General features: G+C 45.0%; 1 protein-coding gene and 1 pseudogene across 2 annotated transcripts; one reads left to right on the top strand and one right to left on the bottom strand.

The window, feature by feature from the left end:
* Window positions 1–38,442: 38,442 nt before the first annotated feature.
* TMCC3 (transmembrane and coiled-coil domain family 3) lies at window positions 38,443–110,575 on the bottom strand. 2 transcript variants are annotated; one of them, XM_034987832.1, is made up of 4 exons: window positions 110,381–110,575; window positions 49,466–50,370; window positions 47,007–47,142; window positions 38,443–41,362 (listed from the first exon to the last, which is right to left on the bottom strand). In XM_034987832.1, the coding sequence occupies exons 1-4, from the start codon at window positions 110,456–110,458 to the stop codon at window positions 41,060–41,062; spliced, it is 1,422 nt and encodes a 473-aa protein (XP_034843723.1). In that variant the 5' UTR covers window positions 110,459–110,575; the 3' UTR covers window positions 38,443–41,059. The 2 variants fall into 2 exon arrangements, with proteins under 2 accessions (XP_034843723.1, XP_034843724.1); XM_034987833.1 differs by lacking the exon at window positions 110,381–110,575 and adding an exon at window positions 53,642–55,812.
* Window positions 95,083–96,292, top strand: LOC117998881 (annotated as a pseudogene).
* Window positions 110,576–144,179: the final 33,604 nt, after the last annotated feature.

Below are 144,179 nucleotides of genomic sequence, written 5' to 3'. Positions count from 1 at the left end.
CCCCATGGTAAATCTCCCCTTACCTCTGACTCCCTTTTCCTGAAATACTCTCTTCACTGACCCTCTCTCTCATGGTTGTGCTCTTAATGGACTGTCCCTTCCCTCTCAATCTCATTTGTTGGGTCATCTCCGTCTTTATCTACCTGGTCTCTGAGCAACAGAGGGCCCCAGGCCTCCATCCTCAGGCCTCTTCTTGTCTAGATTTGTTCTCAGGTCCCAAAGGATCTTTTCCATATCCAGGGCTTTTATGAGCTGATGACGCCAAATTATGTATCTCTAGCCCTAACTTTTCTCTCGTCTCCCTTGACCTTTAGATTTCTATATCCATTGTCTATTCTGTAGCTCTACTTGGAGGCCTAATAATCATTCCAAACTTGGTATGTTCAGAATTAAGTTTTCTCACACACACACTACTACCACCACCACTAAATCCTACTTCCGCTGCATTCTTGGCCATTTCCGTTAATTACTACTCCATGCTATCAGTTGTCAGGCACAACTCCTTGGGTCATCCTCACCTGGACCCTTTCTCATACCTGACATCCAATCAATCAGCAAATCTGGGTAGCCCTGCCTTCAAAATAGCTTGATTCTGAAATGTCTCATCATCTCTGCCACTACAACCCCAGTCCACCATCCTTTCTCATCTAGATGATTACAACAGTCTTATAATTGATCTTTGTGTTTCCACTTTTGTTGCCTACCATCTCTTCCCGCAAAGCCCTCCAGTGAAATTCTGACCCATGCTACAACAGGAATGAACCCTAAGGACATTATGCCTAGTGAAATAAGCCAGATATACAGGACAAATATTGTAGGACTCCACTTATAGGAGGTAGCTAGACTAGTCAAACTCACAGAGACAGGAAGTAGAACAGTGGTTACCAGGGACTGGGGGGAAACATAATGGGAAGTTTTTACTTAATGGGTACAAAGTTTCAATTTGGGATGATGAAAATGTGCTAGAGATGAATAGTAATGATGGTTTCACAACAATGTGAATGTACTTAATCCCACCGAAGTGTATACTTAAAAATGGTGAGAATGGTAAATTTTATCCAAGAAATTCTAAAGCCTCCAATGGCTTCCTGTCTCATTTACAGTCAAATCCAAAGTCCTTATCGAGGCCTACAAAGCCCTACCTCCTGCTACCACTCTGACCTCCTCTGCTACCATCTCTGCCCATCACACTGACCTTCTTGCTGTTTCTCAGTCAAGACACTGACACTCCCACTCAAACATGCAAGCACTGTCCAGCAGCAGGACCTTTGTGTTTGCTATTCTTTCTGCCTAGAATCTTGCCCCTCCAAAAGTCCACGTGGCTCTCTCCTTTACTTCATCCTGTTCCTTACTCAAATGTCACCTTTAAAGCAGCAGTTCCTAACCAAAGTGCCACGCCCCCCACCTCCATTGTTCACCACCCCTCTAACCAGCTTCATTCTTTAAAGCACTTACCAAAACTGACATGTATTTTCTTATTTGTTCAGGTATTGTCTGGCTGGCCCCATTAGAATATAAGCTCTCTGAGAATAAAGATGTTTGTCTGGTCCACTGATAGATCCCATGTTCCTAGAACAGTGCCTGACATATAGTAGGCGCTCAAAATATACTTGTTGGATGCATAAATGAATGAATTTTACCTACGCTCCGCAAGTGCCAAAAGATAGTAAACCAAGAGATTATTCAGATGGCTAATTTTCAGATAAGTAAAAAGGATTCTCTTAGAGGACGTATGCCAAACTCAGTTGCTTTGTGAGGTTTGTTTTTATTTTATTTTTCTAATTGTGAAAAACATGTTCATCACTGAAACTTTGGATCACACCAAAAAGTAAAGAAGAAAATAAAAGCCACTCAATTCCCGTTTACCACTACTGATATTAGAAAGTTTCATTCAAAGGGTGCCTGGCTGGCTGAGGTGGAGGAGCATGTGACTCTTGATCTCGGGGTCGTGAGTTTGAGCCCCACATTGAGTGTAGAAACTACTTAAATAAATAAAATAAAAAACGAGGGGCGGTTGGCTGGCTCTATCGGTAGAGCATGTGACTCCTGGTCTCAGGGTCATGAATCCAAGCCCCACATTGGGTATGGAGCCTACTTAAAAAAAAAAGTTTCATTCACGATCTTTTTAAATTCAATTAGCCAACATAGAGTACATCCTTAGTTTCAGATGCAGAGTTCAGTAATTCATCGGTTGTGTTTAACACCTAGTGCTCATCACATCACGTGCCCTCCTTAATGCCCATCACCCATTACCCATCCCCCCCCCCCAGCAACCCTCAGTTTGTTTCCTATAGTTAAGAATCTCTCGTGGTCTGTGGTTTGTCTCCCTCTCTGATGAGGTTTTCCCTCCCTTTCCCTATGATCCTCTGCACTGTTTCTTATATTCCACATATGAGTGAAACCATATGATAATTATCTTTCTCTGATTGACTTATTTCACTCAGCATAGTACCCTCCAGTTCCATCCACCTTGGTGTAAGTGGTAAGTACTCATCCTTTCTGATGGCTGAGTAATATTCCATTGTATATATATACCACATCTTCTTTATCCATTCATCTGTTGATGGACATCTTAGCTCTTTCCATAGTTTGGATATTGTGGACATTGCTGCTATAAACATTGGGGTGCATGTGCCCCTTCTGATCACTACATTTGTATCTTTGGGGTAAATACCTAATAGAGCAATTGCTGGGTCATAAGGTAGCTCTATTTTTAACTTCTTGAGGAACCTCCATACTGTTTTCCAGAGTGGCTGCACCAGCCTGCATTCCCACCAACAGTGTAAGAGGGTTCCCCTTTCTCCATATCCATGCCAACATTTGTTGTTTCCTGACTTGTTAATTTTAGCCATTCTGACTGGTGTGAGGTGGTATCTCATTGTCGTTTTGATTTGTATTTCCCTGATGCCAAGTGATGCAGAGCACTTTTTCATGTGTCTGTTGCCCATTTGGATGTCTTATTTGCAGAAATGTCTGTTCATGTCTGTTCATGTCTTCTGCCCATTTCTTGACTGGATTATTTGTCCCCAAGGGGTGTTGAGTTTGAAAAGTTCTTTATAGATTTTGGATACTATCCCTTTATCTGATATGTCATTTGCAAATATCTTCTCCCATTCTGTCGGTTGTCTTTTAGTTTTGTTGACTGTTTCCTTTGCTCTGCAAAAGCTTTTTATCTTGATGAAGTCCCAATAGTTCATGTCCAGTGGAAAAAAGACAGTCTCTTCAACAAATGGTGTTGGGAAAATTGGACAGCCACATGCAGAAGAATGAAACTGGACCGTTTCCTTACACCATACACAAAGATAAACTCTAGTTTTTTAGTGTATTTTTTATGCATTTTTCTTAGCCTGAGTGCTCTGAAAAGCAGAAACAAGTATTGAAGTGCTGACACTTTATTTGGAAGGGTTGCAGGGTGAAGAGAAAAGGGAACAAGAGTGAGGCAAGGGGAGATCTAAAGTATTTCCTTGTGAGGTCTTACCATGCTGGCCACCACTTCATGACAAGCCACGATAGAGTCCCAGCATGCCACTCGGCAGATGTGTCCACCTGGCGTGAGGGACTCTGGGAGGTTTGTGAAGGTTTGCACATCGGAGTAGCCCAAGGAATGGAGAAATATGGAAAATTACTGCCTCACTCCTTTCTGTCACCTAATTCCTATTGATCAGGCTTCACCCATGTGGAACTAACTTTCTGCAACTTCCAGGTTACATCAAACAGCCTCGTAGCACGGGAAACCAGATCCTATGTCTCATGGTGTGACATTTCAACAGAGTCTGGAAGTGAAGAGGCCACTTAGTGTCACGCACCAATCAACAAAGAGAAAGAAGGTGGTGAGGAGATTTTCAGAAGTTGCACAAGATTTGTATCAAAAACAGTATTTAAAAAAAAACTGGGACCATACCACACAGGTTACTTTTATCATCAAGATATAATTCATATACCATAAAATTCACCCTTTTAAAATGCACAATTCCATGGTCTTTAGTGTATTCACAAAGTTGTACAACTAGCACCACTATCTAATTCCAAAACATTTTCATCAATTTAAAGAACTCCCATATCTATCAGCAATCACACCCCATTTTCCCTCCCCTCCAATCCCCAGAAACCACTAATCAACATTCTGTCTTTATGGATTTGCCCATTCTGGACATTTTCTATAAATGGAATCATACAATATGTGGCCTTTTGTATCTCACTTCTTTCCCTTAGGCTAATCTTTTCCAGGTTCATCCACACTGTACCATTTATCAGTACTTCGTTCCTTTGTATGGTTGGATAGTATTCCATTGTAAGGATAGACTGCATTTCATTTGTCCATTCATCAGCTGATGAAAGTTTGGGCTGTTCTAATTTTTTTGGCTATTATGAATAATACTGCAATGAACACTCATAAACAAGTTTTTCTGTGGACGTATGTTTTCATTTCTCTTGAGTATATATCTAAGAGTGCCATATTTTCTTAGGTTAGTTTTTTGCATGTTTCTCATTTTTTTTACTGAAAACCAAACCTATTTTAAAATAATATAATGAGATAACTGTGGAAATCCCAGGTTTCGTTGGTGTCATTGCTTCTGATTGTTGCTGTTTGTTTGTCTAGTGGCTTTATGACCTAATTCTGTAAAGTTTGTATTCTTTGTTGTGTGTGACCACTGCAATGTCTACTTAGCTTAATGGTCAATTTCTTTAAAAGCCTGAAACCAAGGGGCACCTGGGTGGCTCAGTGGATTAAGCATCTGCCTTTGGCTCAGGTCACGATCCCAGGACCCTGGGATTGAGCCCCGCATCGGGCTCCCTGCTCACTGGGGAGTCTGCATCTTCCTCTCCCTCTGCTCCTCCCCACTACTCATGCTCTCTCTCTCAAATAAATAAATAATCTTTACCCCCCAAAAAATGCCTGAAACCAATACATTGCCCAGTTTCTGTTGAGGGGCTCTGTGTATATATTGGGGGGAATGCTGTCAACACTCAGTGGAAAGGCAATTTACAGTTCTGCCTGAGCTTTTACTTCCTGCTTGCACAGAGCCTTAAGGTTAGCCAGAGGTGAGAGTTCAGGCCTTTCTGTGTCTTCCTGAGCATGCACACAGCCCTGGTCATATGCACAGCCACATGCATGAACACAGCCTTCCAGACTCCCAGAAATATTTGGAGCTTTTCAAAGTGCCTTATGATGATCTCGTTCTCTAGATTTTCCTTTAAGTTTTTTGGTTAGCCTATTGTTTGCCCAATGTTATCCACCAACTAAGGCACCCATGGATGTTAAGCAATTATCTCTGATTGTTCTTGACAAATGCCCCTGGGGAAAAGGCTGTTCATACTGGGTGACCTCTGGGTCAAGTCAAATAATGACACAGCCTTGTGAGTAGAATCTTCCAGGGAACCACCAGACAGGTCAAATAATGACATTTCTCTGGGAACAGGTCTAGGAAATAGCTCCAATCCTGTTCTGCTCCCTCTGGTGGTTGCCAGTCTACTGGTTTTCGAAAGGATTACAGGGTGTTCATTTCTGCAGAACTGGGCAGAGGAGGATGAGAATAAGGCAAATTAGAATGCCACAAAGCTCACTATTTTTACTGCAATCCAATAGTTTTTCTTGAATTAACATTCTCTGGTTGATTTTGACAATTTTGCCAATTTTATCACTGCTTTTATGGAAGAAAAGATTTTGGACATCTTTACTCTGACATTTTCTCTAACATCACCCCATACAGTTTTATTATTTTTTCTAAGTAAACGTTATGCCCAATGTGGGGCTTAAACTCACAAACCCAAGATCAAGAGTCACATACTCTACTGCCTGAGCCAGCCAGGTGCCCCTCACCCATACAGTTTTAAATATTAATTTTTTATTATGCATGACCATTTTCCATATTCTTAAACGTTCTCCAAAAACATGAATATTAACAGATGCATAATGTATCATCTTATTGATATTTTATTTATTTAATCATTCTTTTATATTGCAACTTTTAGATTGTTTTCTATTTTGCCTCTCTATAGATAATGATTTGATAAATATTTTTTTACTACATCTTGAAATCCTTTCTTAATCTAAGTTAATGGATCCAGGAATACTAGTTTAAAGACAAGAAACATTGTTAAAGCTGTCTAAGTCAGGAAGAAATAGAAAGCCAGCTGCAAGTAACAGAAAAGCTAACTAACAACCGGGATATTTATTACTTCCATAACCAAGAAGTCTGAAAGAAGGTAGAGAAACTCAATGAAATCATCAAGAAATCAAAATCTCATGTCTTTTTGCTCCAACATCCTCAGAATGTTGACATTTCGTCGGTGTGCTTGTTGCTTATGGTAGCAAGATGGCTCCAAGTCTCCCATGGTCACATAAGCAAAATTCAGGAAAGCAGAGGTGTATGAAGACAAGACAGTGAGAGCGACTCCTCATATACCACTATCCTTAATTAGGAAAGAAAATTTTCCTACAAACCTAGCAGAATTCCTTTACTGGGTTATTTCCAATATTTGTCACATAACCTTCATTAACTGTTAGGGAATCTAAGAAAACAAGGATCTGGTCCTTTCCAAAGTTCAATAATGAAATAAGAGGTTTGATATAGCTGCTGAAGATTCAATTTTATTAGATAGCAAAACTCACAATAGTGCTGGATAACAAATCACCCCAAACTTAGAGTTAAAAAACAATAAGCATTTTTTTTTTCTTGCTCACATCTTGGAACAACTGAAAACTGACTGAACTAGGCTGGGTTTCACTAGACTTACCTATGGTTGGGTTCAGGTCTGCTCTTTGCATGGTCATTTTGTTTGTTTTTGCTTTTACCTTTTGTTATGAAATAAAATATAAAGAAAATAATGCAAAACAAATATATATATATCTTAGTGAATTATTATAAGACAAACACCCCTGTAACTACCAACCAGGTTAAGAAATAGAACTTTGCCAGTTCAATTCCTTCTATCAAACTCTCTCTAGTGATGCGTGGCTGGCTTGGTCAATAGAGCATGTGACTCTTGATCTCAGGGTCATGAGTTCAAGGCCCATGTTGGGTGTAGAGCCTACTTAAAAACAAACAAACAAACAAAAACAACTCTCTAGTCAGTCTGGTTGCTTAAAACTTGTTCTCTAATAAATTCCTCAGGAAGTACTCATAGGAATAATATTCTCTAAGTGCCTGCATGTTCATAACAGCTTGCCTATGTCCTTTATACTTGAATGTCACATTTTCTTGAGTATCCAAATGCTTTTTTTTCTGACAGAGTGTCACATCAAAAAGTCTAATGATATCCTACAACCCAATAATTGCACTACTAGGTATTTACCCCAAAGATACAAATGTAATGATCTGAAGGGGCACGTGCACCCCAATATTTATAGCATCAATGTCCACAATAGCCAAACTATGGAAAGAGCCCAGATGTCCATCAACAGATGAATGGATAAAGAAGATGTGATATACATACAATGGCCATCAAAAAGAAAGAAATCTTGCCATTTGTAATGACATGGATGGAACTAGAGGGTATTACACTGAGCGAAGTAAGTCAGTCAGAGAAAGACAAATATCATATGATTTCACTCATCTGTGGAATTTAAGAAATAAAACAGATGAACATAGGGGAAGAAAAAGAAAAATTAAGATAAAAACTGAGAGGGAGGCAAACCATGACAGACTCATAACTATAGGAAACAAACAGGGCTGCTGGAGGGGAGGTGGGTGGGGAGATGGGGTAATGGGTGATGGGCATTAAGGAGGGCACTTGATGTGATGAGCACTGGGTGTTATATGCAACTGATGAATCACTAAATTCTACCCCTAAAACTAATAATACACTATATGTCAACTAAATTGAATTTAAATAAAAAAATTTTTTTAAGTCTAATGATAATCTTCCTTCCTTCCTTTATAAGCCACATATTCTTTTGGCCTAGATGTCTAAAGAACTTTTTTCTTTTTCTTTAAAGTTCAGGAATTTCACTAGAATATGTCTTAGTGTTGACATTTCAGTTCAATATTTTCATATGGATAGTGTGCTCTTTTAATATGTGCTTTCAAATCTACTTTATTTCAGAAAAACCTTCTCAAATTATACCATGTAGTATTTGTTCAATTCTTTTGCTTCTGTTTGCTTATTCAGGAACTTCTGCTCACCATGTGTTGGATCTTCTTTTCCTGTATTCATTCAATAGTTGTATTGTTTTTCAAATCTTTATCTCTTTCTAATTTATCTTTTATTTTTAAAATTTCCCTTCTTGGGGTCCCTGGGTGGTTCAGTCAGTTAAGTGTCTATCTCTGGCTCAGGTCATGATCCCAGGGTCCTAGGATCGAGCCCCATATTGGTCTCCCTGCTCAGTGGGGAATCTGCTTCTCCCTCTCCCTCTCCTCCTTGCTCATGCTCTGTCTCTCTCAAATAAATAAATAAATTTTTTAAAAAAATTCCCTTCTTTTCACTTTCTATTTCTCCTAAAGCAATATCTATTTATTCACTGGATTCCTCATAGTTTATTCCCCATTTATTTTATTTCTGTATTTTTGCTGATCTCTCTCCCTTCACTTCTGAGTTTCTCTATTTCTCATTAATTTTTTCTTTCATGTTTTATATTGTTTTCTTAATGACATTCCTTTCCTGAAGATATTAGTCTTTTAGCTCATTTTGAAATAGTTCATTAATTTCATTTTTCCTTTTTCTGTCTCATTTTTTAAAGCAAGTCTTTATGCCTGCTTTCATTATCTGTGGGGATATTATTCTCCTTATTCTCATTTTTCTTCCAAAAACTTTGTATGAGATTTAGTCTCAATACATTTCTATTGATCCTTTTTGTATGAATTAAGTATGAACTTTCAGAAGGAACCTTTGTACAGGATAAGTTTTCTAACTTCATAAAGTTACCTATTCTGTTGTTTTTCACGTAGTGCAAGATTTGTGAGATTCCCTGGCTATATTCCCCTTACCCACTTTTATCTGGACCTTCTTTTCCTTCATCTCTACCGTGGCTTTTCTGCTCCCAGCAGGTTCCTCGGGGACAGGCCCTGTCCCTAAAGGCCAGCTCACCTAGCTGGTGAATTCTGAGAGCTCCTAAGGGCTAGACTGCTCCAGACTTTTCAACCTTACCCCAGGCCCCCTGCACGCACCTGCTAATCGGAGCAGGCAAAACAGGTTCAGCTGTTGTTCTAAAATGAGCCTGCTGAGCTTCCCAGGGAATGCCTCTTGGATGTTCTAGGGGGGTTTTGTTGGCAGGTTTGTTAGATGCCCCGCTGCTTTCCTCTGCTTCTTCCAGCACAGATGCTGTGACCACTAATGACTTAGCCCCACTCACCTGTATTTTAGACTTCATGGGAACCCCTTCTCACCTGGCTTTGTTGGAAATGCCTGTGGATTTTGGTTTTGCTATTTAATTGTTCTGTCTGCTTTTCTGTGGATATTAGGCAGGTGCTAAACACTATTCTGCCACTACCCCTTCGTCTTCCCAAATCCATGTGTTCACTCCGGGGCCCAGGCGGAGGGGGCAGGAATACAAAGGAGAAGCTGTTGTGGTAAAAGGAGAAATGCAAGAGAACAAACTAGAAACCAGAGGATGCTTCAACCTCTGCTTGCAGCACGCATCTATTAACATTCCTTTGGCCAAAAACAGCCACAAAGCCAAGTACGACATCAATATGCCAGAAAACATACTTTGTTTCTAGGGAAAGGAACTACAAAATCATGCAAAGAACGTGATGAAGAATTGGGAACAATACCACAATATTCCACACCAACTGTATCTGCCCCAAAGGCTTTTTCTAAATCTTGCTAAATCGCTTTCTGGAAATGGTTTAATTTGACTTCCATCCCCAGATCTGAGAGTGCCCATCACACTACCACACTCATCTTTATTGAGTATTTTTATATTGTTGCTAGTTTCATAAGTAAAAAAAAAAGTATGTGTGGTTTAACATTTGGATTACACTTCTTTTACTTCTGTGAGGTTTAATATTTTTCATTTATTAGCCATTTCTCTTTCTTAATGACTTACCTGCTCATGTCCCCTATCTATTGCTCTAAGGCAGATCTTGTTTCTCTTGTTGATTTATAAGGCCTCATTACATATTAAAGATTTTAATCTTTATCTTTCATATTTGTTACACATATTTGTTCCAATTTATCATTTTTCTTTTCTCTTTTGTATCATTTATCTAATTCTGCATAACAAATTGCCTTAAAACAGTGTTCTAAACCAAGAAAAACCTTTATTATTGCTTATGAATCTGTGTCAGCCGTACGTATCTGATGGCCTGGACCAGGCATGGCTGATCTCTGCTGGGCTCGTTCACGCGTCTGTTGTCTGCCGGTGGTATGGTTAGGGAACAGATGATCTAGGATGGTCTCACTCACACATTGGCTGTTGGCTCGCAGCCAGCTGGTGCAGTGGGGATCACTGGCTTTTGTTACTACCATACCTTTTGATTGTACTTCTATTGTCTTTTTGGTATACATTTAAACTTGTTATATATTCAAAGCTATTGTTCTTTTCCTATGTGATTTCTTTATTGTTGTCATGCTGTTAAAGTTATTCCCCGGTTCCAAGGTCTGATAAATATTCGCTTAGGTTTTCTTCTACATTTCTGTTCTTGCAATTATTATCTCTAAGTCTTTAATCCATTGGAAATTGATGAATGTGAAGGAAGAATTTAAATGGTTGTTTTTCCACATGTAGCTAACCAACTATCCACACACTATTAATGGAATATTCTTTCCTTTTCCCGTGGATTGGTGGTATCACCTTTTATCACAGTGATACAGTCCTTGGGTCTGCTTCTGGGATCTTGTCTTTGCTTCATTGATGTGTCTGTCTGTGGGTTCTTGCACTGCCCAACTCTACATAGGCAATGGGTGGAAGGAACTCGGGGTTGGGTGAGATTATCGCCATTATGTCTGCAAATTAAGTTCATTCTACATAGCCTTTCTGAAGCCCAGGTCTCAAGATGAGCTCTGAAAGTTCAGGAGGGAGTCACGGGGGGATCGATCCAGACTTCTCAGAGGGCAGAAGCCTCTGAGCAGAGGGAGGGCACTTAAAAAGATGAGTATCCTAACCTAGCATTTGTTGTGAGAACAGAAAAAAGAGCCATAGTTACAATCCTGATAAGAAGAGAAACGCTCGGCTTTTCCCACCGTTATCTGAGGTACCCGGGGCGCTCCTGCGAGATCGGAGTCCCAGGTGGCCGCGGGACCCCATGCACGCACAGCCCCCAGCAGCGCGGTGTGAAACGGCAGGCTGCAGTCTTTCACCTGCGGCCGGATACATAATATTTATTGATTTTCCTCTGAGTAACAGGTTTACTGAAGATTGTCAATTCTCTGGGGGGGATAAACATGAAATAGATTCCCCCCCAAAATCTATCAATTATGCTCTGTGAAACCTCCCTTTCCCACTGGGTAGCAGGCTCCATTAGCTATATATATATAGATATATATCTCCCAGTCTGATTCTATAACTTTTCATCATTGTAGTTATCAAAATGGTTTCTCCCCAGTTATTAAGATTCATCTCTGTCCCATTGAAAATTTCAGTCTTCTAGTTGATTCAAAGCTTTCCTCTTTGCCTGGAATGTACGGGAGGCTGCAGGCTTTAGGAGAGTTGGGAGTGGGGAAGGGAGTGAGGACATGGCCTTCTCTCTCCCACTCTTCTCCTTCCTGCTTACGCCTCTGGCTTCTGGGAAAGAGGAAGAAAAGGGGCAAAGCTGAATATGCCCTTTTGTGATCTGTGGCAGAACTGTGGGTCCCCGTGGCTCACCAAGTGGCCCCAGGGCCTGCCTGCCCTTGGCCCTCGTGCCAGGCACTTCCGGGGGTCCCTTGAGAAACGTGGCTTCCTCTTGCTGGCCCCCAGCCGACAGCCTCGTGCAGCACACCTCTCTGCCCAACGTGTGGCCATCTTCCTGCATGTCTACGGCCCCCAAACTCTAGGGCTTGTGAGCAGAAGGATCCATCCCTATTCCTAACCCACGAGCTTGAGAGGATGATCCCACGTGCCTCACACCATCCTGTTACATTTTCATCCTATAGACCCTGGGGCCAGGTTCCTGCAGATCGCCGATCCCAGAGCTGCTGTAGCCCTGACTCTGCACATTCATCTGGGCTCTTGATGTCCTACGTGTCTTTATATTACATTTATTTTGACGACTTGCATTATTTAGTAACTCACTGTAAGAGCTTAAGATTTGATATAGAGGTGGAGTCACTTTCCTAAAACCACCCACCAAATCAGCACCATGCTCAGATTAGAATGTAGTGTCATTGCGCTCTCTCTCTCTCTCTCTCTCTCTCTCTCTCTCTGTCTCTAAAATAAATAAATAAATAACCTTAAGGGGGGGCGGAGCCTGGGTGGCTTGGTTGGTTAACTGTCTGACCCTTGGTTTCTGCTCAGGTCATGATCTCAGGGTCCTGGGATCAAGCCCCCATCCCCCAACCCTCGGAGTGTGGAGTCAGCTTGCCCCTCTACCTCTGCTCCTCCCCTCCCCTTGCACGTGCTCCCCCCACCCCGTCTCTAAAATAAATACATAAATAATTTTAAATTAAAAAAAAAAGGATTTAGTGTCAGAGTATAGGACCCAAGCTTTTTCCATCAGGATAGGGTTGGTCAGGCTTCCAGAAGCACCAGAACTGAGAACCCGGACTTTGCTGTCAGATCTGAGTCCTAGACGAACTACTGCGTAGCCGGGCAATCTTGGACAACTTAGTTAACTTAGTTTCAGTTTCCTCATCTGGAAAATCAGAAGAAGAATAACAGTATATAGCTTATAGGTTTATTTTGCTTCAGTGAGACCACGTTAAGCAAGGCCCAGGGCCGGGCACCTAATGAGTTCTCATTGATGGCAGCCCTTTCATTTTGGCCTTTGTTTTTGTTGTTTTTATTGAGGCTAATTGGTATATAACACAGCATCAGTTTCAGGTGTACAACTTAATGATTAGCTATTTGTATATACCGCCAAACTATCACCACAGTAACATCTGTCACCATAGTTACGATTTAATCGTCCTGGTGAGGACTTTAAAGATTTGCTCTATTGCCAACGTTCGAATATGCAATACGGTATTATTCACTATAGTCCCATGGGAGTTACTGTTGTTCTAAATAAGAAACTATCCTTAGGCCACTGCTAAACTCACATAGGTCCAAACGTCACTGCCTTGCAGGGGGTTGAGTCATGTATCACCGGGGTGAACTCCCACGCGGGGGACCCGGTGTGTCGCTGCAGTCCTTTCATCTCTGGCGTGACTGTTCCAAGCATGCAGTGAGACAGGGTGGGAGCAGGTGCAAGGAGGAGTGGCTATGGATTGGTACGTACGCACAATCACATTAATTTGCCAAAAAGCAATGACTTTTTATGTTTTCCACTTGCAGAGACCATGTATTAGAAAACTCGTATTATTATTTCGTGTTTCTTAATACTTAGACCTACCGCTTTATGACAAATTGCCAAGTCGTGGTCAGGAGTCAATTCACATTAAAGAAGAACAAAGATTACGGGACTATTGACCCTTTAAAAAATCATTCATGGGATGTTCATTATTCACATTGCGTTCACGCTCAACCCACCCTCTGGGTTTCCTACTTTACACTTATTTCCAGATTAATAGCCCAATTAGAAACCTATTGACTAAGGCTGTACTAAAAGGCAATGACCCTTCACGCTACAAGCCTGCCTTTTAAAACCACCCTTAAGACCAAAGGAAAAAGCGCGTTGGCTCTCCCATTCCTGGACTCGCTCCGCCCCCTAGTGCTCACTCACACACTTGGGCAACTGAGAGTCTCCTTTGTTACTTTTTTCCTCCTAGGACATGAACAGAGAAGGCCTGTTATCCCCACACCCTGTCTTTCCCAGCCCCTAGCCCCCATCAGCCTGTTCTGTGTAGATAATCGACCCAAAGGCCCAGATGTTGTTTCTGTCCCGTGTGTTTGAAATTAATTTAGCACATCCATCTTATTGTGTGTTAAAAAGTGTGTCTCAGCAGATTGGTTAGGATAAACCTCCATGTGGGAAAGCGAAGCGGGTGGGTGATTTCTCCCGGACCTCCCCCACTCCGCCGGGAGTGGGGTCACAGCTGTACCAGGAGGTAGAGCCCTGGGCAGGCCCCTCGACCCCTTCTGAGGCCCGGTTTCCTTGAGTGTCAGAGGAAGGGACGAGGCCCCACGGTCTTGCGTCTGTTGCACAGGAGAACCAGGTGGTGACTGTGTGGGAAGAGGGATGTGGCTTTCAAGTCCTGCTCTGGGACTAGAAATTCACCTTTCTCGGCCTTGAGCTTCCCATCTTGTAAATGGACACGATGACCCTGCTCTGGCACTCGCATCATTTACTTGCGGTGCCCCCCTAAGCCCTCTCTAGCTGACCCCACTGCGGGGTCCAGGGACTTGCTGCAGATGCAGGGTCCCCGAGTGCAAGCCAGGGAAGGAAGGCATTCCTGACAGACTCCTGGCAAGAGTCTCTGTAGCCCTGAACTGGGAAGGCCGGAGGAGTGGTGGAAAGAGACCGAGGACCGGGAGGTCTGGATTCAGTCTCTGTGGCATCAGGAATAGTGTGACTTTGGCACAGTCATGTCACCTTGTTGGGCCTCAGTTTCCCCACCTGTCAAAGAAGGCAGCTGGGTGGGAGGGTGGGGTTCTCTAGGGACCCTTCTGACTGTAGCATTCTGAGAGTCTGAGAGAAAATAGCAAAGCTCATTGAAAACAGAAAAATCTGCCCAGTGTAGGTCTTACTACTTGAACCTCCTAGAAGAAAGAGACAATGTTAATTATTTGAGCAGCTAATTTTTTTACAGCACCTCTGTGTGTCAGGTCTTAGTCTAAGCTCTTCACTTACAGGAACAGCTATCTGTAGAGTTACTCCGGCACAGCAATTATTAATGTGCAATTAATAATTAAGTGCTTTGTGGGGGATGATTTCTAAACAGGAGTCTGATCAATAAGCCAGTTGGGGGGGGCATCTTCAGCTAATTAAGGGGGCGACTCCCTGTCTCTGCTATGAAAAGAAAAATGTCACCAAACATTACACACAGCCTGAGGGGTACGGATAGAGGGGGAAGGGGCTGCTGTTGCCAGGCAACTAGCTCCTCATCACTAATCATGTGCATAAAAGCCCTGGGTCTTCGTTTTCTGCACAGCCAGGGGGCCTCTCCCCTTTTCCCACCCCCTGCTCCCCACAGCTGGCCTTTGGGCTCTGATTCCAGACACTTGGACCTTGAAATAGGCCCGGGACCCCCTCAGTAATCCAGGGTGGACTCCTGCAAGAAAGCAAAACGAGAAAGGATTCTTTGTGTTCATCTCAGATGGGAGGAAGGCCTGGCACCAATATTCCAGAACACTCTTCCTATCCTACGGCCTTTTGAATGAGCCATCACCCCAGAGGCTTGCTCAGATTTGAGGAAAATCCCTTTCTGACCCCTGCATTCAAGGAAGGCTCTTGCTGTTTGCCATGTGGATGCTGAGCAAACATGTGGGTCCCTGGGCTGGCTCTCCACGTGCTCTGCAAACACTTCTCTCTGGATACAGGCAACTGTCCAATTAGGCAAGACGTAAGCCTCTTCCTCTGGGGGTTTGTCGTCTTAAAGAGCAAGGACCCGGCGTGACCAGAGAGTTTACATAGCACGTGTCCTACAGAGAAAACGCTCCCACTGGGGACGCCGTGGTCCCGCGGGGGCCCGGTCATCTTCTGGGAGGGAAGCGCAGAAGTCTGTTGCATGTGTGGGGCGCACAGGCTCGGGAACAGCTGGCATCACACCACGTGTTTGCATCCGTTCCCTTCGAAGGCACACAGGCGTCCGAGGAGGATGGAGGGCTGCTTGCGGGCTGTGAGGGCAAATGCTAGGTTTGGGATGTGCTGCTGGAGCTGTCGAAGGGCTGCCTGGGTCTGTTCAAAAAAATCATTCCAAGCATTGACTGAAAAGACAGACTTCACCCCAGAATGTGGACTGTACCACCAACCCACTTATCTTCCACAGTCTGAGAGCTGTCCTGGTCGTCGAATGTCTCAAGTTCCAGAAGGGGAATCGTCTTCCCTGGGGATCCCTGAAGCGCTGGCACCACCCCCAGCAGGTGTCCCTGGAGAATGGCTCATGGGAGGACACATTTCAGCCACCTGTCACGGTCCCCCCCCCGCCCGCTTTGCTCACACACTGTCTTCCTTACTATTCCTCAAAACTCCCCATGTCAGGCCTTTGCACTTGTCCCCTAGACGCCCCTACCCCAGATATCTGGACGACATGAGACCTTCTCTCACCCCACCCTGTCTAAAATAATAGATCGGCCACCCCTGCTTACTCTCCCCACATGCCAATTTTTTTAATATTCTTCAAAGTCCCTGAGTTTTCCTTCCTTTCCTCCCTCCCTCCTTCTTCCTTCCTCCCTCCCTCCTTCCCTCCATTCCTTCCTTCCTCTTTCTCCATATCTCCCTCCCTCCCTCTCTCTCTTTTTCTGTCCATCTGTCTGTCCACCCATATATATTTTATTTGTTTACTGCCTGTCTCATTTACTGGGGCATAAGCTCCATAAGGGCAGGACATCTGCTGCCCCCCCCCCCACCTGCTACAGTGGGTGCCCGGGCCATGCAGCCAGCCCTCAACCCACATTTGTGGAGTCATCATGATTCCTGTGCTTCCATTCTGTTCCAGGAAGGCATGAGGCTCTTATATCCGCATCCCCCAGGCACCCAGAGCTTCTCTCTGGAGGAGCTGATGTAGGAGTTTCTGGTGTATCTTTAAGGACATTTTATGTTTATTCAAACAAACACACATACAGAGCTATATTCCTCCCAACCGTCCTTTACAAAACAGTAATAGTAGAGTACTTTCTATTTCTTCTACATCTTGCTTTTTTCGGTTTGTATATCTTGAAGATCATTTCGTATCAGTTCAAATTAAACTTCTCCTTTTTTTCTACCACTGAGCAATATTCCAATGTATGGAATATTCTGATGTACAGGAATTTATGCATTTGGTCCCCCACAGATGGATACGTAGGCTGCCTCTCAGCTTTTCTTGCTGCAGAGTGTTGCAAATAATCTTGTATATAAGATGCATTGTGCATATGTGGTCACATCTACAGGATAGATCCTTAGGAATCAAATTGCTGAGTCAAAGGGTATGTGCACCTATAATCTGGATAGGTATTAACAAACTGCTCTCTACAGAAACTCTATCTACATTCCTGCCAACAATTTACGAGGGAACTTATTTCCCCACACCTTCACCGAACTTTCTTTTATCTTTGCCAACTGGATAGTTGAAAAGAGATATCGCAGTGTAATCTTATTTTGCATTTTCTTCTTGTGAGTAAGGGTCACTATTTCTCCATCTATCTGAGAGGCATCTGTATTTTCTTTCTCATGAACTGCCCATTTTTTTATTAGAAGGCTGGTCTTAGAAAAAAATTCAATCAATAGGAGCTCTGACATATTAGAAAAATTAATGTTGGCCGTGATATAAGACACAAATATTTTCCTCTAGATGCCATTTGCCTTCGGATAAAGCCATTGTTTTCTGCCTTACAGAGTATTTGTGGTCTACTGCGTTCATGTGCGTGTGTATTTAAGACCGCCACCTTCTAGTTTACTTTTTAAATACTTGATTGTATGTTATTCTGTGTTTAGCTGTTTTCTTGGAAGCTGCATCTTTTATCAGTTACATTGAAATTGGTGCTTCCCGGATGGGGTTTTAGGATTCACTCTCAACTCTTGACAAATTGAGAGACTACCCTATATCTTGAAGAATCTTGAGATTTGGGGGAAGTACCCAAACTGTGATAACCCTCATCTGTTTGATGTTGGCTTTTATAAATCTCTGTTTCAGAGAGTGACATTTTTTTTTGACTCTTTTTCAGGATTCCAGAATGTACCACCTGCTTTGGTCTTTAATCATCTCTCCACTCGTTACAGGTGCAGAAGTTTGAAGCAGCTGGAGAGCATCTGTTCCCAGAGAAAAGGATCCCCTCCCTCACGTCACTCTCCTTGACACACCATGCAAGGCACCCACCACGTACCCACTGTCACCTCAATGGGCCTGCTCTCACCACACCTGGCATTCCACGGCCTCCATCATCGGTGTCCCCCACTCCCTCCCTCTCTCCCTGCTGCGACTCCTCATTTCTTGGCCTCTGCCCTCGGCAGGCTGGCCATTCCCATCTCCTCACTGTAGCCTGTGCATGGGGGTTCACCCAGGTTGGCTGGGGCCTGGGTCGTGTTCGCTCTTTTAAAGAAGGTGAATACAAAATTACCAGTACAAAATTTAATATGAAAATACATAGATGGAGAATACAACAAAAACCATAAAGTTTTGAAAGCTGGAAAAGACCACAAAAACACCAAATACAGAAAAATTACGTATTAGTTTGTGCTGGTTGTCTGACATGCTTCTAAAATACTTTCCCCTCCTTTTTGGCTGAGACTCTTCCTATGACAATGACAGTAAGTTTGAGATACCATTATCCATAGGAAGCGTAGAAAAAGACTTCAGGCTTTTTCCTAGCATGGTTGATCATTTAGAAGAGTGTGCTTTAGCTTCATGACCTGGTCCTGGTAACGTCTTGCTAAGACATAGTCCAGTACAATAGGATGCATGAGTCATGCACCTGCACATGCACGCACGCTCACTGTTGTTTTAATCTTGTAGGATTAGATCCACAGGAATAAATTCCATTTTTCCACGGTTTCCATCAAAAAAGAAAAGCATGTATAGTGTGTTTATATAGCTTTATCTGGTATATTCCTGATAGGGGAGAATTTAAATTTTGACCAGAAGTCAAGAATTCAATCCCCCATTTTACGATTCTTTTTCAAGGGACCAACATTTGGCTATGTATGTTTCCAACTCGTTTCTCCTCCCTGCCCCACGTATTTCCAGTGGCAATCACCATCGGACATGTTGGTATCATGAGGCCACCCCTAGCCCTGCTCCTTGTCACCAGGCTGGGGGAGTCAGGGCTGTGGGAATATTCCTAAAAACCATTCCTACACCCGGCCAGCAAGCAAACTTAAAACAACTGGAGGCCATATAAATATATTGCAATATATAACACACAGTAAATGTATCCTCATCTCAACCTCCCCTGCGTTGGTTTTCAAAAATGCCATGGTCACAGCAAAGCTAAGGAGAGGGAGGATTTACTAGAGGGAAAGTGGAAATGGAGACTGACATGGTCCTCCCAATTGCAGCTAACGTATCTCCTAAAAACGGTGCAGAAACATATGAACTTGAGTCCCAGCCAGGGCTGTGGAGGGTCTCCCCTGAGTGAGTGGCCTTGAAGTTTACACTTCATTCGCTTCCAGAGATGCACTTCTGCCCCTGCTGTCCCCATCCCCCACTGTCTGGCCCTCATTCAAAATAACTTGTGTACAAGTAGAGACGGTTTTGATTTCCAGGGACAGAAACCCAACCAAAACCAACTGAACAGAGGATATACCGATTCATAACCTGTCAGCCTCGGGAACAACTGGAACCAGTGACTATAGGCTCCCAGGACTCTCTCCACATCTCAGTCTCCATCTCCACCAGCACAGACTAATGCCTCGCCCTTACAGGAGGCTTGATCTCCAGCAACCCCAGAGCGTGGCCACTCAAGGGAAACCGTCAAGGGACTCAGACTGGGCCAGCATGGATCACGTGGCCACTCCAGCACCTTGAGGGGTAGCTCCCCACTAGACGTTCAAGGTTGGAGTAGGGAAGAAGGGAGGGGTGCTGTGGTAGACAGAACAACCATCTCCCAAAGATGTCCAAGCCCTAATCCCTGGAACAAAGAATGTGTTACCCTACATGGCAAAGGGACTTTGTGAACGTGATTAAGTTAATGATCTTGAAATGGGGAGATTATCCTGGATTATCCAGATGGGCCCAATATAATCAGAAGGTCTTTTTTTTTTTTTTTAAGATTTTATTTATTTGAGAGAGAAAGAGCATGAGCAGGGGGAGAGGGAGAAGCAGGCTCCCCACTGAGCAGGACCCCAGGATCATGACCCAAGCCAAAGGCAGACGCCCAACAGCCTGAGCCACCCAGGCGCCCCCAGGAGGTGTTTATAAGAAGGAGGAAGGGGAGTCAGAGAAAGAGGAGATGTGCTGATATAGGCAGAGGTCAGAGTAATAGGGCCATGAGCCAAGGAATGCTGGCAGCCACCATGACCTGGAAAAAGCCAGGGAACAGATTCTCCCCAATTGTCTGCAGAAGGATTGTAGCCCTGCCAACATGTGGTTTTATGATTTCCAGAACTGTAAGAAAATGAATGCATGTCAGTTAAGCTAGTAAGTTTGTGGCAATTTGTTAAAGCAGCAGAAAGAAACTAATACAGGTGCTGAGCAGATGATAAAATGCATGCCCACTGAGCCCCCTCTCTGCTCCCTGCTAGTCCTACCCATCTGCTACGGGCTGAATTGTGTCCCCCAAACTCATGGGTTAGAGTTCTAACCCTTGGCCTCTCGGAGTGTTGTATTTGGAGTATTTGGGTTGTATTGGGAGGTTGGATCTCTAAAGAGGCGATGAAGATAAAATGAGGTCATAGGGGTGGCCCCTAGTGCCAGACTGGTGTCCTTACAATGAGAGGAGATTAGGACACAGCCACATACAAAGGGAAGGTGATATGAAGACATAGGTAGAAGACAGCCATCTATAAGCCAAGGAGAGAGGCTTCAGAAGAAACCAGCCCTGCAGACACCTCGATCTCTGACTTCCAGCCTCCAGAACAGTGCGAGATGATGTTTCTGTTGTTGAAGTCACCCAGTCTGGGGTATTTGTTACGGCAGCAAAAGGATACACCATCCTTCAAGGCAGCGGTGAAATTCTACCTCCTTTCACAAACTGCCTTTGGTGAGCCCAGCCCACAGTGCAATCTTTGTCTCAGAAAACCTGGTGGCTGAGAGTCACCCCAGTTTAACACTAGGATCACAAACCCTAATGCCTAGAGGGGCCGGGAAGAGAACAGACAGGAGTGAAGGGGCCAAGTATAAGAAACACGGTGCTTGCACTGCTTGCACATCGCACCCCCGTGACACACACTGTCACAAGAAGTAGCTCGCTCCCGGCCATCCCGTCTGCCTTTAGTTTCCTCACCTCGCACTGAGGATGGGTACAAGACACATTCTTCTCCCTTCCTGGCAGTGCTGTGGGTTAAGTGGCAAGGGTAGGGGAGTGAGGCACCTGCCCTCATCCTGCGGTGCAGGGGCCCATGGGGAGGGCTGGGGTGAGCTGGGCACAGGGGCAGGCACTGCTCAGCTCCAGCCAGTTGTCACCAGGGCTGCTAGAATTTTCCAATTTTTCAAAAGAAGCTAGAAATCTCCATTAAAAAAAAAAAAACACAGGAAATCTGATTTTTTAAAATATTGACAACTTATTCAAAAACTTTAAAAATGGTGCTGGCTACTTCACACCTATTCGGATGGCTACTACCAAAAAACAAAGGTGTTGACAAAGATGTGGAGAATTCAGGACTCTGGTGCCTTGTTGGTGGGAATGTAAAATGGTGCAGCCACTGAGGAAAAGAGCATGGGGCTTCCTCAAAAAATTAAAAATAAGACTGCCATATAATCCAGCAATTCCATTTCTGGGTATATACTCAAAAGAATTGAGAGCACCGTCTCAAAGAGAGATTTGTACACCCATATTCATAGCCAAAAGGTGGAAGGAACCCAGTGTCCATTGACAGATGAATGGATAAGTGAAATGTGGTATATATATACAATGGAATATTCTTCAGCCTTAAAAAAGAAGGAGATGGATGAACACAACATGCATGAACCTGGAAGACATTATGCTCAGTGAAACGAGCCAAGCTTGTTATTTTATTTCACAAGAAGACGAATACTACATGATTCAATTTATATGAGATCCTTAGAGTAGTCAAAATTACGGAGGCAGGAAGGAGAATTGTGATTGCCAGGGGCTGGGGGAGGGAGGAAAGGATGGGGAGTTAGTGTTTAATGGGCAGAGTTATAGTTCTGTAAGATGAGAAAAGTTCTGGAGATAGATGGTGGTGATGGTTGCACATTACAAATGTACTTAATAGCACTGAAGTGTACACTTAAAAATGGTTAAGATAGTAAACTATATGGTATGCATATTTTACTGGAATAAAAAAATTGGAGGGGGGGAAACCTTTGCTGGCTACAATTGTTATTGCCAAACAAGACACATTTAAGGGCTAGGTTCAGCCCACAGGCTACCAGTTTGCCATCTCTGGTTTCACACTTAATTTTTTCTAGTTGCTTCATGTGTTCATGTCTTATTTAGCCAACCAGAAGGTGAAATTCTATGGAAGTAGGAGACATATCTTAAACTCCTTTTGGGGGCGCCCGGGTGGCTCAGTGGGTCAAGCATCTGCCTTCGGCTCAGGTCATGATCCCGGGGTCCTGGGACCGAGCCCCACGTCGGGCGCCTGTCCGGTGGGGAGCCTGCTTCTCCCTCTGCCCCTTCCCCTGCAGTACGTGGAGCTGTGAGCCAAGGGGACTGTGTTGCAGAGGCTCGGGAGTGGAGACCCCACAGCCTCTGAAGCACCGAAAAGACATGCCCCAGCTCGGAGGTGGAGATGGTGTCAGGAGAGGTGAGGCCCAGAGGGCAGGTGAGTCGGGAAAGTGGGCCTTGGAAGTCACACTGAGGAGCCTCACTGCCATCGCAGTGGGAGGGGACAGCCCCGAAGGCCCTTAGGCGCCGAGTGACGGGACCGGATTTGATTCTGAAATAAATCATAAAAACCGGAGCCCGGAACTGACGCTCAGGACACAGCTCAACGCCGCTCAGCTCCGGCTCTCCAGAGCCTCGCCCACTTGGGTCTGGAGAATGAGGAGGTCGGGACCCTGGGGGTGCCTGGGGAAGCCTGAGGGGCCTCCACGAGAGGGGTGATACTTGAATGTGTGCCGCCTTCAGCGCAGGCTGCTGTGTGCGCATGCGTGTGCGTGCCCGTGTGCGTGCCCGTGTGCGTGCGCGGTCGCATACGTGCTTGTGTATCTGCGTGTCCGGGGGTGGGGGGGCACGTGCGCATGTATTCGGAGTAACTCTTCGGTGGATCTCGGCAAGCTGACTCCTCGGTTCTGCCTGTTTCCTTCCTTTAAACCCTCGCTAACCTGGTGCAGGCCCGGTCAGGGAATGGAGGTGGTGCTGAGGTCCCGCCGTGGGATCATCTCCGCCCCTGGGGAAACCCGGAGGACCTCCTGATTGACCTCTTGCTTTAAACAGATCCAAGACCCCAGTCGCAAGCACTCAGTAACCCGTGGCAACCCCTAGGGGCTGCTGCAAGCTCAGCTATGAGGATGGCTGGGCCCAGGGAACCTGCTGGTTCCCCAGACGCGGACATGGCTGAGCCGGGGCGAGATAGGACCGGTCTCCGCATGCATGGGATGCTCGGACAGATGAGGTCTCAAGGGGGAAATGCCCAGTCCCCTAACACCCCTTCTCTGCGGGAAAGATAAATACTAGAGGAAGTGATATGAACAAATAGGATACTTCTCCAGTGGCCAATATTTATTAACGGTACGTTTAATAACTGAACATTTATTAAGTGTATTTCTCTCCGTTTGCTCAAGGGCAGTTCTTCCACACTGGGACTTCAAACAGTTTCTTCAGCAATAACTAACCAGCCACCATTAGTGGGGCCTCAGAAAGCCTGGAAAATACTGTGGCCACAACAGCCACGTGGCAGGGGCAGTTTGGGGAGTGGTGAAGTGTGGGGACAGGGACCATTGTCTTCGGGGGTCTCGTGATTAGGAACCAGGTGTCTGCTGGCCTGCTGGCCCCGGGGGTTTTGTACTTTGTGATGGGGGCTTCCCTCTCTCTTCCCAGGCTTGACCGTCGGTAAAGTTGCCAGGATGGCCCACCATCATCATAACACACACTCAAATCAATCTACGCTTCTGAATATGAGCAGGGATCCTCCAAAGGAGCCCAGAGTTCTGCACTGTCCGCATCGGCCTCGGCGTCTTCTGTTCTCTCCATGCGCTGCATCTCAGCTTTGCATCCCCTCAGCCTGTGGCGCGATAGGGATTCTGCTTGATGCCTTCCCTAAGCAAACAACAGCAGCCACCGGAAGCATCCATAGCTTCAAGACAAGTCTCCTCAGCCCTGCTTCCAACCAGATCGTCACTCCTACACCCCAAGCTGGACTTTAGACCCCGGTGCAGGAGATGATCGTGGCCCCTGCGTGACACAGGGACAGCCACATTATGGATGTCCCATGGGTGACCTGACAGAAGTCACCTCAGAGGTACACTGAGGACAGAGGGGTTAAATGAGATGGAGCCCAAGAATGGCACCCCACTTGGGAACAAAGGGTTCTATCTTTCCCAAGCCCAGCATTCCACACAGTTTATTCCCAGCCTACTCTCAAATCACCCACTCTCGGAGTTCAACCAGAACCCCCTGACCCCACCCACCCTCCAGGCTCAGGGCCTGCACACTTGGCCGAAGGGGACAACTCGTACAGCCTTAACCGCCTCTACACATTTCTGCCTCCACACGTCTTTACCTTAAAGGCACATTTGATGGAGGCCTGTTCCATGGGACCATTCTGACCCAGGAGATGTTTCATGTGACCACTTTAAAACACCCTCTACGAAATTACTCAAAATGCTGCATTATCTTAAAACTTAAAAGCGATTCTTTTTTTTTTTTTTTAAGATTTTATTTATTAATTTGAGAGAGAGAGAGAGCACATGAGAGGGGGAGGGCCAGAGGGAGAAGCAGACTCCCCGCTGAGCAGGGAGCCCGATGCAGGACTCGATCCTGGGACTCCGGGATCATGACCTGAGCCGAAGGCAGTCGCTTAACCAACTGAGCCACCCAGGCGCCCTTAAAAGCGATTCTAAGTGAAAGGGACAAATGAGGGGTTGGGTGAAGAGAGGTGGATATAGAGAGATGGATATGTTATCTCTTGAACACATTACTCAGCAACAACAACAACAAAAATTTCAATATTTAATCATTTGGTTTTTTTCTCCCAGCTACCTAAAAAATATCCTTCACGCTAGAATAGCTACTTCAAGATTGATAAGTTAACATGCCACAAGTTTGCTCATACTGGATCCTTCAGCTTCCCACTCCTGGAGTCAGTTAGAAATGCCTTATGATTTAATTAGTGGCCACCAACAGGAACTTAAGCAAGACAGACATTTATGACTTCATGTCACATGAAGTCTGCAGGTGGATGATTCCTGGCATTGATTCAGCTGCTCAGCAGAGTGAGCTGACAGGGTCCCAGCCTCTTTCCATTTTTCTGCTGCCATCCTTAGCACACTTGCTCTTAGTTCTCACTCTTGTCACCTCATGGTTACAAGATGGCTACCATAGTTCCAGGTATCATATCTTCATACAAGGCAGGGGGAAAACGGGGAAGGAGCAACAGAAGGAGATTGTTATACCTGCCCTGGGACAAACTGAATCAGACCCAAGCTAGTGGTGGTGGAGATGGAAAGATGACACAATTGAGATATTTAGAAGGCAGAATTGGCATGGTTTGATGGTGGCAAAGATGAGGAAGATGGATTTGAGGTTTCTAGCTTGGGTGACAAGGTAGAGAGTGGTGCTGGTGGTGGCTTTAATGGAAATGGAGTACAGAAAGAACAGATTTGGTGTAAGAAGAAAACAGTGATCCTGGTTTTTTAGTTTAGTTTGGTTTTTTAGTTCAAGGTGCTCTAACCTCCATGTACAGATATTTTACAGAAAACTGAAAATGAATCCTAAGTCAGAAAAGAGGTAGGCACTGAACGCACTGCTGGTAGCCTCTGTCAAGCTGGTCAGAGTTGAAACCATACAGAGAGCATGGAGGAAGGAGGTGGGATGGAGATCATGGAGCCACAGACCCCTGACGTGTGCAGAAGTAAAGGGAGACCCAGAAGCAGAGTGTCAAGGAAACCCCCTGAACGATGTTGGAGATTCAATAAGCAGGGAGAGATCTGCAGTGCCGAGTGACCTCGAAATCAAGGAAGACCAGGGCTGCGAAATAGAGGCCCAGACTTTGGCTCTTAGATAACAGATGGCCTCACTGAACGCAGTTTATGGGAGGGAGGGACTGATTCTACTTTCTAGTGGTTTGAGACGTCTGAGGAAATGGGGTAGTAGAGCCTATTCCTTCAGGAAACATGAGAGGTGTGGTCACATGAGCCATTCTGGCCCAGGGGTTGTAAGGTTGGTCTTGTTGAGGGTCTTATAGAAGAGAGCTTCCTCCCTGTAAAAGGCAAGGAGTAAGGAGAGCCTGCAGCTCCTATTGTGTTTTTCTATGTGAGGATGTGATGGCTGGATCTGGGGCAGCTATCTTGTGACCAGGAGGGGAGACATCATTGATACACTGAGGCTAGCAGAGCAGAAAGATGACATGAGCTTGGTCTTTGGTCTTGACTGAGCTGATAAACTAACCCTGCAGCCACCTATCTCCCAACCTCCTCTTAAGTGAGAAAAATAAGCCCCTGTTGCTTAAGCCACTTTTACTCTGCTTATAAATGGTGTGTTGGGCGTCCTGTTCCTGAGATGGGATAAAAATGAACTTTATAGTTGTTTCTTACCATCCCTGGAAACTACTCAGAGAGGATCATATCTCCATACTCCTAGATGAAAAATCTGGCAGACCCTTAGGTGACAGTCTGAAGTCACTTTCAATAGCAAATGCACTCACAATTCTGGAATTCACATGGTTCAAGATTAATTAAAATTTTTAAAAAAAAACCCTGAACATGATTTTGCATCAAGTCTCCCCTCCACCACCAGGCCTGTGTCAGGCCCAAAGCCTGAGGTGAAAAGGGGTACAAAGCTGGCTTCTCTCTTTTTCTACCTCATGTTTCTCCTCTTCACACCCAACTCTTGCCTCCACCAGCCTTCTCGCATTTGATCCCTTAGGGTATGGGAGGGTATTTCTTGAACAGGTCCTGCCATTAGCCGGCTGAGGCTCTCTGGTCAAGGCAGATGTGAAAGCTGATTTTCTTGCAGGTGCTTCTGTGGGCTTCTAGAATATTCCCATCTCTGAGGGTTCTTCTCTGAAGTTCCCTTGACCTGAGACGATGCATGTGTCCTGGGGGTCTCCTTCCTCGGCCCCACAGGGAGGCTGTGCCCACTTCTAGCTTCCTTCTGCTGTAATTCCGCCCCTGCTTCCCACCCTGGCCCAGTCCGATTCATCCCATGCCAGCTGCCCTCCTGGAGGGCCCATGTCAGACTGAGGGGAAGCACTGGGCATCCTGAGGCTGACCCCAACCCAACCCCCTCTCTCTACCAGCCACAGACCCCTTTAACTTTCTCACTTGTCAGTCAAGACTCGCTTTAAGGGGGAGACCTGCTTTAAGGGGTGAATGGTAGAACCCCTACCCCAGCCACCCAGAAGACATTGGAAGGAAGAACCGTTCGAGAATGCTCTGTCACTCCCCTCTCAATCCTTCTGTGCTCTCCATTCAGGGAGTGGTTCAAGAGCTTCTGGAGAGGTCCTCAATCACCCTCTTTGGAAGCTCCGCACCTGACAGCCTAGGTCTGGCATTTGACGTTCTGTTTTCTTGCCCAAAACTTCGGCTTACCCACCCACCTCTGAAATGCTTATTAGCGAGAAAAATAAACCTCTATTGCCTTAGCTCGAGTCTACTCCCCGGCGGCATGGAAAGCAGCCAAACACTTTGCCGCGTGGACCGGCTGCACGACTGTCGTGACCCAGTCAAGTCAAAGCTGCTAACCTGTAAGAGGAAAACATGGCCAATGTCCAACAAGAGATGAAACAAACGACACATGTATCTGATGGAAAATTCGGCAGCCATTTACAACAGTACTTTGGAAGTATCCAAATACAGCAACCTAGGACAATGTTCACATTTTGTGAAATTACACATAGGCAGAGGAAAAAGGCTAATGGGAAATATGTACCCAAAAAAAGCTCAAAGTCCAGTTTGGTGGCAAGTGTAACACACGTGTTTTCTATATGCACAGGAAGTAGCAGGCGGCTGCCTGCCACGCCCACGCAGTGCTGGCCTCCAGGAGGGGCCGTCCACGTCGCGGGCCACCAAACCAGGGTGCCTTCGAGCCCAGCTGGATGGGAGGGTGAGCCAGCGGAAGGCAGCTTGGCCAGGAGCGCCAGCACCCAAAACCACCCCCGTGGGGGAGGTGTGGGCAGCAGAGACGGAAATCAGAGACACACAGGGGGGTGGGCAAACGGGCAAGGAGAGGAGAGGCAATGGAAGCCGGTGTCTCACTGTTGAGAAGAGAGCTGCAAACAGGAAAAGGAAGAAAAGGAGAATGAATTCAGAGGTGCTGGATGGGGATCAGAGGTGTGGGTGTGCACTCACAGTTTTCAATATACAGATAGATGCAGACACAAGCTTAGAACTCAATGTGGATCTGTATGAATTTGTGTTTAAGCAAATAGAGCTGTTGTCTCAACTTGGGATGGGATAATAAAATATCACAGACTAGGCGACTTAACCAGCAGCCATTTACTTCTCAGTTCCAGAGGCTGGGAAGTCCAAGAGTGAGGTGCGGCCGACCTCACTCCTGGGGAGGGCGCTCTTCCTGGTTTGCAGACAGCCACCTTCTCACTCTGCTCACCTCGCTTTTCCTCAGCACACTCATGTGCGGACAGGCAGATCTCTCTCTCCTCTTTAGATAAGGCCACTAATCCTGAGGGCTCCACTCTACGATCTCATCTAACCCTAATTACCTCCCAAAGGCCCCATCTCTAAACACCATCACATTGGAGGGTAGGGCTTCAACATATGAATTTGGGGGGACACAAACATTCAGTCCATAGCAGATGTATACGCACGAACATATATTGTATTACATATTACACACACATGCATCTATCCATATATAAACACCACATGGATTCCTTACCTCTGGCCAGTGAGTGGGCCTGACAGGGGTGACACCTCAATAGCAAAGAGCAAAGCTAGAACCCAAATCTTGGCTTTTACATACTTATTTTCCACTAAAAGAAACTCGGATACCTTGCAAAAAATGGCCATTTCCAGCTCTAGGAAGGGAAAGCACAAAATGAGCTTGGAGCGAAAAGCAAGGTGTGGTCAAAAGGACTGTCAGAAGGACACAAAAGACAACTTGAGCGAGTTCTCACCAGCTGAACAGGGGACAAGGGCCATTGTAATGAAGACTAATAATCATGGGTCTTAACCCTTTGAATCAAAGAGAAAGTCATGACTTTATGCTGATATAAGAAGTGAATAAATTGGAAGTTTGATAAAGACTAGGAGCAACATACTACCTACCCACACAAATAATTACTAATTACCAAGGGGGAAAATGTCTTTACAGTGAAGAAGCCTGGAAGACGCCACCTTAATCCAGGGATCAAAGTGAAATCATCAGTAATGGGACAAACCAAAACTGCGGCCCATCTGAGAGGATACAATAACACGGTACCACTTCTGGGATGTTCCTGCCAAAGATGGATAACCTGAATCTAATCATAAGGAAACCCCACTAGAAAGGACACTACCCAAAATAATTGGCCTATAATCTTCAAAAGTGCCAAGATCACAAAAGTCAAGGATAGGCAGAGGAACTGTTTCAGATAGAAGGAGACAAAAGTGACAACCAAATGCAACTCATAATTCTGAATGGGACCTTTTGGCTATGAAGGACATTGTTGGGACAAGTGGTAGAACTTGAATGAGGTCTGAGGGTTGGATGTCAGTAATATCTGCATCTAATTTCCTGACTTTTGATGGTTATATTGTATGTACGAAGGAGAGTGTCTTTATCTTTAGGAGTTACACACGAAAGTATTTGCAGGTGATTGGACATCAGGTTGGCAACTTATTCTCAAGTGGTTTAGGAAATATATAATTCTTTGTAGTAAATATCCAACTTATTCTAAGTTTGTGATCCTTTCACAATTTAAAAATATTTTTTAAAAAACAGTAAATTCAGGGGGTACCTGGGTGGCTCAGCTGTTAAGCGTCTGCCTTCAGCTCAGGTCATGATCCCAGGGTCCTGGGATGGAGCCCCGCGTCAGGGTCCCTGCTCAGTGGGAAGCCTGCTTCCTCCTCCACTCCCCCTGCTTGTGTTCCCTCTCTCGCTGTGTCTCTCTCTGTCAAATAAATGAATAAATAATCTTAAAAAAAAACCCAGTAAATTCAGGGTGCCTGGGTGGCTCAGTCCTTAAGCATCTGCTTTCCGCTCAGGTCATGATCCCAGGGTCCTGGGATCGAGCCCCGCATTGGGCTCCCTGCTCAGCTGGGACTCTGCTTCTCCTTCTGCCCCTCCCCCTGCTCGTGCTTTCTCTCTCTCTCAAATAACTAAATAAAAAAAAAAGAACCTTATCAAAAAAACAGTAAATTCTATTTACATATTTGAATTAAATATCCCTAAATATGTAATATATGTGATTATATATACATATTAATGCACTGACAGCATATGAATATGCTACACGTGTAAACATATGGTTCTGGGGCCTGGAAACAGACTTGGACCTCCTTGTGGGAAAACAGCGGCGGCAAACCCCTGCGTTCCAGGGGTTCCAAAGCTCTAGAGAGGTGGGCCAGCCTCGGGAGGGCCGTGTAACCACAGCCGGACGCTGGGCCCCTCCTGTAGCACCTAGCCACCCACTTCTGAGATCCAGGCTTTCAAAAATCCTAGAAAACTCAGAACTATCAGAAATTCAAGTTTCCAACATTCTGTCCCACCGTCCTCAGAAATCATTGAAATCCCAGAGATTCTCCTATTTCAGGATCCCCAGTGCATGACACAGACAGCCTCGTGCTCTCATGGTGGCCTGAGGGGTCGGAGGCAGACAGTGGAGGTTTGAGTCCCAGCTCCACCCCATCTGGGCTGTGCCTTGGTCCCTTCTCCCAGGGCTGTCGGGGGGCTGAAGTGACATAATTCAGGTTTGAGTCCCAGCTCCACCCCGTCTGGGCTTGTCCCTTGGCCACTTCTCCCAGGGCCATGGGGGGGGCTGAAGTGACGTAACCCGAAAGCCCCCACCCCCTGAGCCTGGTAGATGACAAGGTCCATGAACAGGAACTGTTTTTCTTTATCAGTTAAAAGTTCATGTTTCCTTGTTTTAAGTCCAGAAATGTGGCTCACCATTGAGATAACAGTGAAAAGCCTGGGCCTGGGCTCTCAGGTATGCTCTCTTTTTAGCCAGGGTCGACTTCTGACCCCAGCAAGGTTTTATGAGACCTGCTTTATGGTCCCAGACTTTCTTCTGGGACAGGGTGAGGTCCAGCCAGGGTAAGGTAAAGGTCAGTATCAGGGAAAGTGAATCTGAAGGAAAGCATTTAAGAAGTGCCATTGTTCTGGGGCATGTAGGTGGCTCAGTCGGCTGGGTGGCAGACTCTTGGTTTCAGCTCAGGTCATGATCTCAGGGTCATGGATCGAGCTCTGTGCATTGGACTCCACGCTCAGCGGGGAGTCTGCTTGAGATTCTCTCTCTCCCTCTCCCTCTGCCCCCCCCCCCCGTGTGTCTGTCTCTCTGGGATAAATAAATAAATCTTAAAAAAAAAAAAAGAAAGAAGTGTCATCGTTCTAGTGAGATATCCTTATCCCTTTGCATTGGGAAGAGTTTCTGGTAGAAAGTTTGAGTAAACCCAGTCCATGTTCAATAATGGTTACTGAACACTGTCTAGGAATGGCAGATAAAGAAGGAAGAGACACAGTCCCAGCCAGAGTGCTCATAGAATAGAGGGGAGGGAAGGCAGCCCCACTTGCAGCTCCTGTTCATTGCATCTTTGAACACCACCCATGTGCCTGGCACTTGGTGAGGTCCTAGGGGGAGAACCAGATGGGTAGGATGTGGCTCGGCCACAAAGAGCTCAGTTTACTACAGGAGGGAGACAGAACACAGACATGTCCCAAGCCCTAGGATAAAGGTATTCTATCAGAGCATTCCCTTACAGGAAACCGTGAGGAGGGGAAACCGTGAGAGGGTCTGGAAGACCAATAATCAGAAGTGTGACCACAGGCAGAAGGAGGCACTCGGGAGTGACATTGCAAGCTGGATTCAGGGGGCTTGTGTGGAGCATGGAGCAAGGAGGACGGGATGAGACCGGGGAGCTGGGTTGGCTCTGGTACCTCAAGGACCTTGGGGGTCTCACTCGGAAATTCAGACTTGACGCTGTGGGTGGTGGGGAACCACGGAAGGGTTTCAGGAGTGGAACAAGGTGGTCTGATTTGTATTCTAGAAAGCACACTGGCAGGCACACAGGGGATGAATTGGGTGTTACGACTGTCCTGGGGAGAAATAATGGTGCCCAGAGCCACGGTAGTGGCAGGTGGAGTAGAGTGAGGTAGGTGATTCGGGGGTTTATTTGGAAGGCTGATGCAGGTGAGGAGGATGGCAGGTGAAAGGGAAGAGGAGAGATGAGGAAAGGCAGGATCCAGTGGCTTTGGGGTAGCAGCAGTGTGGCTCAGGGACTTGGTGACTCAGGAGCAAGCTCTCAAAAGAGGCAGGAGGAGGGCTCACGATGGCAGCAAGTGAAGAAGGGGAGCAGGAGGGAGCCGCTGAGGGAGGTTGGGCCCGAGGAGTGGGGCTCCCAGGCCTCTGTGGAGGGAGAGCTAGTAGGGAAGGGAGCTCCAGATGGGAGTGTTGTCCTTGGCACTTGCTGGGGGGAAGAGGCTCAGGGCTCCCAGGTATCCCTCCTTCAGAGGCCTGGGCTCAGGTGCAGGGAGCAGGTGGCCTGAGCCGGGGCTGTGTCTGGGCGCAGTGCGGGGTTGGCCCGGGGCAGGGCGCGGGGTGTCTCGGGCACGGGCCGGGGTGGGGGTGCTGCAGCTCCTCCGGGATTCAGAGGAGCCTGCAGGGGATTCAGAGGAGCCTGCAGGGGAGGCCGAGTGTGCTCAGGGCTCAGCATCCCGCCGAGGGGGTTACTCACTGCTGACTCAGACCCAGGTGCTCATTTGCATGTTATTCATTTCAAGCCAAAATGAGCAGGAACACCAGGAGCATCTCATCCCCTTTCCAAACAGAACCGCCCCAGACCTTCCGAGGGCTCAGGCTGTCGTGCTGAGTCCCTCTGACTTAGACGTGTGTCCTTTTTAAAGGGCTCTGTTCAATCATGCCCACTCGGCTGTCTGTGAAATTGAGCTGCGAAAGACAGGAAAAAAACATTCAGGAAGTTCATTTCCTCTCTAAGAATATAGAGGTAAATTTTAACTCTAGGTTAGGTGCTCTGGGCACAGCCCTTCCTCCTGTCAAATACTGTGTTTTTGCTTATCGGCCATCTCCTCCCCGCAGAAGGTACCGCACGAGGACAGGAGTGCTGCGTTGTATGCCTGTACCTCAAACGGAGCCTGACACACAGCAGCTGCTTCACAAACACATGAGGTGATGACAAGTCCCCTCCCGAGCACTTTCTCTAGGCCTTGCAGCCCTCGGCCCGTCACAGCGGAGGGAAGGGGGACCGTGAGAGGCGGAACACTTCCCTAGCTTAATCAGATCGCAGGGGAGGGGAAAGCCTACTTAGGAGTTTATCGGGGGGCTCCTCCCGTGAAACCGATTCATGCTAACCCGACCCTGACCAGGACATCCCGGACAAGAAAAGGCAAATGTACTGATTTCCACTCAAATATAAACAGCTTCCAAGGAGCTGAAATGCTCGGGCCAGCTGGCCAGCTCAGTCTGTCCCCAGTAGGACAGGGCTACTAAGGAAGCCCAATGCCCCCGAGGGTGGCTGGGAGCCCGCGCAGAGTCCAGTACTCTCAGGGAGGCCATGAACCAGCTCCACGATCTGGACACACGCAAGACCTGTTGCCGTTGGCCTGTCGGGGTCCCTGCCGCCCACCCTCCAGCTCACCAGGACAGCCAGCCACCAGCCTTCGGCCTCCTTTGGTCCTTCCAACTCTTCCTTTCAGGAACAATACTTGAGCGACTGAATGGAGCTCCTTCATTCCCACTCCACACACGGTTCTCATCAACTCTCTCAGGTAATTGCACCTTGTTGACAAGGGGAAACTCTACACATGGCAGGAAGTCACCTTGCAATAATCCTGACCACAGCATCCGGGGAAGGCCACCTCTCTGTGAATCTGGCCCTGTGTTTGGGTCGCTGCTGGCTTGAGCCACTGGGTAAGGGGGTATACCTGCCCTGCCTGTGACCTAAATTTTGGGTGTCTGTGTTATACTTCTGTTGCCCACAGCTAGAGGGCTTGGACTTCAAGCCCCGGGGGAAGTATGATGAGCGAAAAGTAGTCAAAACCACTCTGGGGAGGAAAGAGCCCCATGGCTCAGTCAGCATCCCTGCTTGTAAGTGGACCGTCCAAGAATCAGAGGAGAATCCAGGTGCCCGAGAGTTTCTTTGCTAACTAGAGTCCCTTAATTGTTCATACAGAACAAGGCATGACTTTGTTTTTTTGCTACTACTCAGTAACTTATTTTTAAGCAGAACAGGAAAAAAAAAAATCCAATTCCCAGGGCCTGGGCCAGAGCAGAATAACCACCAACAAAACAGCTGTTCACATGGCCGATACTCATTCCTGTTAACTGTTTTAGTTAAAGGACTGGCAGGAGAGGAATTCTGGCTGGCCCTACAGGGAAACCATTGCGAGGTGGTCCCCGAAGGCAGCGGCCGATGCGATGGAGCGCAGAGCAGAAGCTACCGGGGGCTTGGCCGTCTGAAAGCAGAGCAAGAAGGCGGACCCTCAGCCGAGCCAACCGCCCATATTACATCTAAAGCAGCTCAGGAAGCCAGAGAGGCGTACCAGTTTCTTTAATTAGCAGTTTTCCATTCTCTTAATCCACAAATCCGTGAGCCCAGGTCTCTTCAAAGATGTTAGATGCCGACCAGGCGAACGTGTAAATGCGCCATCTGCAACGTGAGTACGGACTGCTCAGTCCTAGGACTACAGTGACTCCCACAGATTGCAGGAGCTGCGAGCTAGGGGTGACTACGAGCAGCAGTTCGATCCCTTCGATCACAGCGCCGGGCAGCGGCTCCCAGGATCGGCTGGAGGGTCACGCGAGCTTGGGGCTGAAGAGACAGTTATTGGGCCCCTCTGGACCTGTTTCCCCATCTGCTCAGCAGGGGTAATAGTGCTTATCGGGTGTTGGAAAAATGACATGTGATATTACACGCAAAGCATGTGGTACATAGCACTGTACATGGTAAATGCTCAGAGAATGTGAGCTTTCGTCCCAGGTCTGTGAAAGCCCAGGAAGGTGCTGTTTGGTCTCGCCACGTTGTCCTATAAATCTCTACATCTCATGGTCATACCTATGAGAAAGTAACTTTGTGGGGCGCCTGGGTGTCTCAGCCGGTTCAGTGTCCAACTCTTGGTTCCAGCTTAGGTCATGATGTCGGGGGGGTGGGATGGAGCTCCGCATTGGGCTCCATGCTCAGCAGGGAGTGTGCTTGAGGTTCTCTCTCCCTCTCCCCCTGCCCTCCCCCTGCTCGTGTGTGCTCCTTCTCTCTAAAATAAATAAAATCTTTAAAAAAAAGTAACTTTGTAAGTAGGACTTTCAGAAAAGAAAAGCTATTATGAAATGTTATTAGGCTTTAAGTAACTGTCAAGTTTTGACTCTCAGCATCCTCAGGCATCCCAGATTTTTGGTTAGGAGTCCGTATGTTACTCAACATTAGAAAGCACTGCTTTATTCCATAGCATTATTTTTATTATTAGCTAGAACCCACTAATTAAACCTTTTCTCAATCTCTTTTTTGAGGACATACAGACTTGCTGTTTTCCCTAGAGCAACATTTGGGAATATGCTGGGCTGGACACACATTTAATGCAATCACCTCCATTTCCTGTCTCTACATCTTCGATTTCAATATCAACAGCTGGGCAAAAGAACAGTGGATCCTGTAAGATTTCCAGAGATTCAAATGTACTGTTTTCTGGGGCAGGGAATGGGCTGATCTGTTATGGGTTTTTCTATCATCTAAGCATTCTATTTTGTTTGTAGAAGGTGGGTACTGGATGACCAGGAGAAAACCGCTCCAAACCTGGAGCTGACTGGAGGCACAGGGCTGGCCAGGCAGGATCAGAAGCAAAAGCAAGGAGAATCCTGACCCTTTCACTAGCTATGACCTCGGGAAAAGCACGTGTCTGAGCTTCAGTTTCATTCATATAATGGGGATGATGGTGCTCACATCATAGGACTGGTTCAGATGAGGGCAACACACAAATGAGAAACCCCACTAACCAGGCTGCTTCAGCCAGAGGGGCGCTCACTCCTCTACCACCTGCTGGGTACACGCCTGTCTGAGCATTGCCCCACTCTTTCTTACTCCAGCTCGCGAAGGCTTCTGCCTTGTCCTCAGCACCCTTCTATGCTCCCCATGTCCATGACACCGGGACACATTTCCTAGCATTCCAAGCACTGTGAAGAAACCATCCTTCTTCCTCCCACCCAGGGACTGAGGAACGGGCCATACATCACACCCCAATAACTTTCCATGAAACAGAATTGAAGTTAGTTTAAAAACGGATTAGTGGGGCAGTGGGCCTGGTGGGGTGGCGGGGGGGATGAACAGGTGGAACACAGAAGAATTTGTGTGGTACCAATGGCATGGGGGACACAAGCCATTATACACTGGCCCAATCCCAGAGAATGCACAAGAGTGAACCCTTGTATAAACCACGGACTTTGGGTGACAATGACGTGTCAGCGTAGGTTGTAGTCAGCACTTTAACAAATGTACCCTCTCGGGGGGGTGGTGTTGATAGCAGGGAGGTTATGCAGGTGGGGGGACAGGGGTAATGGGAAATCTCTGTACCCTCTCTATCTTTTTTTAAAAAGATTTATTTATTTCAAAGGAGGGGGGAGGGACAGAGGAAGAGAGGGAGAGAATCTCCAGCAGACTCGCCGCTAAGCACGGAGCCCAAGGCAGGGTGTGATCTCATGACCCTGAGATTATGACCTGAGCAGAAATCAAGAGTAGGATGCTTAACCAACTGAGCCACCCAGACGCCCTGGATATCTCTGTACCTTCTGATCAAGTTTGCTGTGAACCTTAAACTGTTGTAAAAAATAAAGCCCATTAAAAAATTGATTTTACACACACTCTTCTACTGAGATGCGCTGACAAATACGACAATTTAAGAAACCTAACTCTTTATTTAACATCAAAGCTAACATCAAACGTTTATTTAAAAAAATAATGGCACCAGCTTTGAAGACGGTGACAATCTACAGAGAATTTACAATTGTAGGCTGACGTGGAACTACATAGTATCTCACAAAATGGAAATTCTGCAAAAGACCTCACAATGAACATTTCTAGTTTCCATTTTCAGAACTGCCAACTACTGCCTAAACATATCTTAAACACAGAGCACGTTCTGTTGAAATATTTCTCTTAGGACAAAGACAGGAGACACGTTTTAAATAAATTAAAATTGCAACATATACATTATTCCTAAAACAATCAAGGTACATTACTTTCCAGCTTCTTATAAACAGAGAATTGCACGGACTTTAGAAAATTATAGGTTAGATCTGCTTTGTATCTTCTGGGTTACCAAACTCGTGTTAACTGTACCTTTTAGTTTCTTAACCACTTTTGATGTAAATAGGCCAATATCATTCTTTTCGGTGATTTATCTCTTTAGACCAACTCCTTCCTTAGCACATGGGCTAAACTTTTTGAAACACCTCTCTCCAGATAAAGCTCTGAATTTTAAATAATGCCATTTCGCTCTTCCCCTGGCTCACTCCTCAAAATTATAGAAATATGCAAAATAGGTTGTTTAATTACACATGTTCATATTAACAAGCATCTTGAAATGCTTTTCCAAACCAATACAACTATACTTAGATTCAACACAAAGATGTTCCTGTTTGATGCAAAACATTCTGGTATTTAAAATCCAACCCAAAAGGACACAAATAATCAGGTGCCTGAGGGAATCCAATTCCCGTCACTGTTACCGATCCCATAATTAAACCTGATATGTTGGAGAAATAGCAGGGCAATCATCAACATACCTAGCAGGGCAATATTTCAATGAAAACAAGAGTGACACAGCAGAAGGGCTGAGGTCCCATGGATGCTAACTGACGGAAAGGGATGACTGCATTATGGGAGAAGGGGCGGGGAGTTTCCGAAAATCTCAGTCTATCAATAGTTCATCGTGATCACAGAAGCAAAACCACTAATGGTACATGCTAGAAACTTGGGACTGATCCTACTCTCCATACAAAACCAGCAGTGGAGGACTTTTATTTACTGCTTCATTGTGGTTTGAATTTGGGGGGTGGGGATGGGTAGGATGTTTTGTTCTGGCTTCATCATACTCAAAACGTAAGCTGCAATAACTAACTTAAAGCCCACAGAAGAGTATTTTTGGGTTTTTGTTTTGTCCCCAGCAAACTATCATTATCTTGGTGATCATGAAAATAGTATGTCACAAAAAAATCCTGTGCTAGAATGCAACGTCCAGTTTGCTAAGTGAGCAGGTGCCTGCCCATCTCACAACTGACTGTGTCTTCAGGTATGTACAAAATGTTTCCTACCGATGAAAGGTGGGGAAAAAGGATTCGATGACTTAAATATAAACAATTCCAGGATATGTCCTAGCTGGATCACAATTTTTTAATTGAATAATTTATAAAATTGGATTTAATCCCCTTACACAGGAAAGAAAACACGTAATGGGAAGGTTTATTCCTTAAGAAGAGAACAGTAAACTACAGAGAGTAAAGGTCTCCTTGGAGTATATCAGCTTATTAAAAAGCTTCATGAACTTTCAAGAAGACTCTAAAATAAGTATGCCATGTAGGTTGAGCACATCCAAGTGAAAATAAGGTTATTTGACATCTAATGAGAATCACTGGAAATACAAATTCTGTGCAAAGAAGTAATGATCAGGTGGGATGATTTAGACCCTGGAATATTTCAGAACAGAGCCAGTTTCTAGCAGCTTCTGTTAACAGCTCCAGACTGGAGGGGTTGGCGTGTGCTGTTTTCCATTTTCTTCCCTCCTCTCAGTGGGGAGCAGGCCTGGGAAGCGTCAAAGCCAAGGCTGAGTGGAGCGTGGTGGCCTGTGGGTTAGACTTCTCACTCACTCTCTCTAAACTAACAGCAGCAGCTACGTCACCGCAACCCCTGGCATCTCCAAAGTGCCTCAGAAAGATTCACAGACATCGAGAGGCGCCCACCAGGATCCAACTTGACCCAAGGGAAGTTACATCCAGCCCTCGGCCAAATGGAGCCTGATGCCCACAGGTAAAGGGAATATAGAAGCAAAAGGAAGCACACCATTCTCTCTCCTTCTCTTCCCTGATCTGGAACTCTTTTCTGTCCCCTGTATGTGATGGATCACAGTGTATTTACAGCCAACTGGGCAGAACAAGGGAGAGTCTGACAGCGGAAGGGGACACAGCCACGAGATGGGGGTGGGGCTGGTAGCTCCTTCGTCCCTGAATCCAAAATCCGTACGGGCAAAGATGTCACGTAATGATGCTTACCATTTTATAAAGCTCGAGTCTGGAATTAGATAGTGGGCATAGTTGCATAAGTTTGTGAATTTACTAAGAACACTGAACTGTAAAGTTAAAAAAAGAAGAAGAAAGCTTGAGTTGTCTGAGTCTCACACACACTGGACTTGTACCAAATGCTTGACTATTCCATTCTCTCAAACCATGGCACACTGTCACATTTTTTCAGGAGGTTTCCCTAAGAGCAGCTGTTCGCAAAATATTGCACTTAATTTAAATCCAGGCAATTCGATGTTTTCTGGAAGAAAATGTACACTAACATACATCTTTACGCCTTCAGATAACAGAGCGGATGGTGGGAGGAAGGACCGAACAGCAGTTTCCATTAAAATCTTCTATCTTCGTCTTCGTTAGGTACAGAGAGAAAAAGATTTAAAGGGAAGTATCGTCTGAGAGAAAAAGATTTAAAGGGAAATATCATCTGGGCTGGAAGTAGTGAGCGCATCGCCCCAACAGGCAGAAGCTGTTCACCTTTGAAGGGTTTCACCTCAGGGGAAGAAGCGTGGCCACTCCATTCCCGTGGCACTTCAGTGAGATCCTAAGAGACAATGGACAACCAGACACCAGGTCTAATTTATCGGACTGCGGCTGGTCTTAACGGGGTCCTCAGAGGACCCTCTCAGTCTTCATCCGACTGCCACCCCCTTAGACCACATGCCCTGTCTTCCTCCTGCTTCCAGTGCCCCCACCTCAGTGGACTTTCACCTCACACAGTACAATTCTGTTGTCCTTCTTAAAGAAAAAAAAAAAACCCACAGCATGAGCATCATTTGTTTTCACATGTGCAGTTAAGCTTTACAATCCCTCCCAAGACCATGAATAAAGTAAATCACATCCTCACAGGGGGTTTATCACAATTAAGATTTGCTGCAATGCAAACCTCCAGAGTGGTGCTTACGGGAGCCTACACTCATGTTCGAGCCATAGTTTGACATGGGATTTGGAAGCATTTCTACGTGCCTGAAGGCGAGGCGTTCGAGAGCCACTTAAGATAGAATCGGGCATGTGGCTCCCTGGGTGTGAGAAGGCAAAAGCCTCACTCATAGATCTTCCTGTCTTACCATTTAAAGTGCAAGAGAACATCTAAGTTAGACTTCTATGGATAAACAGGTGTGCTGTAAGATTTCCACGTTATGGCGAGTCCCACACAATGGACCACCGTACACAAGGGGACACATGGGACCTAGTAGTGTCCTGTGTGGACCAGCGGAATGGGTTACACAGGATTTACTGTACTTCCATAGGCCCCAAGTGTCCACCGTGGCCAACAGCTGCATTTCGTCCCTTGCCCAAGTCCTGCCACATCCTTGCTGCATACAGGACTCAGGCAAAATGCCGCCACCAGCCACTGTGAAGTTCAATTTTGATGGAAACTTAAGGGAGACAGAGACTTAACACCCTGTTTCGTGTGGGTCATTAATTACGCCAAACGCTCGATGACCAGAGGTTTACCAGGCTGGGCTAGTCAGGTGGGCAGGAAATCTGGTCTGATTAAGGCAGTGAGCAACGTGGGGCGAGCTCTGCAACAGGTCCACACTCACCGGGTACAGGGGCGGACCTGGCAGCTACCACGGCGTGAGGGGACAGAGATATTTACAACGCACAGCCCAGGCCTGGTCGGCTCGAGTCAGCACAAGTGTTCGCTTTAAAATTTGGTAGTATGCACAGAGTTGTCTTTAACACAGAAACGTGAAAGAACGTGAAGACAAGAGCCGGTGGCTTCATCTGGGTATTATGATCCTTTCTATGGCACACACGATATGGTCCCAGTTTTTACAAAATATTGCAAGAAGCGTCACAGCGAAGAAGGTGCCAAGGATGTGGAGGCGGCTCCTCATCATGGGCGAGACAAACTTGGCGATGGTAGACACGCACACGAGGACGACTGTCATGAAGGCCAGGATCACGTTGATGCACTTCCCCAGGAGGACCTTGGCGTTCACGGCGTCTGTCTGCAGAGCCTGCTGCTCTTGCTGGTGCAGCTCCAGCTTAGAGACGCGCGTCTGGCAGGACTCCAGGGCTTCCTGGGGGCAAGAGGGACAGCGAGGGTCAGACGCTGCGGAGACCAGGGGCAACATGTGAGCGCGTGCTTAGACATGCGTGAAGGCCCCCAGCTCAGGATGCTCGATGCCAAGGCAGCTGCCAACAGCCAAGCGGACAGTGATGATGATGAGGATGATGATGAGGATGATGACAAACAAGTAAAACGAGAATCCCCAGGCTCATTTATTCTGTTGTTCTTGACAGAATGGGCGTGTGTATGCAACGATAAACTACCATCAACGGGGGCTTACAGCTAAGTGTGTTGAGCCTATTTGTATTTGAAATAAAGTACATAAAATATTGGCATGGTATCCTTGGGGACAAACGAGAGGAGTGGTGGGGTTCCATTTTGGGACAGTGGACGACCTCCGGCCGCACAGCAGGTGGTGTCTCCAACTGCTAGTCCTTATTTCCACTGCTCAGACTGCGTGTGCAGCCACTTACAGACTCTGGAGGACGAAGGGAGAAGGGATGGGGACAGGACAGACGGTGGGCAACTCTGCTTTCATCTGCTCTGCGAATGCACTGTCCAAGGCTACACATTCTCCCTAGTTCTCATTCTTTCTTAACACTTCAATTACTAAGTCACAGCTGACTCCAAGTATCTCTCTGGCCCAGTCGTCTCTTGTGAGATTGACTCACATATCTACATGCCTCCTTGATATTCCATTTGAGAGAGAGAGTGAACGAGAGAGAGAGAGAGCGAGAGCGAGCGAGCATGCATGGGCGGGGGGAGGGGGCGGGGAGCGGAGGGAGAGGGAGAAGCAGGCTTCCCGCCGAGCAGGGAGCCCGATGCGGGGCTCGATCCCAGGACCCTGGGATCATGACCTGAGCCCAAGGCAGACGCTTAACTGAGCCACCCAGGCGCCCCTCTCCATCTGAGCTTTTTTATTTTTTAAAGATTTTATTTATTTATTTGAGAGAGAGAATGAGATAGAGAGAGAAAGCATGAGAGGGGGGAGGGTCAGAGGGAGAAGCAGACTCCCTGCCGAGCAGGGAGCCCGATGCGGGACTCGATCCTGGGACTCCAGGATCATGACCTGAGCCGAAGACAGTCATTTAACCAACTGAACCACCCAGGCATCCCCGACCATCTGAGCTTCTTAAAAGCACCTCAAACGCAGCACGGGCAAACGTGGCTTCGTGTCCTGCACCTTCTCCTGTACCTGCCATCAGCGCTGTTCCCCTTCTGGTGTTCCTTTCCTCAGAAAACAGCACCTGACCCGCCTGGTTCCTCCTACCAGACACCGCTCTCCTCTAATCTGTCACCCAAGCCCATCGATGCACAGCCGGTATCTGCCTTCTGGTCCGTTTCTCTCCCCTCAGTCTCCCTACTCTCTCCTGCCTCACGTAATGCCAGCCCCCTGCCCCGCTCACCATGCTCTGGCCAGACAGGCTTTTTCAAGTTCGAAAAAGAATCGTGTTGGGGGCCTTGGTACTGTGCCTGAAATGTCTGCCTCCCCACTCCCTCCCCTCTTCACCGGTGGATGTCCCTCCCCTTTCAGGTCCCACCTCCTCCACTGTCCTGTCCCGAGAGCAGCCCTCCCGGCCCCATCAGAGGCGGTGAAGTGTCCCCTGACCGACAGCCCACAGCTGCGGGAGGACAGGGTGGCCATCAGCCAGGTGCAGGCTGCGTGCCAGGAAGGACCCGCTGTGTCTCGGGAGAAACGGACCCGACGAGAGGCAATACGGGGAGCCCCTCGGAGCTCTCTGGCCTACCGTCGGACTCATTTACCAAGACGTGTTTGCTCCATTACAGCACCGCTGTCTTCTCAGGTTGGAAAGAACCCTAAGAGCTGGGACACTGGTTTGCTTTTCTTCTGCTGACTACACTCTGCGCCAAAGATCAGCGTTCTCTGTCACCACAGTGACTTCCATTACATGGGTCAGCAACAGAGGAGGCAAAACTTCCTCAGATCTTCACATCCGAAGCGGGGCTAGCTCTCTAGGATAGGCACGTGCCCCGGAAACCCTGCATTCTTTTCAACTGCTCGAGCCCAACGTGTCCTCCATTTTAGACACGCCACGGAGAAGGTGACAGGCGAGACAGGAGATCAACATTTTAGCAAGCTCATCCATCTTTAGTTGGGTACACAAATTACATATATAAATAGGCTGATCTAAGAATTGAATCACCTTAGAACTGCTATTCGTTTTTTATCAAAAAAAAAAAAAAAAAAGAAAAATCCAAGAAAATTTAGTGAACTGCAAGGAATTTTAGTTACAGCCCCCGCTAAGAGAGATGCGGCCCCACGATCTTTAGTACTTCCTCGGATCCAGTATGTCACATACGGGGGATAAGGATGGATGACAGACTGAATTACCCTTAAGCCTTTTTTAATTGGGAATTCAAGGGTGATAAAAAACAAAACTCGATTTCTTAACACAGAAAAACCCTGGTGTCCCAGTGGCAAGAGGCACCCTCACCCAGGCCGGCTCGTGCGCTGTGGAGCCCTGCCCGTGAGAACAGAACACCGAGAACGAACGAGGAAGCTGAGCGGGCCCGACCGCCAAGAGCCCCGAGGAACATGGCTTCTCCCCAGTATAAGAATTCTCTTCTGGCTGCCTATTATCAGGCAAAGATTTAAGGACTTTCTGTGTATTATCCCATCTAATCCTCCTGACAACCTTTCGAGGTGAAGCTCATTGCTATTTCCATTTTACACACTGAGGCAAAGGGAAACTGAGGCAGAGGGAGCCAGCTTGTCCAGGGTCACACCGTAAGTGCAGAGCCAGGATTCTCACTTCCTTTTTTTTTTTTTTTGAGATTTTATTTCTTTATTTGACAGTGAGAGAGAGAGAGAGATCACAAGTAGGCAGGCAGAGGGAGAGGGAGAAGCAGGCTCCCCACTGAGCAGGGAGCCCGATGTGGGGCTCGATCCCAGGACCCTGGATCATGACCTGAGCCGAAGGCAGACGCATAACTGACTGAGCCACCCAGGTGCCCCAGGGTTCTCACTGTCTTAACAAAGACGACTGTCAAGTTGCTCACACAGATGTCCTCCTTGCCCTTCTGAGTTAGAGATGAAACCCGAAAAAAGTTCAAATGAACTCTTCTAAATCGTGAAGCCCCCTCTGTGACGTCCCTCCCTTTATCCTTCCCGTGCATCCCTAAAGCAGGTTCCCTTAAAAAAGAACAATATTAACCCAAACTTTCCCCTAAATAAGAAAACCACATATTTAGACATAATCCAGTGGCATCCCAGACATGTTCTAAAAACAGAATGTTCTAATAAAACCGACTGCACTGTTCACCTTGCAACACTTAACATTTAAATGGGTCACACTCCTTCAACCGGTCCATGGTGAAGGAGAGTGTCCTAACCCAGAACAGGGGCAAAATCTCCACCACGCTCCTCAGAGGCCAGTGTCTGCCACCAGCTCTGTCGGACGCTCCGGCTCCCAGAACCGTCCAAGTAGATGCCTGGGATTGGCACAGACTCACAGCCCACGACACAGAGTAGAACAGAACGTGGGCAGCTGAGACTCCAGCTCACACACTGCGGGGGGGAGGGAATTTCCCTTTATGTTTCAGTGTTCTCCCTCGCAGAGTGGAGAAAATAACCACTGCCTACAAAGGAAAGTTGTAAAAACAGAGCTGAGCGCTATGTGGAGAGTATACTTTTTTGCTTTTTTTAAAAAAGGATCAATGGGATGTAAATTGCGGCCGTCGCTATGGAAAACATCACGGAAGTTCTTTAAAAAATTAAAAATAGAACTGCTGTACGATTCAGCAATTCCACTTTTGAGTATATACCCGAAGAAAATGGAGTCAGTTCCTAGAAGAGAGATCCCCACCCCCATGTTCACTGCATTACTGACAACAGGGAAGACACGGAAACAACCCAAGAGTCCATCAACAGATGAATAAAGAAAATGTGGTATCCATACACACAACACACCATGGAATATTATGCGGCCATGAGAAAGAAGGCAATGCTGTCGTGTGCGACAACATGGATGGACCTTGAGGGCAGGTGCTGAGTGCGATGAGTCAGACAGAGGAAGACAAACAGGCTCTGTGATCTCACTTATATGTGGAATCTAACAAAACCAAACTCACAGAAACAGATGGGTGATTGCCGGGCGTGGGGGGGGGGGGCGCGCGGTGACAGGGGAGGGGAAATCGGGGAAAGTGGCAAAAGGTACAGACTTGTAGTTATAAGACAATGTAATGTGCAGCATGGTGACTAGCTAACCTTTCTGTCTTACATATTTGACAGCTGCCAGGAGAGTAGGTCTTAAAAGTTCTCATCGCAAGAAAAAAATGAGTTAACCACGTGAGGTGACGGCTGTTAAATAGACTAACTGTGGTGATCACTGTGCACTATATATATTATATGCATCAAATCATTATGTTGTAACACTTTAATGCAAAGGGATACGTCAATCATAGCTCAGTAAAGCTGGAAGAAAAGAAAGAAACCCTCTGGTAGCAGGAAAAAAAAAAGCATTCCAGAAGCCTAGGTTGTTTCGCTACCGTGCTACCATCATATTAATACGGAAACGTGCCTTCATTTTTTTTTTTTAAAGATTTTATTTATCTGAGAGAGAGAATGAGAGAGAGAGAGCACATGAGAGTGGGGGAGGGTCAGAGGGAGAAGCAGACTCCCCGCCGAGCAGGGAGCCCGATGTGGGACTCGATCCCGGGTCTCCAGGATCATGACCTGAGCCGAAGGCAGTCGCTCAACCACCTGAGCCACCCAGGCGCCTGAAACGTGCCTTCGTTTATAGTGACGCAGCAAGCCCTTCCGTCCCTCCATCCAGATCCGACCAGCCCTGCAAGTCCCACTCTCTCGGGACATTCTTTCACACTCCTTACTCAAGGACTGTTGGCAAGACCTCGGTCCACGTCACTGAACCTCTCTGCCTTAGTCTCCACATCTGAGGAATGGGGAAAACAGTAGAATTGCTTGAAAGCAATTGTTGTTGTGAGGAGTAGATGGGGAGGGAAAAGGCATGTATAGTGTTCGGCTAGCATATGGCGCATGGTATGCACTCAAGTCCTTGAAATTCTTACAGCTATCAAATCTACTCTCGTGCAGATGAGTAAACAGATTGAAGGCTTGCTCAGGGTTACCCAACTGGTAAATGCCAGCCTTGAGACTGAAATGCAAGATTTCACCACAGAACGACCGACTGCCCCACCAGTTCCTAGCTTGTTGGCCACTGTGTGTCTGAATCCTGTGGCTTTCACCGTCTGCACCATGGCACTTGGCCCCTGCTCATGTTTTCTTGAGCTGCTTGGCAGCTGACCTAATCCTGACTTCCCCCCACCCCCACTCAAGTAAGCTTCTTGAAGGCAAGGTCTGCCTCATGTTTAGAAAGTTTTAGCAGTTTTGGTGGGGGGGGGGGGAGGAGGAGAGGTTATAGGCAATGGTCTTGGGTAGATAATAAATATTTGTTAACCCAAAAAGGTACACAGAGAATAGCCTCTTTACTCAGTGACACTTCTGACATGAGCTAATGGGGCTAATAAGGTGGAAGATGATGGTGCAGAGAAACCATTTTGCTCCCCGTGCCAGAAATCCTTTAGGGCTTACGGGTAATGCGTTTACAGTTTGTTATATGAATCTGAGGCTGGGACGAGCCCGCGTGAGCGTGTAGTGACGAGAGGAATGGTACCTGAATGTCCCGTGAGCGCTCGTAGGCCTGGTAAGCCACCTTCTCCTCGATGCTGGCAAGGCCCTGCTTCAGGTTGGCGGTCTCGTGCTGATGCAGGTCTGTCAGGTCATGGAGCTGGTCTTCCAGGTGCTCATACCTTTGCAAAGAGAGGAGCTGATTCTGAGTGTGACACTCCAAATGCCTCCTTGTTCTCAGTCCCTGAAAGACTATGTTTCCGAAAGAATACGTCTAGGGGTGCCAGGGTGGCTCAGTCGTCAAGCGTCTGCCTTCGGCTCGGGTCATGGTCCCGGGGTCCTGGGATCGAGCCCTGCATCGGGCTCCCTGCTTGGTGAGCCTGCTTCTCCCTCACCCTCTCCCTCTGCCTCCTGCCCCCATGCTGTGCTCTCTGTCAAACAAATAAATAAAATTAAAAAAAAAAAGACTACGTCTAGCTGTGGGGAACACGCTTTTGGAGAACACTGAATTCCAGCTCTAGGAAGGTGGTCTCTGCCATCTTAACTTCTCTGTCCTCACTCCTGAGGTGACACGCACGCCAAATTCGGCATTTCCACCCACATCGGACAAGCACCTTCACTGGTTGCAGTTGATGACAGAACAGACCTGACACGTTCACCAAGGCTGGTCAAGAGACAGGGCTGCCTGGCACCCCAGGGCTCCCCCCTCTCCTGCCTGCACAGAGCCTTCTGGTTCACGGGCACGGCTCTCACACACCAGAGCCCACGAGGAAAGAACCAACTTCTCTACTAGAGCCAATTCCACCATTTCCCAATGTAACCTCTAATTCTGAAAACATGTTTCAGTTCTTGGAACTTAAGTGCCGATGAAAAATTAAGCTCATTACAAATTATAAATAGCTTATCGGGTGGCATTTCCAGAAGTCCAAATCTTAAGTAACAGAAGAACAAAGATTTCCATTCCCACCTCCCATTTTCCTCACAGAAGAGGGACTGGTCTTATTATATTCAAAAACTTATAATGTTTATTTGAAAACAGGAAGCACTGTTTGGGGAATGCCTTAGTCTGAAATGACTTCTCTCAATGTCAGCGTTAGGGGCTAACAGAGGTCACCTGATAGAGTCATTAAAGGGCGAGAGAGAGAAAGAGGGAAGGAGGGAGGGAGAGAGATTGTGAGATCATATGTCAATTATACCTCAGGAAAAAAAGTAAGACCAAAAAAATTTAATGCAGATTTAATGATTATTCTCAGCTAGGACTTCATAGGTATCCAATGTTGGTGTAAAAGCCTTTTAAAGATCTCTTAGAGCAAGCAATACAGTGGCTAACTCCGAAAGATCACAAACATAGCTATATGACAAACAAGAATAAAAACTGTCCTACATTTATGTAAATGGTTATTTGTGACAGGATAAAATTTGGATCCAAAGAGTACTGTATGCCAAACTCTTCAGATGGAATTAAAGTCAATATTCTCTGGAAAACTTGTGACTCAATAATAGTTATGTGACAAAGAAACCAGAGTCAAAGATGTATGCTGAAAGTTTTAAAAAACTGCTGAATAAAACATAAGAGCTGGAAAAAAAAGCCACATTTCTAAATTAATACCATCTAGGAGATATAAAATGTGTAAGTAAAATTTAAAGTTTAATCTTACAATATGTAATGGGCATTGAATTTTTTTAATCTACATTTTTACAAGTTAACATATTCATTTTGTCCAAAAAAAAGAAATTAACTTTTGGGGGCACCTGGCTGGCTTGGTCAGTGGAATGTACGACTCTTGATCTCAAGAGTTGTGGGTTCAAGCCTCACGTTGGTGTAGAGATAACTTAAAAAAGAAAGAAAGTCTTAAAAAAAACTTTGGGGAATCTTTTCACTGGGGAAATGGTGGAAAATCACTTTTTATTAATATTTTTATTAATAAGTTAGAAGCACACAGAAGCCAGCCTACAAAATACCTTTTAAAATCGGCTAATATAATTCTCAAGATTTGAATTTACATTCTACTCTGAGTATTTCTTTTGAAGACTCTTCATTTAAGGAGAAAAGTTCAATGTGCAAAATATAGTATATAAAAAAATGTGTACTACATGAAGACTTTAAGATTGATGTAGCAAAGAAAATCGACCTTGTTGAACAATGCAGTGGGGTTTTTTACTTGACAGTTACTACAGAGGAAAATAAAATACAGATCTGTGAATTAGTGTAATGAAACTGCATCCCAGAAGTCTACTGAGTCAGGAGCTCAGCGTGCACGAATCATAGACCACACAGTGACATTTTAAAAGATTCACACAACTTTCTCTAAAGCGTCAAACTATAAGTCACGAGTTATAAAGCTTAGCACCATGAGGTAGGATAAAAACTACTGATTCTTAACTTTTTTGATCCATATCCACATTCGTGGAAAATGCAACCACCAGTATATCACTTTCAAGAAGGCAATCTGGCCGCAGTAAGTCATGCTTCTGAAAGAACCGCAAGAGAATAAGCTGAAATACCTGTATCTTTCCTCTTGCAGCGTCTGAGAAATAAAACCGTATTCTCTCTTGAACTGCACTTTGAGCGCTTCGATGTCCTCAGCCAGCTGAGCCTGCGTGTCCTTGATCTCCCTCAGCTCCTCCAGGACCACGGTCAGCTTGCCCTGGCTGTCCAGCGCGCCGGCTCCACTGGCCCCGAAGGACTGGTTCCCGTTACTGTCCGCGGAGCCCGACGTGCCGCTTGAACACTCGTCGTCGCTGCCGTACTTGGGTTTGTGCACGATGGTGGCGCTGCCCCCGTAGGCCCGGGGACTCCCCTCGGGCCGAAACTCCTCCAAGGAGTTCTTCAAGTGCGCGATGTTGTCGGCGCTGCCGAACTTATTCCGGATCAGGTTGGCGAACTCTCTGGACTTGTTGAAGACGAACACGGGCGGAGTGAGGGACACGCCTGGCATGCCTGACTTCCCGCACTCCGGGCCGGGGGGAGCAGTTCGAGACTTCGCGGAGGCATCTCTCAGAGAGTGGAGGTTGTCTTTGGAAATGTCCTTGGAGCTTCTGGAGGCTCCGTTCTGCTCGAGCTCCCTGAGCTTTCTGTGATACTGCTCTAACTTCTTCTGGAGCTGGGCGATGGAGTGAGCGGACTTCTGATTCTTCTTCTCGAAGACCTGTTTGATGCGGCCGGCCTGCTGCTTATCCGCACTGCTGACCAGTTTCAGATACTCCGCAACATTCCCATCGCGGGACGTCTGCTCAATTTTTATCTGCTCTGTCACCTTCAGGATTTTTTGTTTCAGGCTATCTGCACTGAGTTTGACCTTGTGGAAGTCCAGGATGCCATCTGGTACATCAAAGTTGAGGTTGGTGTCTGACCCCCCTCGGCGAATGTTCGGGGGCAGGCTTAAGGTATTCATGTCATGACGTTCTACCTGCAAGAGACAGGGAAGAAGCACTTTAAGGTTGGAAGTCAAAGGCATAGTTTTTGTGAGAGAATCTGTGCACACACAACAGACATACTTCAGGTCCCAGATTTTTAAACTGCAAGTATTCAGGGGCACCTGGGGGGCTCAGGCGGTTGAACGTCGGCCTCTTGGTTTCGGCTTGGGTCATGATCTCAGGGTCATGAGATCAAGCCCTATGTGGGCCCCGCAATCAACAGGGAGTCTGCTTGAGATTTTCTCTCCCTCTCCCCACTCGTGTGTGCGCGCACTCTCTCTCTCAAATAAATACATAAATCTTTAAACTGCAAGTATTCATGAGATAAAAACTCCCTATACTATCCTCCCCAGTTGAATAGAAGGCAGTCTAACTCCGTCCTGCATCCATGTGTACTAACTGTGAGATGCTGGTCTCCCAGGGTGTCCGATGCTTTGTCTGATTAGATGACAACTGCCAGTTGCCAGGGTAGAAAATGCATAATGGCACGAGGTTACCAATCAGTGCTAGTTTCCCAAAATGCCCAGGTAACTGGGGGGTCTGCCACACCCCATTCACTGTGAACTGCAGCACTGTGGGAAATGCGCCCAATTCAGAACCCAATCATGTAACAGAAGAATGAGAAAATAGTTTCAGCAGGTACATTCATCAACACAAGAAATTATTTTCTTTTTAATGGAATCATTAAACAGATGTGATAGGAGATTAATTTTACTGAGTAATACAACTGTATTTAGATGTGGAAATGAATAACCCCCCAACCACAACTGAAGTGATTTAAAAACAAGAACAAGTGGTAATACGAAGTGAAGTGGCTTTCTCACTGAAGTGCCACCACCTGGGGAAGAAGTGCAAAGTATCACTGAACACCGTGGCGAGGAGCGTTAACTAGTTTGTACTCCAAAAGGGAAAGGCAAAGGTAGTCTGGGCGCTAGGTACTATGGATGTTTGTATGTGTCATCCTGTTCAATCCTCACTACCGTGCCAGGTAGAGACTACATTAAACCCATGTACGTACAAACTGAGATGGCAAGAGGCAGGATTTGAACCCAAGTCACCCTAACTGGGTTCTCTTTCTACGTCAGGACACCCTATCAAGATGTCCCCAAAGGACTAAAGACAAGCCTTTGTAGGGTCTGAATGCAATCTCTAAACAAAGGTTCATAACATCTCAACCAAAGCAGCTTACTTGTCAAGTTAACTGCCCTTTGATTAAAATAATGCCTTGACACAGAGTCTCACCGGAGACCAAACAGGAGACAATATTAGGCACAAGTTATCTTGAGTTTCAGGGAAGAGTAGGCAGAAACAGCAAAATATTAATAAGATACTAACACATCTTCCCCTGCCCAAGTGACCCAGACTTGAATGCATTCATTTCCAACAATGAAGTATTAACACTTTGTCCCAAGAAAAATCCTACCCGGTGCTTTTTCCCAGAGAAAAGAGCCCAGTGGCATGGTCGGACACAATCCCAGGTTGGTGAGTCAGTCCTCCTACACAACTCACAAAAGTCTGTTAACATTATTTCTTGGCCCCTCTCCTCCAACACACAATTTTGCTACAAATAAGAAACACTGGGTGTTTTTATCTGGCAGAAGAGCATCACATAGGAAAGGCTGGAAGGAAATAAATACCAAATCACTTGTAAGACTAGAAAAAAGGATAAAAAAATTGTGATGTCACCTGGTCAAAATGGAAGGATGGGTGTAGGGAATAAAGAAAGTATAGGATCATCATCTTCAAGTCCCAGAGAGATGACCATGGGGAGCTCAAGGAAACTAGGTACATGGCTCGCTAGTGAACCCAAACAGGAATGGGTTCAAACACAGTAACACAGAATGCACAAAATCTAGAAAATGATTATTTGGGGCACATAGGGCAATCTGTGGTAAGTGTACAATCAAGAAGCTACAAATGTGATTTCACTGGAGATATTCACTGATCTAATTACGCTATTCTACTTCTCAGAAACTTTCTTCGGCTCCCCAGAGCCTCCCAAATTAAATAATACAACCCGGCCACTATAAGGCCTCGCTTACCTGTCAGGCCTAATGGATGCCATTCATCTTAAGTGAACCATACAACCCAAAGTTCCCAGGATGTATGTGAATTATCTATGGATTTTCTCATATGAAGGGTGCCTACCACCCATCCACTTCTGCTTATCAAAATCTCACATATTCTGGAAGAGCCTCTTAAAATCCCACTTATGCCACGAAGCTGTTTCCAGTCCATCAGAAAGCTGCCTATTCTTTCTGTGACCTTCCATGTTGCTTTTGTGGCACCACCTGAAGCATCCTGTATCCCTCATCCGTGGATTCGATCCCCCACAGAGTACAGGCTCCTTCAGGTGAGAGACGTGCCATACCATACCCAGTTTGTAGTGTTAGTTCTGTCCCTATTCACACGAGGCTGTCGATAATGTTTGCTGAACTCAAATGACATCATTCTTTATTCTAGGAGAGTCACACTGAAATCACTTAAGATATATTTTAATAGAATCAAGAAAATGACCTTGGACGTTCTGCCCGTATGGACCTGGTAATTTCAGGCAGAGCTGTTTTCCCAATAGCTGGGTAATAAGTTCTATATCATTTCACACTGTTTCAACTAACCGGAGATTTTTCTGAGGATCAGTGTGCAACAAGATAACACAGACTTTTAAACTTTAACTGAAGTATAATTTACACACAGAAAAGACACACATAAGAAGAATAAAGCTCAATGAACTTTCACAAACTGGATATACTGTATAACCAGGACCCAGTAAAACAAAACAAACAAACAAAAACAAAGGGGCGCCTGGGTGGCTCAGTCAGTCAAGCCTCTGGCTCTTGATTTCAGCTCAGGTCGGGATCTCAGGCTTGTGAGATCCAGCCCCGAGTTAGGCTCTGTGCTGGGCACGGAGCCTGCTTAAGATTCTCTCTCTCTCCCTCTCCCTCAGCCCTTCTCCCTCCCTCCCTCCCTAAAAAACAAACAAAAAAACCAACCCAATAAAACAAAACTGAAGCTCCCCGTACCCCCTTCAATCATAAGTACCTCACCCCCACCTCCGGGGGTAACCACGAGCCTCACCTCTAACAGCATGCCACTCACTCTTCTTGTCTTTTTTGCTCCACTTTGTCTATGAGAGTCCGAAGACCTTGTTTTTACCCTCTGGAGCTCAAAGATCAGATTAAGTTATTTTAAGAAAAAACACCCAAACCTGCTTGGTACTGAGAAGTCCACCGTGTTGGAAGATGCAGAGGCTTTTACACTTACCTTCCCAAAAGCAGCAATAAGTCACCACCTGTTCCTCCTTTAATCCTCGACCCCACCTCAGCTGGCCACCCCGCAGTGGCGACCCGATGGGTCAAGGACAGCCTCGGACACTCAGGAATGTTGGCGCACACAGAGTTGCCTGACTTCTGGCTCACTTTAAAGTTGTAACAATGCTTGGCATGTCCTCGAGAATCCAGGTTCCGAAAGTGAGAGCACTCAAAGCTCAAATCAATCAATCTTACTGCTCGTCAGCAAATCTCAGTTAAAAATGTTTGATGAGGGTAGAAGGTTGAAACTATTGTTGGGCCGCACCTTTTTATAGCCTTTTACAGCCCTAGCTCTGCAGGGTAATTAAGAGTCAGCTGCACACATCACTACCAGATGCCCATAGTTCCCTAAATTCGGAGGGAAATTTCCTCTATGAGCTGGGGAGAAGGCTGTGGGCGTCCTCCGTCCTCCACTTAACCTGGAGCCGGCCCTGCGGGTACCTGCGCTCAGTACAGCTTGTTTCAGGGTGGGACCCACGGAGGACAAAGCTTCCCGGCTGACCTGGCGCCAACGTGCACGTGAACTGTGTGCATCAGGAGATGCACGTTCCAGCTTGGGCACTGACAGCAACTGGTTATGTGCTCTTAGCTAAATCAGGTCACTTCTGTAGGCTGCAACTTCCTCATCTATAAGGAGATCAAGCCAGACTACTCAGAGCTAACACTGCAAAATTCCATGAAATTTAATCCAAGCTATCTTTACTGTGACACGTTATCATGAAATAGTCAAGACCCTGGGCTCTGGAGACAAGAGTGCTTTTGGTTTCAGTCTTGACACCACTCTTATGAGCTGTGTGACTTCAGAAAAATGACCTCGTCTTTCTGTGTCTCAGTTTCCTCTTCTGTCAAATAGAGATAGTCCTTCTTCAAAGAGTTGTGAGGAATAAATGAGACAAGGCACATAAAGTACTTAAAGAGTTCCTGGCACAGAGGATGATTTCAAAAAAAGGTTTGCTATTGTTGTCATTCTAATCTGGTTTAAAAATGTACCTGTATGTAAAAACGGAAAGGAAAACAAGCTCCACACAATGGTTATCTTTGCACGGTGGGGTTAAGGGGAGCCATTCTTCTTATCATGTTTCCGTATTTTCCAATTCAAAGAAGATAATGAACACAAATTACCATTTTGGCAGAAGAGATACTATTTTTAAAAAATGACTGCTAGCCCCTTTCAGTACGCTTGGAATTACCTGGTTATTCCTCGTGTAGGAGGAAGGCAGACCACCAGCATCCTAGTGAAAAGCCATTCCTAATATTTTCCTTCCAGCAGCAGAAACATTTCCCCTGTCACCTCAATGTTCTGGAACAAAGGCTACAGAAAAGCCTAAGCCCTGGACTAACGTCAAAAACGGACACTGAGTCATCTCTGCAACAATGCAAGCTTCCAGCCCAGCGTAAGTGAGCTCACCTTGCTCACCGGGAAGCCAGGCCCAGCTCAGTCACTGACAGTACAGGGCTGCTTGAACACTGTGCAGGCTTCCAAAGAGGGCTCTCTCCATGACGTTGCACATTTAACCCCTAAAAGCTCCCGAGGAAAATGAACGAAAGGGAAGGATAACCCGGGCAGAGGCACACCACGCAAAACCCCACCCAAGAGAACTGGGAAAGGGAAAGCGAAGAACAGGGGTGGATGCCTGGAGAGAACAGGGGTGGATGCCTGGAGGGCACAGGCTGAGGCTCCAGGGCTCACTGAGGGGCCGGAACATGCAGACGCACGGAGAGGTCAGAACTAGGGAGACAGAACAGCCGAGGCCTGAGACGATGAACCTCTGGTGTTAAGGAAAGCTGCTCGAGCTCATCAGTTGTATAAGGAAAGAGTCAGGTCCTTCAAACCGGCTGTCATTTCCCAAGCAACAGGTACTTCCCAGCACACAGGAGGGTGCTCGCAAGGCCCCCAAAGGAGCTGCAAGTATCCAAAGGCGCTCACAAGTCCTCGTGGCCAGGTGTCCGAGCCAACACAGCTGACATTCTGTCCTCTCACTCATTTTGGCCAGAATCTAACTTCAAGTCCAGAGGCAGGGCTGTTCCTGTGGCTTGCCCATCATAATGTGCTAGGCTTCGCTGTGGCAATAATGCCAAAATCTCAGTGGCTAAAAAAAAAAAAAAAAAAGAAAGGAAAAGAAGAAAAAGTTCCTTTCTTGCCCGTACTAACAAGACGGCTGGCAATCAGCCAAGGGCCCGGGGCTGTGAGGGAGCATGCCATGTTGCTGGTGGCCGTGGACGTGGCAGGGGACTTGGCGAATCATTCGCTGGGGCCTAAAGACTCCCACCAGAAGAGACACCTGTGGTTTCCCCTGTTCACCGCACTGGGCTTAGCTGATCTCAAGGGACATACACGACAGGGAAGTAAAATCCTGCCACATGCCCAGGAGGAAAAATGTCATGTTAGGGACACGAGTGGCATCTCATTTGTTAAAAATTCTGAGATATCTTCTACTGTTATTACTATTTTACAAATGAAAAAACCAGGCCCAGAGAAGTTGCCTAGCAGCACACAACTAGTAAGTGGTAGAGTGAGGACTGAAACCCAGGCGGTCTGTCTCCAGAGCCTGCCTCCCTAACAATGACTGAGTACTTGTGGGATGAGTCATGCATTGTGCTACACAGTTTTTTTAGTATTCACATATTCTTCATGCTAACTCTATCTGATGAGAAAAGCAAGGCTTATAAGGAATGTATCTGTGGGGTGCCTGGGTGGCTCAGTCGGTTAAAGTGGCTGCCTTCGGCTCAGGTCATGATCCCAGGGTCCTGGGATCGAACCCTGCACAGGGCTCTCTGCTCAGCAGACAGCCTGCTTCTCCCTCTCCCTCTGCCTGCCCCTCTGCCTATTTGTGCTCTCTCTCTCTGTCTCTGTCAAATAAATAAATCTTTAAAAAAAAATAAAAGAATATATATGTTTCTTGATGTCCTCCACAGATAATAAATAGCTTAGCTGGGGCTTAACTCTGATACATGAAACACGCAAGATACAGAACCTAAGCTCAGCCGCCAACTGTGTGAGAACCCATTCCGCAGTGTCCCTTCCACGGGCACCCGGACTTGTGGGAAAGCTCTGCGTTTGGTTTAGACCGCTCTGTCAGCACCCTCTCCCTCCCACAGGCCAACCCTGGAATCACCCCCCATGCCGCTGGCTGCCACCACACCAATCTCAGGTCGGGTACGGCCTGTCCATCCATTCTCCTTCGTCCGTGCTGCGAAACAGGCACAGTGGTTTAGGCAGAGTAATTCTGAGGATTAAAAAAAAAAAAGCTTACTGTTTTCTTGAAATCACGGGCAAGCATTTACAGTCACTAAGACAAGAAAGAGAATGAGAGAAACAAGGCAAAAACCAGAGAAGTGAGATAAGAGACCCATGGAGAAGAGGCAAGCCGCATCTAACTAAGGGCCTAACAACTGAGGGGTTCAGTTCTGGACGCACATGGGGAAAGGCACTCAGGAGATAAGCCATGGCTCTGCCTGCAGAGAAGAGAAGACCACCCTTCCACAGGCTGGGTGATATGGCACAGAGAACAAGGTGCTGCCCAGCATGGCCCTTTAGGGGATACGTTTTTTATGTTCTACCAAAAAAAGTGAGCTTTGTAGCACTTTGCTGCTAGTAATACACACAACGCTACTAAGCCATCTTCCGTCCTGCTACTCTGTGGTAACTGGGTATGTGCTTGCAAAACGTCGTGCCACTCAAGAAACATGAAACCAGGGAAGCCAAGCAAATCCCTGGATGCTAGCAACGTTCTTGCTAAATGAGCTAATCTGCACTGGAGAAGTCAGTCTGAAGGGCGTCCTTATCAGGACACAATGAATACATTCATGTGGATACATATACAGAATATCCAGTGCCTACAGTTTAGAAGAATGCCCCTTTCCCTGCCACTACCTGCTAGAAGGGAAAAACCGTAAAGCTCTCCATATAGTACCCAAAAGGATATTTTATGGGTAAAGTGTCTTCATAAAATGTTTGTTCTAATTAGTTTAGGCAAAGAACAGTTCTTTCTTCTGTAGTTCAACTCTGACAAGAGTATACTGTGAACTTCTTTTAAGTGTGTGTCAGTAAAACCTTCCCAGGAAAAGGACTGAACTTCTTTAAAGTTCACGGTGTCCAGGACAGGAACTGAGTCACTAGTTTTACCATGCAGGTTTTATTTTCTCCTGCCTCTTCCTCTCTTAGCATCACTGACAAAAGAAACTCGACAGCATCACAAGTTCTAGTTCTTGCCTGCAGGTAACGTTCATCTCATTACTCTGGGATTAAGGGTCGTTAGGAACAGGGGCTGGAGTACACATCCCTTTGCTGGACCAATCCTTTATCCAGATACTGCAAATTAACAGACGAAAGGCGATTAGACAAAGTATTTAAGGCTCTCAAAAACAAATTCTTCAAGCATCTTCAAGCACTTACAAACACCCAATACTGTAATTAGAAATAATTAGCTTCTCATTAAGCCTCTACCAGGCAGCAGTGATAACCTACTTTGAGTTACATGCACTAGAAAATGTAGATGTCTTCAAAATAGCTTAAAACTCACACTTTTGATTGATACAAACTCATCCCTTACAAAATGAGTCTGACCTGGTAAATTTCCTGGATGCTTCTGTATAATCTACAGAAGAATTAAATGAAAGAGGGGAAAAGGCCAGATGGGGAAGGCTAGGGTAATGAAAATCAAGCAACGTACGCCGAATACCAACTGCAGGTAAAGGACAGCCACGGTCCGTTGGGGCAGACCACATAGGCACGTGAAGCGACACCAAAAGGGGGCTATTTCCAAGAGAAAGGAGTTTCTGGGCATCACCTGTACCTCAAAAAAAGGCAAGTTTGGGTAAGGGAAGCGAGCCCCTACCACCTGCCCCTCACCCCTACAGGCCAGGCAGTAAGAACGCAACCTTCTAGAAGGAAGGGCTCACAGTTCCTTCTGGTGGGGAGATGTGGGATGGTGCGTTCTAAAGAAGGGGAAGCAGGAAACTCCAATTTTAGGACTAAATGCAGAATAAACATCATTGTGGCTTTTAGTTCCTACACTTAGAAGAAACTGAGGGGTGTGAGAACCCCTGGGCCCTGACCACTTCCGGGGGGCAGGCCGCAATCCTCCCTGCCAGGGAGCTACTCCCCACCAGTTTCTGGCAGTGTGTGTGGGTAAAACCTGCGCAGGAAGAGGACTGAGCGCTTGCCCTGAGGGCTGGGGAAGAGGTGGAAATAACCACATGATGGTACTCCAGGAGAACCACCCCAGGAACCGAGGCAGGAGAGGCAGCTCTGAAGGAGGGGAAAAGGATGGGTCTGCAAGCCCTTAGCCGGTGAGCAGGAGAAGGGCATTTACTCACTGCTTCCCTGACCCCCAAAAGGCAGAGGGTGGGGGTTTTTGGGAAGAAAGTGCGCTTAACCTCAGCTTCTCAATAACCCTGAAGCCAGCACTGCCCTTCAGTCTTTCAGCATCTCCTATCCAAACGAGGTCTCAGAGGACTTCTTAGCACCCTCTCAGACACACATGACAATGACTAACTTCACATGAGGGGGACTGACCACAGAAGTTAGACTCGCAGCACTGGGAGAATCCTTGCATTAAGCCTCACTTGGCTTAATGCCCGTTTTAAAAAATAGCAGCTTGACTATGAACCCTAGTGACTCATTTCAATCCACATTCTGTTTGTCAGAGGTACCTTCCCCAGAAAATGTAATTGTCCCTACAAGGGAAAGTAAAGTACAGCTTCTTAGACAAATACGTAAAGTGAATATAATAGTCAACACGCTAGGGGTGTCTATCAGATAACAATCATCATGTTGCCCGTTGTGCCTTGGGTGCTAGGAAGTTAGAACCAAATGAGTAACTGTTAGACCTGGTGATTAGCCTTCCCCTCTTTTTAAATTTTTTTATTTTTTGACATTATTGCTACTCTATTTCCCATGTGCCTTATCATAACCTCTTAGGAGAAAGAAGTAGGTGAACCATACTCTATAGATGCTAGGTATGTCATCCTGCCTGGAGGTGAGCGCTATACCCTCATTCCCATATGTAATAGGGGGAATGTGGTCAAACATACCCAGCTCATAATTGGAACAGCTACTTCTGTCCCCCATTGCCAGGGCACCCAGAGAAAGCCACACTAGAGGTCACAGCTTGGTTTGTGTCCTTCAAAAAGTTGCTTAATAAGACTGAGCCAGGGGGGCACCTGAGTGGCTCAGTCGTTAAGCGTCTGCCTTCGGCTCAGGTCATGATCCCAGGGTCCTGGGATCGAGCCCCGCATCAGGCTCCCTGCTCCGCAGGAAGCCTGCTTCTCCCTCTCCCACTCCTTCTGCTTGTGTTCCCCCGTTCACTTTGTCTCTGTCAAATAAATAAAATCTTTAAAAAAAATTAAAAAAAAAAAAAAAGACTGAGCCAGGAAACAGAACTTGATACTCAGGCCCCAAAGTACATTCCCAAAGCAAACCTAAGCCTCATCATTAAGTTATTCTCTGCAGGTCAGGGTTTAATTTGTTTTGGGTACTATAAAAAAAAATTGCATATGTACTAGATAATCTGTAGTATAGAATTTTGTTATAAATAGGTCAGAACACAACTAGCCATCAGATAGGGCTTAGAAATAATATACTTAACTTTGAAGTAGAAAAAAAACTGATCCTTAATAGTTTCTTTCCCTTTTGCAATATGGAACTTATTTCCTTTATGCAATTTTATTTTTTCTAATATAAGCCAGCAGTATTATCACCAAATAGCAATTAGAAATAAAAATCTCCCTTTCGGGGCGCCTGGGTGGCTCAGTTGGTTAAGCGACTGCCTTCGGCTCAGGTCGTGATCCTGGAGTCCCGGGATCAAGTCCCGCATCGGGCTCCCTGCTCGGCAGGGAGTCTGCTTCTCCCTCTGACCCTCCCCCCTCTCATGCTCTCTCTAGCTCATTCTCTCTCAAATAAATGAATAAAATCTTTAAAAAAAAAAAATCTCCCTTTCATTCTCCTAAAATCATAAACAGCATCATATTCAAGGAAAAAAATGTTAGCGTCCATGAAAAGCACATTCAGTCAACATTCTAGTATTTATTTTTCGTATGGAAGTTGTGTTAGGCTTCAAATGAGGCCAAGCAATATAAAAACTCTCATTGCCTTGGGCCAAATAAAACTATGTTTTTAAAAGATAAACCAGATCATGTCCTGTGTTCCTTCTGAAAACATTTAAAATTCCCCAGATGAGGGATGCCTGGCTGGCTCAGTCAGTAGAGCATGTGACTCTTGATCTCAGGGTCATGAGTTCAAGCTCCACGTTGGGTATGAAGCCTAATAAAAAAGAAAGAAAGAAAGAAAGAAAAGTAATAAAAAAATTCCCTAAAGAGTGAAATCCTTAGCAAAGAATTTACAACTCTCTTGATCAGGGCCCTACCTTAGCCATAGTCCAGGAGACTCGTCCATAATGATAGTTTGAGCACACGTATGCACAAGGCACCAGAGAAAGGCTAGAGCTTTATATACACTCATTTAATCCCCACAGCTCCACAAAGTGTCAAGAGCTGTCCTTTCCAAATTTGGAATGGGGAGGCATCAAATAAGTTGTGATTATAGCTACTAAGGAACGAGGACTTGTACCAAAGTCTTTTAGCCTTTATCTTTTTTTTTTTTTTTAAAGATTTTTATTTATTTGACAGAGAGAGATACAGCGAGAGAGGGAACACAAGCAGGGGGAGTGGAGAGGGAGAAACAGGCCTCCCGCCGAGCAGGGAGCCCGATGCGGGGCTCCATCCCAGGACCCCGAGACCATGACCCGAGCCAAAGGCAGACGCCCAACGACTGAGCCACCCAGGCGCCCCTAGCCTTTATCTTATTCCATTACTCCAATAAGCCCCTGAATGCTTCATGCACTTTCCTATTTCAGTGTGTTAAATGCCTGTTAGTTCTTCACCCCTAATGTGGCCTCGCATGCCTCCACCCTGATTTACCTTTCAAGGACCAGTTCAAACACTGCCTCTTCCACAAAGCTACCCCTACTCCCATGCTCAGCTAGAACTGATTGCTTCCTTTTTGCTCTCTACAAAGTTTGCTTTTATCCCTTTAACAGTGCTTATTCTGCTAAGTATCTAATATGTAGAACATTTGGCCCCCCACTATATTGCAGCCTTGAAGGGACGCAATGTCTAATAAGCCACCTGTGTCCTGCCCCACATTCCTTCCTCAATAGGACCTTAGTCTCCGTTGCTCAGTCAGTGGTAGACAAACAGCCAACTGGAGCAGGCCGCTGTCCCACAGGTTCACAATCTCTCAGCTGCTAGCGATGAGATCAAGGAGAACCTGCAGCTGAGTTTATTCAGGATTATCTTCCAGACAGACTGGACTGCAGGCGGTTAATGGCTCATGATTCATGCAAAAGATCAAATATTCAAAAACTGACGTGTTGCATGGTTTTCTGTTGTTCCAAACAGAATCCAACAGGTGACCAATTAACAAATGACAAATATTGGGGTGCCTGGGTGGCTCAGTCATTAAGTGGCTGCCTTCGGCTCAGGTCATGTTCCCAGGGCCCTGGGATCAAGTCCCACATCGGGCTCCCTGCTCAGCGGAAAGCCTGCTTCTCCCTCTCCCACTTCCTCTGCTTGTGTTCCCTCTCTCGCTGTGTCTCTGTCAAATAAATAAATAAAATCTTAAAAAAAATGACAAATATTAAGATCCACAACGTACAGAATACGCAGGTGTACTATTCCCTTGCTCCCTGACATTTTCCCTGCAGTCACCATCATAACTGTTAATGAGAATCCACGTGCTTGCTCCCTCTAACACACTGATCCATTACTTGTGATGGCATAAGGATGCATGCAGTCTTTCACTGCATTAAATGAAAAACTTGAAACAGGGGCGCCTGGGTGGCTCAGTTGGTTAGGCGACTGCCTTCAGCTCAGGTCATAATCCTGGAGTCCCAGGATCGAGTCCCGCATCGGGCTCCCTGCTCGGCAGGGGGTCTGCTTCTCCCTCTGACCCTCCTCCCTCTCATGCTCTCTGTCTCTCATTCTCTCTGTCTCAAATAAATAAATAAAATCTTAAAAAAAAAAAAAAAAAGAAAGAAAAACTTGAAACAATAAGCGATCTACTGCCCCAGCAACAGTAACAAGTGTAGTTCTCTGTCCCTTAGGAAATTATAATAGAAGGTGAACACAAAAATAAAGGAGTCCTTTTATCCTCCAAAGTCTAAGAAGGCAATGATTTCTTTTAAAGGACAAAAGCAGGCCTCAAGAAGAATGGTCCGAGAAAGGACAGGATCTTGGCAAAATAGTACAAATTAATTTCAAAAAGAGAAGCTACCAGTTAAAGACTTCAAGCGTCATATAATTTTCTACATGCTTCACATACATTATTTAGTTTTCCTTTCAAGAATATGAGATTAGAATAATTACTCCCACTTTACAGATGGAAAAAGCAAGTGGCTTGTCTGAAGTCAGAAAGCCAGTACGTGGCAGAGCGGTGATTCCAGCAGGCTCCACAGTCTGTGCTGATGTCCCACCTGCCACCGAGAGCCTGCTGCGATATGCCAGACCCTTTACTAGACACAAACATGTTTCCCACACCCTGACAACCCCTAACATTTAGTTTACTTAAATCGCTGTGTATCCTTTAAATATTGCACAGTGAAAAATACGTATGGGGGAGAAACCAGAAGAGCAAATACTAACAAACAGCTTTAGGCAGTTCTTGGGGCCGCAAGGCAATTACTAGAGATGTTCCCAATTTGATTTTAAGAAGTTAGAGAAGAAACTAGCTTAAACCCCAAGATATCTTTAATAAAATATGTAGGCTGCTTCTGTTTGAACCACTAATGGCGATTCTCAACGTCTGCAAATCAAGTCTGTCTTCTGGATAAAGCCCTGGTAGTATATAATCGTTAGAGGCTCTGCTACCAAGATGAAGGTAAGAGGAGGCTTCCTCCTCCCAGAGTCACAGCAGTTTAAAAGCACTGAAGATTTGTATTTCGGATAGAGGACAGTCCTCTAGGAGCACATTGTTTTATACTCTGGAAAAAAGGAAACTCAAAGAAATAAATCGGATTTTGGAGTGTGATTTTTAAGATAAACACTATCCCGTGACTTTCTTAGCTCCCAGGCCTATATCTGAGCTGACAGTATTTCCAAACAGAGGGCACAGCCTTCCAGGGCCTACTCAAAACACTTGCAAGTAACCAGCCAGCTGAGATTCACAAGGAAGCCCCAATTCCAAAGCCATGTGTCCTAAACAGAGGCTAATTATATCCCAGTGGTAGCATACACGTTAGTGGTTAAAAGCAGATTCAGAGCCAGACTGCGTAGGTTCAAATCCCAGCTCTGCCACAGTAAATATATCATCGTAGGCAAGTTGTTTATTCTATGCCTCAGTTTCCTCATCTGTAAAGTGGGGACAGCAGCACCTACTTCACAGGGCAATCGTGAAGAGTAAATGAATGAATATTTGTGAAGTGCTTGGAACAGGGCCTCATGCAGAGTTAGGTGCTCTAAGTGCAGGCTATCGTTTATCCAACACAATGTACCCCAAGTAAGAGGGAACTTCAGAAAAGTCCAAAGCCAGGAGCCACAATGCTGCTGTCACCATGAATAAGCTCTTCCAGTGGAAGATGGTAATTCCCTCACCGCCCCGCTTCAGGGAACTGGTTGTGTGTGCATGTGCATCTTGCAGGGGAGAGGTAGGAGGAGAAAAGAAAAGCAGGGTCTCAAAGCACACAGGAGGCCCCCTCAGAATCAAGTTTCAATGAACCTGAACTGAACAGTAAAGAGAATTTTTTCAAAAGATGCCCATTTACCCAAAAGCAGAACACCTAGTATCTGAGTGATTAAATCTAACTTTTGAAAAGGTACAAGACCTCAAATGACTAAAATTTAAAATCTCAGTATTTGGTCCTCAAGTTTTTAAATAGAGCTCATAGTCTTCTATACATTGCTACTTAGTGAAACTAGGACTCTAAACTAAGGCCCTAAAGAGAGATGTCTAACGTTTCCCCAAGGCATTAAGCAAAACAAGGAAAAATTGTATTAGAAAAACTTACCTAATGACTGTAACTTGCTACTTCCTGTAAAAAGCCTCCCAAACTAATTCTTGAGAGCGTTATGTCCTGGAAGCTTGTTTTTACAGATACGTGGGGTTTTTCGAACTGGGCTAGAGTGAATTCCGTGAGCTTCTCTCTCAAGGGCATCATGTTCTGATTTTACCCAGGTTCCCTCTCCATCCCTGACTCAAGCTGTCACCAAATCCTCTTACTTCTTTGTCCAATAATTTCTCCCTAGATCGACCCTTCCCTGCTATCTCCAGATCTGCCTACCTGAATCCACACCCCCACTTCCTACCTCATCCAGGGAAAGGGCAAGAGTTTAAACAGGTTTCACTACCATGTTTTACTTCTTCAATGCGGCCAGGGAGAGTCATTACACTCATCTTCTCCACTTACGCTCGACATGGGAGCACTGAACAAGCTGTACAACAGCTCTTCCTTTAATAAAGGAACTGGGTTCTTCCTCCTGCTGGTACTTCGTCCCTGAGTAACATTTCCTATTCCAACCACCCGAGGTCTTCCTCCGTCCTTCTACCACTTCCCTGACAAACCTCAGCACCGCAGTGCACTGAACACATTTCTGCACCTCCTTTCCACCTCAGCACTTACGTCATTCCCTTCTGGGCGTACCCTTTCCGAGACCTCTGTCTGATCCAAATCCTACCATCCCCTCAAGATTTCTTCCATGAACTCCTGCCCATGTTACTTCCTCTCCTTTCCCCTCCATTCTAGTTCTTATTAAGACTGTCGAGGGGGACCCTACTTGTTTTACCTTCCTTGCTGGATTTTTAGGTTACTGAAAGTACTCACTCTTTTAGATGCCATATGACACTCAGAACAGAACTAGCCGTACCACTGAGCAGCGAACACGTATTTACGTTTCCAACTTCTCTATACTGCTATATTACCGCTATAAAGCCCTAATTCCAAATTCTGAAGGAGACCCACGGTAAGAGATATGTACTTATCAATACATACATATATGTGTGCATGGATACACACATATGTAACTGAAACAAGTTTTATGGAACAATACTTATCTTTACTACATGCAAGCCAACTACAAGCATATTTTTTAAAATTGAGTTAGCTCATTTTTTGGACTGCTGCATATTAGGAAATTATAATTAATTTTATTAGGGTATGTTAATTTTATTATGTAGAAAAACTTGGTTTTGTATACATGTCAGAAACAAAGTACCCTGACTTTTTTGAAACAGATTACATACACACTACATTAAGTAAATATGAAAAATTTAATTGTTGAATCTGGATAAGGTAGATGGGCATTTGCTGTACTCTTTCTTCTACTTTTCCATATAAAAATATGATAGTTGTTATGCATTAAATTCATTCCATGACCAATAAATGGGATTCAATCCTGTCTGAAAAACAGTGCTTTATAATTTGGAAAAAGACAAGCCCCATGTTTCTGTGATAATTATATTTAAGGAGGCGCTAATATACTGAAGAATGTTCTATGGTTACTTCCTGGCCAGTGGGAGTCAATAAACTTTCCATTGCTGAGTCCACTCATCTCTCCTACAACATTCTTTCTATGAAATTTTCTGTGAATCATTACTTCCTTAGCAGTAAAGATATCTGGTCAAGGCAGTTTTTTACTTGCAAAGTGAAACTGTGGACTTGGAATTTACACTAAGACTTTTTTTTTTTTAATTTAAATTCAATTAGCCAACATAGAGTACATCATTAGTTCTTGATGTAGTGTGCAATGATTCATTAATTGCATATAACACCCAGTGCTCATCAATACCCTAAGACTTCTCATCCTAGGAAAAAGCTTTGTGGTTTTCATCAAGGCTTTAAAACGACTACACCTGGGAACAGCAAACAAGGCAATGCACTGAAACTGCGAAAGTCATAATAAGCATGTGCACGGATTAAAACTTTCCCCTTCCTTCTCCTTTAAGAATTGATTCTCATAAAAGAATAAATTCTAAGAACAGAGTAACACCTCATTTAATTGAAATAAACAGGGAAGTGTTATAGAAATCTTTAGATAATTGACATCCTTACCATTTAAGGGCCAACATTTTTAAGTCCTACTGATGATGGATTTCTAAATTCCCAAGACTGCCTTCCTGTTGACTGGCATCATCCATATGACCAGGTTTGAACTATGACAGAGCACAGTCATAGTTTCTTCCTGACCACAGGAAGAAAGCTGGACTAGGTGAGTCGGGCACCTGGAGGTCTAGTGAACTCTCCAGTATCAGGTCCCTCATTTGAGAAAACAAGGTGGCTGAACTCTGCAACCTCTAAGGCCCGTTCTGCTATTACTAGGTCTGGGAAGCTGGCAGCCCCCAGCACATACCAAGTAATATACATTGAATATATACTCTTCCTTATAACGAATCTTACTCACCAAAATGAACATGAAGCAAAAAGCAGTTAACAACCATATGCAGCAACTGACAAGAATGAACAGCTGGGGTGCCTGGGTGGCTCAGTCAGTTGAGCGTCTGACTCTTGATTTCGGCTCAGGTCATGATCTCGGGATTGTGGGATCGAGCCCTGCTCAGCAGGGAGTCTGCTTGGGATTCTCTCCTTCCCTCTCCCTTTATCCACCCCTGCTCTCTAAAATAAATAAATAAATCTTTAAAGAATGAATAGCTATTAACACAGCACAGATGTATCTCTTTGTCACACTTAATAAAAGAAACCACACACAAAAACGTACAGGCTATAGGATTCTCCTGATCTGGTAGGTTGGAACTGTGGTCAGTTACCCTTGCTGGGAAGCAGTGGTAGGGAGAAGGATTTGCCAGAAGGTGGCACAGGGAGCGCTGGGGTGCCAACAATGTTGATGCAGGTGGTAGCGATGCAGTGCATACACAGGTAAAATCATCCAACTGTACATTTCAGATGTATGCACTTCACTGCAAGTTATCCCTCAAAAAAGTAAAAAATAAAATGCAAAGGCACAAAACACAGGGAAAGCCCAGAAATCTGTATGGCATACTAGCAAAACACTAATATCTGGGGCATAATTAAACGTATCAGATTTAGATGCAAAGATATTTAATCCCAAATTCTGCAAAATGCAGCAACATCCAAAACGCCATTGTTGATGCAGATTGCAAATGCCCTGGTTCATTACATAATAGTTATTTAGAAAGCCAATGTTTCTCAAATTTAACTAAAAGCACACAAAGTACAATTAGAGCTTATTCACTTACTTAAGCCAAATGTTTTTATGATAGTTAATGGAATTGACTAATTTAGGTTAATGGAACTGAGTGACAGTTAATGGAATGGATTCATTTAGGTTCCAACCCAATCCCCCAGTATGTATTTTCCACTCAAAAAAAAGTTTTTCCGGATATCTTCTGTGAGCCAGGTGGTAGGCTGAAAGTACCAGAGTCAGAAAGGTGAATATGACAAACTCAGCCCCTGGAGCTCCTGCTTGGACAAGGAGACATACAGACCCACACAACTGCAGAAGAATGTAATGAGTACTATAAGAAATCAAGAGGCAGAAATAAGTAACCAGAAGCCTTCGGTGAGACAGCTTCTAAGAGGATGATACTTGATTTGGACACAGAAGAGGCAGCTCAAAAATCAGCCAAAAGAACCGAGCAAGGAGCACAATGTGCCCACAGAGGCAAAAAGTAGAATATTTGGGAAACTAATGGTTTCTTGAGGTGTTTGGAATTTAGAAGGACTGAATGGGTTGTTCTAAATCAGGGTACAGTTGCAGGCTGGGGCAAAAAAGAGGGCAGGGCAAGTATTTCTGAAAGGCAGAGGCACGAGACAGAAAACAGACTACAGCTGGCCACGCAAGACTTAACACTTGCCCATGTAGGCAAGGGGAAGCCAGGGTTTTAAAAGTAAGTGGGGATTTTTTTAAATCATAAAAATATTGAAAAATAGGGGCCCCTGGGTGACTCAGTGGGTTGAGCGTCCGACTCTTGGTTTCGGCTCAGGTCCTGATCTCAGGGTCGTGGGACTGAGGCCTCCACTGGGCTCTGTGCTCAGCATGGAGTCTGCTTGTCCCTCTCCCTCTGCCCCTCCCCTTGTGTGAGCACCACATACGCTTTCTCTCTCAAATAAATAAAATCCTTTAAAAATATACTGAGAAATAGAGATTTTGAGATATCAAAAAACCATAGGGGGGAAAAATCACCCATAAAACCCTCCCTTAAATACAGACACTTTACATTCTTAACTTTTTAACAACACAGAAATGTGGTTATACTGTACATAGGGATTTCAGATACAGTTCAAGCGCTGTGTACACAGTGACATAAGAAGGACCCATTAATGTGTAGGATTTGGTCAGTACATGCCCGTACGCTCACTGCATCACACAGCAACACTAAGTGGGCCTCTGTGTGAGGTGCAGAGATCCTATAACCAAACCCACTCTTTAAAAAAAAAAAAAAGTCATCTGAGGCTAAGGACAGCTGAGTTCTCACCTAAAATAATAATATCCACGCCATGATGAGAAATCAGGCATTTTGCCTCACAAATACATGAGATAATTCATCCCATCTCTACTCCTCTCTCTTCTGGAGATATGAGAGCCTAAATACATTCCAGTGATCACAGCCCTGGTGCTTTTTATCAGAGGGCTCCACAGATTACAAAGGACAAAATTTTTACATAAAATGAAAGAAAAGGCAGGAGCTAAAGATGACTTCCCTGAAGGCTATGATTCCTTTTGTCTCTTATTTATGGATTGAAAAGTGAAATCCTTCAATGTATGCCGAAATTATATTCTGCTCACTCTAAGCCATAGTTGGAAAATATCCCAGATTCTCCTGACTGTAGGAAAGCACCACAATATACCTAACCACATTGTAGAATATGAATCAAACTCCATCTGAAAAATTTTTTTAATCCAAATTAGATTAGTAAAGGGGGAAAAAAGGCATGTGAAGGAAAGAAAGCTATCTGGAAAAGTTTCAATGCCAAATGCTTTTTTTCTCTTCACTGGCAACTGTAATGAACAAAATCCTGGGTCCGTACCTGGCCAAGAGGCCTAACTTCCCAATGAGACCACAAGAACTCTCAGGACACTTGTTATGAGCTGCCTATGAACTGCCTATGTGCAGAATTACAGTTGGAAAACTCACTTTATTGCTCAGTCGGAAGACTTCCTTTCTTAAGAGGCTTCACTCATGCCTGGTTCCCTAAGATATATGAATGATGGGGTTTTCTTTTTGCCTAACATTGGGAAAGCTGATGGCCTTACTTAGACTCCAAGGGCTGCTAACGATACAACAGTATTCCAAGGTGGTGTACTTTATTAATTCAACTGAGTCCACCTACCTTATTCAGCATTTCAAAATGTTAAAGAACCATCTGTTCAAGATTCACTAACCAAGAACATTATGAAACCTCATTCAGCTCAAGATATTACCCTGAATTTGATGAACTGAAATGTCTTTGATTTCTATACTTGATGATGCTTCTGATGTCATTCATTATTTTAGATGTTGTTATGACTGGTGTTCTATTAATAAAGCATCGTAAATATGTATCTGTAAGTACCACAATCCCTGTGTCAGAGAAAAAAATGCTCAACTGCTTTTCATCCTGGATAAACATGTAGTCAACAATCAGTGAATATACACTTCATATTACAGGACTGACTCAAAGTGTTCAATCATATCTCATCAGAGGCAAGGGTATGTTTATCTTATTAACAGGCATATTTTTCAAAGGAACAAAACTTTATATAAACAGTGGGAAAGTGACAAACATAATTAGGCAAAATTAAACAACAAGCAGATTTGGGCACCATCATTTATTTTCCACTTATATAACATCTTTCATCAAAAATCTCAATAAACCTTGCCAAGTAGTCTTATTCCAACCTGGAGATACGATTATCTGAAAGTGTTTCAAGTCTACTTTGAATTTCACACTAAGCAACTGACAGGCATTCAGTCTTTAGGACTCCTTGCTAATTCTTCCCTCCCCCCTTGCCTCACATCACTCATTTCTCTTTCTTGATAATCTCTCCAACTCCTAACCCCTCCCTTCTCTCCAACACTTGATACCTGCCACACCCCTGGACCACTGCAACCACCTCCTAAAGCATCTCACAGCCTCAGGCTGCCCCTCCCCATGGCAGCACACAGGTTGTCTACAGGATGTGGTCTAAATTCACTTCACTGGAAATCAAAGCCCTCCATGTCTTGACCCAAACCGGTCTCTCGTATCTGCACTCTGTTACCTAGACCAACTGGCCTGATCCAGGTGAATTTTGACCCGATCAAAAAAGACGTGCCCACATTGTTTCTACTGGCACATCTCCTCTTTCCTCACGCGTTCCCCCCACGCATGGTCTCAGCACCCCTTCCTTCCACCTCTACCATCTACTTGGTGCCTCCCTTTCAGCAGGACAGGTATCTGACATAGTTTGTCTCCAATGCTTGCCCCAATTCTACAGGTTATGTTTAGTTTCTCATGATGAGTAGCAAGGAAGTCAAGGACTTTAACAAGGTCACAAACCAGCCAGTGATGAGCCAGAGTTCCAACTCAGGTCTGGGCCCACAGCCTGTGTTTGTTCCAAACCCTCAGGCTTCCTCAACTGCCATCCCCAACTTTTTACCTACCAAAACCATGGGGTTCCCTCTGTCTGGCTCATGTTAACCTTTCCACACAAAGTTGCTTCTTATCACCTCCAGCCTAGAAATCCGTGCTCACTCAACTCCTGCTGCTCTGAGTTCCTCCCTGCAGCAATAAATCCTTCACCGCCTCATATAATTACTCATTCTTTTCCCCCCTTTTTTGCAGTCCTGGAGCCTCCCAATGTCTTTTGAACATAGTAGGCACTCAGCTGTCTTATAATAGAGTTGTTTTATACTTTGATATTATTTCCTATGGGTGAAATCCCTATCAGGGATGATAATTTCAGTAACTGAACAAAAGAAGTTCAATAATAAGGGCCCTTCTGAGCTCACAAACTAAAAAGATCAGATGAAAGGGCTAATTTTGGTGGCTTAAATATGTTATCAAAGACCCAAGCTCTTTCCATTTTTTCCTTCCACTACCCCCTAGGATGTCTGCTTATTTCCTCACGGAGGTGAAAGAGATACTGTGGTTCTAAGAATCACAGGTAGACAATTTCTGGCGACAGACAAGTGTACTGCTTTTTCTTTCACATTTTATTAGGGAGGAAAACATTTTCCAGAAACTCCCCAGCAGATTTCCCCTTAGGTCCCTTTGGTCAGGACTGAGTCATACGTCCATGCATTAGTTGCAAGGAGTCTGTGAAGAAGGATCTGACATTTCCAGCCTCTACTCAGGAGCTGACTCAGCCAGCCAGAGAGAAATGGAAAGAAAGGGTGCTTGCATAGGCAACCGAATGTTCGCAAATAATACTGTTAGAGAAATATTAATGCAATGATAAGCTCTGTACAATGAGACCCCTCAATATCCAAACAGATGAATTATAAGAAAAGCTTGCTAATCGGGGGGCGCCTGGACGGCTCAGTTGGATGAGCGTCTGACTCTTAGTTTTGACTCAGGTCATGATCTCCAGGTCTTTCCACTGAGCCCCACGTCAGGCTCTGCACTCAGAGGGGAGTCTGCTTCAGATTCTCTCCCTCCCTAGGCCCCTCCCCCTGCTTGCATGCTCTCAAATAAATGAAATCTTAAAAAACTGCTTGCTAATTGGGTTTAACACTCCCATTATAAGCCATGCTGACTGCACTAGAGGTGGTTCTAGAGAACATTGCTGGAGTCCCCCAGTCCTTTAGGCAGGAACTTGTAAATACATTCCTTTCCCTCAGAAATTTAAATACCACAACCTTTTCCATCACCATGACCACCACAAGGAAGAAAGGGCAAGGAGGAAAAAGAACCTAGCCCTTCTGAGTTTCCATACAGTTCTCCAAAGAACTACAATAGGCAAAGAAAAAAAAAAATTCAGGAGATTTAAAGAACAGAAGTGAAATCCAATATTGACAGGTCTTTGCCTCTTTTTCCTATTCTTTGCTGCTCCTAACAGGACAATCTCCTTGCATCACCACCACCATCATCTATTTCCAGTTCTGGAATCAAGACAGATACCTATCAATGTGGAGCCACCTAAGAAAATTCTAGTACAATGGAAAAAATGCAGACACTAACATGGAGGTGAATGTGAACGGGCTACCATGGAAAGCTATCCAAGCTGAACTGTTAAGGGAGAAAAGCAAGATGCAGAGCTATGTCTCTACACATTCATTTGTGCTTTAAAAGAGGTACAGTGTTGGGGTTTATATAAAGTGTACTCTACTTGTATGGAAATTCCTAGAAGGATATCTTAGGAACTGTGAATGGTAGTTACCTCTGGAGAACAGGGTTGGGAATCTGGGGATAGAGATCCGTTTGGTTTTATATTCTTTTTTGGTAGAATTTGTTTTTACTCACTTTTTTATTTTCAGCTCTTTAACAAAGTTCCCAGGGCTTGAGACTAATATGCAAATACTTTTAAAATTTCATTAGCACACTCAAGATACTTCCTTATCTCCTCTTAGGCCCTATGACTTTACTAATAAGAGCAAAAATAACATATTTTTTTTTAAAACAGCAAAATTGGAGCACATGGGTGGCTCAGTCGGTTGAATGGCTGCCTTTGGCTCAGGTCATGAACCCAGGGTCCTGGGACCAAGCTCTGAATCGGGCTCCCCGCTCAGTGGGGAGCCTGCTTCTCTCCCTGCCTGCCACTCTCCCTGCTTGTGCTCTCTTTCTCTCACACAAACAAACAAAATCTAAATAAATAAATAAGTAAATAAAAGCAGAATAACTGGCCCAAGTATTCAAGATGGTAAGCCAAAGAGTGTCACAGAATGACTATCTCGTGATTGTTTGCATATAGATCATGTGACTCCTGAAGGCTAGACTCTTTTATTTGTGATTCTCAGGTTTTAAAGTCTGGTTTTACCCTTCAAAAATGGTTTCCGTAACAACTACAAAAAACACTAAGGCTATCTCCTTAAGGTTAAAGTTTCTCAGGAGCCAAAAAAGGATAGGACTACTTCAACGTAAAAACATTTTTTTGACGGTTCTAGGATTTAAACAAAGAAATGCTGAAATCAGATTACAAGATATATTTAAAATGTTTACATTTAATGAATTCTTAAAACATTAAATATTCTTTGGCACACACCCTAGAGACCCACAAATCTCATTTCTAGGAACAAGTGGCCATGTTAAGAAAGTGTATTAGGGGCGCCTGGGTGGCTCAGTCGTTAAGCGTCTGCCTTCGGCTCAGGTCGTGATCCCAGGGTCCTGGGATCGAGCCCCGCATCGGGCTCCCTGCTCCACGGGAAGCCTGCTTCTCCCTCTCCCAATCCCCCTACTTGTGTTCCCTCTCTCGCTGTGTCTCTGTCAAATAAATAAATAAAATCTTAAAAAAAAAAAAGTGTATTAAACATATTCATAACAGCAATGTTCACAACAGAAAACCACCACCACAACCCAGAAATAACCCAAAGGTCTACAGGCAATAGAATGAAGATATATACACTGGGTGCATTTGTGAGTGGAATGAGATGAACCATAGCTACAAGAATTAAATAGATAAATCTTTTTAAAAGAAACAATTCAAAGAAAACCACATGAAGTATGAATTCCACTTACTAAAGATCAAACACAGACAAACTCTTATTTAGGTAAAAACACATACGTGGTGAAATTACAGAGAAAATATAAGAGAATGGTTAACACATACCTTAGGACAGCGTGACCTCTTGGAGGAGGGGCATGCAATCAGGGAAAAAGTCATAGGGTCAAGTTCAATTTCTTACCCTGGGTTTTAGGTGCAGGAGTGTTTCGTGTTATTTTTTAAATGAAATACCTTTTATGTGTAATATTTCACAATTTACAAACATTTAAACATAAAAACCATGGAATAAGTTACACAGTATAATAAACTGTGTGTATGTGTGTTTAAGTTACATGATGAATAAGATCTATCTTTTAAACCTACTAGCCTATTTCTGGCTCTATACTTAACTCTTGGGTAATAATGTTAAAGTCTACATTTGAGGACTTACTTAACTTGTGATCTGGACTTGAAGGCCTCTGGGCCACCCCCTGCAATGGGGCCTGACTTGGTCTTTCTGGGTCACACCCAGGAGTGTAAAGGATGTAGTCTAAAGAGAAAGAGCCCCCCAGTTTCCCCCAGGTTACAGATGAACCCCCAGGCAGCCTGCAAACCACCCCTGTTTGCACTGAAGACAACCCACTCTTCCTGGGCCAGCTGCAGGACTCGAACCAGGAGGAGGAAGAGCTGGGGTGGGGGGACTGCCCACATTGAGAAGGCTTCTCCAGAAAAGCTTGTCAACCAGCAGCTGGCAAGAAGAGACCCCTTCCTTCTGAACAGCCTCTCACAGAAGGCAGCAGTTTTATAAGCAGTTCTCCAGAGGTCTGGGTGGCAATTTCCCCCTTTCATTCCAGCCCAAACTGTACACGCCCACTGCACTCACAACGCTGGAAGGCTACTAAGATGCTCTGTTGTTAGAACAGGCCCTCCAATTGTTTAAGGAACAGAAATCTATTCTCCAAGATGCAAAAAAAATCGAACGATAAGCAGAAAACTCTTCCAACTTGCCACACCTCTCTTCCATCCCCGATTATTTGCTCCTAAAGGCTGGGGATCATTACCAACAGTAAGCCTACCTTTGCAATGTTCTAGATCAACCGTTGATACGGAACTCATTGGAAACAAATTACTTGAAGACACGCACTCAAGTATTTTCATGTCCGGGAAATGAAAGAAAGATTGTATGTGTTTTGTAGCAATGCTCCGAAACCTTCCGAGGCACAGGCACGCACACACACAGTCACAACTGAACACACTTTCCCACGAGATCAGGGAGCTCCCAGGAGCAGAACGGGGGCGAGACGGAACCCGCGCCACCCCGCAGGGAGCCCTGGCTCGGTCAGCACGGGCGGTGTCCCGGGATGGCGGGAGGAGCCCTGGCTGGTACAGATGTCCACTTCCCCGCGCCTCCTCTCGCAGCCCGGGCTCGGGGGCAGCCACCACGCCCGTCTTTCTCACGGTGGAGACAAAGTGGCTGACACTGTCCCACCCAGTCTGTGCTGCCGAGGCCCAAGCTTCCAGGAAAGGGAGGGTTCGAGGATCTGCACCTGTCAGAAGACTCGGTGTGAGAGTGCAAAGTCTGGTTAGAGGCGGGACAGCTTCCCAAGGCCAGGGCAGTGGGCGGAGAGCCAGCTCGACCTCCAGCCAGGAGCTGGCCGCTCCAACCCAGGTAGTTGCTCGTCTCCCAAATCCCACACGCTGCATCCCCATTTTTAAAGGACCTAGCAATACAGGCTTTGGTGGTGCATGAGTTTAGGCCATTTAAATACCTAGAAACCCACGGGGCGATGAGAGGATTTGGGGCAAGCATGAAAATCATCTGTATTTCTTTCAAGCACCTCATAAACTATGAATGACTACAAAGCTCTACAGTACATATTTGGAGAGGCCGGCTGAAACGGGAGAGCGGGTGGAGAGACTTACCACACACCACACGACAAATCAGAGAGCAGCCCGGGACCGGCAACCAGCACACCTTCCTGCCGGAGAGGCATTGGAGACTGCAGGGCAGGCAGGCTGGATATTTCGACAGCACCTACTGTATGACTCACCCCGGGCTCTGGAGATACTGCCCACATATCTCTGGGTATTCCTGTGTTTGCCTCAGAGAAACTCCACGCCCTGCACCGTGACCAACACGACGGCCAGCAATCAGATACTGCGTTCAACCCACCCCTGGACAAACGGGCTCTTTGTGCTGCCAGAAGATGCACATTCTTTATCCGGGCGGGGGGGGGGGGGGCGCGGACTAGAAGGGGGTCCTGCTATCCCACAACTCTGGGATGGCAAGAAGACCCCAGAAGACACTTAGTCTGGCACTCCTGGTTTGCTGATGAGGAAATGGGTTCAATTCAACAAACTCTGGCTGGGCAGAGTCCATGCAAAGCAGTGAACTGAGCACGGAAAACACCAACACGAATGATGGCAGAGGGAGCAGGAAAGGGCCCCAATGCCTCGGGAAGGGCAACGGCTCAGAAGAAGGGAGAGGAGTCAGGAGACTCCTCTGTGGCCTCATTCACGAGGCAGAGGCTCATTGGTGCCTCTGCATGTCAGGCGCAGCGAGGCGTGCTGGTGTCAGAGGGGGCACAGTCCCCCTACCCCCCCCCCCCCCCCCCCCCGCCCCGGCCCTCAGTCCAGCGGCCGGGGAAACAATGGCAGCCTCTGAGGAGAGCCCTGAGTGTACTTGGTGCTGTCCGGCAGCACCTGGGAGGGGCAGCCCGGGGGCAGCGAGGAGGGATGGGGGAGAGGGACGACGGTGATGCGAGGCAGGAAGGAAGAGACTTGTCACTCAGAAGGTGCTTCAGGTAAAGGGAGTTCTGAACTGGTCAGCCAGACAGCAGGTAAGGACTTGGAGGACTCAACGCAATGTCAAGAAGGCAGAACTGGAGGGACGCCTGGGAGGCTCAGTTGGTTAAGCGACTGCCTTCGGCTCAGGTCATGATCCTGGAGTCCCGGGATCGAGTCCCACATCGGGCTCCCTGCTCAGCGGGGAGTCTGCTTCTCCCTCTGACTCTCCCCCTTGTCATGTGCTCTCTCTCTCATTCTCGCTCTCTCAAATAAAATCTTTTTTTTTTTAAAGATTTTATTTATTTATGTGACAGACACAGCGAGAGAGGGAACACAAGCGGGGGGAGCGGGAGAGGGAGAAGCAGGCTTCCCGCGGAGCAGGGAGCCCGATGCGGGGCTCGATCCCAGGACCCTGGGATTAAAAGGGAGAGTCAAGGAAAACCCCATTTCTCCTTCATTCCTTCTGGTGGCCACTAAGATCATTCACAAGGCAGAAAACTGGGGAGAGGCAGGAGGAGGAGACTGGGGGTAGAGGAGGATTCAGCTTCAGACGTGGATGGATTTGAGGTTCCTGAGGGACATCCAAGTAACTACAGGTGTCCAGATGAACGCTTGGAGAGAGGAAGGGGCTGAGAACTGGAGCCTGCCGGCGACAGTGCCTGGGGGCAACTTACTGAGGGGATACGCATGGACTTGAAAGGTCAGGCAGATCTGATCAAATCCCCGCTGCCATTTAGTAGCTATATGACCTTGGGCAAATAAATTAATCTTTTTGAGACTCCAATCTCATCTGAGGAAATTCCTCCTAGAAATTATGGAATCAGAAAAGGACCTGCTGTCATACCACACACAAGATATTTCATATTTTTTCCTGCCCTTTTGTGATCGTATACTGCTTCATGTTATAATAATTCAAGTACTAACCCTGCAACAGATTACAAGCTTTCCTGCTGTCATTTATCTTTAAATCCCTTTTGACCTCCCTTGTATGAACAGATTCTCAAATATGTGAATTGCCGTAAGTCACATGAAAAAAATCAGGCCAGGGTGCCTGGGTAGCTTAGTCGGTTAAGTGTCTGCCTTCGGCTCAGGTCATGATCCCAGGGTCCTGGGATCAAGTCCCGCATAGGCTCAGCAGGGAGCCTGCTTCTCCCTCTCCCTCTGCCTCTCCCCCTGCTCATGCTCTCTCTCTCTCTCTCCCTCTCTCAAATAAATAAAATCTTTCAAAAAAATCAGGCCAGAATGGTCAGAGAACCAGGGGTTTCCTGCCCTTCACATTAAGTAACAGATGCAAAGATTTCAAGACTGTTGTGTGGTTTTAGTGGTATCGATTTAATTCCGTGTTGGGGGGTGTGATGGAAGAGAGAAGGGCACTGGGGTTTGGAAACGAGAATACTGTCATTATAATAAAGCCTAGTCTATAGAACTTTACTCTTTACATAAAACTATACTGTAGTATTTAAGAGGAAGAGTGTCTACCAAAGTTAATATTGCATAGCCTCTATCCTCTTGCTCAGTTCAAATAAAGGTCTTAAACAAATATTAAAAATAAATCTAGCAAATGGATCTTGCCTTAAACTAAATGTTAAATCAATATCATACTTTTTATAAAAGAAAAATATATTTTCTCTGCTGGACTCATTTTGCTTATTCTATTTATAACTCTTAAAATGAACATTTTAAAACTACAGTAAGAATTAAAAATCAGACTGCCCACTAAGGCATACAGAATTCAATTCCACATAGCCAAGCTCATTCATTTTTCTTCTGGTTTTGCCTTCAAATTTGGGCTCCAATTTGTCTTACCTCTTTATATGGCTGCCGTCCTAGTCTGAAAATACCTTGGTCACTGGACGTTTTCTGTTATCTCCAACTTACTTGCTAAAACACATTCACAATCACCTCTTCCTTCCCGGTCCTTCCCTGGTAGCTTCGGACACTCACGCTTTCATCCACAGCCCAGCTCTGCATACCCACTTCATGGCTGTGTCCCGGTCATAAATATCTCAAAATAATTCACTCAAGTTCCTAATATAAAATTACTTGACAATCACCTCCAGGCTCTCCAGCAGTTGGCTCATTTAATAAGTTTGATTAAACACAGAGAATGATTCAATTCAGAGCTATCTTCAGAACTTGTTTGATTCCTGGCTGTCTTCCACCTGACCACATGTGGTTTGGCTCAAGCATGACGAGTTTGAGAGGGCACTTTGGTCCCTGAGTGCCGAGACAGAGCATGTACCCACTCCTCAACACGCCAACTCTAACCTGAGGTTCCTATTGCTCCCAGACTGTCTGGACTCTGGATGGTTCCCTTTAAACTCACAATACACCTGGCCTCCCTCTTAGCCAGCCTCTAAGATTTCTACTCTTACAGACCTATAGATCCAGGGTATCTCCTAGTTCTTTGCCTTGAATAGACCTGAACTTCCCAGACTGAACAGATTCACCTCATCTTCTGTGTGTCTCAAAGATCCTCTCCTAGCTCGCTGCCGGTAGGAGGCACAATGAAGGAGGTGGAGCTAGATAAGAGGGCCTCTGCCACGAAGCTGAGCCGCCCCAGGGCATAGAGCTCCTGATCTGCGTTAGGTATCTCTCAGACACTAGGAGATGCACGCAGTCTGGATCAGAAGACTGAGAAGGAATTCTTTCAATTTAAATGCTACTTTACTCCTAACTAGACCATGACTCTCGCATTAGAGGTCATGAATAACGAAGAGCATCTCATCACCACGAGGCCTCACTCACAACCGTCCTACTGCATCTGCCAAAGGAGCTGCTCATATTCAGGGAACAGTGTACCATAATCTAGAGCATCATTTTCTCACTATCACATTATGCTCCAAGACTGTCGTACTTTCTTCAGAACCCAATTCAGGTTCTGTGCTCTCATGTGACCCAAAGAATTCTACTGGCAAATTCAGGGTTAATTACTTGCTTTACCTAAGCTCTTTCTCCATTCTATTCTCCCTCCCTCCCTCCCTCCCTTAGATACCTTTTAAATTCTTCTTATTTATGAAATATCTTTATTAATTCCTTCGACCAGCGGCCCTGGGGTAAGTCTCAGGTTTTGTGTAAGTAGACAAGGATAGTTAGCTGCTCACCTGCTGGATCAAAATAAACTGGGGCAGGAAAGTCTTTTGAAAATAAGACTTCACCAGTTAAATTGGTAAAACTTTGGAAAGACATTCTGTTCCCATCTTTCCATATTTAAAAGACACATACCCCATGACCTAACAATTTCACTTTTAGAAATTTAACTGTATATGGTTACAGAAAAAAGATGTACAAAAATATTCAGTACAGTATTACAAAGCAAATAAACATGGGGGAAAAAATCACCCTAGAAGGAACTTAAGTTGTGTATCAATAGGAGATTGGTTAAATAAATAATGGATAGATTCATTTTGTGCAGAAAACATTTCTGTAAGGATACATAAGAAACAACAGTTTTTATCTGTGGGTATAAAGATTGTAAGTTAGAACATTTTCCACCTTATGTCCTTTATTGGATTTTTTTCAATAAACTTGCACTCTTTAAATTACCTAGTTAATAGGAAAAAAAGTGAACCTTCATAATTTAGGCTTAAAGTGCTACATTCTTCATTTATCAATGTTATTCAATCTTTGTTAAACAGGAAATAGAACAAACAAGGCACAAATAGAAACTCAAGAGATCAGATACACGTTAAAATGTGTTTGCTCCAGCAGCTAATGATTTCATTGTTCAACTGCAGGAACTCTTATTAAGAGTCTCAGATCAGTTTGTTTTTTCCTCAAGCACCTGCTATATGTTATGTTATAGACTCTTCTATAATCTAAATGGCTTGATTAAACCATGAACCTTGTGCTAAACATGTGTTTACACTTAAAATCAGTTTTACTCTGGAAATTGGGGTGATATTGGGAAGAGAGAGAAGCCTGCCTTTGTCAAACCTTAAAAAGAATTACACACACACCCTCAAATTAAAAAAAGAAAAGACTAAAGCCCAGGGCCTTTATAGGACTTACTGAATCTCTGGGTCTGGGAGTCCAATCTCTGTATTTTTTTTAAAAGATTTTATTTATTTATTTTGACAGAGAGAGAGAGAGAGCGAGAGAGGGAACACAAGCAGGGGGAGTGGGAGAGGGAGAAGCAGGCTTCCCGCGGAGCAGGGAGCCCGATGTGGGGCTCGATCCCAGAACCCTGGGATCATGACCCGAGCCGAAGGCAGACGCTTAACGACCGAGCCACCCAGGTGCCCCAATCTCTGTATTTTGAACAAGCTCCCCAGCTAAGTCCTGTGTTGCTGGTACTGCCTCGTGCACACCGGAGGTAACTACGCTTAGCAAACACTATGTCTTATCCAAAGGAAACAACACAGCATAGAGTAGAAAATTCTGTGAACAAAGGTGTTCACTATTACACAACTCCAAGATTTTTTAAAAAATAACTTTTTTTAAAAAAAGATTTTTATTTATTTATTTAGAGAGCATGAGCAACAAGGAGCAGAGGGAGAGGGAGAGAGAGAACCTCAAACAGGCTCCATGCTCAGCACAGAGCCCAATGCAGAGCTCAGTCTCACGACCCGGAGATCATGACCTGAGCTGAAATCAAGAGTAGGATGCTTGCTTAACCGACTGAGCCACCCAGGTGCCCCTAAAACAAACAACTTTTTAGAAAAGTGATATGGTGTTTGGAGCTAGCACTGGGTGTATGCAGAACCCTCCAGGCCCGGCCATCAACCCAACTCTTCCGGCTCATTTGCGGTTGTCAGGGGCAACATGGGGAAGAGCCATCTTTGGGGCTGGAGGGAGTTCAAATGGTGTAGACCAGTGTTTTTCAAATTATGGCTGCAACCAACCACCTGATTCCTGGGCCCTGCCTGACCAACAGTGCAGGGGCCAAACCTGCCGATGTGCATTAGACAGCCTTTCTCCCTCCCACCTCTGCCCCATTCTCATACCCAGTAAAGTTTCATAACTACTAAGCTAGTCTGGTATTTCCTGAACATCCCATTGTAAGATCACCTCAGGCCCCTGCTATCCCAGCCCCACCCCAGACTTACTGAATCAAAATCTCTAATAGAGGTTTCATGTTTAACGTTAAACCAGTGCCCCAAGTTATTCTTAAAAACAGGGAGGTTTGGGACACACCAATTCAGGTCAAACTCATTTTAAAATAAAGAAACCAAGGCCCCATAAAGTTAAATTATTTCCCCAAGGACTTAATACCTGATTAATGATAGCTGGGACACCAAAAACCTGGTGAGCTAATTCTTTCCTCTTATACCAACAGTACTTATGTTTATCACGAGTACCTGTGCAGTTTCTGATTCACCATGAGGAGGCTGTAAGTAAGTGACTAATGAAGTCTGAACCCAGAGGGCATGTCAGAACATCTACCTTCCCCTTGGAGTTTTTCCACTTTCAATATCAGGATGAGGAGAAATATAAAAACTGCACATCTGATAGAAAAGTAAAGACGGGGCGCCTGGGTGGCTCAGTCGTTAAGCGTCTGCCTTCGGCTCAGGTCATGATCCCAGGGTCCTGGGATCAAGCCCCGCATCAGGGTCTCTGCTCAGCGGGAAGCCTGCTTCTGCCTCTCCCACTCCCCCTGCTTGTGTTCCCTCTCTCGCTGTGTCTATCAAATAAATAAATAAAACCCTTAAAAAAAAAAAGTAAAGACAGCCCTACACATTTATAACAAGATGAGGAGGATTCGAAATTCTCGCTATTCTCCAAATATTAGAACCTTTAGCAAAAAGGACTCTAATAAATCATACACTTCCGGTTAGAGCACCAGCCTCCACCTTGCTGTGGGAGAGAGGAGAGGACGTCTCCTACAGAGACTACAACCTCATTCTGGAACCACTATCTCCTCACCCATCAACGAACGACAAGAGAAACAAAACCCCCCCCAGCTTGGAATGCACACAGCAAGTTTTCATTCAGGGGGAGTTCAATCGAGTTATAATTGCCTCTAATCGGCCCTCCCACGAGCTCTCACAATTTACAGCTGTAATCAGTTCCACAAAGAATGAGCTAAATTTCTTTTCTACCTTTGAAATCAGAATCATCTCCGGTTAGGCTCTTAACCATTACTGTTTTGATTTCTTTTTTAATATACCAAGGTATAAGAAAAGGATGAATGAATGAATAAAAGCAAAGATTCAGGCAGATCCTTTGGAAATAAGCACTGATCCCTATGACCTAATGATAACTCAGTGGGAGTTCAAATTCGTAACAGGGACCGATGCCAACTCGGGGAACCATTCCAGGGCGCGCCATCCAAAAAACACATTCATCTGGTCAGACATTTTCCATACTCCGATTTTTATCTTTCTTGGCATGCTCGACTCTTCTCTAATAAAGTCACAACCCTCTGTTGCCATGGAACCCAATCAGACACGGAGCCTGTTACTATGACTTCCCTGCGAGTCTAAAAAAAGACCCAGTGACCAAAAGAACAGCCCTTACTTAAAAAAAAAAAAAAAATCCAAGGCAAAGAGGCTCCAAAAAAGGACCCAATCCTTTTACATCCACTGAAGTTTAAGCTTTCACGCAGGCTAACTTGAACTCTGGAGACAAAGCTAGCCAGGGTTTTGTAAAAATTTTTCAGCTGGGACATCCCACAGAAGACAATTTTATAAATAAGTACCTGGCAAAGAGTGTAAAACTGTTTTTAGGATTTCTTCTTTTTTTAATTCTAGGCCAGCTTCCTTAAATTTGAGTAGCTGTTTAGCAAACATATGTCAATCAGCAGCTACCAAATTGCAATATTCATTTCCACCAATACTTAATTTTTTGCCAAAAAGCTCAGTATTTCTCTGGAAAGAAAAGATAAGCAAAACGGTATAATCGACCCTGTGTTCTGTCATATCCGGAGCTGGACTAAACCTGGAGAGAAGAATAGGAGACTCCCAGCAGAGGGAGTGAAAGAGAATTAACAGGTGCGGAGTGCCGCCCATGAGCCGGGCACTTTTATGTCATCGTGGGAACCCTGCAACAGAGGCACTTCTGTGTCCCTCTCACAGGGAAGGTACCAAGGCTCCGGGAGCCTAAGAGCTTGCTCAAGCTGCCATGCTAGAACGGTGTCCGTCTTCCAAAGCCAAAGCTATCCATTCGTTCAACCAACATTCATTTCTGGCCTCACGGGTACTATGCATTTTGTTCGGCTTCTTGTTCTTTACGACAGAACTTGCAGCCCGTATAGCTTGTCTGTGAAGACGGCGTGGAGTCTATCTGCACCGGCCCAAGGGGCCAGTTGGGGCCGCACCCCTTTATGACTGGCACCGTATCTGCACAGCAGCAGCCAGCCCTTGGGAGAGTCATCACTAAGTGCCCTGGCCACTTAAATAAGATGACAAGGGGCCAGACACCCTCTACCATCCCTCAAAAGCCTGGCTGCTGACGAGGCCTTCCAGCCGCGGACTCTGCGGTGGGGAGGACCCCGAAGCTCCAGTGCCTGGTCTTGTGCAATTTTAGTAATGAAGTAAAAGCCACGCCACGCAAACTCACGAGTTATTCTACCCAACACTGGTCTGGGAGAACTGGTTCAAGAAATGACTAGTAAGAAAGGAATATGGAGGCGCCTGGCTGGCTTAGTTGGAAGCGCATGGGATTCTTGATCTCAGGGCCATGAGATCAAGCCCCATGCTGGGTCCAGAGCTTACTTGAAAAGAGAGAGAGAGATTTAAAGAAGGGATATATAAAAGCATGGAAATTAATTTAGAAGTTATATTATTATAATCACACCAGCCTTTTCAGCTAGGGGCATTCCACCTATTTCATCATATAATGAATACAACTACTTCCATTAAAAGAAATTTCAAAAACCAACACAAGACCACAAAGAGATGCCACTTCCCACCCACCGGAAGGGCTATAATCACAAGACAGTAGTAAGAAGCACTGGCGAAGATGTGGAGAAACTGGAGCGCTGGTCCACTGCTGGCGGGGACGCGGTGGGGACGCAGACCGGTACAGCTGCTGGGGAGACACTCTGGCAGATCCTCAAAAGGTGGAGCGCAGAACTCCCAGGCGGGCCAGCGTTTCTACTCCTCGGCACGGACCCAAGACAAAAGCAAGCCTAAGCCCACCCAGACACTCGTACACGGATGTTTAGGGCAATACAGCAATCCTAACAGCCCCAAACCGGAAACAACCAACCCAAGTGTGCGGCAGCTGATGAGTGGATCAACAAAATGCGGGACGGCCGTGCAATGGAAAGTTATTTGGCAATAAAAAGGACTGAAGTGCTGACACATGCTGCAACAAGGATGAATCTTGGAAACTTTGCGCTGACTGAGGGAAGCCAGGCACAAAAGACCACATTGCATCTGATTCCATTTATGGAAAATGCCCAGGACAGGCAAATCCAGAGGAACAGAAGGTAAATTAGTGGCTGGCGCAGCCTGGGGGCTTGGGAGGGAGGAAATGGAGAGTGATTGCTAATGGGTCTGGAGTCTGTTTTGGGGGGGGTGATGAAAATGTTCCGAAATGGATTGTGGTGGTGATTGCACAACTCTGCAGATATACTCAAATCCATGAAATCATACACTTTTAAATGAGGGAATTGTATGGTATGTGCACCGTAGCTCAATAAAGCTGTTATTTAAAAGAACAAAAAAGGGGAAAAAACAACACAACCAGTTCTTTGTTTTGTTTTTTGTTGCCCTAGTAAATAAGAAAACAGCCCAAGCGAGGAGACTGCATGACCTTGGGACAAGTTACTTTTCTCTGGGGGTCTCTGTGCCTCGTTAAGGAAACAAGGCTCATGTCTGAACCAGAAGCTCTCTTCTAGCTGCCTCGAGGTGGAAAAACCACTTGGATGAAAACCTCTCAGTGTTCAAACAAGGGGAGTCAGACCACCTACTCTAGCGGAATCTTTCCAAGCTTCCCTGGTCCCATTCTTCCCTTCACCCCCATGTTTCCATTCCTCAACCGATTTCTGAGCATCTGCTACGTGTAAGTCTTGATGCTAGACCATTTTCATGACCTCTAGTTCTCAAGCCCACAGTCCACAGGGGAGGGAAGTATCATTCTCATTGTACAGGTGTGGAACAGACTCAAAGATTATGCAGGTGGCCATGTGGCAGAGAGAGGATTTGAACTCAGAACCAAAATCTGCTTGTTTCTCTTCCTCTTACACCTGGGTTTTTCAAACTGGCCCCACAGGCATATTCTTGGAACTTCCATGGGTTTGCTACAAGCAATTTTAAATGATGTATTTATTTGGATGGCAAAGAATATTAACATAACCGTATTGGGAGATCACAGAGATAACCAGCTGTTAATCAGTTACTATGCTGAGATTTCAAGACCTTCTGTATGTTTATTCACGCTGGGCTTAGGTATTAGCACTTCTTTAGTCAGTAGGAAACACAATGGCTGACTATCAGTTTCCTGGGACTGCACCATAAATTGGGTGGCTTAAAACAACAGAAATTTATTGTCTCAGTTCTGGAAGCCTGAAATCAAGGTGTCAGCAAGGCCAGGCTCCCTCTGAAGGTGCTAGGGAAGGAACCATTCCAGGCATCTCCCCCAGCTTCCGACAACCTCATCAGGTATTCCTTGGCCTGTAGTTAAATCACACCAATCCTCGGTCAGTCCTCACATTGTACGTGCTCTCCCAGGGTCTTCACATGGTCTTTCTTCTGTGCAAGCCTGTCTCCAAATCCCCTCTTTTTAGAGACCAGTCATACTGGGTTACAGCCCATCCTAATGACCTCATTTTGACTTGGTTCCTTCTGTAGAGACCCTATTTCCCAGCAAGGTCGTATTCTGAGGTCCTGGGGGTGAGGGCTTTGTAAAGGGCAAACTCACTCCTGTGTCTTCTCTCACCCTACTACCACACTGCTGGTCACCACACAAACCTCCAACACCAGCTGGGTATCCTACAATTCAACTCGATTCTGACACTATCCACCTGCAGAGAGTGTCCGATCACACAGGTTAAGGGATCAGTACTACAAGTCTGCCAACCCCTGCTTCAGCCACCAATCCCCAGTCCAGGCGGTCACCTGTATTTCTGACCCACTGGCTACAAACTAGAGGCTCCCATGACCCTCTCCCCGGTTCCATTAATTTCCTAGAGTGGCTCACAGACTCAGGAAGACGTTTACTCAATTACCAGTTTATTATAAAAGGATGTAACTCAGGAATAGCCAAACGGAAGAGATGCACAGGGCGAGGTCCAGGGAAAAGACGCAGAGCTTCCATGCCCTCTCTCAGAGCCACTCTCCCTGCATCTCCATGTGTTCATCAACCTGGAAGCTCTCTGCACCCCAACCTTTCGGGCTTTCATGAAGGCTTCATTATGAAGCCATGCTAGATTAAACCATTGGCCACTGGCGATTACATCAACCTCCAGCCCCTCTCCCCTCCCCAGAGGTGGGAGGTGGGACTGAAAATTTCATTCTACTACTCAAGGTTGGTTCCCCCGGCAACCAGCCCCATCCTTAGGGGCTTCCCAAAAGTCGCTTAATTAGCAAACTCCACCGCGTTTGAAAGGGGCTTGCTATATAAACAAAGACACCCATTTCACTTTTATCATTATAATCACTTAGGAAATTCCAAAGATTTTAGGAGCTTTGTGTCAGAGATGGAAACAAAGACCAAATATATACAGTTGATCCTTGAACAATAGGAGTTGGAATGACACAAGTCCACTTACACGTGGATTTTTTACAGTGCAGTACCGTGTATGTTTTCTCTTCCTTATGATTTTCTTAGTAACATTTTCCCTAATGTATTTATTTTAAGAATACAATATGTGATATATACATATGACCTATAAAGTATGTGTTAATCAACTGTTTAGGTTATCAGTAAGGCTCCCGGTCAACAGTGGGGTACCTGTAGTTATTTTTGTGGGAGGGGGGAACCAAAGTTACACACGGATTTTCCACTGTGGGAAGGGGGGTGTCGATGCCCCTAACCCTGCACTGTTCAAGAGTCAACTGTATTTCTTATTGTAAATCACAGTATCACAGACTTCAACATCTCTTTTTGAGGGGACACAGTTCAACCCATAACCCTGACTTTAAATGTAAATGATGCAGCATTTCCAGATGAAGGACAAAGGGTCTCACAGTGAAAGAAGGTGTCATACACAGAATTTTTCCAACAGGAGAGTTAACGGATTGAGCCTTTCCATATCATAACAGGTGAAAGAAGCATTTCAAATGCAAAAGAAAACCTGCCTGTATGGATTTAGATTATCTGTATATTAAGAGAGTGTGAACTTAAATTGTTATTATCTTTGTATTTTTTATTCATTTGAAAGTTTTCATAATAAAATGTTCAGGGAAAATGTCCTTAGACTGTTGAGGAAATCTGCTAATGAAATCTTTATTCTTAACACCTAAGTAAAAACACCAATTAGTATCTCTGAACAAACACTTCTCTATAAGCCAAGGGCAAGGAAAAGATAAATTTTAAAATACGAAAATAAGTGTACACGTCTTCCTAATTAGACTTATTTAAATAACAAATGTAGCCAATGCCTTAACTTGTCATCTGATGTCCTTAAACAATGAACTCTGAAAAGAAAGTCCTGCTATCTGCTGGGAGTGTATAATCTCAAAGATCACACTAGTATCTATGCATGAAATTCTTAATGCATTCTTTTCTTCCCTGTCTCCTTCCATTTCTCTATGCATCCAAACATTTTGTGTGCATTCTGTGCCAAGCACAGAAGATGCAGTCCCTGCCCACTTTCTGGTGGGGGGAGAGACAAGTGACAAGAGTATCAAAGTTCACAACAGACTTGGGCTCAGGTTGGGTGGGGAGAACCCAAGTCAGGTGGGAGAGGAGAACGGGAGTCAGGGAAGACGCTTTCAGTACTTTATCTTAGAAGCCTCCAACACCCTTCTAAAGAAAGAATTATGCTTATTTTTACATGAGGAAACTGGCTCAAACTGGTTGGGGAAATGGTCCAAGATGAGCTCACACAGCGTGGAAGAATTTAAAACCCAGGCCTAGCCTCCCCAGGGCACTGGTACCACACTGCCTCCTCCGAGCTCTAAGCACCCTGAAGGAGGGCTTGAAAATGGCCTGCATTTAGAAGATCTGACCACTTCTCATCACCTCCACTGCTGGCATCCTCATCCAAGGCACTGTCACCATGCCCCACACGTCCCTCGACACCAGCTCACACCCACCTTTAATCCGGGAGCCCAGGCAAACTTGGAAAACATAAATCAGCCTCCCACTACCCCCGGGACCCCGTGTCCTCACTCTGCTCCTGCCACATGGCCCCACTGATGCGCCTCACATACAACAGGCATACCCCTGTCCCAGGGAGTCCCTGCTTACTGTTCCCTCTCCCTGGAATGCAATTCCCCTTACAGAGCTGCATGGCTTACTTCCTCAGGTCCTCCCTCAGTGACACCTCTGGGAAGAGCTTTCCTTGAGTTTCCTATTTACAACTGCTTTTTACTCCCACCCCTTGGGTCTCCCTGGCCCCCTTGCCGTGATTTATGTTTGAACACTGTACTTACCACCATTTAACATACTGTATATTTTACCTACTGGTCTGGTCCATCTACCTTGCCTTACCAGAATATGAGCTTGATGAGGGCGATTTTTGTTTTGGTTCCTGGGATGCCTGGCACATACACAGTAGGTGCTCAATACGTATTTGTTGAATTAGGCTGAAAGCAGAATGGCTATGAGCACGATTCATACCTGGGCTGCTTATGAGTGGGCTCTCGCACATACCACATTCCCAACCTGGTGAAAGGGAGTCATCAGGAGACACCTGCAGTATGGGGTGGGAAGAAGCCAACCCAAGGTTTGCGAGGGACGTCATTCTTCAATCCAGTGCCGTGAAAAGGTGCCCGAGTGACGCCTTTTCCGTGCCACAGGCTGTGGGGACACAGGTACCATCAATCCTGATGCTACCATCCAAGGAAGCCCATTAGGACCAGTGGTCCCAGAGCTATCAATCTCACCCAGAGCTGTCCTGGGTGACAGGGGCTCCTCAGACAAAGAAATTAGGGGAAGTAAAGGGGAACCTACAATTTTGCCTCCTCTCTGAGCGCTAATCAACGACAAGAAAACTCTGCTGGGGTGTTCAAGAAAGTCCTTATGACCCCAGGCTGAGCTCCACCTGTTCACATAAGGGGTATTTTCTTACACTGGCCTGTTGTACCCCAGGTCCACGAAAGCTCACCAGAGCTACTAAAAGAAAACCACAGGGGTTCAAGTCTCCAGGAGTTCTCAGACAGCAAAGGGCGGACTCCAAACTTGCCTACACAGTGGCCTCAGGAGTGAGACAGTCTAAGCATCTCAGCATCTGCTGAGTCGACAGACTGATGGACGGTGAAGAAGCAAGCACGACAGGATCACACAGGAGCAAACAGCAGAAGCTTTCAAAGGATGGCAAATGGAATACTCTCCCCTGGGGAGGAGCCCCTGTCACAGAGGGCGTGTCTGCCAGATTCCAAACTCGTCCTCATTCTAGTCCCTTGTAAAAATCCTGGCCACGTGCATTAGCCCGGGTGGGGGGCAGGAGTGGAAATGGGGTGACACATAGTAATAGGAAATCCATAAGCACCGGACTTCATAAAGTTCTATAAGGCACCAGGGTGCCTTTCAGCTCTGAAATTCTATGAAGGAACTAAAGTCATTGCAAGGCTGTTTCTGAGAAGCAAATAAAACCCCGCTGAGAAATGGGACTATAATTTCTTGAGTTTGCGTCAGTCTGTTTTCTTCAGTGAGCAAAAAGGTGACTGGTTTCGGTTACAAAGGCAATGTTCCACTATGAAAACCTGCTGGTTGCCATGACAATTAACATCTCTGTTCCTCCCTTTTCTGCAGCATCCTTCTTCCATCTGAGTCAAATCAAAGAAGCTCTCTGTGACGCCCATGATTTAGTATTTCCTCTGCACGAGGACAGCATACATACACACATACACAAAATACATACCAAAGGGCTCATCGGAGGCGAACCAAAACCTTCAAAATTGCTACCATCTGTCCTCCTCTGCCAACTGTGTCCTATAAACAACTATCAGGAACAACAGCCAGGAGGATGGGCCAGAAAGGCTTAACCGCTGACACCTACTCCTCCTCAGAGTGGGCTCTGGATCGATTCTTCCCAGAAGGGTCCGTGGGAGGCCAGGGCTCCCTGCAGCACTGTCCTTCTCTGTCTGCAGGCTGTCCTCCCCAGCCTGAGCTCCTCAAGAGCGGTGCACGTCTCACAGACCTCGGGGCCCAGAGTAGCGCCGGGCGCGCAAGGCAGCACTGAGGACAATGGCGGGGCTCTGGGATAAGGCAACCTGCTGCTCCTTATATTTTGCACTGAGTTTGGGCCTAACTTGCTTCAAATAGGCCCTGTGTGAGAAACAAGCCAGGGCAGAAGTTCTAGATCTACACTCTAGGGTGTGTCGCTTGGGATATCTACGGCGCAGCCCTGCTCCTGGTTTCCATCACTGTGCTCGTGAGCCTTCCCCAGATCCAGGACAAAACAAAGGAGTAAATCAGAAAGTCAGAGCATCGATGTGATTTATCTTCTCAGGATAAAGGTTCTCTCTCATAAGGTAGCTACCTTTCACTGCAAACGTGTTTGTTTAGAGAAGTTATGAAAATGATATAAGGAATTTGAGAAACAAGACAGAGGATCCTAGGGGAAGGAAGGGAAAAAATGAAACAAGACGAAACCAGAGAGGGAGACAAACCATAAGAGACTCTTAATCTCAGGAAACAAACTGAGGGTTGCTGGAGTGGAGGGGGGTGGGAGGGATGGGGTGGCTGGTGATGGACACTGGGGAGGGTATGTGCTATGGTGAGCGCTGTGAATTGTGCAAGACTGTTGAATCCCAGACCTGTACCCCTGAAACAAACAATACATTATATGTTAATGAAAAAATTGAAAAAAAGTTATGAAAATACTGAAAAGCCAGAGGAAGGAAAATAAAGCACCCATCAAGTGTCTACACCTGGGGTCTGTGTCACTATCCCTTCAGATGTGGAAGCAGTCTGCCCAGTGGTCAGGGGCGAAGGCTCAGGGACGCAGACCAAGCTGGGGTATGACCCTGCACAAGTCATCTACCTGTCCGAGCCTCTGTACCCAGTCGGTAAGGCGAGGAGGGCCGCTCCTCCTCTCCGGCACTGCGGGAAGACGGCGGTAACCTCGGGAAAGCCTTCGTCACAGCACAGGGAGGACGCGGACTTACACTCGCTCTAGCAATACTCTATCCGTACGTGCCACGTGATAAACCAAAACGAGTTCTCTGTGCCAGCATCTGGCGAACTTTTTCAATCAACATAAAAGCACGAGCCACTGACATGTCAACAAATATACTTCTATAAATTGAAGTTTTTAATTCGGAAACGAGAGCTTACATTAGACCGGTGGTTCTTCATCTTTTTTAAAAGGTCATCTGCCACCACTGAGAACCATTCCAAAGAAAGTACAAATATACAAAAACCACAGACCCTAGGTTAAGACACGGAACACTGGCTCTAATTTCATGCATGTTTTTTAATACTCTGAAGTAATAGAACATTCGAGAAGGAACAGGATTACAAATTAATGTACTTTCTAACTGGAAATTGATGTTCTAAACTGTTCCTAATGCTGTGGTAGTGACATGAGAAAAACAGATAAATTCAGTCACACAAGAAGCATGGGATTTAAGTCATTTTGCATCTCTGTTCATACTCACATACTTCAGTACTCTTAAAAACATACTGATACTACTTATCACTAATTAGGAATAAAGCCCTGACAAAGGCAACATCGGGGAATCTTAAAAGCATTATGCTAAGTGAAAGAAGCCACACTGGAGCAGGCTACACACTATCTGATCCCATCCATAGTGCATTCTGGAAAAGACAAAATCACAAAAACAGAAATCAGACCAATGACTGCTGGGGACAGCACAGTAATGACGAAAAAGGAACAAAAGGGAATTTTCTGGGGTGATGGAAATATTTTGTATCTTATTTGGATGGTGGTTACAAGACTGTGTCATCATATAACTGTACACTTAAGGGGGGGTTATTTATTTATTTATTTATTTAAGATTTTATTTATTTGAGAGAGAGAGAATGAGAGACAGAGAGCATGAGAGGGGGAGGGTCAGAGGGAGAAGCAGACTCCCTGCTGAGCAGGGAACCCGATGCGGGACTCGATCCCGGGACTCCAGGATCATGACCTGAGCCGAAGACAGTCACTTAACCGACTGAGCCACCCAGGCGCCCCAAGGGGGAGTTATTGTATGTAAATAATCTCTCAATAAATAAAATATTGACACATCAACTTTTATAGACATGAACAAGAGTAGAATGCTAAATTCTTGACAAGGTGTAAAAAAACTGCCTGCTGGCAAATTCAAAATAACTTTATATTTCCTTTCAGGCAAAATTAAAATGCGCACAAACTTGAAACAAATACTATTTAAACACCTACACAAAATCTAGCATCATTATGAAAATTTCCTGTGACATATATTAAAATGTGGCTTTAACAAATCACTCTTTATAAGTACTTGGCAAAGCTACTTAAGAACAGATGGTAAAGGTGAAGATACTTTTTCCTCTGCCCCAGTGATGTCACTTCCAGGCATCTTCCTCAGAGAAACTCTCCCACAAGCATACAGACCTCTGACTCAACCTGCCTGTCTACCACTAGGAGAATGGCTATAAACACACGCTGGTTTATTCATATACTGAAATAACATACTGCAATAAAAAATAAAGATGGGAATGAAGTAGGATAGATTTTTAAAACACCATGCTGGGGGGTGGGGGGGGAACCTGGCTGACTCTGTTGGAACAGCATGCAACTCTTGATCTCAGGGTCATGAGTTCAAGCCCCATGATGGGTGTAAAGATTACTTAAATAAATAAAATTTAAAAATACCCAAACACCTAAAAGCTTGAAGAAATAAAATAAAAACACCATGCTAAATAAAATAGCAAATCACAAAAGAGATGCCATTTATATAAATATTTAATACAAGAAACAGTACTATATATTGCTTATGAGTTCATTCAACGTATAAAAGCAAGCAAAGGAATGAAACCCAACGTCAGGTTATGGAGACCTCTGAGGGCATAGGAAGGGAGAAAGCATCCAGAGAGCTGCATTTGGGGCCATTTATTTCTTAAAAACAAGTGGCAGAAATCTGATGCAAATATGGCAAAATGTTACCACCTGTTAATCTAGGACGTAGGTATATGGGTATCATATTTTTTAAATGTTTTTTTCCAGGTCTGACGCATTTAGTAATTAAAAATAAATTTGTCTACTATTTAACCAGAACTATGTGGTTAATGATTTGATATGGGTTTTCCTCATGCTCAGAAACATCCTTCCCTCTGCAAATCTGGTTTTACTTTTTTAAATATGGTATAAATTGTGGTTTCTGATGGACCATTTCATTACCTTATAAGCTTGGAATCTGATGTCACTGCATTTACTTGCAGAGAACATTAACTTCAACCTTAATTAAACAATCAAAGCAAGCATAAACTTCAGAAAATTAAAATCCACTGAGAATTTAATAAGCTAGCCGTCCTAGAAAAACATCCAGGCTCATTTCAGGCTATTGTGTAAATAAACTAAGGAGCAATTATTTTTTTTTTCTTTTTTAAAGATTTATTCATTTGAGAGGGGGAGGGAGGGTCCAAGGGAGAGAGAATCTCAAGTATACTCCCCACTAAGTGCAGAGCCTAACGACACAGGGCTCCATCTCATGATCCTGAGATCAGACCTGAGTGGAAACCAAGAGTCGGAAGCTGTAACCGACTACGCCACCCAGACACCCCAGGAGCAGTTAAAGAATCATTTACTAACAAAGCAACCATGATTTCTGAAATGTCCAAAGTATCAGAAAATATAAAATAATCTTTGTATATGGATTTAGTGTCTCTGTCTTTCAGAAGTATATTATTCTTATTTAGCAAATCTGTTACCATTAAAATTACCCCATATGTGCAACAAATTATTTCAAAAAGGAAGGTTGAGAAGGCATGAATATCTAAAGACAGCCATAAAAACACGAAACTAGGCTGCCTGGAGACGGCGGGAGCTGTTTCGCCATGGCGGCCGGGCCGATCTCCGAGCAGAACCAGGATGCCACTATCTACGTCGGGGGCCTGGACGAGAAGGTGAGTGAACCACTGCTGTGGGAGCTATTTCTCCAGGCAGGGCCAGTAGTCAACACCCACATGCCAAAGGATAGAGTCACAGGTCAGCACCAAGGCTATGGCTTTGTGGAATTCTTGAGTGAGGAAGATGCTGACTATGCCATTAAGATCATGAACATGATCAAACTCTACGGGAAACCAATACGGGTGAACAAAGCATCAGCTCACAAGAACCTGGACGTGGGGGCCAACATTTTCATTGGCAGTCTAGACCCGGAGACTGATGAGAAGCTGCTTTATGATACTTTCAGCGCCTTTGGGGTCATCTTACAAACCCCGAAGATTATGTGGGGCCCTGACACAGGCAACTCCAAAGGTTATGCCTTTATTAATTTCACTTCATTTGATGATTCAGATGCAGCTACTGAGGCCATGAATGGGCAGTATCTCTGTAACCACCCTATCACTGTGTCCTGTGCCTTCAAGAAGGACTCCAAGGGTGAGCGCCATGGCTCAGCAGCTGAACGACTTCTGGCAGCCCAGAACCCACTCTCCCAGGCTGACCGCCCTCATCAGCTGTTTGCAGATGCACCCCCTCCACCCTCAGCCCCCAATCCTGTGGTATCAACATTGGGGTCCGGGCTTCCTCCACCAGGCATGCCTCCTCCTCGGTCCTACCAACCCCCAGTGCCGCCTCCTGGAGCCCTTTCACCTGGGATACCCCCAGCCATGCCCCCACCACCTATACCTCCTGGGGCTGGAGGACATGGCCCTTCACATCCTCACCCATTCCCACCAGGTGGGATGCCCCATCCAGGGATGTCTCAGATGCAGCTGGCCGACCATGGCCCTCGTGGCTTAGGACACCCCCATGCTGGGCCCCCAGGCTCTGGGGACAGCTACCACCCAGACCGCCACCCGGAATGCCTCATCCTGGACCTCCTCCAATGGGCATGCCCCCTCGAGGGCCTCCATTTGGATCTCCCATGGGTCACCCAGGTCCTGTGCCTCCACAGGGGATGCGTGGACCTCCTCATGGATACACTGGGCCTCCACGACCCCCACCCTATGGCTACCAGTGGGGGCCCCTCCCTCCACCCCGGCCCACCCCCGGCCTCCAGTTCCCCCTCGTGGCCCACTTTGAGGCCCTCTTCCTCAGTAATTTCTCGTTCTTTTGCCTCCTGTTCTATCTTCCCAGTATCTTTTCAATTCCATGGACCAATCAGAGTTGCTGTAGCTCCCTGTGGCTAAGGCACTAATCCCTCTCAGGCCTTTTGTTTCTTTTTCTTAAGTGTAATGTTTTTCACAGGAGGTTTTATTTTTTTTCTATGTTGGTCCTAAGTGTTTTACAAATGCACAGAGAAAATAAAACTAAACTCCTTGTTTAAAAAAAAACAAAAACAAAAAAACCCCGCAAAACTGTATCATTCATTTCCCATTTGCCCAAAGAAATAAAAGCACTAAACAATGACTGTTGGAATGGTGGGCTCAGTTTGCAAAACTGTCCCTCAAACATCAACAAGGCTGAAGAGCTCTCATTTTAACTCTAAGTCTTGCTTTAAAAATAAGAGCGTAGGGGCACCCGTCTGGCTCAGTCTGTGGAGCATGCAGCTCTTGATCTCAGGGTGGTGAGTTCAAGCCCCAGACTGGGTGGAGAGGTTACTTAATAAACAAACAAACAGAGATGTTAGTAAGTAAGTAAAAATAAGAGCTTAATTTGAGCCGTATGTAAAAAAACTCTCTTGCCATCAGATCATTTTAAGTGGCCAGACTCCTAGTCAAATTTCTCAGCAGTAGAATTTAATATGCTCCCACTCACCCAAATAGCAGAGCATTTCTGAGGGCTGGAAACAGATAATGATTGGGTATAAGAGCCCTCACGGCTTCCTGGTGGTAGCGGGACAAGAATGAATGAAAGAAGACTCTTGCTTTAATTTTGCTGCCCACTTACCCAACAGATGCCAATTCAGTGAGTAGCTCTAAATTGCTCAGTACAGGAGGTAAACTTTATACAACAAATATTACTTGATAATTGCTTAAGTCAGGAGGTTTTTACAAGCATGATGCCTTTCTCAAATGAAATAAATAAAAGCACTGAGCCTGGGTGGCTCAGTCGTTAAGCGTCTGCCTTCGGCTCAGGTCATGATCCCGGGGTCCTGGGATCGAGCCCCGCATCAGGCTCCCTGCTCCGTGGAAAGCCTGCTTCCCCCTCTCCCACTCCCCCTGCTAATGTTCCTGCTCTCGCTGTGTCTCTCTCTGTCAAATAAATAAAATATTTTAAAAAATAAATAAAAGTACATTCATTCCACCTTTAATATGCTCTTGGGTCAGGTTACGAAATGTTAAGTGTTAGTTTCTGGACACAGACAACAGGTTTAACCTCCCTCTGTGTCAAATGCAAAGATTATAAGGTGAGCCGCTCAATCATTAACACAGGTGCACATAACAACCCCTTAGCAAGCCACAGGGGTAACTTAACAAATTAGGATAATCAAGCCAAAGAGAGAAACAGCTTATAACCTACAAATACAAAATCTGGTTGTACTCACTATCCTAACATGAGTGACGAATCCACTTCAATGTCCTAGGACGAAGACAGCACAGGGCACAAAATCTATTTACTGAGTGAGAGGGGGATAAGCTGGAAAGAGGTCTCTGCCCCGCAGAGCACAAAGTTAGGCGATGTAAGTATGTAAGTATGTAAAATACCTGCTCTTCCATCTCCCTAGCTGGGATGGTGGACTACAGGTGATTAAGGCAGCAAAGCCGGATGAGGAAACAACAACACACATTCTTCATACTTTAACAGCTTCTGCAAACATGTGGAAGGTCAGGTTTCTACACTAAATAGAACTTGCTGACAGGCAACATCTAGTTCAAAAGAAAGAACTGAAAGCAAAATTTTTAAAAAACAACGAACTTCACCATCTCTTCCCCTCTACCTTTTGGCCTTTCCTTACTGTAAAGAACACTGGAATCGTGCCTATTTGAAAGTTTATAAATGCATGAGCTAGAGTTCTCAAAATGCTCATTCCAAATCCTGGTTTGGGGGGGCGGAGGTGGATATCAATCCAGAATAAATGTACTAAGACTATAACCTTTGATTCAATAGTTTAAAAAAAAAGTTTTAAAACCCAGAGAAAAAGTAGAAATTTATAAAAATGAAACTATAAATGTGGACAGCAGTGTATTTTTAAAGGCAGCTAACTGTGCAAAGGGAACCAAATTCTAAATAGGCCAAAGACTGGGGCACCTGGCTGGCTCAGTCAGTAAAGCATGACTCTTGATCTTAGGGTTGTGAGTTCGAGCCCCATGCTGGGGGTGGAATTTACTTAAATTTTTAAAAAGTGAGCCAAAGATAAAATTTATTAAATCATAAAATGTATTAGAAGAACATGGTGTTTGGGTTTTTAAAAGAATCTCAAAGGCCACCGTAAGAATGACACAAATCCTATAAGCCCTGAAATTTTTAAATTTCTTCATGGCAAAGTCTGGTTAATATTTATTCAGTGTTTGCTAGATGTAAGGCTCCATGCTCAGCATACACACAACGTATCATTAAAACAGTGTAGTAGGGGACGCCTGGGTGGCTCAGTCATTAAGCATCTGCCTTCGGCTCAGGTCATGATCCCAGGATCCTGGGATCGAGCCCTGCACAGGGCTCCCTGCTCAGCGGAAAGCCTGCTTCTCCCTCTCCCACTCCCCCTGCTTATGTGCCTTCTCTCGCTGTGTCTCTGTCTGTCAAATAAATAAAAATCTTAAAACAAAACAAAACAGTGTAGTAGGTAGAATTCTAAGATGGTTCCCAAGATTCCCACCTGCTGGTGTACATACCCTGTATGATACCCTCCCCTCGTGCACGAGCAAGACTTCTGAATGTGATAGGGTTTCACTCCCATGATTAGGTTATGTTATACAGCAAAAGTGAAAATATTTTGCAGATATAATTAAGGTTCCTAATCGGTTGACTTGGGTTAATCTGCGTGCACCTGGCCTAATCAGATAAACCCTTTAAGAGAGGGTCTAGAAGAAGAGACAAAATGCAACAGAGTTGGGGGCTCTCCTGTTGGCCTTGAAGAAACAACCACATTATGAGAGAGCCAAGTGGCAGGGAACAGTGGGCAGCTTCTGAGCTGAGGGGCTCAGTCTTACAGCTGCAACGATCTTAATTCCGTAAACAACCAGTGAGTTTGGAAAAGGACTGCAAGCCTCAGACTAGACTGTAGTCCTGGCTGACACCTTGATTTCAGGCTGATGAAACTCTGAGCAGAGGATGCATACAGCAAACACTGAATAAATACGAACCAGATCCTGCCGCAGGTAAGCTGTACCTGGATCCCCAACCCATGGAAACCATGAGATTAGATAAACGGGGGTGTTTCAACTTGCTAATCTATGGCAATTTCTTACATAACAGTAGAAAATACAGTGAGAAATGATGAACTGGAGAAGATGTATGTGCAATACAACTTATTTAATAAGTAAAAAGCTTCTACAAAACAACTTAAAAGATTAATAACCCACTAGACAAATGGCCAGAATATATTAACAGTTCACAACCCAAATGTTTAAGTATGTGAACATATGATTAACCTTTTGTACTAAGTTACATAAGATGTAACCACTGGGAGAATCTGGGGGAGGGATACATGGACATCTCTAAACCATTTTTTGCAACTTTCTGGGGGTCCGTGATTATTTCAAGATAAAAACTTTAAAATATGATTAACCTCATTTGTATCAGGAGAAGTATTAATTAAAATGAGCTACCAGTTTTCACCTATCAGATGGGCAAGAATCAAAAAGTTTTATAATACACTGTGTCAGAAAGATGTGAGTGGAGGCATGTTCATATATTGATGGTTATATAAACAGTATCAGTTTATATATATTCACTGCTGCACCCCGCCTCCTAGTGTTGGACAGAGTAGGTATAGTGTTTAATTTGGCAATATCGTAACTTAACATACACACACTCTTAAGGAGCAATTCCGCTTTTAAGAATTTAGCCTACTAACATATTCTTCACATGTGCAAAAAGAAGCATGTCCAAGGGCAGTCACTGAAGTGCCTGTAAAACCAAAAGTCTAGAAGCAATATATGTGTCCTTTAATAAGGTAATAATTAGATAGATTATGGAATACCCATAACCTGGAATCCTGTACAGCAATTTTAAAATAAGGTAGGTTAATCTGCACTGATATGGCTCAAGAGTAGAATATGTCTTCCAGCTTCTCAAGAAAGTGCAATTTTACAACATACCCACATTCCCTCATTCTGTCAGTATTTACAAAGCCCCAACCATGTACCAGGATCCACGTGTAGATAAATGAACACAATCATCCCCTCCCATGTGAAAGAATGGAGCAGGTGCCCACAGGCATAGAGGGGAGCCAGGGGAAACCACAAAGAAGGAAGCCAGAGTTTGAGGGCTGAGAATGGGTGAAAGACAAAGGTCAGATGAGAGACTCTGGGTGTCAGGGGAAGAAACTGGGATTCTGTCCTTTGGAAGGATGAAGGATTTAAAGCAAGATATTCACAAGACATCCTGCAAAGCACACATTTACTGTTAAAAAAAAAAAAAAAAAGGAGTGGTGCAGTTGAAGAAGTTCATAATCTGGAGACCATCTCTGATTTCATTAGCGGTATTTCGAAGTATCTCAACTTGAGTGCTTGTGGTAAGCTGACTCACTCTAGCACACCCCTTCAGCTCATGCCTGAAGACGTGCTAGTTCTTATAAAAACATGAGGACTGCATCAAGTCCTCTTCAACCCTGCCATTTTGTGGGATGGATTCAAAGGAGATACTTCAGACACTGTCTTCATCTGGAGAAATACTTATCAGCAGCCTTCTCAAGCATCTGGACATGCTTCACTCCGCCATCTTCCTGACTAGCTCTACACCCAACAGTTAAGAATGGAATCGAAGCAGCAAACTATTAAGCTCCATTTCTTCGATCTTCCTTTCAGCCTTCTGTGCTTTTAATGGTTGAAGCTTTCAAGCACTTGCCTGATGCCAATACACAGCCTTACTGAATGGGCCTCAGATTTCCAGATAAATTAAAATCTATGCCAACGAGAGATTCGGTCTCAAATACAGGCCACCTGTTCCAATTAGTGAGATTAAAATAGTACCACTGACTATCTGAAATTGAGTTCCACACCTTCTGGATTATCACAGTATCTTCACAAAGATGGGAAAAAGGGACTACTGGCCCCAACACACAGATGCACACACTGAAGTAAATATGTTGAGGTGCTAAAGCGTAGCTTTCACTAAGGGCATACTTTATTTTTGGACAAGAACTTATCTCAAAATTTCTGTGGAAGGCTGCAGCTCAAGGCACCATTTAATTTCCTTACAACAAGCCTACATACTCATCTTAATTAAATTCAAGTTTACTTCAGAACAACACAGAGCTGAAATTTCTTTTCCACCCACTTTGTCCTTGCCTGAAATTCCCAGAGTCCTTATAATTCCTGACATTGCACTCTTTCGCCCAAGGCCTTCCATGGCCTCAGTTTCTCTCAGGTCATGAGAAGATGGGAGATCTGGCCAAGAACAAGTCCCCCTTTTCCCAACCTCTTCCACATATTCCCACCTGGACAGGCTGCCTTCAGATCACCAGAGTGGAGCTTCTGTTCATCTCCACACACTCAAATTTTCACAATCCATGAAAAAAATACTTCCAAGCATCTTCTAAGTCGTGGTTCTAAAAGAAGTATTTCTAAAAGGATGAGGAGAGATGATACAATACAAACACCCAGTGTTTTCCAAAATGATTCTGAATTATTTTCAGTGGCATAAAACGAAAGCAGTAACAGAGAATCACAGTGAGCCAGTGATTCCCTTGAAAACCACCCGCAAGACCATCCAGGTGACTGGGCGGGAAGAAAAGTCTCTGTTCAGGGCTAGCAGCTCGCTGCTGATGGTCCAACAGAGGCTCATCCTTGTAATCTCGCACTGCAAGCCCTCAGGGGGCACAGGCAATATTAACTACATGGGAACATTGATACCTTAAAAATAAATTTAATTTTGAAGGAGTGAATGGCTTTGGAAATATTAAGTAAATCACCATACAGGTGGTAAGAAGCTATGTGTAGGTGTGGGAATGACTGAAGTTTGGGGAATTCTGTGGCGGACACAAGTGACTCAATGTCAGAACAACAGCTGCTGCAATGGGGTTCCTCACACCACTTCTCACACTTGTTCCCAGGGCTGCTAAGTGGAGGAGCGGACAATCAAGTCTGACTCCAGAGTCCATACTCTGAACCCTTCGTCGTCTTCAAATCCAGAAGTAAACTAAGAAAGTGAGGCTGGGGATAGAGAGGCAAAGGTGGTGGAGGAACGGTAAGAGGTAAACCACCGGATGTGGTGGGTAAGGGATGGGGGGCGCTGAGGGAGCTTCCCGGACCTCCGATTTGGGAATATGCTGGACAGGGAAAGTATTCCAGGCTCCAGGCAGGGGGGTGGGGGGATCTGAGAGAACGAATGAAGTCTGGCATGTAGACTTTGAGGTGCCTGCGGAACATCTAAGTAGAAATGCCTTTTATTATGTGCTAAAGCCACACCTTACTCCCTGGCTGTGGAAGTTTCCTTCAGGGAGGCACGTCACTGGGGACTGGCACTGACGTGCCAATGGATCCTATCCCTGTCTTCACCCCAGCGCTGGGGCAGATGATTGTTTCTGTGGCGAAGAACCAGATGATGTTTCTGGGGTGTTGCATGAAAATTACATATGCTAAAAACACTTGGTGCTGGAAGATGCCCTCATTGAGAGTCTCACAGGAACAGAAAGCTTTGGGGGCAACAAACACCAGGTTTGAATTCTAAGTTATAATGTGTGTGTGTGTGTGTGTGTGTGTGTAACGTACTCCATGACTGATGCATCTGGCTCATGTTTTTTCCCCAATATCCTATCCCAACATGTAGAAGGTAAAGACAGAGACGAACTCATTTTGCAAAACTTTATTTCGGGGAAAAAAAACAACAATAAAAAAAGAAAAGATCATCTTTAGTAGTGGCAACAGATCTCCTGCAGCTAAGCAGTCTAATACAGGAAATGTCACACCCTCTTCACCCTAGTCCCACCAAAAATCTGCAAACAAATTAATAAGGATGATGATGTAACACTGAATCACTCAAATTCACTTTTTCTCCACCTGGAAAACTCATAAAATGTAAAATCTGTCCATCAATTAATTCTCTACAGCAAATAATTTCAAATTCTCATTCTACTTAAATTTTGAGATATGTATCCTATATAACTTAGCAATTAGCTTGGTATCTAAAAATATTTAAAACCGTTTTCTGTTAAGGAATTCTCATTTAAGATAGAAGCTGGTGGGCGCCTGGGTGGCTCAGTTGGTTGGGCGACTGCCTTCGGCTCAGGTCATGATCCTGGAGTCCCGGGATCGAGTCCCACATCGGGCTCCCTGCTCAGCGGGGAGTCTGCTTCTCCCTCTGACCCTCTTCCCTCTCGTGCTCTCTGTCTCTCATTCTCTCTCTCTCTCAAATAAATAAAGTCTTTTTAAAAAAAAGATAGAGGGCGCCTGGGTGGCTCAGTTGGTTAAGCGACTGCCTTCGGCTCAGGTCATGATCCTGGAGTCCCGGGATCGAGTCCCGCATCGGGCTCCCTGCTCGGCAGGGAGTCTGCTTCTCCTTCTGACCCTCCCCTCTCTCTCCTGTGCTCTCTCTCATTCTCTCTCTCTCAAATAAATAAATAAAATCTTAAAAAAAAAAAGATAGAAACTGGTATAATGGTTATATATTATTAGTTACCTCATTAGTTACCTGTATTAATTACCTCATTTCACTGGTTACAGTCTGCCTAATTGTCACTTTTCTACTTCTACAAATGGAATGTTCTGGAGTTTATGTCTACATTCCCCTTTCAGTTCTAACATGGTTCAAACCTTTGAGTCTACTTTCCAGGACTGTGCCCTACACATTGAGAAGCACAGGCCCTCGGTCCAGGGAAGCTGAAGTCCTACCAGGTGATCTGCTGAGGCAGACTGTGACTCGGACTGTCACAGGAAGAACCAGCCTTGTTGTGTTCTTCAACTGTTCATGCTCTAGAGACCAAATACCAGGCTGGAAGATGGTTCTTCACTGATGTTCTTTAATCATGAGCTTATTTAACAGCCTTTAAGACTTCTCCAAACTACTGGCAACAATCTTGTATCACAGGCACTGTAAAAAGTTCATAAATTATCACTCTAAACCATTCTTCATCAAAAGTTCATTGGGTACAGAAGACGATACACAAAGGACCGGCAAAGCGCTGTGTTTCTAAGACTCCCGAACACACCATTTGGCTAGGCACCCTGCAGAAGCTGACCACACCCGTGTTCAAGGCCTCGACAGGTTTACGAAGACTGAGCTGCTCTCCAGTATTCATCTCAGAGGCAGAAGCCAGCAAAGTGGGTAAAATGCAAGGTCTGCAATTAGATCTAGGCTCACCAGATCCTAGCTCGACCATTTCCTAACAGCCACAAGACCTTGGACAAATAAACTGCCCGGGCCTCAACTCCCTCATCTGTAAAAATCAAGCTATAATAGGATATTATGAGGATTAAGGAGATAGTGCATCTGAAGCGCTTAGCATTGCACCTGGGTTATAGTAAGGAATTAGCACAGGTTAGCTGTTAACACTGTTACTGCATTCTTCTTTTCATCTATGTTCTGTCTGCCTCCTTACAGAGGAATAATCATTAAATACACTGTTTTCCTTCAAGCAGTAACCCCCTCCCCCCAATGGAAGCAGTTGGATCATGCATGGATCATATATCCTGATGTTCCTTTTCTAAGGCATGTAAAGTCCTCGTTCTGATTCACAGTACAGTGATTCATGGTTCTCTCCCTTCTCTCTCAACCAGCAGCCCCCCCCCCCCCCCCCCCCCCCACTAAAAACAAAAAAACACAAAAAAGAAACAGCAGGGCTGAAAGCTGCAGCCTGTCCTCAGTCAAGACATGGGCAATTTCCATCCAGAAAGATCAGGATGATTTCTGACCTTAAGAGCAGCCCTGGAAATTCAGGCCGTGGGTCTTACAGTCCAACTTGGTAGCAGCTGTCCTGGTATTCAAGAGCGGATGTGACAAGCGCGTGTGCTGGCGGCGGGGGGCAGTTTGTTCTCCTCTGAAGGGAGAGCCCGTGAGCCTGTAGCAAAGCACAGCTCAAAATACACCCCATCAATCTATCCAACCGGAATTTAACAAAAATCGGACTTGAGACACTCATCATTATTCACCGTGCTTTTAAAGAACTCTTTAGAATAAAACAGATCACTGATTCAAAGTGTACTCACACAGCCCTCCACTCACTGCTCCACCAGGTCAGGGGCCCCCGGGACAGAGGTCTGTGCCCGCTCACTCTTGTGCCTGCCCAGGAAGTGAGCAGGCGATCGTCAACTTATTACATCACTGCCCAACCATTTCCACTCTGAGAAGGGCTATGACATCCTCTTCTCCCTGACTGCTTTTGGCCATTACTCATCATGTAATTCAAAGTCTATTTCCAAACCACAGAACACTTAACGAGGAACTACAGGTAGCCACCATGCCCAGATGTTAGAGACCTCTGTACTTATTACCATTTCCTCCTATAAAATAGGAGGGTATTTCCTGGGGCCACAAGTATAAATAAAATACAATCACCAGATATTAAGCCTCCAGAGAGACCAGGCTGTCTGTTCCATTCACCGTTATATTCCTGATGCCTACAGTGGTCGCGAGCATACAGAAGGTGCTCAGCAAGTATTTGTTGCATGAATGAAACCTCTTGTTCTCAAAGTGCCAGTGTCCACAGTTTATAAACACGTAAGTGACAAATATGTAAACAGTCAATGTGATAAGGAACATATGATGGAAGAGGGACAAAATGCTAAAAATGCCCAAGCAAGTCTATTCTGGTCACAAAATTAGCAGTCTGCCCATTTTCAAGCTTATGACCACTTCTTATATAGTAGCAGCAAAAACAGCTACCATCTACTGAGTTCTTTCTGGGTACGTGTTATTTTATAGATGTTACTGCATTTGGTCCTTCTAACACCCCTGGAGTGGAGAAGAGGAAACTAAGACTTCGAATGATTACGGGGTCCGTGGGGGCACTAGTACAAGATCTGTCGTCTGGGGGCTAGCGCATTGAAAGTGGTCCTCTGGGTGGAATACTCTGGTCCTTGCGGGGAGGATCGATTGGGGCTGATGAAATCCGAGAGCAACGAGGAAGCTAGTGCGCCGTTACCAATTCCGGAGGTCAGACGTGGCTAAACTGAGGTGGGAGATGACTGGGGCACGTGGGGAGTAAGGTACCAAGTCCCGAGAAAAGTCCCAGAAAGACCCAGCGGAACGGCCGACAGATGAGAGATGAGGAGGAGGGAAGCACTCAGGATGACTAGCGATTCTGATTAGCAGCGGTACCAATAGAATAAGAAAAAAAGTATTCACCTTACACAGGGATAAAAACATCTAACCTTGAGTGCACAGGACCGCTTTTTGTTTTGGGTTTTTTTTTTTTAAACAAATGCTCTCTCGAGATCACTCCCAGAAGCAGGGACTATTATCACCTCTGTTACAGACAGGGAACTGGAGGCTCAGGAAGGTTAGACCTTGCCCCAGTGCTCACTCGGCTGGGAAATGTGAAGAGCCAGAATATGATCCAGGTCACCTGATTGGAGAGCCCCAGCTGCTGACCATTATCCACAGGTGGCTGAAGGTGCCATTTTAGAACATTTAAAATTAGAACAGAAATTTAATTCACTAATTAATAAAAACCAGTTAATATATAGGAAGCGGACTGCCTGTATTCTTAAAAAGATGACAGGCTTTAACTATTTAGGGCATGAAAAAAAAAGTAGGATTCGAACTATGCATGCTCTTCCTTTTAAAGTAGGGGATATTATTCTGTGTGTCGAGTTAGGATGCACCATTTCTGAGTTTTACCCTGACAAAGTTTAAAAATATGAATGATCCTGACTTGTCAGCTTAGAGATAATCACAGAATTCATTAGTTATATTACATTTTCACTGAGGGGAGGGAATCTAGGTTAATCCACCTGGCTGTAAAAATAGACTCCTGCAACGTTAAAATAGTACACTGCCTCATTATTATTCTAGTCTCAAAGGCTTAACCAAACTCAGCAAGAGAGATGTATATTTTTCCTGTTATCTCAACAGGTATCAATTTTGAACTTAAAAAATGACCATTCAGTAAGCAAGAATTTGGAGTCTTAGCCCCTTCCTGGGAGGAAACTGCACAGCACCTCCAGTTCTCATTAGAGTATTTTTAGGTGAGCTAATTTACCACACGAGTCCACAAAAGTGTTCTTTTAAAATCCTATACTAGAGGGGCGCCTGGGTGGCTCAGTTGGTTAAGCGACTGCCATCGGCTCAGGTCATGATCCTGGAGTCCCAGGATCGAGTCCCGCATCGGGCTCCCTGCTCGGCGAGGAGCCTGCTTCTCGAATCTCTAAAACCCTCCCCCCTCTCGTGTACTCTCTCTCTCTCATTCTCGCTCTCTCAAATAAATAAATAAATCTTTAAAAAAAAAATCCTATACTAGATGATTTATTGCCAAAGGGAGGCAACAAACCCCCCTTTGGCAATAAACCACCAAATAACACATCAAGAAATTAAACCCTAATACTGCCTGATGTTCTCCTTCTGCATCACATTCTCTGAGTGTAGGAGAAAGCACGTCTTTATAGCTAGATCTAAGAGTTCCACAAAACAGGAGCTAGGATCATCTGAAGGGAGAAATACTTTCTGCACAGGAAAATTGTTGGTGATTTTCCCTTCATTACAGCAGGCTTACTGCAGCCTTAAGAACAGACTCAAAATTACATCGGCCTCACTTGAGAAAAGTTCCAAGTTTACAAAATTTCCTCCAGTTCTATTCCTTGCCATCTGAACAGTAAAATCCTAAAAGCAGACAGTCAAGAAGTTTAAACAGGGATCTCAGCATCATTGCTACAAAACATGTAGTCACTGTCTGCTAAAGTTCTAGCCCTCCTTGGTCTAAGTTTGTCTAGTCCTCACTAGATTTCATTTGTCCAATAAGCTAATTTAGAATAATCAGTACATACAATGTCTAACTCAGGTTTAATACACAGTCTATTTAAAAAATCAGGTGTCTCGGGGCACCTAGGTGGCTCAGTCAGTTAAGCATCCGACTCTTGATTTCAGCTCAGGTCATGATCTCAGGGTCGTGAGACCCAGCCCCAGGTCAGGCTCCACGATGGACATGAAGTCTGCTTAAGATGCTCTCTCTCCCTCTCCCTCTGCCCTACCCCACCCCCAAAATCAGGTATTTCCATGCTAATAATACAAGGTAGTACGTGTAACATCATCGGTAGAACTTTAAAGAAAATAAGCAACTCCCTTCACGTAAGGTTGTGGTAGAAAAGGGATATGTAGCAATGGACCATTAGCAGAACCAGCAGAGACAAACTAAATCTACAGTTTCAATTACGTGTTTGCTTTGCCACTTTCCACCTAGGTAGCTGAGGTATGAACTCTATCACTACCATTTCACAGATTATGAAGAGTGAGTTTTGCAAAGTTCCATGAGTCTTGCCAAATCACCTAAATGAGCTCACAATGAGCCACCCATCCTTCAAAGATTACTAATCTTGTTGTTTACACAAAGATTATCACAGTTGTGACAAGAGAAACCAAGCTTCCACATTTTCAAGTCTGAAATTTCTTCTGTCAACTGCAACATTAATAGACTCCTCCAATTACAAATGCATTAGAAAACGATCTTCACCTTTCCTCCTCGTTAACTCTGTGTTAACCAGCAGTCATCCTTCCAACAATTTCTAACTTAGGTAACCAAAGATCTTTCGCCCATGTTTTCTTCCAAATGGCAGTTTATGGTTATTTTCATAACAAACTGTTACGAAACTTTTAAAGAAAATGCAGAACTTATCATGGTGAGCACTCTGTAATGTATATATTTGTGGAATCACTATTCTGCACCCCTGAAACTAAATATAACATTGTATGTCAAGTATACGTCAATAAAAAAATAAAGTGCAAAAAAGAATTCTTCTGGGGAGTAGAGGAGAGTGGAGTGGATGCAGTAACCTCCACCAAATAAGTTTAATCTGTAAAAATTTACACCATTCTGTTAATTCAGTTAACAGATACTAAAGGAAAAAGAGATAACAGGGACTAGTTACTTCACTTCTGGGATAACTGATTAGTTCTCCGAATTATGACTAAACTCCCAAATCCCGCACTAGGGGCTGAGCTGCATTGGTCGCTCTTGCCACTTTTCCCGTCCAGTGGTCTCTGGATCTTGGGGGATGGCAGGCCAGAATCTGCGCAAAACTCTAGCTGTGAACTTTACACCGCGAGGCTGACGCTCAAATACTGAGATCTCGAACAAGCGAGTAGTTAGCAAAGAGCACCTCCAGGTAGCTTTGCCAGAACAAGCGCCAGGGAGGAGGACGTCCTGTTTCTCAAAGGCACTTCAATCCGCCGCGGGACTGAACGGCCCAGGAAGGCAAAGGGACCCCCGAGCCGGCGGGGGCCTCCGCTGCCGGGAGGGACCGGCGCCCAGGCTGCGGCCTCCGTCTTTATTTTGAAGCACTACAAGGCTCGTCTCTGCTGCTTGCTCTGAAGAGCTATTTTCGCCCACAGCCAAAATCAGCAACAGCAAATTCCACTGCAAACAATGGAGAGGACGCCCGCTCGGCACGGCTCGGAACTCCGGGGCTGCCGCGGCGAAGGCTGACTTTCCGCTCGGGCAGAGCCGGGGCGGCCGCCGCGCCAGACCGGGAAGCCCGTCCGCCGCCGCCGCCGCCGCCGCCGGCCCGCGCCCGAAACCCCGAGGGCCGCGGAGGCGCGGGCAGCACGCGAGGTCGGGAGGGCGGGCGCGCCGTCCCACCGGGGCCGCGGCTGGCGGGATCCCCTCGCGTCCGGGCACCGCGCGGCGGGCGCTCCCTGGCGGTGGGTGGCGGAGCGCGGGGCCGTCGGGCACCCCGGGCGCCCGGGTCCGGCAGGCGCGCTGGGAACCCAGCGGCGACGGAGGGCGGGGTCGGCGGGCTGGGCTCGGCTCTGCCCCCGACGCCCCCACCCCTTCCCCAGCCCCTTCGGCGCGGACCCGTGGCGGGAGGGACCCGGGGAGGGAGCGAGGCAGGCGGCGAGAGGCGGGCAGCGAGCTGGCGAACACCGGCGCCAAAGCCCACCCGGCCTCGCCCCTCGGCCCGGCGGCCCCCCCACCGCCGCCCCGCCCGCGCCTCTCACCCGGCTCTTGCAGCGGTGGTGCCGACCCGGGTCGGAGTAGGTCCGGTCCACGGTGAGCGCCGTGTCGCTGCCCGGCATGTCTGCGCTCGCGCCGGCAACTTTCCCGTCTCCCCCGGCCGCCGCGCCGCGAGCCGCCGACCGTGCTCGGGCTCGCCCCGGGGGCCGCGGCCGAGGGGGCGGCGCGGGCCGCTGCAGCTGTTGCCGACTCCCGCGCGGCTGCCCTGCGCCGCCGCCGCCGCCGCCGGGGGTGGGGTGGGGGTGGGGTGGGGGTGGGGTGGGGGAGGCGGAGCCGGGACGCCAGAGTCTCCTCCCCCTTCCCCTCTCCCCGCCTCCCCATGCCCGCCCGCCGGGGCCCAAGACCCTGCCCCAGGTGCAACTTCTCTTCCTCCCTCGCTGAAACTTGAATCCACACTCTCCCACACTGGCTTCGTTTGCCTCAAAATTTGATTGACATCTACCCTATCTGTGGGCTTATTTGTATGTTTAGGATAAAAGATGGATTTCTGGCAAGATGTTGAGGCTTGCCTTAAATGCTTTCTTTTATGTTATTTTTTTTATTCAACATGCACTTATTGGGCATCTACCATGGGCCACACCCTGGGGCGGGGACCAGAGGTTTTGGGGTTTTTTTTTAAGCCCATGTTTTTCTTATGATCCCGCTGAGCACAGAGCACATTTCCATTTAAACAAAGGTCTATGGAGGTGTGTGTTTTAATTTTGTATATGTGGTTCCTACTTGGAAGTCAGTATATATATCTTTTCCTTTTAGTATTCTCTGTTCCCAGTGAATAGTCCCTGCCCACAAGAAATCTGGGGTCTAGGGGCTCCTGGGTGGCTCAGTCGGTTGAGCATGTCCAACTGAGGTGATGATCTCAGGCTTGTGAGATCAAGCCCCCGACTGGGGGCTACACACTAGACGTGGAGCCTGCATAGGATTCTCTCTCTCCCCTTCCCTTGGCCCCTCCTACCCTCCCCCACACCTCAAAAACAAATTTGGAGTCTACAAAAGACTGACCAATGAACAATTAAATATGTTACCTAAGCCAACATTCAGAACACCTGGTCTGGTTATGAAGGGTGTACTGGTGGGAGACTGAGTTAAAAATCTTGAAACTGCAGCTGCCCCAAAGAGAACTTGAGTTAGAGGGCCAAGTAACAAGCCTAGAAGGAAGGGAGCGTATGATTCTCCCCTTCAAAGCGTTGAGGGGGAGGGTCTTGCAGGCAGAAGGAAAATACTGAGCATAAAACCAAAGGTCGGTTTGGAAAACTTACCAGTTTAGGGGGTAACAGGAACAGGAGGACACAAGAGGAAAAGTATATGGAGACCACGTGGTTGCCTGGCTCTACTTTCAGGGAGAGGAAGTTCAGCATTATTGTGTGGGTGCTGGGCAGCTGCTAGCGATTTCTGAATGGGGAAATGACAATATCAGGATGGAAGTTGAAGGACATCTATCTGATAGCTGTGTGAAATCCGGATTAAAGATGTGTAAAGGACACTGGTTAGAAGACCACTGCAAAAAGAGAACCACCTAAATGTCCTTCAGAAGGAGACTAAATAAGTAAAATATGATCCATCCATCCAGTAGAGGATTAAGTAACTGTAAGATATAGCTACAGAAATATCTCCAGCATACATGGTTAAGAGAAAAAAGTAATGTGCAGAATAACATATATAGTATCCCACCATGTATGTAAAAACAATATATGTATATCCTTATATATGCATAGCATATTTTTTCCGAGAGGATAAATGAGAAATGAGGGACATAGACAAGAAACTGTTGGCAGAAGAGGGCCACATACTAGGTGCTTGAATTTATACCTGTGAATGGATGAACAAGTCACTCCCATGAGCAGCCCTCTGGAGTTCAAGCCTGACTCTTGGGGAGGGGAGCCACAGTCATAAGTGAGCAAAGCAATAAGAACCATTCCAATAAAGTCAGAGAAAGCCACTGACCACGGAGAAATTCCCTAGGGACTCTGAGATGCAACTAAAGGTAATATAAAGGAGTGGATGTCCCCAAAGAACCAAAGAAAAGCTACTGGACTGTAAAGACAGGTGTCTAAGTTCATCTAGAAAACACGGGCTCTGCTGAGATTGGGGAAGACTCTGACTGCGGCAGAATCCCCACAAACAGACTTGAATATCAAAGGAGAACAGAACAGTTGCTGCCAGGTGGTTGGACCAAACTGACCTTGTTCATGTGTTACTATATTTAAACCTGGGATGGGGGTGCCTGGCTCACTTAGTAGATCATGTGACTCTTGATCTTGGGGTTATAAGTTCGAGCCCCACGTTGGGTGTAGAGATTAGTTAAAAATAAAATCTTTAAAATTTTTTTAAAAAAATAAATTTGGGATAAAATGGAAGCCACATGCCTACCTAGGTAGCTAGAAGAAAGGAATGGGAGATTTATTTTTCACTGTATATGCTTTTTAAACTTGAATGCTTTAATTGTGAACATGTATTAACTATTCAAAAAGTAAAATAAAAAATATATTTTTAAATAAAGAGGGTAAAATCATTAAAATTTAAGAATAGAAAACTCCATATAAAACCATTCAAGAAATGAAATCAACAGTTTAAAACACACCCCCCCTAACATGCCCTGCCCCCCAGCTCCCAAAAGAAAACATAACTATAACTATCCAGAGAGTTTTTCAGGCAAGTCCTTCCAAAGCAGAGCAGAGAGATACCAAGTGTGTGTGTGTGTGTGTGTGTGTGTGTGAGAATTAGAGTGGCCAGAGAAGACCTCCCTGATAAGGTGACATATAAGCAGAGACCTGAGAATTAAGGAAGCTAATATGTAGATAAGTGAAAATTTCAGACAGAAGGAATAGCAAGTACAAAGGCCCTAAAACAGGAACATTTTGGGAGTGTTCCCCCAAAAAAGTGAGGAGCCCAGTAATCACTGGAAAGACAGTAGATGAAGTCAGAGACATTTCAGAGACCTGATCCTATAGGAAAATTATTTAGGCCATTTTAAGAACTTTGACTTTAATTCTGAGGTACACGGGAAGATTTAGACAATTTTAAGCCAAGTAGTGGAGTGGCATGCTCTGCCTTTTCACTTGGGGAAAAAAAAAATCCATACCTCATAGCATACACAAAAATCAATGAAAGACCTGAAGTAGAAAAAACACAGCTTTTAAAACTGCCAGAAGAAAATGGGATAATATCACTATGATCTTAAGTCATCAGAAGCAGGTCACAAAGAACATAAACCATAAAGATATGACATTAAATTTTTGAACTTCTGCTTATGAAAAGAAATAATAATAAAATAAAGATAAGCCACAAACAGAACTAGAGTTAAAAAATCAGTGTGGATGAATTTCACAGTCAATTACTAAGAAACAAACAAATAAAAAAAAACCAAGCTGCATGAAAGTACATGAAGATTCCATTTGTGTAAAGTTAAAAAAACATGAAGAATAAATGCCATTTTTATGAGAACAAAGATTTATAACTGAAACTATTAAGAAAAGCAAGAGCTTGGGGCGCCTGGGTGGCTCAGTCGTTAAGCGTCTGCCTTCAGCTCAGGTCATGATCCCAGGGTCCTGGGATCGAGTCCCACATCGGGCTCCCTGATCGGCAGGAAGCCTGCTTCTCGCTCTCCCACTCCCCCTGCTTGTGTTCCTGCTCTCGCTATCTCTCTCTCTCTGTCAAATAAATAAATAAAATCTTTAAAAAAAAAAGAAAAGCAAGAGCTTGAAAAACAAATTTCAGGATAGTATTTATCTCTGGTGGGGGGATGAACGATTCAATGGGAGAGAGGTAGAAGATGATAAATAAGGCTCTATTTAACAAATGACTATTGGTACACTGACTGTGTATTCATTCACACACACAATGTTTCCAAATAATTTAAAATTTTAAAGGCAACAAAGACTCAGGGGACAGATGTGATAATGGCATCCTTAATCCTGATATGTAAATCACCAGTTGGGGTATCTGCTCAAATAAACAAATACAATAGCACATTTATAAGTGTTAAAGCTTAGTATAAAAGCAAGATAGTCTGTTACTATTAAGTCGTTATGCCAACTTAATCTTACAAAGATCCATTCTGAAAATCTATCAAAGTCCATCTCTGGGCTTTCCCCCCTCATTTACCTGAGACCCATTTTTTTCCAGCTATTTAAGGCTGCAGCAAGTATGCTACTCAGGTGTGTTTGTGTTTATAATATGTGTGCACACAACTTTAGAGAGGCCACACCTAAGTGGAGTCCCTGACAAAGCAAGGTTGGGCTTTAGAAGGTGTGTCAGTGGGCACATACTTTCCATTTCTATACTGTCTTAGTGTTCCCTAGTACTCCGTCCTGGAAATGCTGACCCTCAATGAGAACGATCAATTAAAACTTCATTAGGCTCACTTAAATGTCAATTAGCTGAGGATGTCCTTTTTTAGGTCACTTATTTCATAAACTAGTTAACCAAAAGCTGCTCTATGGGACATTCATACAAAATAATATTTTTAAAAACACAAATTAAATAGCACAAGAGCAAGCTCCCCCCAGAAGAAAGATAACAAGCAGAGCCGATCACCATTTGGCTCTCCCACTGGGAAGCAGGACCCAAGTAGACCCTGTCTCTACCTTTGTCAGTCCCTGAGAGAGAAAACACAAATGTTTCCTGTCAAGTTAAGAATTGTCTGTGCCTCGGGGCACGTGGGTGGCTCATGGGTTAAGCGTCTGCCTTTGGCTCAGGTCATGACCCCAGGGTCCTGGGATCGAGCCCCACATGGGGCTCCCTGCTTGGCAGGGAGTCTGCTTCTTCCTCTCCTTCTGCTGCTCCCCCTGCTTGTGCTCTCTCGCTCTCTCTCTCAAATAAATAAATATCACGCTTTAAAAGTCACAAATGCCACCTTATCAATAAGGAATACGAAGGTACAAAATCTAGGGTGTAAAGGAAGGATTTACTTCCAAAGTGTACGCAGCCCAGTAAGGCAGCCTATGCTAATAAGCACCAAAGAATTAGATCTGGCCATCTGAGCTGCAGTAGTTTAAAGTTTGGGATGACAAGAAAAGGCTTAATAAAAGAGGTAGGGTTACACTTGACTTCTGTCGCACGTATTTGTTGTTTTTGCCTGCCCAGCATGCAGCCCTTTAGTCTCAACAACCAGTGGCTGGATTTTTCTTTCGGGCCCTATCCGACAGCCAGCCTCCACTTAAGAGGTTCAGGTAAGGCAGACCACACCCCACATCTGCCTACAGGGAGAGGCACTCGATCCGGCCTTGGCCAATCAGAGGGAGTCGCTGTGGCTTGTGCCCGACAGGCACCTGCCCCAGTCGGAGCCCATAGGAGTCACCCCTGAGGCTTGCCACAACCACTGGGAAAGAGCTGTGCCCTTGCGTAGGCCTTGCTAAGCTGGTGCAACATAAGCCTGCTGCGGGGGTGGGCCCCCTGGCCACCACACAAAGACAGCCCCCCAGGAAGAAAGCAGAGCGATGCAAGCGGAAAGATTCATTACTGAATTATGAGAGGACTAGATCCAGCTCTTCCCATTATCTGTTTCTGCATGACAAATCACCCTGAAGTGTATTAGCTTACAACAGCTCCCATTCATCTGCCAGGGATTTTGCAAATCTGAGCGGGCCTCCAAGGGGAGTGGCTTTTCTCTGCTCCCCATGATGCTGCCGGGGGCTGGAGAATGCAGGATGGCTTCACTCATTGGGCAGGGGTGGGAGGGGTGGGGGGTTGGGGCTGGAATGCCTGGTTCTGGCCAGCTCTGTGTCTGTATTTTTTTTTTTTTTAAAGATTTTTTATTTATTTGACAGAGAGAGACACAGCGAGAGAGGGAACACAAGCAGAGGGAGTGGGAGAGGGAGAAGCAGGCTTCCCGCCGAGCAGGGAGCCCGATGCGGGGCTCGATCCCAGGACCCCGGGATCATGACCTGAGCCGAAGGCAGACGCCTAACGACTGAGCCACCCAGGCGCCCCTGTATTTTTTAATAAAATATTTTTATAGTCTTGTGTTTTCCAGGGTTCCCCTCTCTCCATCAGGGTAGCTGAACTTCTTCACATGGGGCCTGGCTTCCAAGAGAGCCAAAACTAAAGCTGCCAAGCCTCCTAAGGCCCAGCCTAGAACTGGCAGGTATCACTTCCATCACGCTGTATTGGTCAACATGAGTCAAAAGTCCAGCCCCAGAGGTGCCTGGGTGGCTCAGTCGGTTAAGTGTCTGAGTGTTGGTTTCAGCTGAGGTCGTGATCTCCGGGTCGTGAGATAGAGCCCTGCATCAGGCTCTGAGCTGGGCATGGAGCCTGCTTAAGATTCTCTCTCTCCCTCTCCCTAGGCCCCCCCTCCCCACCTTGCCAATCTCTCTCTCATAAAAAAAAAAAAAAAAAAGTCCAGCCAGCTCAGAGAGGAGAAATTGTACCCACCTCTAGATAGAAGGAGTGGTGTGCACATACAGATATGAGAGAAACCGCTGGTTACTATTTTGGTGGTAGATCCATCACACCAGACGTAGCTAGACCCCCTTTCCAGTTATATGAAGAAATGCTTTGTTTTTTTTGCTTAAGCCAGTTTCAAGAATCCTGACTAACACAGCATTCAATGCTGGCTATGAGTAGAAAGAAGATAAACAGAAGGGTGGCATTTCAAGAGAAGGCAACAAGTGTGGATAGCCTGAATAGAGGGGAGTGAGCAGAGAACCCCAGGGAGGGCACAGAGTTTCATCAGGTCACTAGCTGGACAGCCTTCCTTGGTCAGTCCATGCCAGATGACCTTGTGGACTATTAATCTTAGTCTGTATTTCTCATTTTAAAACAAAAGCTATTAATATCTTATCATGTAATGTGAATATTTTATGGGATAATTTATATGGGCACTCCCCAACCACTAGATTACAGGTTACCAGAAGAAAAGGACTATGCCTCTTAGGTAAATGTATTTTCCTGATGGTCCCTAACACAGTATCATGTATTCAATACATACTTGCTGGATGATGGATGAACTCAACATTCATTAAATGTCTACTTATTTTCCAAGCACTGGGGTTTAAAAAATGAGTAAGACACAGCAAAAGGTAGCTTCTGCCCTCAAGGATGAATAATATACAAGAATGAAATTTGCTGAATAATGAATGTTACCAATTTTCAGATACTGACTAGTTACTGAAGTTTGTGAATTCTCCAATGACTTACTGCGTGCTGATGGTGTGACAGGCTCTGTCTGTTCTTGGTGCTGGGAATATAAAAATGAGTAAGACATGGTCCAATCCTGAATCCATCTAGACAGGGAGACAGACAGTAAAAAAAAAAAAAAAAAAAAAAGTTGCTATAGATATAAAGATAGCTATGTCCCTGGCTATAAAACGGGCCATGGCTCTTGATGAATCTCACCTCCTTAGGTGTTACAGGCTTATCACATCATTACAGCAGGGAGAAGGAAACAGACATAAAACAAGTCTGACTTTAAAAAGGGATAAAAATGTAAGCCTCTTACAAAGTAAAGGAAAATATATTTCCTTTCATATTCTATTTTGATTTAATAGTACAGGAAAGTGTTCCCTCTGGGAGAAACATACAGTAAGCTTTTTTATTTTTTTTTCCTGAGGATTTAAGGACAGAGAGAAAAGAAAAGAATAAATCAGTATTTAAAAATTTATACAACTAGCTTGAGGTGAATGCATGCTGATCATATATATATAAACATAAATACACACATATATATGTGTGTATATATATATATATATATATATATGTTTATTTTGAGGATCAGAAGCTTCCAGGCCTGATGCATTTCCAATTGGAAATGACCACTTTTTTTCTTTTTTTAAAAGATTTTATCTTTGAGTAATCTCTACACCCAACGTGGGGCTTGGACTCATAACCCCAAGATCAAGAGTCACATGTTCCACCAATTGAGCCAGCCAGGCACCCCTGGAAATGACCACTCTTAACATTTATATTTAATTTTTAACATAGCATGTTCTATATGACTATAAGAAAACAATCACTGTCATTTATTTAGCATTAGCAACCATCTGGCAGAGAAGCCCAAAACTTCTAAGATTTTCTTAAAAAAACAAGGAAAGCAGTAAGATTCAACTCAAGCTCTACAGGCTGGTGAACTTGCCTTCTGATTTTCCCTTGTTCAGCAAATGCAACAATTCCATGCTAGTGATTTCTCAAAAGCAATGAATCTTAAAGAAGATTCTACAGGGGGCACCTGGGTGGCTCAGTTGGTTAAGCGACTGCCTTCGGCTCAGGTCATGATCCTGGAGTCCCGGGATCGAGTCCCGCATCGGGCTCCCTGCTCAGCGGGGAGTCGGCTTCTCCCTCTGACCCTCCCCCCTCTCATGTGCTCTCTCTCTCAAATAAATAAATAAAATCTTTAAAAAAATAAAATAAAATAAAAAAAAGAAGATTCTACAGGGAGGCTTCAACTGTTCTGGAAACTGGTCTCTAACATTGTCTTCCCTATAGAATTGAGGCTACATAAACAAGTCCAAAAAATGCATTTTACCTCATCAAAATAAAAAACTTTTGCTTTGTTTTTCTTTTTAAGAGGATGAAAAGACAAGACATAAATGGGGAGAAAATATTTGCAAAACCATATAGCCAACAAATTAGTTGGATTAGTATCTAGAATACAAAAGAACTCTCAAAACTCAACAATAAAAAAAAAATAAACAATCCAACCAAAAATGGACAAAAGACATGAAAAGACATTTCACCAAAGATGATACACAGATGGCAAATAAACACATGAAAAGTTGTTCAATGTCATTGGCCATCAGGGAAATGCAAACGAAAACTACCCCTATACACCTACCAGAATGGTTAAAATACAGCGATAGCACTAAATGCTGGCAAGGACACAGAAAAAGTCAATACTTCATATGCTGGCAGGAGTGTAAAATGGTACAGTCTATGGAAAACAGTCTGGCATTCTCCTACAAAACTAAGCATGCAGGGGCGCCTGGCTGCCTCAGTTGGAAGAGCATGAGACTCTTGGTCTCTGGGTTGTGAGTCCAAGCCCTATGCTGGATGCAGAGATTACTAAAAACAAAAAAAAGAAATCAAACAAACAAAAAAGCTAAACATGCAAATACCATATGACCCAGAAACTGTACTCTTAGGCATTTATCTTGGAGCAAAGAAAACAAATGTTGACATAAAAACCTATACACAAATGTTCATATTAGCTTTCTTCATAAAAGCCCCAAACTGGAAACACCTCCGCTCTTTTTCAGCAGGTGAACAGTTAAGACTGTGTGGGGCATTCATTCTATGGACTATGGCTCAACAGTAAAAAAGGAACAAGCTACCGCTAGACAATGACTTGGGTGAGTATCAAGGGAGTTATGTTAAGTGAAAAAGCCAGTCCCCAAGGCTACGTACTGTATGATTTCATTTAGATAGCATTCTTGAAATGATCAAACCATAGAAATGTTGAAGAAATTGGTGGTTGCCAAGAATGGGAAACTAGGTGGGGAGGGGAGGGTACTACAGGAAGGGGTGTTTGTGGCTATAAAAGAGTGACACCAGGGGGGTGCCTGGGTGCCTTAGTCGACTGGGTGTCCAGATCTTGATTTAGGCCCCGGTCATGATCTCAGGGTCCTGGAATCCAGCCCTGTGTGAGGCTCTGCGCACAGCAGGGAGTCTGCTTGAGATTCTCTCCCTCTCCCTTTGCTCCTCCCCTCACTTGCGTGCCTATGCGCTCTCTAAAATCAATCAATCAATCTTTAAAAAATAAAAATAAAATTAGGGGCGCCTGGGTGGCTCAGTCGTTAAGCGTCTGCCTTCGGCTCAGGTCATGATCCCGGGGTCCTGGGATCGAGCCCCACATCAGGCTCCCTGCTCGGGGAGGGGGAGCCTGCTTCTCCCTCTCCCACTCCCCCTGCTTGTGTTCCTTCTCTCGCTGTGTCTCTCTCTGTCAAATAAATAAATAAAATCTTTAAATAAAAATAAATAAAAAATAAAATTAAAATTTTAAAAAATAGAAATCTATTTTCAATGTAGGTGCAGTTGTGGTAACTTTCACAGGAAAAACTTGGGGTTTTGGAAGGAGGAACAAGTAAAAGGAGGTAGTACAGGGATTTTTGCCTCTGCATATATCATGTACAGAACAGAGTTCTTCCAGGTCCGGGCCCCTTGTTACATCACAGGAGGGGACCAGCTGTAGAAACGGAAGGGCAAAGGAGAGACTGCGGGTGGTGCTCATTGAAGCATATAGTGTGTCAGGAGCTCAAGTCAACTATGAAGAACTTGAGGGCCAAGGACAGTGTCCTTTATCCTCGGCCACCACTACACTGGCACAAAGCTGTGATTCTGTAAGGTTTTTGTTGAATAAACGACTGACAATTCAGTCCTGGTTTGGCTGGAAGAATATATCACAAGTTTGCAGATTTGGTTCAGGCTCATTACATAATGAGTTGTTCACTAAAAATGTACATTATAAGTGGAGTAGAGAATTCCACAAATTTGGGTGCTTTGTTCTGTTGTGGGGTTCCCATATTGGTCTGAGTCTTCGTTTTTGATCATGTACACACAGATTATAACATGAAGGCTTTGTAATTTCTAACCTCTGGACCCTACCATTCACTAGGAAAGGATTTCACCGTCTGATGACTGCATAAGACTCTTGGCTGTCTGTCACTGCATTTTTTCCAGAAGTCCCTAACAGTGACAGAAATTGCCTTACTTTGCATGAGGCACATTCAGTTAAGTCATTTACTGGAGTTGCGATGCTGAGAGTTCCCTACTTCACTTGACCTCAGGGGAAGTGGCTCTCTGGAGATCTCTACTCCATTCTGTGCATGGCCAGCCCAGGAGAATTTTTTCATTAAGCACATTCGGATTCTGAAGGATGAGCTAGCTACACCTCAGGAACACACCGTCCGGGAATTCACTTTGTGTTTTATCAGTTCACTTTGCAAGCTAAGGATGGTGGGAGGTGAAACTGCCAGAGAAATCTGATGGGATGTCTAAAAACAGCCTGAGTTACAGTTCTATCAAAAAGGGAAGCTGCTTGCTGAAGCCTTCCGTGGCCACTCGGGTCCACACTCACTTCTCCCTCCTTCCAGTAGTGACGGTATCTGCTGCTTGTATCACTCACATAAACGCTTAAGTATGAGCCATCCTGCACTGTTCCAGGGAGGCGCTATGGTGTATGGGAGACTGCCGGCCTAGATTCCGATCTCGGTGCCACCACCTCCCAGCCTTGGTTGTCTCCCTCATAAGCTGAGGATGATCAGAAGCCCCCTCGTGCGACTACTGAGGATTAAAGGAGGTCGTCGTCTAAAGCACTTCCAAACAGGAGCTCGATAAATGTCTGCAGAAAACAAAACGAAACCTAAAATCTGGCCTCGTGTGTTATCTTCTTCTCCTTACCAGTAAGACGTCAAGGATTTATGCTGTTATTCTGGAAAAGACTGCTTTCCAATTCCACACCTCATTATCACAAATTTTGGTCATAGAACTAGGAAGAAAGTAGGAGCCTCTGGCTAAGTTCTGGGCCCTGACTTTGGCCCCTTCCCTCTGGCTTCTGCAGCTGCTGTTGCTACCACCTGGGAAGGCAAACCAGCAGGACCTAAAAGGCAAACTTCCTCCCTTTACACTAATCTTCAGTTCCCTTCATCCCCAAGGCAAGTGTTCCCACAGTTTCTTTTTACCTGTAAACTGTGACCAAATAATTCTACTCTAGAAACCTACCCTAAAGAGGGGGGCGCCTGGGTGGTTCAGCTGGTTAAGGTTTGGAACCTTGATTTTGGCTCAGGTCATGATCTCAGGGTCTGGGGTGGAGCCCCATGTGGAGCTCTGTGCTTAGCGGGGAGTCTGCTTGGGATTCTCTCTCTCTTCCTCTGCCCCTCCCCCTGCTCTCTCTCTCTCTCTAATAAATAAAGAAATCTTAAAAAATAAAGAAATCTACCCTAAAGAAATAATACAATACAGGAACAATTTTATAGAAAAAGATTGTCCATCACAGTGTTTTATCATTCTGAAAAGTGTGAAACAATCTAAAGGATTGTTTATGAAACAACTGTTCATGCAAATTAAGGGGCTGATTATATAAATTATGAGATACAAAAAATACTGTACATATATTGCAAGTTATACTTAGAATTTATAATCATATGGAGAAATGTTTATGCAATGATGATATACCAGAAAAAAAAGCAGAATGACAAAAATTAAAAAGTACTGCAACACTCAGCACTGGCAATAATCTGGAGTAAGCAGGAATTCTCACACATCGGAGGCAAGCACATAAACAGGAACAACCCCTTGGAAGCACAATCTGGCATTATCTCCCAAAGCGGAAGCTATGCATGCCCTATGGCCCAGCCACTCCACGCTTCAGTATATACCCTAGAGGACACAAGTCTCCAGAACAAGGGTGTTCATAGTGGTAACAGTCCCCATCTGGAAACAATTCAATTGTCATCAACAGCAGAATGGATAAATAAATTGTAGTACAGTTATTTCCCAATTAACTTTAGTAGTCTGTTGCTGAAAATCAATTGTTCTGCATAAAAATGCTAACCAGAGCCCTTTTCCCATTATCTTAATTTGTTCTAGAAGGTAGGGTTTTTCTCTTATAGAGGAAGGCAAATCTAATATGACAGGGCCTAACAAAATACCTAATATGAAGTATCACAAATGTTGACACTTCCTGCCTCACCCTACCCCACCCCTCAAACGTTTAGGGCAAATGATTAAGAGAAGCCCAAAATACTGTGCTACATAAGAATAAGAAAACTACCTTTCTCCATACTTTTGTGTCTCCCTATAGCATCTCTACAGCATCCTGTGCAGAGTCAGCAAGTGATAATAGCTATTATTTATTTAGCCTACTCTATCCGTACCAGGAACTTGAAATATCAACTCTGAGTGACTGCCAACCCCCTTCCCCGCCCCGGCTTCTATGATGATAGGTGCTATCATTTTCCCATCTTACTGAGCAGCAATCAGAACCTCTGAATAGATTATATGATTTGACCAAGGGTATCCAGCTGCCATATGCCAAAAGGAGAGTCCAAATTCCAGGCTTATCTGACTCCAAAATTCATTTACTAGATGTGTATTCTTGGATGATTTATTTGACCTTCCCAGGCTTCAGTTTCCTCCCCTATGGAATGGGATAATTGCATCCGTTAAACAAAAACTCTTTTTTTTAACTTTTTTATTGTTATGTTAATCACCATACATTACATCATTAGTTTCTGATGTAGTGTTCCATGATTCATTGTTTGTGCATAACACCCAGTGCTCCAGGCAGAACATGCCCTCTTTAATACCCATCACCAGGCTAACCCATCCTCCCACCCCCCCCTCCCCTCTAGAATCCTCAGTTTGTTTCTCAGAGTCCATCGTCTCTCATGGTTCGTCTCCCCCTCCGATTTCCTCCCCTTCATTCTTCCCCTCCTGCTACCTTCTTTTTTTTTTCTTAACATATATTGCATTATTTGTTTCAGAGGTACAGATCTGTGATTCAACAGTCTTGCACACTTCACAGTGCTCACCATAGCACATACCCTCCCCAGTGTCTATCACCCAGCCACCCCATCCCTCCCACCCCACCCCCCACTCCAGCAACCCTCAGTTTGTTTCCTGAGATTAAGAATTCCTCATATCAGTGAGGTCATATGATACATGTCTTTCTCTGATTGACTTATTTCGCTCAGCATAACACCCTCCAGTCCCATCCACATCGGTGCAAATGGCAAGATCTCATTCCTTTTGATGGCTGCATAATATTCCATTGTATATATATATATATTGTATATATTGTATATATATACCACATCTTCTTTATCCATTCATCTGTCGATGGACATCTTGGCTCTTTCCAGAGTTTGGCTATTGTGGACATTGCTGCTATAAACATCGGGGTGCACGTACCCCTTCGGATCCCTACATTTGTATCTTTGGGGTAAATACCCAGTAGTGCAATTGCTGGATCATAGGGTAGCTCTATTTTCAACTTTTTGAGGAACCTCCACACTGTTTTCCAGAGTGGTTGCACCAGCTTGCATTCCCACCAACAGTGTAGGAGGGTTCCCCTTTCTCCGCATCCCCGCCAACATCTGTCGTTTCCTGACTTGTTAATTTTAGCCATTCTGACTGGTGTGAGGTGGTATCTCATTGAGGTTTTGATTTGGATTTCCCTGATGCTGAGCAATGTTGAACACTTTCTCATGTGTCTGTTGGCCATTTGGATGTCTTCTTTGGAAAAATGTCTATTCATGTCTTCTGCCCATTTCTTGATTGGATTCTTTGTTCTTTGGGTGTTGAGTTTGATAAGTTCTTTATAGAGAAAAACTGTGTCTTAACCAAAGGCCTATGTTGGCACTACTGAATACGAATGGGAAAGAACTTCACTGCGTCTGAAAACTCCAGTTCCATGTCTCCTCACATAACATTTAACGGATATGAATTTGACTTGCCCCCACCCCTTGCTCAACCTTTCCCTGCTTCTCCCAAACAGTTGAATGAACATCCCGCATTCCTGATAACCTCATGAAGATGATCTCTATATTCTAAGCCTTTTGTTTCCTGTTCTTTCCCTGAAGAAAGAAAACAAACAGGGCTTTTGAAATTCAAAATGACATCATTATGACTTTATCCCCCATCTGAAGGCTCCTTGTCTTTTTTTTTTATCATTTCCAGATTTTCAGTTTTGCATTTCAAGTTTCACAAAATGAGAAATTAATTCTTATATCATTTTGGAAGTGACGGTTATCTTTCTTACAAGTATTTAGAAGTACTCGCCATCCTAGCTGACAGTTTCTAAAGGTATTGTTCTATTATTTCTCATTGCTTCATCCCAGATCAGCTGTGGCTGATACACTCCCAGTTAATATTTCTGACATTCCATTGATTTTTCCATCCATTAGACTGTCTTTCATAAAAGGAGAAAAGTGCCATACCACGGACAAGATTTGAAGTGTCTGATATAATCTCATGATGTACACAGAGTACCCAACAGACAGGCACACCCGTTCACACACATGAGCTTGCCCTTAACACACATATATACAGGAATTATCACAAATTACCAGGAATGCAACAGGTAGATTTTTCAAAATATTAGCAGGGTTTGGTCATTTGGAGTTAAAAACAATATTCCTTTAAACTGCTAAAAGGGACAAGTCGGGGTAATAAGCTGAAAAACAAACAAATAAAAGATCTGATAAGAGACTAAATAGCTTATAAAGCTCAATTTTGAGTTTCCGCTCCACCAAGAGGCAGAAAATCCATAAATTTCACTGTAGCCTCCCAACACTTCTAACTGCAAAACTATTCTCTAGACAGCGCTCTGCTGAGCGATGAGGCTCTTCCCATTCTTGATTACTTCCATCTGATCCTTTTGCAAACGAAATTGCATTTAAAAAAAAAATTTTTTTTTTAAGATTTTATTTGACAGTGAGAGAGAGAAAGAGAGAGCACAAGCAGGGGGAGCTGCAGGCAGAGGGAGAGGGAGAAGCAGACTCCCCATCAAGCAAGGAGCCCAATGTGGGGCTCGATCCCAGGACCCTGGGATCATGATCTGAGCCAAAGGCAGAAGCTGCTCTGACTGAGCCACCCAGGAGCCCCTGAAATTGCATTTTCTTCAATCCAAAAATATCAGAATATTTTAGATATCATCAATTAGAATACAAATTATGAATTAGAATATGTATTACTCATAAAACCCCAGCCTAGAAACACCTATTTTAATGACCACAACTTTAGGGGCACTTAGCTGGCTCAGTCGGTGGATTATGTGACTCTTGATCTCAGCTTGTGAGTTCAAGCCTTACAGTGGATATGGAGATTACTTAAAAATAAAAATCTTAAAAAAAAAAAATGACTGCACTTTAAATGTGTTCCCTCATTTATTTTTTTTAACATTTATTTATTTGAGAGAGAGAGAGAGAGAAAGAGAATGGGGGGAGAGGGGAGGGAGAGAATCCCAAGGAGACTCCCACTGAACACAGAGCCCGACATGGGGCTCAGTCCCATGACCCTGAGATCATGACCTGAGCTGAAATCACAAGTTAGAGGCTTAACCGACTGAGCCACCCAGACACCCCTATTTTCCCTCATTTAGATAACAAGACTAATTATGTAATAAATGATTCTCTAAAGCTGCACTATCCTGTACAGAAGACACTAGCCACATATGGCCAATGAACACTTGAAATGTGCCTACTAGGAATGGGGAACTGTAGGCTTTGCACCCAGCATGGGGCTTGAACTCAGAACCCTAAGATCAACAGTCACGTGTTCTACTAACTGAGCCAGCCAGGTGCCCATGACAGTCTAATTTATATTAAATAGTGTATTTGTCTCCCAAACTCCTTCCTCCCTACTAGACTGTGATCCTTTTAAAATAGAAGACAACCTTGCTCATTTTAAAAATCCATCAAAGCCCAAACAGTTCTTGCAATGGAAATCCTTCCATAAATATCTGAGGTTTGAATATAGTGTACACGAGTAGTTTTTTTAAAAATTCATTGTTCTGTAAAAGAAAGCCTAAAACTAATATTGAGGTATCCCATGCTCAAGGAGGGAAAGATGCAGTATTGACCAGGTATCAATTTTCCCTAAATCAATTGATAAATGAAACAGAACCCAATCAGAAAGGGTTTTTCCTACACTTGACAAGCATATTTTAAAATTTAGTGGAAGAAAACATGTAACTTTGGAGGGAAATCTGGTGAGTGAGGGCAAGGCAGGCAAGTTCTCTGTTCCAGATCAAAACATTTTCCAAGCAGCAGTCATCCAGTGAGCATGACTAAGAACAGGCATGTAGGCCAATGAGTAGAAAGCTCAGAAGGAGACCCATGCACATCTGGAAGCATGATCTCTGACAGAGGCACTGTTATCAATCACTGGGGGAAGGAAAAAATGGTAGTTCACATGGAAAAAAGTAAAACCGCAGTAGCTCCTTATCTCACACCAAAATTAAAAATTCAGGTGCAGTTCACCTCTGAAAATTGTCATATTTTCTGTTATTGATGATTTAGTGAGAATTCCAGGAGGACTATGCAATACATGAATGACACATTTCTATCCAGTAGAAATAAAAAGAACAGAAATGATAGTTTTTAAGAACTTAAAGACGCCCACATAACAGGGTACATAAAACACATTTTTTTTTCTTCTTTGATATACTGAATCAAGCCCAAAGTCACTGGGGCTTTATGAAGGTCAGAATTTTAGAACTGAGGTGGAGGCCAATAAATCCATGGAGAGACTCAGTTACTGTACAAAGGACTTCTAAAGACTTCTTTGAAGCTAACTCCATAAAGATGAAACCCCAATCCAGCTGAACAGTAACAGTGCTCTCACGCTATCAAACAGCACATGTCGACTCACCTCCACCTGGTTGTTGTTAACAGAGGCCGAGCCGGGTTCTATCCTCACTTACCTAGACGTGAGCCAGTTACTGGCAAGGTAAGCCCGCACATCAGACACTCAGCGTCAGCCCGCAGACAGCTAGCTCTCTCTGGACGTACGGGGGTTTGCTTGCCCTTCTGCAGTCCTGAGCCGGGGGTGAAATTTCTCCCCTGACTTCCAGGAAGGCCACAAACCCAAAACTGGGCTTTGATAGATTTTCAAACGTGTTCCCTGTCGTGTGTGTTCCAGATGGTCTTCAGAGTGAGTTTATTTCCTTCTTGGGCTCTGTGTCACCGTCTTCTAGATCCCGTACCTTGGATTCTCCTGTTTGATCCTGTGGCTATCTCAACCCACAGATGTAGTATAGCCATGACTATGTGGACGAGTCCGCTCCACAGTGGCCATCATGAACTATCACAGATTGGAGGGCTGCAATCCCGGAGGCCGGACATGCAGGATGAAGGTGCCGGTGGGGCTGGTCTCCTCTGGGACCTCCCTCCTCGGTTTGCTGACAGCCACCCCTCTCTGCAGGCACGGCCCTGGGTCTCCTGTGCTCAAACCTCCTCTTTTTAGGAGGACACCAGCCAGACTGGATGAGACCCAACCTAATGGCCTCATTTTAACTTAATCACATCCTTAAAGAGCCCATCTCCAAATATGGTCACAATGGAGGTGCAGCTTCGACGTGCGAATTTTAGAGGAACACATTTCAGCCCATAGACAATGGATGTGATGACTTTGACAAACGCTGGATGTGATGATGACTTTGACAAACACATGCAAGCAGCCGTGCTGTGGGGTGAGGAGGCTGCAGCAGCTGGGGAGCAAAGCAAAGGGATCTCTAAACTCACGGAGAAACTCCACATCCCCGGGAAAATGAAACCCTGATTTCTCTTGCTGAGAACGACTCCTGTTGATTAGGTACTCTCTTAAACTCCTACTTTAATTTCATGTAGAGAGACAGTTACATAAAGAATTTCACCAAAAGAGATCACTAGAGGGGTAATGATCCATTAAATGTCTTTTAACAATTCCTGCAAAATAGCCAGTCTTTTCTCCTCCGGAGTAGCTATAGCTCTCAATATGCCACCCCTCTGTGCAAAACGTACGTGCAGGGCCTGGTGGTAAATGGACAGAAAGTGAGAGTGTGGGGAGAGGAACAGAACCGATGGGAGGAAAGAGAAATCCGCGAGTGGGGATTTTAAGGCAAGAAGTGCAGTAAGAAAAACAGACACACTATTAAAAGTAAGAACAAACTGCAGTGGTTCTCTGAGTGAAACACAAGGACAGGACTGTGAAAAAAGGTAACAGGAAGGAAAAAGGAGCATCAAGTTTTTATCAGAGTCAGTGATTCATTTTTGAAATGAGATACAATCTACTGAAGAGGACTCTCCACCCCAGAAAGCATGGAGTTATGGCGGAGGCGGGGAACAACGCCACAGCAGCTTGGCAGCAAGAGGAAGTTCTGCCCCTGCCGGGTCAAATGAGGAGTTGGGTTTTCAGGTCAAATAAACAGTGTCCTGAAGACGTGAACCTGAGATTAGCAAAGGACTCTACCGTCCCAGATTCTAGTGTTAAAAGTCTATACAATGCCTAAATAAATAAATCTAACGAACTGTGGCCAAAGAGGGGATTTTATAACTACATATTGATTTATATTGGTTTTCTTGGTCTACTGCAGAGTATGGAATCTCTCCAGGATTACCTCCCTGCCAATTTCTAGGTAGCTTACAGCAATTTTAAAGTACCTCCGAATATACATTTTCAACAGATGGGATTATTAAATGCTTAGTGCAAACAATGATCCATAGATATGTTACCACCCACCAGTACACAAAGCAGATCTTCTCTCTGTTCCACTCTCATTCCAATAAATATTTACATCCTTCCATTTACTCATTTCAAGACTGCAGAAGATGGAATATCATTGCTCTTTTGAGATGAATGTAAAAAATTGTGCTTTCTGGATTTTTCAATTAACTTGCTCTCAGAAGAATTTATTTTTAGCATAAAGAATAGACATTTCATGGTCTGTAGATATTTTCACTTACATATCATACTTTTTAAAAATTTATTTATTTGAGAGGTAGAGAGCATGAGTGGGGGGAGAGGCAGAGGGAGAGAGAATCTTGCAAGCAGACTCCACGCCAAGCTCAAACCTGACACTGGGCTTGATCCCAAGACCCTGAGATCATGACCTGAGCCAAAACCAAGAGTTGGACACTTAACCAACTAAGCCACCCAGGCGCCCCATCAGTCATACTTCTAACCATGGTGCCCATATTTTTTTTCAAGTAGGAACCATTTTTTTTTAAAAAGCATTTATACTTTTAAAGCCCAGAATTGTAGAATTTTTCAGAACCTTCAAGAGTGTATAGTCCAGCCTTCTTTTTAATATGAGGAAACTGAGGCACAGATATGTAAAATAACTTGCTAATCAGTGGGAGGGCCAGAGGAAGAGGTGGGAGAAGAGGGAGGAGAGAGACTCCACAGTTACTGTGGGCATCTGTTGGGGAGCCAGGTCCCCAAAGCCTCTCCATCACAGTCCTAGGACAGTGGTGCTGAGACCCACAGGGTAGGTCACTGTCACTCAGAACAATGGATTTAAACCCAAATCTGCCTGATACCACACACCAGCTTTTTCCCATTTCCCTATGCTTTCAAAGAAAATACATGGAACCAAGTTATATTATATTATTAAGTCCAGGGCTGATATTTATAATGGCATTATACAAAATTGGATTTAATAGCTTCTCAAAACCTTGGGTATATTTCCTACTATTCGATCTCTGCATTATTAGTGGTTTCTATTTGACAACGTAATTGACATTTACTTAAGAAACTATGTATTCAAACATATTTAAGTGGAAATCAAGTTAAATTCTGGCTGTTTGACCTTAATAAATCAGGGATGAAAAATTCCTCAATCTTCTCAGTGCTCTTATTTTGAATGCAATTATTTGAATAAAAATGCAGTGCAATAGGGGTACCTGGCTGGCTCAGTCAGTAGAACATGGACTCTTGATCTCAGGGTCATGAGTTCAAGCCCCCCACTGGGAACTTATCTTGGGGTTGTGAGTTTGAGCCCCATGTTGGGTGTAGAGATTACTTAGAAATAAAAAATATGAAGGAAGGGAGGAAGGAGGGAGGGAGGGAAGGAAGGAAAGAATCCTCTTTTTGGCACACAGAATAAATAATTCCTATTTATTTGATATAGTTTAACTACTTGTCCACAACTAAACTTGCTGCTGGATACCAATAAACCAGAGAGCTAATGAGACCTGATACTTCATACCTATTGCCTCAAAGTTCTATAAACACAAAGGTCATCCTTAACTGATCCCCAAATGGTAAATGTGAATTGCATGAGCAATTAGATTAGAGTGTGACCTATCACCACTGCCATGAAAACAGCTCACAGGGCATGTACTATTACTTTCTGTTGGGAGTCCAGGGGCATATTAGTTTTCGACAGACCAGCAAGTAACATTCATTGGCAGACCTTTTGTGTCCTTCTGCTCACATGTAATGAATGAGGTTAGAATATCAGCTGTTTTTCCCTAATATTACTCCATTTTCTTCTGGGTCACTTTGAAAATCTCAGTCTGCCCTTAAGTCACTCTCAGTAGAATGGAAACTGGAAAGGGAATGAGCTGCTTTTGTTTTTTATGTCATCACATCCATAATTAGGCAGTGTTTTTAAAAGAAAACAACCAGAAAGTTCCAGGCAAAATAACCTGTTAACCTTGTGCAGTTTTGTAATCCAAAGTGGTATACTGACAGCCCTGGTTATTATTCTGTTTTAATCTTCGATAGCCTTCTCTCAGTTGCCACGAGTATGTTCAGCAAATCAAATCAACTTCCTTCAGTATTTTAAATCTCATTTGTACCCTGTAGAGACACACATTTCCTGAAGAAAAGGAGCCATGTCTTCAAAAAAGAAGTTGAAGTCCTTAAGCTTGAGATAAGTCTTTTCAAAAGAGAAGAAAACTTTTGGCAGGACTTGAGTGCATCCTACACCAGTGGACAGTGGAAACCTGTCTCTTATTTAATGGACATCACTATACAAATTATAGAATATACTGGTACCCCAGCAACCAACCCCACAGAATGTATTCGCAGCTCCAAAGAGCAACCTCACTCGAAGGGGGGAAGAAGGTGAGGGGCGAAAGTAACTTAATTTTGGATGTGGGACTTTGTGAAGATTCTTTCTATCTTCACTACCCCTGACTCCCCTCAACCCCCAACTCAGGGAGAGCACACTGTGAATATTCACTCAAGTCTACATTGTAAAGTACCCCATTCTACCGGATTTAGCACATGAGCACCTTAGTTTATGAAGCAGGGCCAAGTAAAACGAAAGCCATAAAAAGCTGATAAAATAGTCACAGAATTACCTCAGCTTTTCTGCTCTCTCAGTTCACCATCCCCGCCAAAAACATTTATTTCCGTTTTTTTAAGAGGTGTGGTTCCTACAACTACTGTACCTCTCTCCTGTTAATAAAATGGATCCACTGAATGAGTGGCGACTCAGTTTCAACCCTCACTTGGAAACCATTTTGTTTTATGAAATACCCTGAGACTTAAAGCAAAACCCGAGCAAACCAGTCAGTTGATATTTACTGAGGGCCCACCGTATGTCAGGCTTTGGCCAGGTGGTCGGGGACAGCAACTGAATGACACTACCAGGGGGACCCGGCTGGATGGAGCAAAGCACTGATCAGGGAAGACAGACGCTAACCAAGGGAAGTGCTCTGAGGAACAAACACAGGGTGCACGTGACAGAGAGACCTAACCAGATCTGCAGGTTGGGAAGGATGCCCTGATAAAGAGACTGTTAAGTTGAAGCCTAAAGGAAGAAGAGTTGTTTTGTTTTGTTTTGTTTTTTAAGATTTTATTTATTTATTTGATAGAGAGTGTGTGTGTAAGTATGTGGCAGGCAGGGCGCAGAGGGAGAAGCAGACTCCCCGCTCAGCAGGGAGCCCAACTTGGGGCTCAATCCCGGACCCTGCGATCGTGACCTGAGCTGAAGGCAGATGCTTAACCGACTGAGCCACCCAGGTACCCCTGGAAGAACAGTTTTTAAGTGGGTGCAGAAGGGACAGAGAAAGACAGCTGAGGGGAGAGTGGTGTGCAGATCTTCCTGGACCTACAAAGGGGTTATGTCCTGACAAACCCATTGTGACTTGGAAATATCGTGAAGTCAAAATGCTCTCAATACACCTACCCTACAGAACATCAGAGCTTAGCCTCACCTACGTTGACCATGCTCAGAACACATACATTAGCCTACAGCTGGGCAAGATCTTCTCACACAAAGCCTATTTTATAAGAAAGAGTTGAATATCTCACGTAATGTATGGAATACTGTACTGAAAGGGAGACACAGAAGCGTTGCAAGCGTATTGGCTCGAGACTGGGTGGCTGAGTGGGAGCTGAGGCTGCTCCCACTGCCCAGGGTCACCACAGTGTCACACCCCATATTACTAGCCAGGGAAACAACCAAACGCAAAATTTGGAGTATGGTTTCTACTGAATGCATATTGTTTTCACATCATTTGTAAAGTCACAAAATCGTGAGTCAAACCATCGTAAGTTGGGGACAGTCTATCTACTTGAGAAATGGAGATCTAGCCTAGTGTAGCTGGAAAGAGTAAGGGACGAAGCTGAAGAGAAGGCCAGTACCAGGCCATGTAGGGCCTGGTGGGCAGATGAGGGCATCCAGAATGTATCGCCAGGAAAACTGGAAACCATGAATCAGTTCTAAGCAGACGGGTCATATGATCAGACTGTTATTATTATTTGTGGTTGTCTTAGATCACTCTGGCTGCAGCTGGGGTGGAACTGAAGAATAAGTTAAGAAGGAAACACTCATAGATACCACACCTACCCCCTCTTTTTTAATTAAAAAAGTCCCTATTATGTAGTGGGATGCTCTGAGTAGCAGGATGTGTGGACAAAACTATTATTCAAACCCAGACCATTAGTAAGCTTCCCGTGGCCAAGGGAAGATGCTGGGGCAAGAGCGTTCTTCATGCTGGGAAGGCGCATTCAGGCAAGCAAATGTGAGGGAGGCCTACCATCCTTGGGTAGCTCTGCACCCCAGGGCTACAATCCAAAAGCAAACAGTCCAGATGTTAAGTGTCCCTGTTACTAACTTGAAAGGCTGCTCCCCTGTGAGAAAGGCACACCTTTACAGAAAGACATTTTTCCACTGCTCCTCACAGAGCTGTACTTTTTTGTGGAAAATACCATTTGACAAGCCAAGTTGCAGCTGGAGGGGCAAGTGGGTACCGAGAAGCTAAGCGGCCACTGCTCCAGTGTCCACAGGAGGTCAAGGAGGCTCGGTGTTCAGTGTTGCGAGGACACCCGAGAGCTGGTGGTGTGACAGAAACAACAGGCCCTCGGGAGTCCCCAGATGTGATATGCTGAAGGGAAGGACACTCCCATGAGGACTCTTGAGCGACTAGTCGGGTGGTGGTGCCATTTCCTGAGCCGCGGGACCACAGAGGAGCCACAGGGGGGCAAGGAGGAGCATGGGCATTGTCAAATGACAAAACTAAAGCAATTTAGTAACAAGTTTGATGCTTTGATTGAAGGGAAAACAGTCCGTGGGCTGGAGGCGTTCAGCACCTCACAAGCAGTGGGGCGCTCTTCCTGAGGGATTTGGGGCGGGAGCGAGTTCTGTTGAAAGTTAGAAGAGGCAGCATGGAAGCTGGGCATGATTGGCTAGGGGGTAGGGGATTTTGTTTCAGGGTCCTACGTTTTAGGGTAGGGCGAGCTGGCTAAAGCTGAGTAGGAGGTTTGTGATTGGTGCTAGATTTTCTTGATAGTGAGATATTTCTTAGTGCAGGGCTCGTTAAGGTTTAGATTTGTGACATGGACCGGTCCCTGGGGCAGCCTCCATTCTGTGAATCCCTTCATCAGTACATTTGTGCATACTGAAGGGCCACCAAATATAGACCGAAGTAGAGACTGATAAATAAGGCTGGAAGTCAGAGGAGATACAGGAGCAGGAGAGTCCAGTTTGGGAGTGTGGGCACATAGATACTATCTGATACCAAGTGTGGGCTGGGAGAAAGAGCAAGGTCTGACACAGACCGCAAGGAATGCTGGAGGATTTCAACAGCCTCCTATCTTGCTCCCTGGTTCCACCCCTGCCCCCCAATAGTCTATTCTCTATCCAGAAACCCTGGGTTATTTTAAAACTAATGTCACTGTTTTCCTCAAAACCCTACAATGGCCTCTAATTTCACTTAGAGTGAAGCAAAGTCCTTACTGTGTCTGGAAAAGGCCACATGATCTGCCCTGCCCCTCTCCTAACCCTAGACTACTTCTCTAACCTCATCTCCACCTCTACTACCTTCCCACTGGGCTCACTCTGTTCTAGCCATACTGGCTTTTTGCTGTTCCTCAAATGTACCAACTACTCGTAAACCTCAGGGCCTTTGCACTTGCTGCTTCCTTTGCCTAGAATGGTCTTCTTCTAGATATTCTACATATATTACTCTCTCACTTCCCTGAGGTCTCTAGTTGAGTATCAGCCAATCAGCAGAAGATATGAATAAACATATCTTATCATCAGGGAAATGCAAATCAAAACCATAATGAGATATCATTTCACACCTGTCAGGATGGCTAAAATCAACAACACAAGAAACAACAGGTGTTGGTAAGGATGTGAGGAAAGGGGAACACTTTTGCACTATTGGTGGGAATGCAAACTGGTACAGCTACTCTGGAAAAGAATATAGAGTTTCACAAAAAGTTAAAATAGAACTACCCTACAATCCGGCAATTGCACTAGTAGGTATTTACCCAAAGAATACAAAAATACTAATTCAAAGACATACCTGTACCTTGATACAGCAGCATTATTTACAATAGCCAAATTACGGAAACAGCCCAAGGGTCAATCGATTGATGAATGGATAAAGAAGATACACACACACACACAGAGGAATACTACTCGGCTACAAAAAAGGAATGAAATTTTGCCATTTACAACGACGTGGGGGTGCCTGGGTGGCTCAGTTGGTTAAGGGTCTACTCTTGGTTTCTGCTCAGGTCATGATCTTGGGGTCATGAGATCGAGCCCAGAGCCAGGCTCAGCGAGGAGTCTGCTTCAGATTCTCTCTCCCTCTCCCTACCCCTCTGCTTCTCCCACTGTTCGCACTCTCTCTCTCAAATAAATAAAAATAAAATCCTCACAACAACATGGATGGAGCTAGGGAATATTATGCTAAGTAAACGAAGTCAGTCAGGGAAAGACAAATACCATATGATCTCACTCATATGTGGAATTTAAGAAGCAAAACAAACGATCCAAGGGAAAAAAAAAGAGAGAGAGAGAGAGAGACAAACCAAGAAACACATTCTTACCTAGAGAGAACAAACTGATGGTTACCAGAGGCAAGATGGGTGGGGGGATGGGTGAAACAGGTGATGGGGATGAAGGAGTGCGCTTGTTGTGATGAGCACCAGGTGAGGAATGGAAGTGCTGAATCACAATACTGTACACCTGAAACTAATGTTACACGGTATGTTAACTAACTGGAATTTAAATAGAAACTTAAATAAATATCAGCCAATCAGTGAGGACTTCCCTGAGGACCTAGTCAAAATTGCAACATCCATCCATTCCCCCTTTCCCTGCTTTCTGAAACTTATTTTTTAAAGATTTTATTTATTTATTTGAGAGAGAGAGAGAACGAGTGGGGAGAGGGACAGAGGGAGGGGGAAAACCAGGCTCCCTGCTGAGCAAGGAGCCCATCTGTCTGTCAGTGGAGCTCAATCCCAGGACCCTGGGATCATGACCTGAGCCGAAGGCAGACACTTAACCGATGAGTCACCCAGGCACCCCTCTGAAACTTATTAATGTCTGATATATGTCCACTTGACATGTAGTTTATAATATAGTAATGTGTTATATACTACATTTATATTTAACATACGTCAATCATCTGGCATATTAATTTTTATAATTTCCCACCCCAAAATGTAGCTCCGTGAAGACAGCAATTTGATTTTGTTCACTGCTATATACATACCTAAAGCCAAGAAAATTTCCAGGTATGAAATATGCACCTGCTACATTATTTGTGGGATAAATTCCAACATTTCATGATACCACAGAAGAGTAAAAGGACCAAAGGTGTAGGAGGAAAACAAGGAAACACAGTGTCACAGAAACCAAGGGAAGAACACACTGACACAAGGGTTGGCATTTATTGGTGCTTACCACTGTAGCAGATACTGTGCTCACCATTTCCCACAAAATATCTCATTTAGACATTGCTACAGTCTTACCAGGAAGGTGCTACCCTCACCTTCTAAACAATTTGGAGACGCTAAGTCACTTTCCCAAGGTCACGATATACACTAAATGCTGCTAATAGAGGCATTAAATGGAATCCTAAAAACGGTCCACTGAATTGGTTCACAGGAAGACCTCAATACTAGTGACCTTAACAAAAACCTCGGCAGTGTCCAGGCTGAAGAAAAGTGAGATACGGAAAGGAGGGGAGAAAATGAGGACAGGCAGGCAGCCAGCTCTCTCCAAAGTTGGCTTGAGAAGAGGATGGACAGAGAGCTAGACCAGCGGTTCAAGGGAAAGACCGTTCTATTTTAGGTGACAAGGAAATAATTTGAATTTCTAAAACCTAACTCTTTTTCAGAGTTTTGGTTAGCATATCTATATGAGCAATCAGCATAGGTAAAGTATTTGTTTTCCCTGTTTCCTATTCCAAAGAAATTCAGATTTTGCGGAGGGGTAGACAAACCATGAGAGATGATGGACTCTGAAAAACAAACTGAGGGTTCTAGAGGGGAGGGGGGTGGGAGGATGGGTTAGCCTGGTGATGGGTATTGAGGAGGGCACATTCTGCATGGAGCACTGGGTGTTATGCACAAACAATGAATCATGGAACACTACAGCTAAAACTAATGATGTAATGTATGGGGATTAACATAAGAATAAAAAAAAGAAACAAAGAAAAAAAAGAAATTCAGATTTTGCTTATCATTTTGGTTAAAAAAAAAAAATCCTTAGTTACGCATAAAATTTGCTTTCCACATCCCAGAGAATGGAGAAACCTACAGAAAAGAAGATGTGTAACTGGGTCAACATGACAAAGAAACAAAAAGATGACCTACTCCGGTTCTCCTGGGAAGCTGAATCAGGGCTTTGGAAAAATCAATCAAGCCACACTATTCTGTGACAATGTGTGACTATTCTGTGACAAGATGCCCACACTGAGTCTGGAGGCAGAAAAGCTAGCTGGCTGCTCAGTCTGGGCTCGCCACTGTTGGGTCACCCTGTGCAAGTCGCCTTGTGCCCAACCTCAGTGTCAGCGTAATATTTATAATGCCTCTCTTGGTTCTGGGCCACTCAGATGAGATGGAGCAAAGAAAAGTACTTTAAGGTATTCCCAGTACTTCTTGGGATTGAAGGGAAGCATTCAAAGACACCAATAACATACACAGCCAAGACGCAATCTGTTTGGATATGTATACAAACATTCACCAACTGATTCAAGGGGGATAAAAGACTCGGCGATTGCTTAACAATTCCACGTGTCATATATTTAGAAACACCTGCATGTTTGCTTTTCATTCCTACAGCTGGTGCTGTTGAAGCAGACTCCCTGTGAATCAGGTTAAGCCACGCCTAAGCTCGGGGCAGTGTCTACTCTGAAAAGTGACTTATTTTCAGTTCGTTCTGGATCTGACCATGTAACAACTCTGTACCCAAGTCCTGCCACATCGTAAATGCTTGTGCATTTACTAACCAAAGAAAAACCTGTACGGCCAGTCTAATTACAGACCTGCCAAGCTCTTGCTTGACTCTTGCTTAAACACTTCAGAAGCCAGGCCTCACTTAGGGCAAGATCACACATGACACCAACCCTGCACCCATTCCCCAGCTGAGCTCATTTCTCACGGAGACAAGGCTATGGCCATAACCAAATAGAGGGACAGAGAAGAGAACCTTTAGGACTTTACTTTTAATTTTTTTAATGTTAAAACGTTCAAGTCCTGCCCTTTAGCTATCACTGTATATTACAAATACTGAAAATGTTGGAACAGGGGTGGAGGTGATGGATTATGTGTTCCGGAGACCAAATGCATCAGGCGTCTCACTTATGTAACATTCTGGGCTCCAGGAACTTCTCTGAGTGGGAGTGAATCAATCCCACATCCAGGCAGCCAGCCACCAAAATCACCACCGCAGCACAATTCTGGGCACCCTCCTTCACCGCTGCACACCGAGCCTGGGTCCCCTTCCTCCCCTGACTCCCTGGGCCTGAGGGCCGGGGCTGCCCAATGACAGTAACACTGCGCACTGTCCTCGGCTGCGCAGACCCCCGTCGATGAGGGGACAGGGGAGCTCTCATGGCCTATGAAAGGGTTGAGAGTCACGTGGCTTCAGGAATAATCCTTGTAGCCTCCATGGCTTGCAGCCTGCGCGGTTCAGATGGTTAAGCGTCTGCCTTTGGCTCACGTCACCATCTCCAGGTCCTGGGATGGATCCCCACATAGGGCTTCTGGCTCAGCGGGGAGTCTGCTTCTCCCCCTCCCTCGGCCCCCTGCTCATGCTGTCTCTCTCTCTCTCTCTCAGATGAATAAATAAAATCTTTAAAAAAAACAAAAAAGGGGGGGCGCCTGGGTGGCTCAGTCGTTAAGCATCTGCCTTCGGCTCAGGTCATGGTCCCGGGGTCCTGGGATCGAGCCCCGCATCGGGCTCCCTGCTTGGCCGGGAAGCCTGCTTCTCCCTCTCCCACTCCCCCTGCTTGTGTTCCCTCTCTAGCTGTCTCTCTCTCTGTCAAATAATAAAATAAAATCTTTAAAAAATAAAAAAATTAAAAAAAAATAAAATAAAAATTAAAAAAAACAAAAAAGGAGTAATCCTTGTAGCCGCCTAAGTCAGCCCTGGCCAGGATCGTATTACAGATGGAAAAACAAAAACAATGGAGAAAACAGCGCAGTTCTTCTTTATACTGGGTATTAGCCCCCAAGACTGAGGTGTGGATGAGCATCATGATCACCACTGGAGACCTTCTATGAACAGACTCTCCCTCCTCCCTTTCCGCAGCTCACCCCAGCCTCTGTTCCTCAGCCATGCCGCATTACCCACCATTCCCTACACACGCCTGGCCTGCCCCCTCTCTGCTTGGCAGCTTATGTTCCTGCTGGATGGAATCACCACTCCTGTCGCACAGAAATTCCTCCCTTCTGGGCCCAGATCGAATGCCCCTCCTCAGAGAAGTCCTCCTCAATTACCAGAAGCAGTATCTCCTTCCTCTTGCCACAAATAATATCATGGTGACAGCAGTGATAAGAGCTGGTAATAAGATTACTGAACACATAGGGACGGGAATTGTGTGAAGCACTTTATAAACTTTATTTCATGTAATGCTCCTGATGACCTCCATGCGAACTTGCTACTGTTACTCCCTTTTGTAGGTGAGCAAACCAGTGTGGAGAGAGGGGAACTACTGTAAAAGGCAGTGGGATCGCTGGGCTGGGGCCAGAGCTCACTAGACCATGCGTGGCCTTCTCTTCTAATGACTTGTGCACGGGGCCCCTCTGCTCGATGAATTTCTGAAGTCGTATATCCTTGGAAATCCCGTTATATTAACTGTGGGCTTAGCTCAAAGTGGGTCCTTGAATTGAAGCAAAAGTAACGTGGTGTGGTTTTATACATTTCTAGACAGATCACTGGGGCTGATTTTTCCAGGCTTGCTATCCCTCTCTACTCTATCCTTAATCCAGAAAAAAAGGCTTTACAACAGGTCAAGAGCAGCAACTATAACTGGTCTTCCAAAGCCGAGAATCCAAGACCCAGGGAAGAAGGAGAAATCTGACCTACTTTCTAGAAGCACAGAAGGGGCCCACGGAGCATGGGCACCATTGTCTCCTAATTTTGGTGCCCAGGTGTCTAAGACATAAAAGAACTGCCTCTGTGCACATCAGGTCTCTTAGAATGATGAGTTCAGTTTGCAGGGGAGGAAGGTGTCTTGCTTTTTAGGTAAGATTATAAAGTTATGTGTGTTGCAGTCAGCGTTTCTTCAGATTCCCTGAATTTTAGTCTGCTGGAGGATAACGACTCTTGTTGAGAGAATAAGGCAGGATGGCTCAAAGGTTAAAAGCAGATGGGCTTTGATGTTAAATGGACTTGGTCAGAACGAGTCCTACAGGGAAGGGAAAAATTTTCCTCGGCCCTCTTAAGGTCCCTGGCTGGATCTGAAAAGTAAACTGACGAAGCAGTGAAACCTGAGTACTTCTAACGCTAGGCTTGATGAAGAGACGACAGTCATGGAGCAACGGGATAGGTTATGGAGGAGAAGGTCAGTGTAGTAACCTGAGGGAAACTCAGCAAGACCTGTTTGTTAGGATTCTTCCAGGCGTCCCCTTGTCTTCAGAGATAAAGATGCTTCTTTCCTCCAGGTATAGGGAGGGCATCTCTCACAGAAAGGTTTTATGACCTGTTTGGAGGTGGGGGTTATTGTTCAGAGTAACCTTCCCGCTTCTCCCATATTCTCAAACTCCTTCAGCTTAGAATAACCAATATGCCAAGGTGTCATATTCGGGGGTAATGTGTCCTGAACCCCATCAGCTCCAACCCTGCCTCCACCTTTGTCATGTAGGGTAAGTTACTTAAAGTCTGCGTGTCCTTCTCCTTGTCTGATAATGAAGATAACACCAGCACTTACTCATTTGTAAGGTGACTGAAAGGACAGAATGGGATAATGCATATAAAGTGCTTCATACAGTGCGTTTGGTAAACGTTCGCTCTTCTTATTTAACAATTACTGTTATTAATATTAATTGCTATTGTTGATAGTCACAGTGTGTACAGCTTACAGGAGCAATGTTTTCATCTGAAAAATTCTCTACTGAAGGATACTGGTTTGTGCTATTGTTTTCCGCTCTGCAGAGCCAGAATATAGGCACCCACACCTCTGAACATAAGGGGTGAGGAGATGCGAACTACAGAGCTACTAACAATTAAAGCTGCTTGGACCTGGGGTTGTGAGCTTCCCCCTTTCCCTACCCGCCGCAACTGTCCTATGGTTGTTGCCTTGGGTTCAACTTGAGACCCCTAAGGTCCTACGTCTAAGATCTTAGCCAGTTTTCCCCAGCCACTTGCAAGGATGACTCTCAAACTTGAGCCAACTTAAGAATCACTGAGGGTGTCTAACAAATGCATATTCTTGGGCCCACAGCAGGAAATGATGATTGAAGAAAAAACATCCCAGGTGATTCCAATACCAGTGGTCCTGGGAACCACGCTCTGAGAAACATGGGCAGTAATCGACATGCTAGAAATACTGATCCTGCATAAGTTTATTTCCTGAATCAGAAAAAGACCAAAAAACTTCTTCTAATTTTCTAAGTCTACATCTGCATTTTTAAAAACTAACGTTCTATTTTAAGCTTAATCCTGGGATTCCACAGTAACGGGTGTATACTGCCATCATTTTTTTTACTTTTCAGTTACTTCTCCGCCCAACGCGGGACTTAAACTTACAACCCTGAGACCAAGAGTCACCTGCTCCACAGACTGAGCCAGCCAGGAGCCCCTGGCGTAATTTTCTTTAGACAGGCCAGGATCTGGACATAGCTCAAATTCTAGCAAGAAGGCCCAAGGCTTCATTTCCAAATGGCTACAGTCAGGGTGATGTTGGTGATTAGGGAGAACGAGACACAGACATGGCTGCAGTCTCTGAAATGGAGGGTATTTACAGACTCTTCTAAAATTCTTTAGCATCTGATATATGTCCGACATCTTCAAAGGCTTAGAACACAGGCTGTCAGGAAAGAATGCAATTGCAAATATGGGATCTGCTCCAGGACTAGCCAGTCAGGACATTCTCTTCAGTTCACTCTCGAGACTGGAAGTAGCATTGCATTTAAGACCAGTAAGATCACAAACTCCAGGGGCAGATTACCTGAGTTTCAAATCCCAGTTCCTATACTCCCTACCACGTGATCCTGAGCAAGTTACTGAACCTCCCTGTGCCTTGATTTCTTCATCTATAAAATGCGATGTTGTAAGAATAAAGTTGGTTCATAGTAAATATTATATGAGTGTTATTATTGAATGGTTATGTGACCCAAACCACGCCAATGACGTGTAATCCCCCAACTTTCACTGGAGATGTTTCTGCTGGAGTTGCTAACATGGTAAAAATGTAAGCTGAGAAATGCCACAGCCACATCCCGTGAGGAAATCTTCCTGAGAGTGAAGTCACCACAGAGGAGAGAGAGCTGAGAGATGGAGAGAGAGCATCTCTAGTTCCATGCTATTGTTTGAGACTGGGATCTAGTCATGCTTGGACGTCTAGTGTGGGATTTTCCAATGACATGGGCTATTAACTCCCCCTTTATTTTTATTTTTTTAAAGATTTTATTTATTTATTTGACAGAGATACACAGCGAGAGAAGGAACACAAGCAGGGGGAGTGGGAGAGGGAGAAGCAGGCTTCCCGCAGAGCGGGGAGCCCGATGCGGGACTCAATCCCAGGACCCCAGGATCATGACCTGAGCCAAAGGCAAACGCTTAACGACTGAGCCACCCAGGAGCCCCTAACTCCCCCTTTTAATGCTTGAGTCAGTTTGAGTTGGTTTCTGTCACCCGCAAACAAAAGAATTCTGACCTTTTTAAAGATATAATTCATATACCATACAATTCACCCATTTAAAGTGTACAATTCAAAGGTTTTTAGTATAGAGAGTTGTGCAACCAACAGTATAATGCAGGATTTTGATCCAAAACTCTTGAGAAATGGCTCAGTAGGTTTGGCATGTGGATGGTGGTGGGGATGGGCAGGGGCAAATCTGCTTCCAAAGCCACCACTACTTTGAAACTACTTCTAAAGTTAGAATCACCAAATTTATCGATTTCGAAGTAGCTTAAAGTACAGCACAGTACAACGGTAAAGGAACGAGCTAGGTGTTAGAACCCCCGGTTTCCTTTGAGGGAAATTAAAGAATCCCTATGATCCCTTCATACATTACAAATTTAGTCAAATTCCCTCATTTTTCATGATAAATCTGAGGACCGAAGAGGCTAAGCCAATGGCCCAACTTGACAGAGGTGCTTACTTGTCAGACACTTTCGAAAATACAATTCAGTCTTCTGTGCTGTTAGTTTCAAGCAATTCTTACTTTTCCTGCAGGATTTCAGTCTCAAGGTCCAGGCCAATCTCTTGAAACGGTTGGAGGTAAAGAGAGTCTTTAAAATACTAATCGAATATCCACTCATTCATTCAAGAAGTGCACTGTGATTAAGGGTCTTCTCTATATTTGTGTTCAATTCCAGTGTGTCCTTCTTTAGATAAGATAGTGTTCTGTCTACGACCTAGAGGAAAGTGGTATAGTTTCCTTGAAGTGGCATATGATGGGGAATTTCAAAAATATTCTATGGTGTTTCGTGTGTTAGGTAGATAATAACAG

This window comes from Mirounga leonina, unplaced genomic scaffold, assembly GCF_011800145.1.
Source record: "Mirounga leonina isolate KUSES-001 unplaced genomic scaffold, KU_Mleo_1.0 Mir_418, whole genome shotgun sequence".
In the NCBI taxonomy this organism is placed as follows: Eukaryota; Metazoa; Chordata; class Mammalia; order Carnivora; family Phocidae; genus Mirounga; species Mirounga leonina.
The sequence above is the reverse complement of the archived record's forward strand: the minus strand, read 5'-3'. Positions and strand labels throughout refer to the sequence as shown.

Bases quoted from the DNA above. Each gene is read 5' to 3' on its own strand.
- TMCC3 (XM_034987832.1), bottom strand. From the start codon at position 110,458: ATGCCGGGCAGCGACACGGCGCTCACCGTGGACCGGACCTACTCCGAC. The intron at 50,371-110,380 runs GTGAGAGGCGCG...TGTCTCTTGCAG, and splicing joins ACCACCGCTGCAAGAGCCGG to GTAGAACGTCATGACATGAA. The intron at 47,143-49,465 runs GTATTTCAGCTT...CTCTTTGCAAAG, and splicing joins CTGCAAGAGGAAAGATACAG to GTATGAGCACCTGGAAGACC.